The sequence below is a fragment of the Ranitomeya imitator genome, chromosome 8 (assembly GCF_032444005.1).
Source record: "Ranitomeya imitator isolate aRanImi1 chromosome 8, aRanImi1.pri, whole genome shotgun sequence".
Classification (NCBI taxonomy): domain Eukaryota; kingdom Metazoa; phylum Chordata; class Amphibia; order Anura; family Dendrobatidae; genus Ranitomeya; species Ranitomeya imitator.
In genome coordinates this window covers 183,281,107-183,425,285 of record NC_091289.1, presented here as the reverse complement: position 1 = coordinate 183,425,285, position 144,179 = coordinate 183,281,107, and the positions used below count along the sequence as shown (strand labels likewise).

Genomic DNA, 144,179 nt, shown 5'->3' with positions numbered 1-144,179 from the left:
ATAGTAGTTATACTCTTGTACATAGGGGCAGTATTATAGTAGTCATATTCTTGTATATAGGAGCAGTATTATAGTAGTTATATTCTTGTACATAGGGGCAGCATTATAGTTGTTATATTCTTGTACATAGGAGCAGTATTATAGCAGTTATATTCTTGTACATAGGGGCAGCATTATAGTTGTTATATTCTTGTACATAGGAGCAGTATTATAGTTGTTATATTCTTGTACATAGGGGCAGTATTATAGTAGTTATATCCTTGTACATAGGGGCAGTATTATAGTAGTTATATTCTTGTACATAGGGACAGTATTATAGTAGTTATATTCTTGTACATAGGGGCAGTATTATAGTAGTTATATTCTTGTATATAGGAGCAGTATTATAGTAGTTATATTCTTGTACATAGGAGCAGTATTATAGTAGTTATACTCTTGTACATAGGGGCAGTATTATAGTAGTCATATTCTTGTATATAGGAGCAGTATTATAGTAGTTATATTCTTGTACATAGGGGCAGCATTATAGTTGTTATATTCTTGTACATAGGAGCAGTATTATAGTAGTTATATTCTTGTACATAGGGGCAGTATTATAGTAGTTATATTCTTGTACATAGGGGCAGTATTATAGCAGTTATATTCTTGTACATAGAGGCAGTATTAGAGTAGTTATATTCTTGTACATAGGGGCAGTATTAGAGTAGTTATCTCCTTCTATGTAGGGCAGTTATATACTATTATAGTAATTATTTTTATTTTATCTGACTGAGCTATGATGGCAGTGTCCTCTGTCGATATCATGTGATGGCCTATAATAATCCGTACAGCGGACAGAATATATGAGAGGGGTCTGTTTTCATTCATCGTGGTCTCCCCCATCCTCGGCAGCTCATTTTTTGGATATGCCGTAGCTTAGATCTGTGGGGGCTGCTTGCTGTAGACTGACACCCATCACGTTGTGTTATCGGCCGGCGTTTACGCTGCAGAGATTTATAAGCAGTGGGGCCCTGCGCACAGAGGGCCGGGGCCGGGACGCTCCGTGGTCCAGATGGTTGGAATGAGTGTTGTGTTCTGTAAGAAGAAGCAGAAACATGGAATGACTTATTGATCTGTAAGATCAGAGCCGGTGCGGGCAGGGGATGTAATATCGCTGGCTGCCTTCTGGATGCCATTAGGGATCTCAGCGAGACCCTCAGGGAGAGCCCCCTTGGAGGCAGAGCCATCACTATGGATTGCAGTCATGCATTTATGAGGACCACATTGGGTTTACTGCAGTGTTGTTTTGCTTCGTGCCACATGTGGCCTAATATGTAGCAGATTATGTTGCATTCATGTGACGTCACCAGGCGGCCGCCCCCTCCCCGATCCTCGCTGCCACCTACCTGCACCCCTCGCTAGGATTTTTACATCCAAGCTGTTTTTTTATATTCTCATTCCTCAGTGTTTTTTTCATCTTCTTGCTGTCAGTGAATTAAAATATTACAATAAGGGGATGAAAACAAGGTCAGCTGACATTCTGTTACAGTGTATCAGTGCAGGTAACAGCAATCAGCCTGGAAGCCAGGATAGGAGATCATGAACCTGTGAATATCCAGCTTTTCGAAACTGCAGCTCCCATCATCGCCTAAAGCAGTAGGCTGTGTGGCATCTGTCAGGGCATGCTGGGAGTTGTAGTGTCACAATCACTTAAGAGATTAACCACTGATTGCAAACAAGAAATGTTTCCATTCAATGACAGAATCAGAGATGAAATATGTGTTTTTTTCTCATTCAGAATTTCAGCATTGGTGTAACCACCGGGCCAAAACGGAGCTCCAAAAAGTCCGACTATTAGATGGAAAGGAGGTGATTAATGTGGATTTAGTTTTACGCTGTTGACCCTCCAATGGAGATGATCACCATTATTATTGATTGTTCGACTTAACTGCAGGTCCCCCTAGTGGAGGAAATTATTGTTATAAGGTGTATTATTGATCAGGTTACAGCAATGTCCTCCTCTAGTGGAAGAAATTATTCATCATGGTTTAGCTATGGCCCCCTCTAGTGGACATTATTATTATTGATCATGTTTTAGCTATGGCCCCCTCTAGTGGACGTATTTATTATTGATCATGTTTTAGCTATGGCCCCCTCTAGTGGACATTATTATTATTGATCATGTTTTAGCTATGGCCCACTCTAGTGGACGTATTTATTATTGATCATGTTTTAGCTATGGCCCCCTCTAGTGGACATTATTATTATTGATCATGTTTTAGCTATGGCCCACTCTAGTGGACGTATTTATTATTGATCATGTTTTAGCTATGGCCCCCTCTAGTGGACATTATTATTATTGATCATGTTTTAGCTATGGCCCCCTCTAGTGGACGTATTTATTATTGATCATATTTTAGCTATGGCCCCCTCTAGTGGACATTATTATTATTGATCATGTTTTAGCTATGGCCCACTCTAGTGGACGTATTTATTATTGATCATATTTTAGCTATGGCCCCCTCTAGTGGACATTATTATTATTGATCATGTTTTAGCTATGGCCCACTCTAGTGGACGTATTTATTATTGATCATATTTTAGCTATGGCCCCCTCTAGTGGACGTATTTATTATTGATCATATTTTAGTTATGGCCCCCTCTAGTGGACATTATTATTATTGATCATGTTTTAGCTATGGCCCCCTCTAGTGGACATTATTATTATTGATCATGTTTTAGCTATGGCCCCCTCTAGTGGACATTATTATTATTGATCATGTTTTAGCTATGGCCCACTCTAGTGGACGTATTTATTATTGATCATATTTTAGCTATGGCCCCCTCTAGTGGACGGAATCATTATACTGGTATACAGCGATTTGGTGCCAACGATGTCTGAATGGTTTTATATTGTTTATGGCGCTGATTAAGAATATGATTTCGGTTTTGCCAGATTTACTCTAGTTTCTGAGAAATGTATTAGTTAATTAATTGCAGAAGAATTCTGACTTCAAAACATGGCTTTTCTAGCATTGTAAGCCTTCAAACTAAAATACAAAATATTTATATGGGATATTTCATTACCTAAGACACTGATAAAAAGTCAAAAGATCAAAAGCTGGTGCTTTTTGTTTTCACACACATGTTGCAATGAGGGAATGCATTATTTTCATGGATGAATTATCTAAAAAACTAGAACCAATTCAGCAAAAGTATTGGGATTTTTTAATTCGGCATCCTCAAAATACCTTAAATCCATTCAAAAAACCTTGGCACCGTTAAAACATTTTTTTTGTAGACATATGTTATTGATCAGGTTTCAACTATGCCCTCCTCTAGTGGAAGTAATTATCATTGATCAGGTTTTACCTATGACCCCCTCTAGTGGACATATTTATTATTGATCATAATTTAGCTATGGCTCCCTCTAGTGGATATAATTATTATTGATCGTATTTTAGCTATGGTTCCCTCTAGTGGACAAAATTATTATTGATCGTATTTTAGCTATGGCCCCCTCTAGTGGACGCAATTATTATTATTAATCAAGTTTCAACTATGCTCTCCTTTAGCGGACATAATTATTATTTAGCATGTTTTACCTATGGCCTCCTTCAGCAGAGGTAATTGTTTTATTGATCATATTTTAGCTATAGCCCCTTCTAGTGGACATAATTATTATTAATCAGGTTTCAACTATTGCGTCTCCTAGCGGAGATGATTATTATTGATGAGGTTTTTCCTATTGCTCCCTCTACTGGAGGTTATTATTTTTTCATGAGTTCTCACCTATGGCTTGCCCTAGTGGAAATGATTAATATGAATGTGGTCCCTCATTTGGCTCCCCCTAGTGGACGCCGAACATACTAAATTTGATATTTCTTGTTTACATTGTATTATTCATTTAACATTTTACAAAATAAATAAGACAGTATGGATGCATTTTAGGAGCTCCCCCTAGTGGTCACTGTTGGCACCAAACTTCCTGCATTATAATAAATAGGAAGTGTCCAGTATAAGACAATATCAGTCGCATCAATAATGTTACAGCGATCCTTCATGTGGGTTATTGAATATTACTATTCCACACTACTCAGAATGAAGAATGGGTGTGATAGTAGTCATTAGTTTAATTTTAGGGGTCCTCTTGCAGCTACTATTACAGCCCCCTTGGGATGTGGTCAGGTTCATAATGTCTCTATCATTTGATGATTTCAGCACAATGGCCGGAGGGGTGATTTATTTTTGTTTTTTGATGTCCCCCTCCTCCACCTTTTATCACTCAGCTCTCAATAACCAGAGGGAGAACATGAAAAACTTTTTCTTCCAACTTCTAAAAGTTTAAAACTCTTATTTTCCCTAGCTGCACCGTAAAAGGCAGCGTGGGGCCTCGCTGCGCCCAGAAGTAGGGGCTTGTTTTTTGGTTTTAATTAAGTCCATATTTCCTAATGAGGTAATGTTCCCTGGTTTATCTGCATGCGGAGAGGCAGCAGGTGAGGCCGGGGGAGGGGAGGCCGCGGCGCAGCAGAGACTGTGCGCCATTAACCTACTCATTTATCACTTCAGGGTTTTTCATTTTCTTCTTTTTTTTTCCCCAATACTTTGACACATGCAGAACTCTATATGGTGCCATGTGGTTTGCAGTAATATTTCCCCTGATATAAGACAAACTGTTCCAGAGAAAACTCATAAAACCGTTCACAGATCTGCAGGAAACGTTCAATAAAAGGGACTGTAATATTTTCTCATTAAGTAATTTGGGCGAAACGTAGAAAGTTCTTAAACATTTTATTACAATTATTATTGAAGGGTTTTATAAATGGAGCTGGTGGAAACAGAAGCCGACATGTAGCAAAGCGCGGAAATCCTGAAGCTACGTGGGTGACGTCAATGGCGTCTAGAAGGGAGTTGTCCAAGGGTGTAGACCTAGGAGTCCTCAAGATTATAACTGCACATGAGCAACAATGATGGGGCAAAGAGTAACTTGTGACCCAATGCAACATCTGTAGCAGACCCCCATGCCCCTACTAGGTGCTACTTATAATATTGATATGGGACATCAGTCTCTTAAGACTCAAAGGTGATCAGTTCAGAAGAGGAGCATCATGTGATATTTTTCAGTCTGATAATAAATGTTGTGGCTGCCTGCTGCCACCACTAGGGGGAGCTCACTTATATTGATTTATATACTTAGAATAGAACTCAATGGGAGATGTATAAATCTGAATGCAGTGAGCTCCCCCTGGTGGCGGCTGCAGGTTAGTGCATAGAATGTCATAGAATTACATATTATATTTATGCACTGAAGGAATTCTCAGTATCTGTATCCTGCCAATTAGGACTGCACGCTGTCCACTTTCCCAAATGAAAGGCTAAGTTCCTTCGTCCTTGTGTTTGAAATCTGCAAACACTGAAATAGATACAGATTGTCCCAGAGTAGGTCAATGAGACTGGTGAGAATTTTTTTTCTGGCATCTTGCTGTTTCCCAGAAAAATCCTTTAGCGTTACAATCCTCTACACAGACGCTCCGGGAGAATCCAAAAATGCAGAAATGAAGAATAATAGAAAAAGTACAAGAGGAATATTCCAGACAAATAGCGAGAGATCAATCTCAGGTTCTGATCACTTCTACATTGTGGTTTCCATCATCATGATACATCGACCCATCGAATTCTGCGCCGTGTCCGCATCTCTTTCTCTAGTTATTCATTTCATTCCTCATTTTATATTTCGAAGGTGCAGATTTATCAAAACCTTTTTTTTAAAAAAAAAATAAGACTTGCTCTGGACTTGGATTGAAATATGTGATCGGAGGGTTCAACTCCCCCAAAAATCAGCTGAACCCCTCTAATCTGAAACTGATTCCCTGTCTAACAAGCCAAGTACTAGATATGGAGAAAAAAAACATAATGGGATCCGTCAGCAGCAACTGCTTGTTGACCGTCTCCATACAGCAGCAGGGTTTTTATTAACACCTCCGGAATAAAGTGCAAAAAGCCAAAATATTTATAGTTACCAAGATAGTAAAAATGCTACATGTTATCCAATGGCTGCCAAAATCAAGAGGCGCTGCCCTTTAATTGGAAGTCTGACAACTAGTGAGGAGTGAACGTGCTAGGATAAGGTGTTATCTGAGCATGCTCCGGTGCGAACCGAGTGTCTTCGGTGTGCTCGAAAAATATGTCCGAGTCCCTGCACCTGTGTGTTTCATGGCTGTTTGACAGCTGCAACACATGTGGCGATTACCTAACAAACAGACAATCCCTTCATGTGTTGTGGATGTCAATGTCCGAGTCCGCTATGAGACATGCAGCCGCAGGGACGCGGACATATTATTCGAGCACGCCGAAGACACTCGGCTAGCACCGGAGCATGCTCAGATAACACCTTATCCCAGCACGGTCGTTCATCACTACTAACAACCAGTGAGACAGTTTCATACACGGATAACATGGAAGAAGGGAACATGGATGCCGGGGGGACAATCTGCACTGACCCGCACGCCACGGGTTGCCCATGTCTGGTCTGCGGTGCCATCAGGGGGTACGTTGCGGATGGTATCCGAGTTTTCAGAGTGATGATTTCTTGTTTTGTGGCGAGTTCCATCAGATAGCGGTAATTGGAAACAGAACAGAGAACAATGTATCACCCGAGGAGCCGCACACCGTGTGTTACTGGAAAGCAAGCTGCGGCCATAAACATCACCTTTAATGTGGCCCCGGAGGCAGCGCACTAGTGTTACGCCATTCACTGGCTGTCATGGAGCCCAGTCCGGTCACCGGAGACGCCTCGTGGCCGCAGCACCAGGATATAATGTAATATGGCCCTGACGTTGTTATATGGCCAATATATTAATTAATATTAATTAATAATTAATATTAATTAATATTAATAAATAATAATGTGGCGGCCGCACCGAGAACTCACCGTAAATGAAAGCGCCGGCGTCTTCTCTCTGCGCGTCCCGAGATAAAAATCAGACATTGTCTCCTGAACAGTTCTGGAACTTTCTCATGTACTTTAGGCCTCGACTCCCAACTATTTCAAGATCTCTGCTTGCTGTCAGCGAATAGACGCCAGAGTCCAACAAGTGTTTCCTTTTCCACAGCAGACACTTTGTTACATTTGCGCCTGCCCTAAACAATACTCGGTGACCTCCCATCATCAGTCGCCTATGCTCACGGTTTACTACCATGTATCAGTGCTGACAAATGGGTCGCACCCTGTCCATTGGGCTCCCAAGGTTTGTGTAGACTGGATACAATTGTAACAAACCCTCAGCTGCGAGAAGTATGGGGTCTGCAGAGATATTCTGCCTCTGGACGCAAACAAGAATGTTCCTAGTCACTGCCAGCAGAGATCTTGAGAGTTCAGAACTTAGCTTTTATTGGGAAGTTGCAGAACTTTTCCTCCTCTACTGCTGAAGCTTTTAACCCCTTTGTGACCTATTTCTGGAGGTCTTCCAGGCGGCCCCCATTGCCCTTGTTCATACCTGTCCTCATATTAGTATTTGCTCAGAACAGACTGAGGATCCAGGAAGCCTGGCTCAGGATTCTTCTCACTGGCCGTGTAACATTTGGGGTCTATATATGGACAACGAGGGGATTTTCTCAGATTTGCTGCCATATTAAGAAATAATCTTCATTTCCTCTTGGTCTCCGGCTCTTATAATCCAGGATCTGATTATAAACTCTCTGCGATATTCCGATAATTCGCGGAAAGTCTAAAGAGCTTCTGGGGGACATTTTTTATGATGGAAGTGGCCATGGCCTGTGGCAGCTCTTCTGACCCCTCTGGTCTGATTTCGAGGGGCTGTCCTAAAGGCATCTGAGATAGTTCCGGATGAAGGCTTGATTGACTGACAGCTCTTCTTCTCGCCCCCCCTTTCACACTCCGGGGGTAACTGCGCTATTATATAGGAAAACGCACTTTGCTGCACTACAAATTGTGTGCCGGCCCCTACCTGCGGAGGCAGAAAGAACGTGGACTGACTGCAGCCTTCAGGGTGGGAAGATAGGGGTCAAGGTCACGGGAAAGGGTCAAGGTTAGGGGAAGTAGTGACAAGGTCATAGTTCAAGGTCATCGCTGGAGTTCGGCAATAAATGCAGCAGCACAAGGGCAACATGTCTGACATATTAGGGTTTGGGGAAAAAAAAGGAGTCAGAGCAAAGCTCAAAGGGTCCGTAAAGCAATCTATTGCTCTGTGTTGTCAACTATGTAAGCAGGGAGAGGCTGACTGTAGGACCCATCCATACGCGCTATTGCTCTCTGTTATCAGGCATGCCAGGCTAAAGAGAGAGATTGTCATGTTCTACAAAGTGAGGCAAGTCTGTAAAGAAGGTGAAGGGTTAATGGTCCCGCCTCACCTGAACACTGAGCCCATTGTCTTCCCATATAAATGTAACAATGCGTTATTTGCAGGTAAGAACACCCCCCACGCCACCTTACACACGAGATCCCCCTGGTTGCCCCCGGCTCACGTCATGTAGCCCACCATTGCCAAATCTCTGTTTATAAGTTGCAAAATAATTGGCTTTTTTTTCCCCATTTTTGGAGTCCGTAGAAGTAGCGTCGTGTGAAGCTGCGTGCACCGCGCTCTCACTGCCAGACATTCATGTCAAGAAGTTGGCAGAAGCTGCAAGGAGCAGAAATGTTTTATAAGGGAAATTTCCTCCGTGGCAGACGAGGCGGCCAGAGATTTTATTTGCTAATTGCCCATTAATAGAAATGAGAGGCCCCCGAGTTCCAGCTTTGATTTGGACTCTTATTTCCAGGAAGCCGTCTGGAATGGCGCAGTATGGAGCCAGAGGAAGTAATATAGAGGAGGCTTCATTGGAGGTCCGGCCGGGGGAAGGGCGGACGGGTGGGCGCACGGTGTACGGGGAGGGGGTTATCAGCTATTTATATTATAACTAGATGAGATGGAAATAATATCATGTAATGAAACCTCATGTAATAGAATAAAATATGGGATAATATAATATAATACGCCGCTTCCTGGAAATTACTGGTCCCTGATGGGTTTTCCAGATTCATGTACATAAAGCTCAATCACGGAATAATAAAACTTTTTTGTAAAACCTCATCTGAAGATTGTGAAGCTTTTGTTGAGTCGTGCAGTGTTTAGTTATAATCTGGGAAAAAAAAACTAAAAGTGAGAGTTAAATGACCCTACAGGGCCCCCATCAGAGTAAATAAAGTACAACTTCATTCCTGTAGAAATCAGTGTAATGTGTAGCGGTCATATTGCTAATGAGGGGCCATTATACAGTATAGGAGCTAATGTGGGCCATTATACAGTATTGGAGCTAATGTGGGGTCATTAAACAGTATAGGAGCTAATATGGGGCCATTATACAGTATAGGAGCTAATGTGGGGCCATTATACTGTATAGGAGCTAATGTGGGGCCATTATACTGCATAGGAGCTAATGTGGGGCACATTATACAATATAGGAGCTAATGGGGGGTCCATTATACTGTATAGGAGCTCATGTGGGGCCATTATACAGTATAGAAGCTAATATGGGCCATTATACAGTATTGGAGCTAATGGGGGGTCATTAAACAGTATAGGAGCTAATATGGGGTCATTATACTGTATAGAAGCTAATATGAGGCCATTATACTGTATAGAAGCTAATATGGGGACATTATACAGTATAGGAGCTGATGTGGGGCCATTATACAGTATAGGAGCTAATGTGGGGCCATTATACAGTATAGGAGCTCATGTGGGGCCAATATACAGTATAGAAGCTAATATGGAACCATTATACAGTATAGAAGCTAATGTGAGGGCCATTATACAGTATAGGAGCTAATGTGGGGCCATTATATGGTATAGGTTCTAAAGTGGGGCCATTATACTGTATAGGAGCTAATGTGGGGCCATTATACAGTATAGAAGCTAATGTGGAACCCATTATACAGTATAGGAGCTAATGTGGAGCCATTATACAGTATAGTAGCTAATGTGGGGCCCATTATACTGTATAGGAGCTAATTTGGGGCCATTATACAGTATAGGAGCTAATGTGGGGCCACGATACAGTATAGGAGCTAATATGGGGCCATTATACAGTATAGGAGCTAATGTGAGGACATTATACTGTATAGGAGCTAATGTGGGTCCATTATACTGTATAGAAGCTAATATGGTGACATTATACAGTATAGGAGCTGATGTGGGGCCATTATACAGTATAGGAGGTAATGTGTGGCCATTATACAGTATAGGAGCTCATATGGGGCCATTATACAGTATAGGAGCTAATGTGAGGCCATTATACAGTATAGGTTCTAAAGTGGGGCCATTATACTGTATAGGAGCTAATGTGGGGCCATTATACAGTATAGAAGCTAAAGTGGAACCCATTATACAGTATAGGAGCTAACGTGGAGCCATCATACAGTATAGTAGCTAATGTGGGGCCATTATACAGTATAGAAGCTAATGTGGGGCCCATTATACAGTATTGGAGCTAATGTGGGGCCATTATACAGTATAGGAGCTAATGTGGGGCCACAATACAGTATAGGAGCTAATATGGGGCCATTATACTGTATAGGAGCTAATGTGGGGCCACTATACAGTATAGGAGCTAATGTGGGGCCATTATACAGTATAGAAGCTAATGTGAGGGCCATTATACAGTATAGGAGCTAGTGTGGGGCCATTATTCAGTATAGGAGCTAATATGGGGTCATTATGCTGTATAGGAGCTAATGTGGGGACATTATACTGTATAGGAGGTAATGTGAGGACATTGTACTGTATAGGACCTAATGTGGGACCATTATACTGTAGAGGAGCTAATGTGGGTCCATAATACAGTATAGGAGCTAATGTTAGGCCATTATACAGTATAGAAGCTAATGTGCGGACATTATACAGTATAGGAGCTAATGTGGGTCCATTATACAGTATAGGTGCTAATGTGGGGCCATTATACAGTATAGGAACTAATGTGGAGCCATTATACAGTATAGAGGCTGTCACTGGGTCCTTCTCCGGTATCACACAATCAACAGAGCTAGAATATAGTAAATAATTCCAAGACCTTTATTTAGGCAAAAATACGAAAGGTCCATATATAATTCACCGCACAAAGGATAAAATAGTCCAGAAGCCGAATGCAGTTCAGTAACAGGATAAAAGTCCAACAATCCAGCAGACAGAGGATAGCATAGTCCATATACTCTTCTTTCTCTCTGAGATGCTGTGAACACATCATCATTCCACACAGGACTGATCTGTGTATAACCTTCATAATATTTTAAAGGCCCCTTCACATTTAGCGACGCTGCAGCGATACCGACAACGATCCGAATCGCTGCAGCGTCGCTGTTTGGTCGCTGGAGAGCTGTCACACAGACCGCTCTCCAGCGACCAACGATGCCGGTAACCAGGGTAAACATCGGGTAACTAAGCGCAGGGCCGCGCTTAGTAACCCGATGTTTACCCTGGTTACCATCCTAAAAGTAAAAAAAAACAAACACTAGATACTTACCTACAGCCGTCTGTCCTCCAGCGCTGCGCTCTGCTTCTCTGCTCTCCTCCTGTACTGTCTGGGAGCCGGAAAGCAGAGCGGTGACGTCACCGCTCTGCTTTCCGGCTCACAGACAGTACAGGAGGAGAGCAGAGCACAGCGCTGGAGGACGGACGGCTGTAGGTAAGTATCTAGTGTTTGTTTTTTTTTACTTTTAGCATGGTAACCAGGGTAAACATCGGGTTACTAAGCGCGGCCCTGCGCTTAGTTACCCGATGTTTACCCTGGTTACCAGTGAAGACATCGCTGGATCGGTGTCACACACGCCGATCCAGCGATGTCTCCAGGGAGTCCAGCGACGAAATAAAGTTCTGGACTTTCTTCAGCGACCAACGATCTCCCAGCAGGGGCCTGATCGTTAGTCGCTGTCACACATAACGATTTCATTAACGATATCGTTGCTACGTCACAAATAGCAACGATATCGTTAACAATATCGTTATGTGTGAAGGTACCTTAAGTCTCCCTCCTCATTCACAGGTCAGGAGGGGGAAGGTCTCAGGGGCTCATTGTTTCAACAAGCTAGGTCAACATGTCATTAGCATACAATACAGTGCTGTGGGGGGCTAATATCAGATGGCAGCAACAGCCATTCATCAATTAGCAAATAAATCCTTCTACAAGAGAACCCCATGAAAATAAGTAAAATAGAAATATACACAAAAATGATACCCACATAGCATATCACACCAACACAATCTCTCCCCCCTCATAATAAATGAGCACGCCATGAGGTCTACACAGACCTCTGGCCTGCTCACTTTAGTCCACATTACTCAATAGTTTATAGTTCCTTGTACAGTGGCAGGGGTTGCAATAATCATGAGCACCTGTCCATAAATTCTCGGGTCCTAGCTTTATGGTCATACCAGGCTTTTTGACTGGACTGTTCGCTGATGTTCATTAGCCAAGGTAGCTAGCTGGGCGAGACAGTCTCTGAACTCTAGAATGTCAGGAATGATGGGCATTCCGGTATCTGCGATATCTCCCTCCAATTGTTCTTTCAGAAGAGTGAGAGGCCCACAGACCTTCTGCTCCCACAAAATGACTTTGTAACTCCCCAATGTCATTTTTAAGGAGGATATCTTGCAGGAAGTCTTCTAATAACTCCAATCCAACACAGTTTTTCTCCATTTCCATAATCCAAATGTACCAAAGCTTGCTGTATATATTTGCGGACACCCCCCGCCAGGACAATAGGAATTCCCGGGCACTGGTGAATTGCCTCAGGTCGAACCACACGTGGGTCAGCGATAGTCGGGAATGCCCCTGTGTGTCTAAATCCCGACACTTTGTATCCATCAATTAAGACATCCTGCAGGTGGCAATGCCATTGCTCTGTATTTCTAATGGACAAAGGCCGGAGTCCGTACACTCCAGGAGGGGTATCTGTTATGATTAGGTAATTCAGAACCACAATGGACCTTGAAGTTCAGAGCACACAAAGTGACCTGACAATAACCAAAAGACATAGGACGAGCTCTGAGACGTGGGAACTCTGCTGACCGCAATCCCTAATCCTATCCAACCACACTAGAGGCAGCCGTGGATTGCGCCTAACGCTCCATATGCAACTCGGCACAGCCTGAGAAACTAGCTAGGCCTAAGATAGAAAAACAAGCCTACCTTGCCTCAGAGAAATACCCCAAAGGAAAAGGCAGCCCCCCACATATAATGACTGTGAGTAGAGATGAAAATACAAACGCAGAGATGAAATAGATTTAGCAAAGTGAGGCCCAACTTACTGAACAGACCGAAGATAGGAAAGATAACTTTGCAGTCAACACAAAACCCTACAAACAACCACGTAGAGGGGCAAAAAGACCCTCCGCACCGACTAACGGTACGGAGGTGCTCCCTCTGCGTCCCAGAGCTTCCAGCAAGCAAGAAAAACCAATTAAGCAAGCTGGACAGAAAAAATAGCAAAACAAAAATAACACAAGCAAAACTTAGCTTATGCAGAGCAGACGGCCACAGGAACGATCCAGGAGGAAGCAAGACCAATACTAGAACATTGACTGGAGGCCAGGAGCAAAGCACTAGGTGGAGTTAAATAGAGCAGCACCTAACGACTTCACCACCACACCTGAGGAAGGAAACTCAGAAGCTGCAGTACCACTCGTGACCACAGGAGGGAGCTCTGCCACAGAATTCAAAACAGGTATCTATGGTGCTGTGGTCGGTGGTCCACTCTGGTGGGGGTGGTGGTAGCTCTTCCTAAGGCGGGATGGAGTGCACAAGATGTACTGGACGAGGTAGGGCTGCTTGGGGCTCCCTCCAAATCCTTGAGGGACAGCCAGACTGCAAATGTCCAGGTTGCCCACACCCATAACATCTCTCTGTGATACTCCCAGGTCGTGTTCGGAACTGTTGGGGCCCAGGATTGTGAGGTGTGATTGTCATCGGCTTGCGACTAGGTGGAAGGGCAGATATAATCGGAGGGGGGGCGGGGGGCGGGAGAAGGCCGTGGTTCATTGTCCAGGAGCCTCCTCCATTGCGGTCAGATAGTAAGGGCTTCATCGGCCAGGGCTGAAGCTCTATCCACAGTGCACGGCGTGCGCTCCCGGACCCATTCCTGTACCTCTGCGGGGCACTTGGCAAGAAATTGTTCTATAAGGAACGCCTGTATAACATCTTCCACAGTAAAGGCGTTTTCTGCTTCCAGCCATCTCCGACATGCCTGGGACATCTTATGTGCATACATCCTAAATGATCCCCCCGTAGTGCATGGGAGGTCTCGGAACTTGGCCCTATATGAGTCTGGGGTGATAGCATGGTAATTCAGGATAGTCTGCTTTACAATGTTATAATCCTGATTCTGCTGTGCGTCAATGGTTCGGTAAGCCTCCGCCAGGCTACCGTTCAGGAGTCCCACTGACAAACGCATCCAGCCAGAGTGGGGCACCTCCATCACAGCACACTCCTGCTCAAAGTCCTTGAAGAACCCCTCCACATCTCCGGAAGCCTCATCAAATGGCTTAAACTCTGTCCGGTTGATCCGTACAGGCTCCCGGATTGTTGGGTTTACATTCCACATTGCGTTACTCCCTCTTTCAAGCTCCATTGGTTCTTGTCTCTGCTTTACCCGGTGGGCAGCCTCCTCCTTGTACTCCTGAGAGATGCCTGGGCCCAGAACCGCCATCTCTTCTTCATACCACACCACCCACTGGCTTTTTGGGGTGGGGGTCCTCGTCTCCAGTGCTCATCCTTCAGATATATGGGAGTAGGTGGTCTGGCTAGCACCCACCAGTAGGTCAATTAAGGCCTCTTTAGTCAGTCCCTGGTAGTTCAGGCCCAGGTCTCTGTCTCTCTCCTGTGAACTGGATACAGTCCAGTTTCTGTACTCACTCTGTGGGTGGTTCTCCATTAGGTTATGCTCTGTTGATCCCACTGCTTGCCACCAGTTGTCACGGGGTCCTTCTCCGGTATCACACAATCAACAGAGCTACAGTATAGTAAAAAATTCCAAGACCTTTATTTAGGCAAAAATATAAAAGGTCCATATATAATACACCACACAAAGGATAAAATAGTCCAGAAGCCGAATGCAGTTCAGTAACAGGATAAAAGTCCAACAATCCAGCAGACAGAGGATAGCATTGTCCATATACTCTTCTTTCTCTCTCAGATGCTGTGAACACATCATCAATCCACACAGGACTGATCTGTGTATAACCTTCATAATATTTTAAGTCTCCCTCCTCATTCACAGGTCAGGAGGGGGAAGGTCTCAGAGGCTCATTGTTTCAACCAGCTAGGTCAACATGTCATTAGCATACAATACAGTACTGTGGGGGCTGATATCAGATGGCAGAAACAGCCATTCATCAATCATCAAATAAGGCTACGTTCACATTTGCGTTGTGCGCCGCTGCGTCGGCGACGCAACGCACAACGCAAATAAAAATGCACCAAAACGCACGCAAAAATGCTGCGTTTTGCGACGCATGCGTCGTTTTTTGCCGAAATTTGGATGCAAGAAAAATGCAATTTGTTGCGTTTTCTGCGCCTGACACTTGCGGCAAAAAAACGCATGCGTCGCACAATGCAGCACAACGCATGTCCATGCGTCCTCCATGTTAAATATAGGGGCGCATGACGCATGCGTCGCTGCTGCGTCGCCCGACGCAAACACGCAAAACGCTAATGTGAACGTAGCCTAACTCCTTCTACAAGAGAACACCATGAAAATAAGTAAAATAGAAATATACAAAAAAACGATACCCACATAGCATATCACACCAACACAGAGGCTAATGTGGGGAGATTATACTGTATAGGAGCTAATGTGGGGCCATTATGCAGTACAGAGCTAATGTGGGACCATTATACAGTATAGGAGCTAATGTGGGGGCATTATATAGTATAGGAGCTAATGTGGGGCCATTATACAGTATACGAGCTAATGTGGGGTCATTATACAGTATAGGGGCTAATGTGGGGTCATTATACTGTATAGGAGCTAATTTAGAGGCCATTATACAGTATGGGAGCTAATGTGGGGTCATTATACAGTATGTGAGCTAATGTGGGGCCATTGTACAGTATATGAGCTAATGTGGGGCCATTATACAGTATAGGAGCTAATGTGGGGCCATTATACAGTATAGGAGCTAATGTGGGGCCATTATACAGTATAGGCGCTAATGTCGGACCATTATACAGTATAGGCGCTAATGTGGGGCCATTTTACAGTATAGGAGTTAATGTGGGGCCATTACACAGTATAGGAGCTAATGTGGGTCATTATACAGTATAGGAGCTAATATGGAACCATTATACAGTATAGAAGCTAATGTGAGGGCCATTATACAGTATAGGAGCTAATGTGGGGCCATTATATGGTATAGGTTCTAAAGTGGGGCTATTATACTGTATAGGAGCTAATGTGGGGCCCATTATACAGTATAGGAGCTAATGTGGGGCCATTATACAGTATAGGAGCTGATGTGGGGCCATTATACAGTATAGGAGCTAATGTGGGGCCATTATACAGTATAGGCGCTAATGTCGGGCCATTATACAGTATAGGAGTTAATGTGGGGCCATTACACAGTATAGGAGCTAATGTGGGGCCATTACACAGTATAGGAGCTAATGTGGGGCCATTATACAGTATAGGAGCTAATATGGAACCATTATACAGTATAGAAGCTAATGTGGAGGTCATCATACAGTATAAGAGCTAATGTGGGGCCATTATACAGTATAGCAGCTAATGTGAGGCCATTATACAGTGTAGGAGCTAATGTGGGACCATTATAAAGTATAGGAGCTAATGTGGGGCCCATTATACAGTACTAGATTGTGGCCCGATTCTAACGCATCGGGTATTCTAGAATATGCATGTCCCCGTAGTATATGGACAATGATGATTCCAGAATTCACGGCAGACTGTGTCCGTCGCTGATTGATCAAGGCAACCTTTATGACATCACCGTCGCCATGGCAACCATTATGACATCATCGTCGCCGTGCCCGTTGCTGATTGGTCGATTGTGGCCCGATTCTAACGCATCGGGTATTCTAGAATATGCATGTCCCCGTAGTATATGGACAATGATGATTCCAGAATTCGCGGCAGACTGTGCCCGTCGCTGATAGGTCGAGGCAACCTTTATGACATCATCGTCGCCATGGCAACCATTATGACATCTATGTCGATACTGTGCCCGTCGCTGAATCAGAAACGTGAGATGTCTACGTCCTTTATGACATCATCGTCGCTGTGCCCGTTGCTGATTGGTCGAGGCCTGGCGATGCTGTGCCGGTCTCTGATTGGTCGAGGCCTGGCGGCCTCGACCAATCAGAGAGCTGGGATTTCCAGGACAGACAGACAGACAGACAGACAGACAGACGGAAAAACCCTTAGGCAATTATATATATAGATAGGAGCTAATGTGGAGGCCATTATACAGTATAGGAGCTAATGTGGGGTCATTATAAAGTATAGGAGCTAATGTGGGGCCATTATACAGTATAGGAGCTAATGTGGGGTCATTATACAGTATATGAGCTAATGTGGGGCCATTATACAGTATATGAGCTAATGTGGGGCCATTATACAGTATAGGAGCTAATGTGGGGCCATTATACAGTATAGGAGCTAATGTGGGGCCATTGTACAGTATAGGAGCTAATGTGGGGCCATTGTACAGTATATGAGATAATGTGGGGCCATTATACAGTATAGGAGCTAATGTGGGGTCATTATACAGTATATGAGCTAATGTGGGGCCATTGTACAGTATATGAGCTAATGTGGGGCCATTATACAGTATAGGAGCTAATGTGGGGCCATTATACAGTATAGGAGCTAATGTGGGGCCATTATACAGTATAGGCGCTAATGTCGGGCCATTATACAGTATAGGCGCTAATGTGGGGCCATTACACAGTATAGGAGCTAATATGGAACCATTATACAGTATAGAAGCTAATGTGAGGGCCATTATACAGTATAGGAGCTAATGTGGGGCCATTATATGGTATAGGTTCTAAAGTGGGGCTACTATACTGTATAGGAGCTAATGTGGGACCATAATAAAGTATAGGAGCTAATGTGGGGCCCATTATACAGTATAGGAGCTAATGTGGGGCCATTATACAGTATAGGAGCTAATGTGGGGCCATTATACAGTATAGGCGCTAATGTCGGGCCATTATACAGTATAGGTGCTAATGTGGGGCCATTTTACAGTATAGGAGTTAATGTGGGGCCATTACACAGTATAGGAGCTAATGTGGGGCCATTATACAGTATAGGAGCTAATATGGAACCATTATACAGTATAGAAGCTAATGTGGAGGTCATCATACAGTATAGGAGCTAATGTGGGGCCATTATACAGTATAGCAGCTAATGTGAGGCCATTATACAGTGTAGGAGCTAATGTGGGACCATTATAAAGTATAGGAGCTAATGTGGGGCCCATTATACAGTATAGGAGCTAATGTGGAGGCCATTATACAGTATAGGAGCTAATGTGGGGTCATTATAAAGTATAGGAGCTAATGTGGGGCCTTTATACAGTATAGGAGCTAATGTGGGGCCATTATACAGTATAGGGGCTAATGTGGGGCCATTATACTGTATAGGAGCTAATGTGGGGCCATTATACAGTATAGGGGCTAATGTGGGGCCATTATACTGTATAGGAGCTAATTTAGAGGCCATTATACAGTATAGGAGCTAATGTGGGGCCATTATACAGTATATGAGCTAATGTGGGGCCATTGTACAGTATAGGAGCTAATGTGGGGCCATTATACAGTATAGGAGCTAATGTGGGGCCATTATACAGTATAGGCGCTAATGTCGGACCATTATACAGTATAGGCGCTAATGTGGGGCCATTTTACAGTATAGGAGCTAATGTGGGGCCATAATACAGTATAGGAGCTAATGTGGAGGCCATTATACAGTATAGGAGCTAATGTTTGGCCATTATACAGTATAGGAGCTAATGTGGGGCCATTATACAGTATAGGAGCTAATGTGGGGCCATTATACAGTATAGGCGCTAATGTCGGACCATTATACAGTATAGGCGCTAATGTGGGGCCATTTTACAGTATAGGAGTTAATGTGGGGCCATTACACAGTATAGGAGCTAATGTGGGTCATTATACAGTATAGGAGCTAATATGGAACCATTATACAGTATAGAAGCTAATGTGAGGGCCATTATACAGTATAGGAGCTAATGTGGGGCCATTATATGGTATAGGTTCTAAAGTGGGGCTATTATACTGTATAGGAGCTAATGTGGGGCCCATTATACAGTATAGGAGCTAATGTGGGGCCATTATACAGTATAGGAGCTGATGTGGGGCCATTATACAGTATAGGAGCTAATGTGGGGCCATTATACAGTATAGGCGCTAATGTCGGGCCATTATACAGTATAGGAGTTAATGTGGGGCCATTACACAGTATAGGAGCTAATGTGGGGCCATTACACAGTATAGGAGCTAATGTGGGGCCATTATACAGTATAGGAGCTAATATGGAACCATTATACAGTATAGAAGCTAATGTGGAGGTCATCATACAGTATAAGAGCTAATGTGGGGCCATTATACAGTATAGCAGCTAATGTGAGGCCATTATACAGTGTAGGAGCTAATGTGGGACCATTATAAAGTATAGGAGCTAATGTGGGGCCCATTATACAGTACTAGATTGTGGCCCGATTCTAACATAGTAACATAGTAACATAGTTAGTAAGGCCGAAAAAAGACATTTGTCCATCCAGTTCAGCCTATATTCCATCATAATAAATACCCAGATCTACGTCCTTCTGCAGAACCTAATAATTGTATGATACAATATTGTTCTGCTCCAGGAAGACATCCAGGCCTCTCTTGAACCCCTCGACTGAGTTCGCCATCACCACCTCCTCAGGCAAGCAATTCCAGATTCTCACTGCCCTAACAGTAAAGAATCCTCTTCTATGTTGGTGGAAAAACCTTCTCTCCTCCAGACGCAAAGAATGCCCCCTTGTGCCCGTCACCTTCCTTGGTATAAACAGATCCTTAGCGAGATATTTGTATTGTCCCCTTATATACTTATACATGGTTATTAGATCGCCCCTCAGTCGTCTTTTTTCTAGACTAAATAATCCTAATTTCGCTAATCTATCTGGGTATTGTAGTTCTCCCATCCCCTTTATTAATTTTGTTGCCCTCCTTTGTACTCTCTCTAGTTCCATTATATCCTTCCTGAGCACCGGTGCCCAAAACTGGACACAGTACTCCATGTGCGGTCTAACTAGGGATTTGTACAGAGGCAGTATAATGCTCTCATCATGTGTATCCAGACCTCTTTTAATGCACCCCATGATCCTGTTTGCCTTGGCAGCTGCTGCCTGGCACTGGCTGCTCCAGGTAAGTTTATCATTAACTAGGATCCCCAAGTCCTTCTCCCTGTCAGATTTACCCAGTGGTTTCCCGTTCAGTGCGTAATGGTGATATTGATTCCCTCTTCCCATGTGTATAACCTTACATTTATCATTGTTAAACCTCATCTGCCACCTTTCAGCCCAAGTTTCCAACTTATCCAGATCCATCTGTAGCAGAATACTATCTTCTCTTGTATTAACTGCTTTACATAGTTTTGTATCATCTGCAAATATCGATATTTTACTGTGTAAACCTTCTACCAGATCATTAATGAATATGTTGAAGAGAACAGGTCCCAATACTGACCCCTGCGGTACCCCACTGGTCACAGCGACCCAGTTAGAGACACTACCATTTATAACCACCCTCTGCTTTCTATCACTAAGCCAGTTACTAACCCATTTACACACATTTTCCCCCAGACCAAGCATTCTCATTTTGTGTACCAACCTCTTGTGCGGCACGGTATCAAACGCTTTGGAAAAATCGAGATATACCACGTCCAATGACTCACCGTGGTCCAGCCTATAGCTTACCTCTTCATAAAAACTGATTAGATTGGTTTGACAGGAGCGATTTCTCATAAACCCATGCTGATATGGAGTTAAACAGTTATTCTCATTGAGATAATCCAGAATAACATCCCTCAGAAACCCTTCAAATATTTTACCAACAATAGAGGTTAGACTTACTGGCCTATAATTTCCAGGTTCACTTTTAGAGCCCTTTTTGAATATTGGCACCACATTTGCTATGCGCCAATCCTGCGGAACAGACCCTGTCGCTATAGAGTCCCTAAAAATAAGAAATAATGGTTTATCTATTACATTACTTAGTTCTCTTAGTACTCGTGGGTGTATGCCATCCGGACCCGGAGATTTATCTATTTTAATCTTATTTAGCCGGTTTCGCACCTCTTCTTGGGTTAGATCGGTGACCCTTAATATAGGGTTTTCATTGTTTCTTGGGATTTCACCTAGCATTTCATTTTCCACCGTGAATACTGTGGAGAAGAAGGTGTTTAATATGTTAGCTTTTTCCTCGTCATCTACAACCATTCTTTCCTCACTATTTTTTAAGGGCCTACATTTTCAGTTTTTATTCTTTTACTATTGATATAGTTGAAGAACAGTTTGGGATTAGTTTTACTCTCCTTAGCAATGTGCTTCTCTGTTTCCTTTTTGGCAGCTTTAATTAGTTTTTTAGATAAAGTATTTTTCTCCCTATAGTTTTTTAGAGCTTCAATGGTGCCATCCTGCTTTAGTAGTGCAAATGCTTTCTTTTTACTGTTAATTGCCTGTCTTACTTCTTTGTTTAGCCACATTGGGTTTTTCCTATTTCTAGTCCTTTTATTCCCACAAGGTATAAACCGCTTACACTGCCTATTTAGGATGTTCTTAAACATTTCCCATTTATTATCTGTATTCTCATTTCTGAGGATATTGTCCCAGTCTACCAGATTAAGGGCATCTCTAAGCTGGTCAAACTTTGCCTTCCTAAAGTTCAATGTTTTTGTGACTCCCTGACAAGTCCCCCTAGTGAAAGACAGGTGAAACTGCACAATATTGTGGTCGCTATTTCCTAAATGCCCAACCACCTGCAGATTTGTTATTCTGTCAGGTCTATTAGATAGTATTAGGTCTAAAAGTGCTGCTCCTCTGGTTGGATTCTGCACCAATTGTGAAAGATAATTTTTCTTGGTTATTAGCAGAAACCTGTTGCCTTTATGGGTTTCACAGGTTTCTGTTTCCCAGTTAATATCTGGGTAGTTAAAGTCCCCCATAACCAGGACCTCATTATGGGTTGCAGCTTCATCTATCTGCTTTAGAAGTAGACTTTCCATGCTTTCTGTTATATTTGGGGGTTTGTAACAGACCCCAATGAGAATTTTGTTACCATTTTTCCCTCCATGAATTTCAACCCATATGGACTCGACATCCTCATTCCCTTCGCTAATATCCTCCCTTAAAGTGGACTTTAGACAAGACTTTACATAGAGACAAACCCCTCCTCCTCTCCGATTTTTACGATCCTTTCTAAACAGACTGTAACCCTGTAAGTTAACTGCCCAGTCATAGCTTTCCTCTAACCATGTCTCGGTTATTCCCACTATGTCAAAGTTACCTGTAGATATTTCTGCTTCTAGTTCTTCCATCTTGTTTGTCAGGCTTCTGGCGTTTGCGAGCATGCAGTTTAGAGGATTTTGTTTTGTTCCAATCTCCTCACTGTGGATTGTTTTAGAAATGTTCTTACCTCCCTTCTGAGTATGTTTTCCTGGGTCGTCTTTGTTCGAGTCTAATGTTTTTCTTCCCGTCCCCTCTTCTTCTAGTTTAACGCCCTCCTGATGAGTGTAGCGAGTCTTCTGGCGAATGTGTGTTTCCCAGGTTTGTTGAGGTGTAGTCCGTCTCTGGCGAGGAGTCCATCATACCAGTAATTCACACCGTGGTCCAGGAATCCAAATCCTTGTTGTCTGCACCATCGTCTTAGCCAGTTGTTTGCATCAAGGATCCTGTTCCATCTTCTGGTGCCATGCCCGTCTACTGGAAGGATAGAAGAAAAAACTACCTGTGCATCCAGTTCCTTTACTTTCTTCCCCAACTCTTCAAAGTCCTTGCAGATTGTCGGGTATTGTCGGGTATTCTAGAATATGCATGTCCCCGTAGTATATGGACAATGATGATTCCAGAATTCACGGCAGACTGTGTCCGTCGCTGATTGATCAAGGCAACCTTTATGACATCACCGTCGCCATGGCAACCATTATGACATCATCGTCGCCGTGCCCGTTGCTGATTGGTCGATTGTGGCCCGATTCTAACGCATCGGGTATTCTAGAATATGCATGTCCCCGTAGTATATGGACAATGATGATTCCAGAATTCGCGGCAGACTGTGCCCGTCGCTGATAGGTCGAGGCAACCTTTATGACATCATCGTCGCCATGGCAACCATTATGACATCTATGTCGATACTGTGCCCGTCGCTGAATCAGAAACGTGAGATGTCTACGTCCTTTATGACATCATCGTCGCTGTGCCCGTTGCTGATTGGTCGAGGCCTGGCGATGCTGTGCCGGTCTCTGATTGGTCGAGGCCTGGCGGCCTCGACCAATCAGAGAGCTGGGATTTCCAGGACAGACAGACAGACAGACAGACAGACAGACAGACGGAAAAACCCTTAGGCAATTATATATATAGATAGGAGCTAATGTGGAGGCCATTATACAGTATAGGAGCTAATGTGGGGTCATTATAAAGTATAGGAGCTAATGTGGGGCCATTATACAGTATAGGAGCTAATGTGGGGTCATTATACAGTATATGAGCTAATGTGGGGCCATTATACAGTATATGAGCTAATGTGGGGCCATTATACAGTATAGGAGCTAATGTGGGGCCATTATACAGTATAGGAGCTAATGTGGGGCCATTGTACAGTATAGGAGCTAATGTGGGGCCATTGTACAGTATATGAGCTAATGTGGGGCCATTATACAGTATAGGAGCTAATGTGGGGCCATTATACAGTATAGGAGCTAATGTGGGGCCATTATACAGTATAGGCGCTAATGTCGGGCCATTATACAGTATAGGCGCTAATGTGGGGCCATTACACAGTATAGGAGCTAATATGGAACCATTATACAGTATAGAAGCTAATGTGAGGGCCATTATACAGTATAGGAGCTAATGTGGGGCCATTATATGGTATAGGTTCTAAAGTGGGGCTACTATACTGTATAGGAGCTAATGTGGGACCATAATAAAGTATAGGAGCTAATGTGGGGCCCATTATACAGTATAGGAGCTAATGTGGGGCCATTATACAGTATAGGAGCTAATGTGGGGCCATTATACAGTATAGGCGCTAATGTCGGGCCATTATACAGTATAGGTGCTAATGTGGGGCCATTTTACAGTATAGGAGTTAATGTGGGGCCATTATACAGTATAGGAGCTAATGTGGGGCCATTATACAGTATAGGAGCTAATGTGGGGCCATTATACAGTATATGAGCTAATGTGGGGCCATTATACAGTATAGGAGCTAATGTGGGGCCATTATACAGTATAGGAGCTAATGTGGGGCCATTGTACAGTATAGGAGCTAATGTGGGGCCATTGTACAGTATATGAGCTAATGTGGGGCCATTATACAGTATAGGAGCTAATGTGGGGCCATTATACAGTATAGGAGCTAATGTGGGGCCATTATACAGTATAGGCGCTAATGTCGGGCCATTATACAGTATAGGCGCTAATGTGGGGCCATTACACAGTATAGGAGCTAATATGGAACCATTATACAGTATAGAAGCTAATGTGAGGGCCATTATACAGTATAGGAGCTAATGTGGGGCCATTATATGGTATAGGTTCTAAAGTGGGGCTACTATACTGTATAGGAGCTAATGTGGGACCATAATAAAGTATAGGAGCTAATGTGGGGCCCATTATACAGTATAGGAGCTAATGTGGGGCCATTATACAGTATAGGAGCTAATGTGGGGCCATTATACAGTATAGGCGCTAATGTCGGGCCATTATACAGTATAGGTGCTAATGTGGGGCCATTTTACAGTATAGGAGTTAATGTGGGGCCATTACACAGTATAGGAGCTAATGTGGGGCCATTATACAGTATAGGAGCTAATATGGAACCATTATACAGTATAGAAGCTAATGTGGAGGTCATCATACAGTATAGGAGCTAATGTGGGGCCATTATACAGTATAGCAGCTAATGTGAGGCCATTATACAGTGTAGGAGCTAATGTGGGACCATTATAAAGTATAGGAGCTAATGTGGGGCCCATTATACAGTATAGGAGCTAATGTGGAGGCCATTATACAGTATAGGAGCTAATGTGGGGTCATTATAAAGTATAGGAGCTAATGTGGGGCCTTTATACAGTATAGGAGCTAATGTGGGGCCATTATACAGTATAGGGGCTAATGTGGGGCCATTATACTGTATAGGAGCTAATGTGGGGCCATTATACAGTATAGGGGCTAATGTGGGGCCATTATACTGTATAGGAGCTAATTTAGAGGCCATTATACAGTATAGGAGCTAATGTGGGGCCATTATACAGTATATGAGCTAATGTGGGGCCATTGTACAGTATAGGAGCTAATGTGGGGCCATTATACAGTATAGGAGCTAATGTGGGGCCATTATACAGTATAGGCGCTAATGTCGGACCATTATACAGTATAGGCGCTAATGTGGGGCCATTTTACAGTATAGGAGCTAATGTGGGGCCATTATACAGTATAGGAGCTAATGTGGAGGCCATTATACAGTATAGGAGCTAATGTTTGGCCATTATACAGTATAGGAGCTAATGTGTGGCCATTATACTGTATAGGAGCTAATGTGGGGCCATTATACAGTATAGGAGCTAATGTGGAGGCCATTTTACAGTATAGGAGCTTATGTGGCACCATTATACAGTATAGCATTATCATTAGGGCCACAGTATGATTGTAGCTTCTGAGCCTAGAGTTACACCACCTTCTAGTCTTCACTGTAAGAGCTGACATGAGTGTAATGTTAGAGGCCTGAAGATGATAGCATTGTGTCAGCTCGTGTCCTCACACCTCACGTCCTCTCACTTCAGGCGGCCATCATGTCTGATAACAGGACTATGGAGCTTGTGAAGTGCTGCCGATAAGGACACTGCGCTAGGATTTTTTGCAATCCTTTGGTTTCCCGTAACACAGAGCCCTCAGTGGAAGTCACCGGAGCCTCCATCATGACGCTCCTGGAATTCGCTGGAGGTGTTGCTGTCAAGTCTTGGAACGCGGGCGGCTGTGACATGTGACACCTGCAGGCTTCCTGACCTGTCAAGTGTAAAAATGAAATATGGACGACTTCGCCATTGAAGTTTATTTTGAATGTTCATAAATTTAGGTGTCGCCAGTCGCCGACCTGGAACACGGGGCTTATTAAAATGCCTGAGATTCCAGGGTCGATTGGAGAGACGCATTTTGGTTCACTGGTCATTTGCAGCTGCCCTCAGATACACTTTTTGCTGGAGAATACAGTGATACAAAATGTTCTAATTGCAAATAAAAAGTAACAATTCAATTGCACAAAATTGGCCCAGAACCCCTATACAGTCCTGGATATTGCTACTATGTCCATTGCTCCATCACTAATGCAGTCACCTAAATAATCCGCGGCTGTCTGTCACCCAGCGCCGCTCCTGACACCATTACATTTGTTTTCCTGAATAGCAAATTCAGAAATTATTGAACACAATAATTGTAGGAGAAATGTCGAACTTGATGGACCTAGGTTTTTTTTTTTTTGCAACTCTCCATTATACTAGAGCTCATCACATCTCAATTCAATGATTTGGTACCAAAGTAAGATTTGCCTGCCCCCTATTGGCCAAGAGCAGAACTGCAGAGTCCAAACTGCTACTGGATCCAAACTTGCTATAATTCCATTATCCAACTGGCGAATGTTTGCAGCTGGATAATAAGTGGAATTTACGGACAGAGAACAGGGTGTCGGGGTCATTTATCAGTTTACAAGAAGTCTTGGAAAATACAAATGTCATTGTAAAAAAAAAACCTAAAAATTGTCCATAGTGTTGTACTGTGATATGTCCCAGGCGCCTGGCTCTGCCAGTCCTTGTGCCCAGTCCTGTGACAAAACCAGAAATTGACAGAAGAGTCGTCATCGGGATCAGAACCAGCAGTTCACAGCGACAGCTGTGGAAAAAGTTTGGTTTTGCCAGGAAATATTTTTTTTTACGTTTTTATTCCATGGCCTTTTCAGAAAAGTTGTTGTATTTTATGTGAAATGGACCCATCTGTCGAATATAAACCAGCGACTGATCACATAATACATTCAAGAAGGGGCGAGGGGGAAGGGAGGCGTCCTTCAAAGTCAACGTGCTACATTTCATTTTAGGGAAAAGATCTTGCACTCACTTTGTGGCATCTGTTGTTCCTTAATGTCAGTGTTATAAGAGCTGCGGCTGGTCAATGCCCGGGGGCGCTGCTCCAGATGCTGTGGCCCAATGTCGGGCCTCTTATACGAGGGCGTTCCGGTTTTGCCCTTTTAAAGAAACAGTCACAGATCAAAATGTATAAAAATCATAGAATGTCACTTTTCCATTCTTTACATAGTGTCACCGCAGGCTTAATGGTTACAAACCTACATAGGACATAAGAGCTTGGTGGTTGTAGTTCCCTCTAAGTTGCCTGATGCAGGAATTGTTCATTCCACTTGTCATGTTATTCTCTGCCCCATCTTCTGGCGATATGCCCAATCACCTGCCATTCATCATGCACTAGATTTGGCTCTGGCCTCTCCCACCATGTGCATATGATCATAAGAGACATCACATACATGGGCCGAAAGAGGTGCAGGTGTTCACAGCACATATATGGTTCTAACAGTACACAATACAAAAAAACAAAACAAAACATAAAATTAAGAAAAATCAAGACAAATAATGTACAGTATGGACACTATAACCTTGCGATGGCCAAAATTTTTAGCTGATTCATTATTTTCTGACAAGCAACTTAAATTAGTTTAACTAAAACAGTGATGCAAATTCCCTACTTTCCCCAGGAAGTCAGAGTTACATGATGACATTATTTTTGCTGGCTGCCAAAACTAGGTGGAGCTTCTGAGAAATCAAGTTATTCCTCAATCATTAGGAGCTGTATAAATCGTTATACACTGTGCACCTCCTAATGTTGACTGTATAAATCTGTATGTAGTGAGCTCCCCCTAGTGGTGACTGTATAAATCATTATACACTGTGCACCTCCTAGTGGTGGCTGTATAAATCTGTATGTAGTGAACTCTTTTATTATAAAAATACAAAACTTACAATACGTAAATAGCAAAAATCAAAACCCCAGCAAAAGCAACTGTCCGAGTCCAACATTACCCCCCCAGTCCAAAGCAAAGTCCGAGTCCAGCATAACTGCCCCCAGTCAAAGCAACCCCGCAAAAGAAAACAAAAACTGCCTTCTTCTCTCTCTCTCAGAGAAGCTTCCTCCATCTTTCTTTCTTATGTTGTTTTCTGTCCTTTACTTGTCTTTTCACTTTAATTCTCCAGATCTCCTCCTCCCCAGGTTACATCACCCAAGGAGAGAAGAAACATTTTATTAATACACGCACATACACACTTCATAGCAAACCTAACAAAGAAAACTTCTGGCCCATCGCCCAAAAAGAAACACTATAGCCATCTGGCTTAAACACATCTATCTAAAACACACAATTTTTTTTTTTTTTTTAATTTTATAATTTTTTTTTTTTTTTGTATTATTTTTTTCCTTTTTTTTTTTTCCCCCTTTTTTTCCCTTTTTTTTCCTTTTTACACAGCAAATACAACCATAAACAACCCACCACCAAACCCCTCCCTCCCACCACAAAAAACACCCACACAATACAGAAATAACCTCACCGAGGAACTCATAACCTCTTGCTTACAGGACAGGTGCATTAACCCTGAAAGCCACAGGATCATCACCTTACAATATAATATAATGCTACATAACTCTATATTACAACACTTACCCAGAGCCAGGATTGGTGCCTGTAAGCCCTATATCAGTAATTCACTTCTGCAAAACAAAAATCTGATCGTGAAAAGCCCCAGCCCGCCACCGGGAAACCGGAGATGACAGGCTTCTACCCTAGCAATCCTTACTCTACCAGCCGTCCCTACCTGTCTAGACATCTGCCCCTATTTATCTACCTACCTTTCCCTGTCTCTCCCTGCCTGACCCTACTACCCTACCTAACTCACCGCGTGCCTACCTAACTGTCCCTAGGCTGTCCCTGTCCTGTCCCTAACTATCTACCTGTCCCTACTGAGGCTATCTACCTGTCCCTACCATTTACCTGCTTATCTAAGCCCTAGGTACATTAAATGAGGACCCTCTCCAGAGAAGAGAGGCCCTCGCTGCACCTAGCCTGTCATACTCCAGAGAGCGCACCTTCACCAGGCCACCCAGAATGTTCCTAACAACCTCGTCCCGGGGGAGGATTTTCTGCTGAGTTGACACTAAGCACCGTGCGTTCCACGTGTAAAACCTGACAACTAAACTGCCTAGAAATAAAGTGCCCCGATCTCGGCCACCCAGGGATCCGAATGCCCCATACGCCCACTCCGCATAGGAAAGGTGTGCCAGCCGAGGCCAGCCTATGGAAGCACCCACCCTGTTGTAGACCCCTGTATTAAAAGGACACTGAAGGAGGACGTGCTCCATGCTTTCCAGCGTGTCGCAACACCCCTCACGGGGACAACCCCGATCATCGGAGTTCCTACACTTCAGGTTGTCCCTTACGTACAGTTTCCCATGGAAGCAGCGCCAAGCCAAGTCCCAAAACTTCAAGGGGACCCGTGTAGAATTCAATAACCTCAGCCGACCCTCCAGATCCCGACTTGGGCAATCTTTGAGCACCAGAGGCTTCTGGAAATGGGTCAACAGGACCCTCCTGTCAAGGAATTTCCTCGACATGGTCCTGATCTCCCACATTCCCAGACCCCACCGGCGGATCACCTTCAGAACCGGGGTAGCGTAAGCCGGGAGATGCCCGTGCGGTGTGCGCAGGTCCTTCACTTGCCCTCCTGTCTCCCATTCCTGGAAGAAGGGCCGAAGCCATCCCCTGCAGGAGAATACCCACGGAGAAGCCCTCTCTGACCAGAGGTTGGCGATGTTAGTCTTGACAAAAGTGTTTATTAGAAACACCACTGGGTTGACCATACCCAACCCTCCTAGTCTCCTTGTGCGATATGTGACCTCCCGCTTGACTAGGTTCAGCCTATTTCCCCATAACATCTGGAAAAACAGGCTGTAGACCCATGTCCAGAGCGGCTCTGGCAACATGCAGACGCTGCCCAGGTATATTAACAAGGGTAGCAAAAAACCCTTAACCAGGCTAACCCTTTCCCTCAGGGTCAAAGACCAACCCTTCCATTGGTCCACCTTCTGGGCGGCGATCTTAAGTCTGCCTTCCCAATTTTGCTGGGGGTAGTCCCCAGGGCCAAATTCGATGCCTAGGATTTTTGCCGATGCCTGGGGCTCTGGAAGAGTGTCCGGGAGACCAAAACTAGGGTCTCCCCCTCCCAGCCAGAGACTCTCACACTTTTCCTGATTAATTCTGGACCCAGAAGCCTCCGAGTAGCGATCAACCTCAGACATGACCCACTCCGCCTCCTCACCCGAGGACACGAAAAGGGAGACGTCATCGGCATACGCTACCACCCTCAGAGTGGCTTCCGGAGCCACCTGGTCCATCCTGACTCCCGCCAACGGCCCACGCTCAATCCTCCTTAAAAGGGGATCTATCGCGAACACGTATAACAGCGGGCTCAATGGACAGCCCTGGCGGACCCCAGACCCAACCTCAAAAGGGCGGCCAGACCAACCATTCACGAGCGGGAAAGTCTCTGCCCCCGCGTACAAGATCTTTAGCCAATTTACAAACCCCCCAGGCAGACCGTACCTCAGAAGGACGGACCAGAGGTACTCATGGTTAACCCGATCAAAAGCCTTCGCCTGGTCTAAGGACAGCAAGTACCCCTTCCAGCGACCTGCCCTACTCCACTGCCTCTCGGACACCGAGCACAGCACTAAACGTACTGCGGCCTGGAACAGAGCAGTGCTGGGCCCCCGAAAGGAGCCGGGGTGCAAACTTCACCAGCCATTTGAACAGCACCTTTGCCAGAACCTTCCGGTCCGTATTGAGAAGCGCTATGGGACGCCAATTCTCAATACGGGACGGGTCCTTACCCTTTGACAGGATAATCAGGGCAGACTGCCTCATCGACTGGGAAAGAGCGCCCGAGGAGAGACACTCGTTAAACACCTCAGTCAAGAGAGGGACCAAGGAGTCCCTAAAGGTCTTATAAAACTCGGATGTTAAGCCATCCGGACCTGGCGATTTCTTAGGCCGAAGCCCATCAATGGCCAGTCGCACTTCCTCTTCCCTGATTGGTTCTGTCAAAACGTGAAGCGAGGGGTTATCCCCTGGCTCAGGGATGGCCTCGACCAGGAAAGCCGACATCACGTTCCGATCCAGATCCCTCTTCCCCAAGAGGTGTGAGTAGAAAGATCTGATCACCTCCAGGATCCCTGATTTGGATCTTTTCAGGGAACCCGTATTGTCGACCAAACCTGTCACCACCTTACAACTCACTGACATCTTACAGTTTCTGTAGGGGTCAGGCGAGCGGTACCTCCCGAAATCCCTCTCAAAAACCAAAGATGTGTGCCTATCGTACTGACACCTCTTGAGTAAAGACTTCACTCTGGAGATCTCCTCACGGTCACCTCCAGCCGAGACGAGATGTTCGAGTTTCCTCCTCAGTTCCTGATACAGGCGGTACCTGCTCAGGCTCCTGAGGCTCGAGAGCTGGCGGAAGAAACTCGCAACCCGATCCTTGAACATCTCCCACCACTCTGACTTATTGCTACAGAGATCCAAAAGCGGTACCTGGCTCTGAAGAAAGTCCTCAAAGGATTGTCTTATCTCTGCTTCTTCAGCTTCCATAGTCCCCTTCCCATCCAAGGGGTTTCTGAAACATTCAGAGAAAAAGAAATCAGACAGTGATCGGAGAACTCCACCTCAACAACGGACACTGCTGAAGAGATGGCTTCCTCCTTTAAAAAAAACCTGTCTATCCTAGACCTACAATTACCTCTATGAAAGGTGAAACCACAGTGACCTGGGGTGTGCCGGATGTGGACTTCCACCAGGCGAGCGTCACTAGCTATGCTATTAAGAGTATTACTATCATAAGCCAGCCGGTCAATGGAGCCTCCCCTATCACGAAGCCTTGTGACAGTGTTAAAGTCACCTCCAAAGACCACCTGCCGACTGGTAAAAAGATAGGGCTTAATCTTCAGGAAGAGACATTTACGGTCCCACTTTGACTGCGGACCATAGATGTTAATGAGCTGAAGCTCCTGTCCCCTCATGAAGACGTCTAAGACCAGGCACCTCCCCATTTCTACCTCGATAACTCTCCGGCATTCAACCGATGCAGTCTTAAAAAGGACTGCCACCCCGCTACACGGCTCGGCCGCAAGAGACCAGTACGAAGACCCGCACCTCCACTCGCTCTTCGCCTTGCGTATGGCCCCCATATCCGTAAGCCTGGTCTCCTGCAAAAACAAAATTTCAGCCTCAAATCGGGTGAGAAAATCAAAGGCCGCAAATCTAGCCGCATCAGACTTTATACTAGCGACATTAATGGTCGCTAGAGTCAACGGGGTGGGTGCCGCCATCATGAGTGATCGAGTTAGATGGCCTTTTTCTTCACCCCACCCTTTTTCTTAGCCCGCTCGTCTCCGGACGATGAAGCCCCCCCTCTTCTTTTCAGAGAGACAGAGGTATCCATCCCTCCCACCTCTTTCTCATCTCCGGACCCAGGGTCGTCCCCACCTCGCGAGGAAGACACACCCCCCGGAGAAGGGACTCCCCCGCCTCCCAAAGGCCCTCCCGATGTTACCTCCGGAACCTCACCCCGACTCCCGTCTCAGCAGGATCGTCAAGGGCTTTGGAACCGGTTGGAGAGAGGGATCAGAGGGGAGTTGGTGGGACCTTCCTTAGGCACCTTGGTCAGGGAAGAAGATTTTCCATCTTTTTTCTTCTTTTTTTACTTTTGGCACTCTTGGCACTCCTTTTGGTACCCTTGTCACCCATTTCTTTTGGCTGTTCCCCTCCATCCTCATCAAAACTTTCATATTGAGAGGCATCTAAGAGATCAGCCACTTCCTCATTGTCCATCCGTCTGATCTCCTCATTCACCGCTTCCTCCCCCGGGGCCTCAGTGACATGGGCCGTCGCCTCGGAGGAGGGGGCAGCCATTACCCCAGTTTCCCGAGGCTCCTCCTGCCCCCTGCCCTCCTGACGCCTTGCCTGCCTCCGCTGGTAAGAGGGGCCCCTAGCCCTGCCATTCCTCATCGGCCCCTCAGCTCCTCCCCCGCTACCACCTCCAACCTCTGCAGAAGTTGCACCGCCAGGAACTTCCTCACGGCTCCCCTCCGCCCGGCTGGCCATGGCATTAGAGAAGGAACGAGGGCAGCGGCTGAACGGGTGACCTAGATCACCACACAGGTGACATCGAATGACACCACAGGATGCGGCGAGGTGACCTACCTCGCCACACAAGGCACATTTCTGCACCTTGCAGCCCGCGCTGAAGTGGCGAGGATCACCGCACCTGTGGCATACCTTCGGCTGCCCCTGGTAGAAGACCAGAATCCGATCCCTTCCCAGAAAAGCCGAGGAAGGGATGTGGGTGACAGTGCCCCCTGAACGCTTCAACTTTACCATGAAGGTCCAGCCCCCTGACCAGATACCAAAATCGTCCCGGTTCTTCTTCGGGACCTCCACAACCTCGCCGTACCGACTCAACCAGGTCATTATGTCAACGCCAGAAAGAGACTCATTACATGTTAAAACGGTCACTTTCTTTGGCCCACTTTGGCGAGAAATTGCTTCCACAGCGAAACCTCGCCAGCCGGGCTCCTCTTTTACTAGCTCATAATTCGACCAAAAGAGCTCCAAGCCCTCCGGCCGAACAAAGCTGATATCAAAGGTGGAGGTCCCAAAAGGATGTATCAGAGCAAAGATGTCAATAGCCCTGAAGTCCATCTTCATGAGGAGCTTCACCACATTTGTCCTGGATGGACACGCTTCATCGCCCCTCCACCGAAGACGAACCACATTTCTCCTGGAGACCCCCTGCCCGGCTGTCGGGAGGGACCACACGGTCTCCCCCCCCCCTTTTCTCTTGGAAGGCAGCTAGACCAAACTTATCTAGCCAGTAGGACAACGCCACCTCTCTTCCCTCTACATTGATCGTCTGCTCCCCTTTTTTTGAGGGCCTCCAGGAAACGGCGGCGAAAAGCTTCATTCCCTGGGTCCGGAGATGAGGAAGACCCCTGTGGAACCCCAGCGGCAGCAGCCGCATAACTAATGGCGGCTGCAGGTGAGGGGGACGATGGACCAGCCCCTATATTCCCTGAACCCTGAACCTCACAGTCAACCATCTCCACCTCACTTACCTCAGCCTCACCATTTCCACTAGTAGAAATCACCGCACTGGCACCATTCACACCAACCATACCTCCAGCAGAAACTGCCCCTGACCCTTCACCATTATCACCATCACACACACTATTCACACCACTTGCACCACTTCCATTATTATTTACATTTTTTTTCCTGCTCTCTGCTGGGGTTGTTGCTGTTTGCAGTGCAGCTGCCCCTTTAAGATCGATACTGCAGGGTTTAATTACCACACCCTGCTTTTCAGCAGAGCATGTGCTGGCAGCTGCAGACTGTTGCTCCAGCCTCTCCTGCAGACCATCTCCACGCTCCTGTGTGCACTTCACCGCCGGGTCCCCCACAGATACAGGTGACACACATGCAGAGGACCCCGGCGGTGCAACTTTCTTTGGCGAGGATGCCGTCCGGACCTGCATTACTGCAGCCATTACAGCTGCACCCGAGATGATAACCGGTGCCTGGGTCCCAGATTTTGACCCAGCATCGGATCTGCATGTGGGGGACCCCGACACCACAGCACACGCCGCCGATGATGCGGCCCCGGCTGACAGCGCACCGCCAACACTGCGGGGAGCGGTGACCACCGGCAAGGTACCCACAGCCCCTACCCCCCGAGCGTCAGCGGGTGCAGCAGGCGCCAGGCCGTCCCCCGTTTCCACAGAGGATCGGGCCTGGACACCTCCACAGGTTTTATTACTGCCCGCCACAGGGCCACACTCCAGACCATGCACACTGTCCGGCTCTGCAGCCGCATGCCCACTCTCGCCCCCTCTGCTACCGCCAGCAGAGACGGCGACCTGCGCCATACGACTTGTACTCTCCCCGCTCCCTCGCACCGGACCCACTGCAGGTCCCGGGCCGGGGTGGGTAGCGGGCTCCACACAGCGGGATCGGGGGGTCCCAGGAAGGGGGACAAACACCAACCTCTCCTCCGATGTTTTCTTCCTTTTTTTGCTTTTCTTTTTCCCCCTCCCGGTTGCCTCATCCCCGCAGACCTCATCCCCAAACTTCAGGTGGGCATAATTTACTGGGGACTCTAGCTGACGGATCTGCTGCAAGACGAGGCAACCCCCACTGCTGCTGTTATCGCTGCTGCTATCATCCGCATCACCCCCATCATCCTCTGAAATACTATGGTCTGATGGGAGTGGGACCTGCACTGGATCTATCCCGCTGTGTGTGGCCTGGAGATCACTTACCAAGCCCCCAGGTGGGTACGGTGCCTCCTCCATCTCCTCATGGTCCACCTCCTCCACCTGGGTCAGACGCCGAGACCCCTCTGGCTCCTTTGCAGCAGCCATGTTGTGGAATCGGTCGTCATTCTCCAGCTTTTCCCGGAAGGGCCCGCTGTTGTTTAATATAGCCGCTCTCCGGGCTTCCATGCCCTCAATGCAGATCCCCAAGCTGGATATCCTGGCTGTTAGGGCAGACTTCTCTGTGCGGGAGGCTCTGCTTGCAGCTTGCCTCACCTCCTTCATCTCCTCCCGGAGTCTCCTGAGGGTCTTCCCAGTCTCCTCACGCTTGCTGAGGTACGCATGGACGTGGGAGCCATAGCTGTCAACCGGCTCCCGTGCGGCCCTAGTGCCCCAATCCTTCGGCACCGGCGCCGCTGCACCTCTGCGAGTACTCCGCTCACCTCCGGGAGGAGACACCGCAGTGGCCCTCGCCTCAGCCTTAGGGGCTTTGCAGCCCTCCTGGGTCTTCCTGAGCTCCACCATGTTCTGGGCCTTGCCGGATCTGGTGACCCTCTTTGCCGGTAGCGATGAGCTCCCACCCCTCGCCGGCTTAGACCGAGGGGTGGGAGACGGGGACTCAGCCCCACAGTCCATCCAATACACTCCTCTCTTTCCTGGGTCAGAGAGGGGGGGGGATTCCTGGGTGAAAAACTGGTGACTCTCCTGGAGCAAACAGAACAGCACCTTCCTCCACAGACTACAAGCTCCTAGTGGTGGCTGTGTAAATCTGTATGTAGTGAGCTCCTCCTAGTGGTGACTGTATAACTCTGTATGTAGTGAGCTCCCTCTTGTGGTGGTTGTATAAATCTGGATGCAGTGAACTTGCCTTAGAGGTAGCTGTATGAATCTGTATGTACTGAGCTCTCTCTAATGGTGACTGTATAAATCTGTATCTGTATGCTTCTCTGAAACCTTGTTTGCCGTGTGATTTCAAGTAAAGAAACTGGCAATCAAGTAAGTGGAGTAAGCACTGGGCAGGGAGTAGAGCCGGAGTGACAGACGCAAGAGAAGAGCTTCCATGTGCTGAAAGCACTTCAGCCTCATTTGTATTATATCATTCAAACACTGATTTTTCAGCAATAGAGGAACAGATTGTCTAGAATCTAGACTCGAGATAAAGTGAGAAAGATAAATCTGTATGTAGTGTGCGCCCTCTAGTGGTGTCTGTATAAATCTGTATGTAGTGAGCTCCCCCTAGTGGTGGCTGTATAAATCTGTATGTAGTGAACTCTTTTATTATAAAAATACAAAACTTACAATAAACAGCAAAAATCAAAACCCCAGCAAAAGCAACTGTCCGAGTCCAACATTATCCCCCCAGTCCAAAGCAAAGTCCGAGTCCAGCATAACAGCCCCCAGTCAAAGCAACCCCGCAAAAGAAAACAAACTGCCTTCTTCTTTCTCAGAGAAGCTTCCTCCATCTTCCTTTCTTGTTGTTTTCTGTCCTTTACTTGTCTTTTCACTTTATGATTCTCCAGATCTCCTCCTCCCCAGGTTACATCACCCAAGGAGAGAAGAAACATTTTATTAATACCCATACACACTTCATAGCAAACCTAACAAAGAAAACTCTGGTCCATCGCCCAAAAAGAAACACTATAGCCACCTGGCTTAAACACATCTATCTAAAACACACAATTTTTTTTTTTTTTTTAAATTTTATAATTTTTTTTTTTTCCCCTTTTTTTCCTTTTTACACAGCAAATACAACCATAAACAACCTACCACCAAACCCCTCCCTCCCACCACAAAAAAACACCCACACAATACAAAAATAACCTCACCAAGGAACTCATAACCTCTTGCTTACAAGACAGGTGCTTTAACCCTGAAAGCCACAGGATCATCACCTTACATTACAATACTACATAACTCTCTATATACAGCACTTACCCAGAGCCAGGATTGGTGCCTGTAAGCCCTATATCAGTAATTCACTTCTGCAAAACAAAAATCTGATCGTGAAAAGCCCCAGCCCGCCACCGGGAAACCGGAGATGACAGGCTTCTACCCTAGCAATCCTTACTCTACCAGCCGACCCTACCTGTCTAGACATCTGCCCCTATTTATCTACCTACCTTTCCCTGCCTCTCCCTGCCTGACCCTACTACCCTACCTAACTCACCGCGTGCCTACCTAACTGTCCCTGGGCTGTCCCTGTCCTGTCCCTAACTATCTACCTGTCCCTACTGAGGCTATCTACCTGTCCCTATCATTTACCTGCTTATCTAAGCCCTAGGTACATTAAATGAGAACCCTCTCCAGAGAAGAGAGGCCCTCGCTGCACCTAGCCTGTCATACTCCAGAGAGCGAACCTTCACCAGGCCACCCAGAATGTTCCTAACAACCTCGTCCCGGGGGAGGATTTTCTGCTGAATTGACACTAAGCACCGTGCGTTCCACGTGTAAAACCTGACGACTAAACTGACTAGAAATAAAGTGCCCCGATCTCGGCCACCCAGGGATCCGAATGCCCCATACGCCCACTCCGCATAGGAAAGGTGTGCCAGCCGAGGCCAGCCTATGGAAGCACCTACCCTGTTGTAGACCCCTGTATTAAAAGGACACTGAAGGAGGAAGTGCTCCATGCTTTCCAGCGTGTCGCAACACCCCTCACGGGGACAACCCCGATCATCGGAGTTCCTACACTTCAGGTTGTCCCTTAAGTACAGTTTCCCATGGAAGCAGCGCCAAGCCAAGTCCCAAAACTTCAAGGGGACCCGTGTAGAATTCAATAACCTCAGCCCACCCTCCAGATCCCGACTTGGGCAATCTTTGAGCACCAGAGGCTTCTGGAAATGGGTCAACAGAACCCTCCTGTCAAGGAATTTCCTCGACATGGTCCTGATCTCCCACATTCCCAGACCCCACCGGCGGATCACCTTCAGAACCGGGGTAGCGTAAGCCGGGAGATGCCCGTGCGGTGTGCGCAGGTCCTTCACCTGCCCTCCTGTCTCCCATTCCTGGAAGAAGGGCCGAAGCCATCCCCTGCAGGAGAATACCCACGGAGGAGCCCTCTCTGACCAGAGGTTGGCGATGTTAGTCTTGACAAAAGTGTTTATTAGAAACACCACTGGGTTGACCATACCCAACCCTCCTAGTCTCCTTGTGCGATATGTGACCTCCCGCTTGACTAGGTTCAGCCTATTTCCCCATAACATCTGGAAAAACAGGCTGTAGACCCGTGTCCAGAGCGGCTCTGGCAACATGCAGACGCTGCCCAGGTATATTAACAAGGGTAGCAAAAAACCCTTGACCAGGCTAACCCTTTCCCTCAGGGTCAAAGACCAACCCTTCCATTGGTCCACCTTCTGGGCGGCGATCTTAAGTCTGCCCTCCCAATTTTGCTGGGGGTAGTCCCCAGGGCCAAATTCGATGCCTAGGATTTTTGCCGACGCCTGGGGCTCTGGAAGAGTGTCCGGGAGACCAAAACTAGGGTCTCCCCCTCCCAGCCAGAGACTCTCACACTTTTCCTGATTAATTCTGGACCCAGAAGCCTCCGAGTAGCGATCAACCTCAGACATGACCCACTCCGCCTCCTCACCCGAGGACACGAAAAGGGAGACGTCATCGGCATACGCTACCACCCTCAGAGTGGCTTCCGGGGCCACCTGGTCCATCCTGACTCCCGCCAACGGCCCACGCTCAATCCTCCTTAAAAGGGGATCTATCGCGAACACGTATAACAGCAGGCTCAATGGACAGCCCTGGCGGACCCCAGACCCAACCTCAAAAGGGCGGCCATACCAACCATTCACGAGCGGGAAAGTCTCTGCCCCCGCGTACAAGATCTTTAGCCAATTTACAAACCCCCCAGGCAGACCGTACCTCAGAAGGACGGACCAGAGGTACTCGTGGTTAACCCGATCAAAAGCCTTCGCCTGGTCTAAGGACAGCAAGTACCCCTTCCAGTGACCTGCCCTGCCCTGCTCCACTGCCTCTCGGACACCGAGCACAGCACTAAACGTACTGCGGCCTGGAACAGAGCAGTGCTGGGCCCCCGAAAGGAGCCGGGGTGCAAACTTCACCAGCCGTTTGAACAGCACCTTTGCCAGAACCTTCCGGTCCGTATTGAGAAGCGCTATGGGACGCCAATTCTCAATACGGGACGGGTCCTTACCCTTTGACAGGATAATCAGGGCAGACTGCCTCATCGACTGGGAAAGAGCGCCCGAGGAGAGACACTCGTTAAACACCTCAGTCAAGAGAGGGACCAAGGAGTCCCTAAAGGTCTTATAAAACTCGGATGTTAAGCCATCCGGACCTGGCGATTTCTTAGGCCGAAGCCCATCAATGGCCAGTCGCACTTCCTCTTCCCTGATTGGTTCTGTCAAAACGTGAAGCGAGGGGTCATCCCCTGGCTCAGGGACGGCCTCGGCCAGGAAAGCCGACATCACGTTCCGATCCAGATCCCTCTTCCCCAAGAGGTGTGAGTAGAAAGATCTGATCACCTCCAGGATCCCTGATTTGGATCTTTTCAGGGAACCCGTATCGTCGACCAAACCTGTCACCACCTTACAACTCACTGACATCTTACAGTTTCTGTAGGGGTCAGGCGAGCGGTACCTCCCGAAATCCCTCTCAAAAACCAAAGATGTGTGCCTATCGTACTGACACCTCTTGAGTAAAGACTTCACTCTGGAGATCTCCTCACGGTCACCTCCAGCCGAGACGAGATGTTCGAGTTTCCTCCTCAGTTCCTGACACAGGCGGTACCTGCACAGGCTCCTGAGGCTCGAGAGCTGGCGGAAGAAACTCGCAACCCGATCTTTGAACATCTCCCACCACTCTGACTTATCGCTACAGAGATCCAAAAGCGGTACCTGGCTCTGAAGAAAGTCCTCAAAGGATTGTCTTATCTCTGCTTCTTCCAAGAGGGACGAATTCAGCTTCCATAGTCCCCTTCCCATCCGAGGGGTTTCTGAAACATTCAGAGAAAAAGAAATCAGACAGTGATCGGAGAACTCCACCTCAACAACGGACACTGCTGAAGAGATGGCTTCCTCCTTTAAAAAAAACCTGTCTATCCTAGACCTACAATTACCTCTATGAAAGGTGAAACCACAGTGACCTGGGGTGTGCCGGATGTGGACATCCACCAGGCGAGCGTCACTAGCTATGCTATTAAGAGTATTACTATCATAAGCCAGCCGGTCAATGGAGCCTCCCCTATCACGAAGCCTTGTGACAGTGTTAAAGTCACCTCCAAAGACCACCTGCCGACTGGTAAAAAGATAGGGCTTAATCTTCAGGAAGAGACATTTACGGTCCCACTTTGACTGCGGACCATAGATGTTAATGAGCCGAAGCTCCTGTCCCCTCATGAAGACGTCTAAGACCAGGCACCTCCCCATTTCTACCTCGATAACTCTCCGGCATTCAACCGATGCAGTCTTAAAAAGGACTGCCACCCCGCTACACGGCTCGGCCGCAAGAGACCAGTACGAAGACCCGCACCTCCACTCGCTCTTCGCCTTGCGTATGGCCCCCATATCCGTAAGCCTGGTCTCCTGCAAAAACAAAATTTCAGCCTCAAATCGGGTGAGAAAATCAAAGGCCGCAAATCTAGCCGCATCAGACTTTATACTAGCGACATTAATGGTCGCTAGAGTCAACGGGGTGGGTGCCGCCATCATGAGTGATCGAGTTAGATGGCCTTTTTCTTCACCCCACCCTTTTTCTTAGCCCGCTCGTCTCCGGACGATGAAGCCCCCCCTCTTCTTTTCAGAGAGACAGAGGTATCCATCCCTCCCACCTCTTTCTCATCTCCGGACCCAGGGTCGTCCCCACCTCGCGAGGAAGACACACCCCCGGAGAAGGGACTCCCCCGCCTCCCAAAGGCCCTCCCGATGTTACCTCCGGAACCTCACCCCCGACTCCCGTCTCAGCAGGATCGTCAAGGGCTTGGAACCGGTTGGAGAGAGGGATCAGAGGGGAGTTGGTGGGACCTTCCTTAGGCACCTTGGTCAGGGAAGAAGATTTTCCACCTTTTTTCTTCTTTTTTTTACTTTTGGCACTCTTGGCACTCCTTTTGGTACCCTTGTCACCCATTTCTTTTGGCTGTTCCCCTCCATCCTCATCAAAACTTTCATATTGAGAGGCATCTGAGAGATCAGCCGATTCCTCATTCTCTACCCGTCTGATCTCCTCATTCACCGCTTCCTCCCCCGGGGCCTCAGTGACATGGGCTGTCGCCTCGGAGGAGGGGGCAGCCATTACCCCAGTTTCCTGAGGCTCCTCCTGCCCCCTGCCCTCCTGACGCCTTGCCTGCCTCCCCTGGTAAGAGGGGCCCCTAGCCCTGCCATTCCTCATCGGCCCCTCAGCTCCTCCCCCGCTACCACCTCCAACCTCTGCAGAAGTTGCACCGCCAGGAACTTCCTCACGGCTCCCCTCCGCCCGGCTGGCCATGGCATTAGAGAAGGAACGAGGGCAGCGGCTGAACGGGTGACCTAGATCACCACACAGGTGACATCGAATGACACCACAGGATGCGGCGAGGTGACCTACCTCGCCACACAAGGCACATTTCTGCACCTTGCAGCCCGCGCTGAAGTGGCGAGGATCACCGCACCTGTGGCATACCTTCGGCTGCCCCTGGTAGAAGACCAGAATCCGATCCCTTCCCAGAAAAGCCGAGGAAGGGATGTGGGTGACAGTGCCCCCTGAACGCTTCAACTTTACCATGAAGGTCCAGCCCCCGACCAGATACCAAAATCATCCCGGTTCTTCTTCGGGACCTCCACAACCTCGCCGTACCGACTCAACCAGGTCATTATGTCAACGCCAGAAAGAGACTCATTACATGTTAAAACGGTCACTTTCTTCGGCCCACTTTGGCGAGAAATTGCTTCCACGGCGAAACCTCGCCAGCCGGGCTCCTCTTTTACCAGCTCATAATTCGACCAAAAGAGCTCCAAGCCCTCCGGCCGAACAAAGCTGATATCAAAGGTGGAGGTCCCAAAAGGATGTATCAGAGCAAAGATGTCAATAGCCCTGAAGTCCATCTTCATGAGGAGCTTCACCACATTTGTCCTGGATGGACACGTTTCATCGCCCCTCCAGCGAAGACGAACCACATTTCTCCTGGAGACCCCCTGCCCGGCTGTCGGGAGGGACCACACGGTCTCCCCCCCCCTTTTCTCTTGGAAGGCAGCTAGACCAAACTTATCTAGCCAGTAGGACAACGCCACCTCTCTTCCCTCTACATTGATCGTCTGCTCCCCTTTTTTGAGGGCCTCCAGGAAACGGCGGCGAAAAGCTTCATTCCCTGGGTCCGGAGATGAGGAAGACCCCTGTGGAACCCCAGCGGCAGCAGCCGCATAACTAATGGCGGCTGCAGGTAAGGGGGACGATGGACCAGCCCCTATATTCCCTGAACCCTCAACCTCACAGTCAACCATCTCCACCTCACTTACCTCAGCCTCACCATTTTCACTAGAAGTCCCCACGCTGGCACCATTCACTCCAACCATACCTCCAGCAGAAACTGCCCTTCCAACACCTGACCCTTCACCATTATCACACACACTAGTCACACCACTTGCACCACTTCCATTCTTATTTACATTTTTTTTTGCATTTTTTTTTCTGCTTTCTGCTGGGGTTGTTGCTGTTTGCAGTGCAGCTGCCCCTTTAAGATCGATACTGCAGGGTTTGATTACCACACCCTGCTTTTCAGCAGCGCATGTGCTGGCAGCTGCAGACTGTTGCTCCAGCCTCTCCTGCAGACCATCTCCACGCTCCTGTGTGCACTTCACCGCCGGGTCCCCCACAGATACAGGTGACACACATGCAGAGGACCCCGGCGGTGCGACTTTCTTCGGCGAGGATGCCGTCCGGACCTGCATTACCGCAGCCATTACAGCTGCACCCGAGATGATAACCGGTGCCGGGGTCCCGGATTTTGACCCAGCATCGGATCTGCATGTGGGGGACCCCGACACCACAGCACACGCCGCCGATGATGCGGCCCCGGCTGACAGTGCACCGCCAACACTGCGGGGAGCGGTGACCACCGGCGAGGTACCCACAGCCCCTACCCCCCGAGCGTCAGCGGGTGCAGCAGGCGCCAGGCCGTCCCCCGTTTCCACAGAGGATCGGGCCTGGACACCTCCACAGGTTTTATTACTGCCCGCCACAGGGCCACACTCCAGACCATGCACACTGTCCGGCTTTGCAGCTGCATGCCCACTCTCGCCCCCTCTGCTACCGCCAGCAGAGACGGCGACCTGCGCCATATGACTTGTACTCTCCCCGCTCCCTCGCACCGGACCCACTGCAGGTCCCGGGCCGGGGTGGGTAGCGGGCTCCACACAGCGGGATCGGGGGGTCCCAGGAAGGGGGACAAACACCAACCTCTCCTCCGATGTTTTCTTCCTTTTTTTTCTTTTCTTTTTCCCCCTCCCGGTTGCCTCATCCCCGCAGACCTCATCCCCAAACTTCAGGTGGGCATAATTTACTGGGGACTCTAGCTGACGGATCTGCTGCAAGACGAGGCAACCCCCACTGCTGCTGTTATCGCTGCTGCTATCATCCGCATCACCCCCATCATCCTCTGAAATACTATGGTCTGATGGGAGTGGGACCTGCACTGGATCTATCCCGCTGTGTGTGGCCTGGAGATCACTTACCAAGCCCCCAGGTGGGTACGGTGCCTCCTCCATCTCCTTATGGTCCACCTCCTCCACCTGGGTCGGACGCCGAGACCCCTCTGGCTCCTTTGCAGCAGCCATGTTGTGGAATCGGTCGTCATTCTCCAGCTTTTCCCGGAAGGGCCCGCTGTTGTTTAATATCGCCGCTCTCCGGGCTTCCATGCCCTCAATGCATATCCCCAGGCTGGATATCCTGGCTGTTAGGGCAGACTTCTCTGTGCGGGAGGCTCTGCTTGCAGCTTGCCTCACCTCCTTCATCTCCTCCCGGAGTCTCCTGAGGGTCTTCCCAGCCTCCTCATGCTCGCTGAGGTACGCATGGACGCGGGAGGCATAGCTGTCAACCGGCTCCCGTGCGGCCCTAGCGCCCCAATCCTTCGGCACCGGCGCCGCTGCACCTCTGCGAGTACTCCACTCACCTCCGGGAGGAGACACCGCAGTGGCCCTCGCCTCAGCCTTAGGGGCTTTGCAGCCCTCCTGGGTCTTCCTGGGCTCCACCATGTACTGGGCCTTGCCGGATCTGGTGACCCTCTTTGCCGGTAGCGATGAGCTCCCACCCCTCGCCGGCTTAGACCGAGGGGTGGGAGACGGGGACTCAGCCCCACAGTCCATCCAATACACTCCTCTCTTTCCTGGGTCAGAGAGGGGGGGGATTCCTGAGTGAAAAACTGGTTACTCTCCTGGAGCAAACAGAACAGCACCTTCCTCCACAGACTACAAGCTCCTAGTGGTGGCTGTGTAAATCTGTATGTAGTGAGCTCCTCCTAGTGGTGACTGTATAACTCTGTATGTAGTGAGCTCCCCCTAGTGGTGGTTGTATAAATCTGGATGCAGTGAACTTGCCTTAGAGGTAGCTGTATGAATCTGTATGTACTGAGCTCTCTCTAATGGTGACTGTATAAATCTGTATCTGTATGCTTCTCTGAAACCTTGTTTGCCGTGTGATTTCAAGTAAAGAAACTGGCAATCAAGTAAGTGGAGTAAGCACTGGGCAGGGAGTAGAGCCGGAGTGACAGACGCAAGAGAAGAGCTTCCATGTGCTGAAAGCACTTCAGCCTCATTTGTATTATATCATTCAAACACTGATTTTTCAGCAATAGAGGAACAGATTGTCTAGAATCTAGACTCGAGATAAAGTGAGAAAGATAAATCTGTATGTAGTGTGCGCCCTCTAGTGGTGTCTGTATAAATCTGTATGTAGTGAGCTCCCCCTAGTGGTGGCTGTATAAATCTGTATGTAGTGAGCTCCCTCTAGTGGTGCCTGTATAACTCTGTATGTAGTGAGCTCCCCTAGTGGTGACTGTATAAATCTGTATGTAGTGAGCTCCCTCTAGTGGTGTCTGTATAACTCTGTATGTAGTGAGCTCCCTCTAGTGGTGGCTGTATTAATCTGTATGTAGTGAGCTCCCTCTAGTGGTGGCTGTATAACTCTGTACTTAGTGAGGTCCCCTTCGTGGTAACTGTATAAATCTGTACTTAGTGAGGTCCCCTTCGTGGTGGCTGTATAAAGCTATATGTAGTGATCTCCCCCTAGTGGTGGCTGCACTAATCTTGAATTAGTTGAGCTCTCTTTAGTGGTGGCTGTATAAATGTATAGACTATGAGCTCCCCCTGGTGGTAGCTGAAGGTAAGAGGAAACCTAAGGCTATATTCACACTTTGCGGATTTTGCTGCGGATCCGCAGCGGATTTGACCGCTGCGGATCTGCAGCAGTTTCCCATGAGTTTACAGAACAATGTAAACCTATGAGAAACAAAAAACGCAGTGCACATGCTGCGGAAAAAAACGCGCGGAAACGCTGCGGATTACATTCCGCAGCATGTCACTTCTTTTCTGCGGATTTTCACCTGCTCCAATAGGAAACTGCAGATGAAAATCCGCAGAAGAAATCGCAGTAAAAACCGCGATAAATCCGCAGTAAAAACCACGACGGGTTTTCACTGCAGATTTTGGAATTCTGCTGCGGAAAAATCCGCAGTGGAATCTGCAAAGTGTGAACATAGCCTAAGTTCACATTTGCGTTGTGCGCCGCAGCGTCGTCGCCGCAACGCACAACGCAAACAAAAACGCAGCAAAACGCATGCACATGCGGCCCATGCGGCGCCAATGTTAAAAGATAGGGCCGCACGACGCATGCGTTTTTGAAAAGGTCGGCGCCGCCCGAAAAATGCAACATGTTGCGTTTGACGCGCCCAGGCAGGTGCGCCCTAACGCCGCATGCGGCGTAAAACGCAACAAAACGCAACACAACGCATGCACATGCGGCCCCAATGTTAAAGATAGGGCCGCACGACGCATGCGTTTTGTTGCGGCGGCGACGCTGCGGCGCAAACCGCAAATGTGAACGTACCCTTAGCCTAACATTTTATGCAATGGAAGGAACTGTATACTATAGAATGTCAGGGAGGTTTGGAAACGGGAGATTCTTTCACCATGAACTGCCTGGTAGGGAAGCTAAGCCTCTGTATCATTTCTTTATTCCTTCACTCTCCCTAAAAGTGACAAGGTTTTGGTCACATATGATCTGAAGTGTTTGCCAAGGCCAAATGGACATCAAAACCAATAACCGCCATTGGCGTGGGTCTTTTATCTCTGCTCCAGGCCTGCAAAATATCTCTAGGAAGGAGCAAATAAATAAAGCCCTTAATCATCAGAGCTTTTACAACGCTATATTTGATTTGTATAATTGGTAAATGTCATCCCTTTAATGTGCGGGCCAGAATTGTGTGCACACGGACATCCTGCACGACATGAGCGCAGCAACGATATCCTGCCCGGCTCCTGATAACAGCAGCTGAGGACCAGGACCGACCACGCGATTATAGCAGGGACTGAATGACACTTTATTTTTTTAGGGAATTAAGATAAAGTTTATCGGAAAGGAGCATTCCTAACAGCTGAGCAGAACCGGCCGGACACAACAGTGCGAAGGACCCGACGCTGCCCAGGGAGCATGGCGTAATAATGTCAGAGAAAGCGAAGGAGGATGAAAGGCGATAAAACAACACAAGTGATGGTGTAGGCGGAGGAAAAGGAAAACATCATCGTAAACCACATGTACACTAAATTGTAATAATAATATATGTTGGTATAACCTGGGCATCTCCTGTATATAATTATATATGTACAGCCGGTATAACCTGGGCATCTCCTGTATATAATTATATATGTACAGCCGGTATAACCTGGGCATCTCCTGTATATAATTATATATGTACAGCCGGTATAACCTGGGCATCTCCTGTATATAAGTATATATGTACAGCTGGTATAACCTGGGCATCTCCTGTATATAATTATATATGTACAGCTGGTATAACCTGGGCATCTTCTGTATATAATTATATATGTACAGCCGGTATAACCTGGGCATCTCCTGTATATAAGTATATATGTACAGCTGGTATAACCTGGGCATCTTCTGCATATAATTATATATGTACAGCTGGTATAGGTTACACATCTTATATTAAAAAAAGTATGGCCTGTGCTGGTACAATCTGGGCATCTGCTGGTATAATCTAGGTTATCTCTACACACTCTGTAGCGAGTCTCCAGGATATTATTTGGGGTTGACTCTGTTCACACTCAGTCATTTCAAAAACCTGACCTGCACATCCAAACATAGACTGAGTGTGAACAGGTGCTGAACCCAGAGTCGCCAACTTGTATATAGTTAAATAAATAGGGCAGCACACTGCAGCGCCAAAACATGCAAACTTGAAAAAACTATATACGAGTTGGCGACTCTGGGTTCAGCACCTGTTCACACTCAGTCTATGTTTGGATGTGCAGGTCAGGTTTTTGAAATGTATTCTCTAGCCTTCTGATCGTGCACTCCCCGCCTCCTAGCTTCAGGTGTTTTAATTATAGTAGGTCCAATACCCCTCCACATAGAGAGAGAATTTGAGTCCAAGAAGAGGTTTTTACATGTACCCATTCAGATGGAGACGTTTATTCTCAGTGAGGTAGGTCAAACGTAGGACCTGGTATAAGAGAGATGCCTTAACGTGGCTACGAGGTACACATAAAATTGGCCATTTTTGTGCGCTAAAAGCTCTCATTTTTCATATTTCTAGTGCAGTAATGCAGTTCAAATTTCGTTTTTTCAAGTTTGCATGTTTTGGCGCTGCAGTGTGCTGCCCTATTTATTTAACCACACTCAGTCATTGTCCTTACATGGAGCGGCGGCTCCGGGAATGTGCGGGAATCACTCGCTGGCACGTTGGGAGCCTCATTCTCTGCTGTACTTGTTTGATAATCTGCGGTAATAAGCCGGAGACATAAGAACATTGTTCTGCGCCAGTCCTGGATGCCAGAGACCCAAACCAGGAGACCTGCTGTGTCAGGTCCAGAGCTGCCGGGAAGAGAACACGACTGGCTCTTTGCCAGGACGTCTTGTCCTCATTAATTAAACTGAAGTTGCCTGACAATATCTCCTGTCCAGGCAGAAGACTGAGACACCATTTATTTAACTCTTACCAGTATCATTAAAGTCATGCTGCGCTCCAGCATATGCACCATATTTATAACAGCAACATCCCAGTGCCCCTTTTAGGCCAGCGTCACACTAGCGTGTTTTACGGACGTAAGAGGGGTGCTGAAAATACGGATTGCATACGGTACAATGCTTCTCTATGCCCCAGCTCCTATCAGCCGTATTTTACTGATCCGTATTATACAGTGTTCTACGGCCGTAGAAAAACGCAGCATGCTGCGTTTGTCACCGTATTGCGCAAAAAATACGCCAATGAAAGTCTATGGGGGCCAGAAAAATACTGATTACACACGGACCAGCAGTGTGACTTGCGAGAAATACGCAGCGGTGTTAGAGAGAAAAGCCGGTAATTCAGTGCGGTGTACAGTAAAATCACACTGACAGCTTACAATAGCTAAAATAAATGTCTACACATAGTATAGGTATATATATATATATGTCAGTGAGACACATATATGTATATATATTAATATTTCATACAGCGCTAGATAGGAGAAAAGCCGGTAATTCAATTACCGGCTTTTGCTTTCTCCTTCACAAACCCGACATGATATGAGACATGGTTACATACAGTAAACCATCTCATATCCCTTTTTTTTTGCATATTCCACACTACTAATGTTAGTAGTGTGTATGTGCAAAATTTAGGTGCTCTATTAAATTAAAGGGTTAAATCACGGAAAAAATTGGCGTGGGCTCCTGCGCAATTTTCTCCGCCAGAATGGTAAAGCCAGTGACTGAGGGCAGATATTAATAGCCTAGAGAGGGTCCATGGTTATTGCCCCCCCCCCCCCGGCTAAAAACATCTGCCCCCAGCCACCCCAGAAAAGGCACATCTGGAAGATGCGCCTATTCTGGCACTCGGCCACTCTCTTCCCATTCCCGTGTAGCGGTGGGATATGGGGTAATGAAGGGTTAATGTCACCTTGCCATTGTAAGGTGACATTAAGCCAGATTAATAATGCTGGAGTCGGCGGTGGCACGGACTGCGACTCCCCAGTGCGATCCTGCTGAGGGCTGACCTCCAGGTCTTCGCCGTTGCTACCCGTTGCCCAGGAACTGGCAGTTCGACTCTTCCACTGACGGAAGGAGTCCACATCCTCCAGTGATGGTAGGTCTGGGCACCCTTCTGGTGACTGGGGATTGCGCTGGGTCGGGTCGTCCTCTCTCAGGTACTCGTTGGTCGTCATCTCTGCTCCTTCCTCCTCCTTTTCCCGCGCTCTCCTCTGGGGGCGGTTTCTTTTTCTTTGTCTCCGCCCGCCATTGAGGATCAGGAGGCGGATCTCGGCTGCTGACGGACACATCCTCAAGGTACAGAGATGTTCAGACTGGGCACTGGGCAGCCATTATTTTTCGCGCTTCTCAGTTCGGTCATGCCCACGACGGCACGCCCTTCTTCTCCAGCGCTCCTCGTGGCGCGGTAATGGCGGTGGTTTTGGCGGGAATTTTTGGTGGTCTTTTGCAATACACAGTCCTTTAGTAAATCACAGTTCAAGCACAATTCTGGCACAGTCTCTAGGCACACATGACCCGATTTTCAGGCTTAAGTAGATCCTGTTCGTGACGCCAAAGTTGGAGCGCCCCCAAGGGCTATGGGGTACTCGGTACCGGGTCCTTCGGTTCTCGAGGGGATGTCACGGTGGCTGACCCGGTCCGTGGCCCTCGGGACGTCCATTTAAAAGGGAAAGGTCTTTAAAGAGATATGTTCATGACGCCACCTGTGGTATTCGGTCAGGGTGACTGACGCTGCTTTAAGGGGTCCGCTGGGGTGATGTTATGGCAGCTAGATGGTATACCTTCCCACAGGTGAAGTGTGTCCCCAGGGCTTCCCAGAGTGTAGATGGTGGATGGTGTGAGGTGCAGTGAAGAACGAGGACACAAGGTTGCAGTCTCTTTACCTTTTACTGAAGGCTTCAGCATCCACAGTCCAGAACACCAGACCACAGGGCAGGCAGAGTCCGGCCGGTTTGTAGGCAAATCCAGAGTCCCCTTATCCAGGTTGAAATCAGTAGCCTTCCTCTAGCGCCGAGTGTTGTAGTAACTTACTGCTAAACCTCTCATAAGGTCCTCACAGATGTCGTAGATGTTTTTGTTGTTATCTCTCTCTCTCTGTCCCCCAGATGGATAGGACAAATCCGTATGACCGGTGGCTTGAGGCTTTTTACAGGGACTCTATCATGCCCCGGCCTCTCGTGGGTGCTACCTTGCCTCCTGGGTATAGGGCGGATCAGTAACTTGCAATTAGCTGTCCTGCCGGTCTCAGGAGCGAGGCAGAAAGGACTGTTGCTCCCTCGGTGTTCCGGCTACCGGGATCCTGCGCCTCAGAAGAAGGCAACCTGTGCAGGGCAGAACTCCTTCTGGTGTCCACTCCTTTGCTATGACTTCTTCACCCTCTCTACAATACAGTTCTCTTTTTGTGTCCTTTCTTAGGAACTGCCGCACTCAGGGCAGGCGCAGCTCCGTGACCTTCTGTCTGGATCTCTTACAGGCTCCCACCCCTGTCAGGGACCAGCTACCTGAGCAACGCTCAGCCAGCAACTGCCTAACTTCCTCTCCAGGCCACCAGTTTTACCTAAGTGTGAAGAGTGCCCTAATAGGAGCATAGCATAGGTGGACTGGAGTATGAAATGTGTTGTATGTTTGTGTGCCCTTGGGCGCTGCACCATCTCTCTCACTGTGAAGAGCCCTGTATTTTTACGATACAGGAAAGAAGAAATGCAGGCTGTGCAAAAGGTTTGTATGATTGTATCCTGTGTGTGACATATGCCTCTGTATCATCTGCTTCACCTTTGTTACAATGTAACTTCACATTATTTTGTATAAACTTTTGCACTCATTTGGGACATTGGATGACCCCAAGGCTTTTACAGCAGATGGAGGCCATTACTAATAATCAGTATCATTAATATCAGCTGTAATTACCTGCGATGATGAGCTACTGATAGTGATCTAGTCTGATTTTTGTGTTTTCCAGAAATCACAGGGATATTGTTCTCCCAGACTTTGTATTTCTAAAGTGAAGATTTCTGTAGAAACACACTGCCCCCTGGTGTGCAGTCTAAGAGGTGCTCTTAGTACTGTTCTATAGGGCCTGGGCTTGTGGTGGCTAAAAAAATCTATGTAACATATGATTGTACACTGCTCAAAAAAATAAAGGGAACACTTAAACATCACAATGTAACTCCAAGTCAATCACACTTCTGTGAAATCAACCCGTCGAGTTATGAAGCAACACTGATTGTGAATCAATTTCCCCTGCTGTTGTACAAGTGGAACAGACAACAGGTAGAAATGATAGGCAATTAAGCAAGACAACTCCTATAAAGGAGTGGTTCTGCAGGGGTGACACAGATCATATCGCTGCTCTCATCCTTTTTTGCTGTTTTGGTCACTTTTGCATTTTGTCATTGCTCTCACCCCTAGAGGTACTGCACAGTAACATGAAGCGTTGTCTACAGTGCAACCCACAGAAGTTGCTCAGGTAGTGTAGCTCATCCAGGATGGCACATCAATGCGAGCTGTGGCAAGAAGGGTATCTGTGTATGTCAGCAGAGTCCAGAGTATGGAGCAGGTACCAGGAGACAGGCCAGTATACCAGGAGACGTGGAGGGGGCCATAGGAGGGCAACAACCCAGCAGCAGGATCACTACCTCCTCCTTTGTGCAAGGAGGAACAGGAGGAGCACTGCCAGAGCCCTGCAAAATTACCTCCAGCAGGCCACACATGTGCATGTATCTGCTCAAACTGTCAGAAACGGACTCCATGAGGATGGTCTGAGTGCCCGACGTCCACAGATGGGGGTTGTGCTCACAGCCCAATACCATGCAGGATGCTTGGCATTTGCCACAGAACACCAGGATTGGTACATTCGCCACTGGCGCCCTGTGCTCTTCACAGATGAAAGCAGGTTCACACTGAGCACATGTGACTGATGTGACAGAGTCTCGAGACGCCGTGGAGAGCGATCTGCTGCCTGCAACATCCTTCAGCATGACCGGTTTGGTAGGGGGTCAGTAATGGTGTGGGGTGGCATTTCTATGGAGGGCCGCACAGCCCTCCATGTGCTCACCAGAGGTAGCCTGACTGCCATTAGGTACCGAGATGAGATCCTCAGACCCCGTGTGAAACCATATGCTGGTGCAGTTGGCCCTGGGTTCCTCCTAATGCAGGACAATGCCAGACCTCATGTGGCTGGAGTGTGTCAGCAGTTCCTGCAAGATGAAGGCATTGAAGCTATGGACTGGCCCGCCCGTTCCCCAGACCTGAATCTGATTGAACACATCTGGGACATCGTGTGTCGCTTCATCCACCAACGTCACGTTGCACCACAGACTGTCCAGGGGTTGGCGGATGCTTTAGTCCAGGTCTGGGAGGAGATCCCTCAGGAGACCATCCGCCACCTCATCAGGACCATGGCCAGGTGCTGTACAGCAGGGAGGTCATACAGGCACGTGGACGCCACACACAATACTGAGCATCATTTCCTTGCCTTGAGGCATTTCCACTGAAGTTGGATCAGCCTGTAACTTCATTTTCCACTTTGATTTTGAGAATCATTCCAACTCCAGACCTCCGTGCGATATTAGTTGTGATTTATGTTGATCATTTTTAGGTTTTATTGTTCTCAACACATTCCACTATGCAATGAATAAAGATTTACAACTGGAATATTTCATTCAGAGATATCTAGGATGTGGGATTTTAGTGTTTCCTTTAATTTTTTGAACAGTGTATAAACACCATAAGACACAACCCAGGCTTCTTAAAGTATGGCCTGGGTTGTGTTTTAGAAAGATTCTGCCATTTTGAGCCAAAATGTTGCATGGGCTGAATAAAACCTGTTCTGTCATCATCTAACTTTGAAGAGCTTCCCCCATTTTTTTTTTAGCTTTTATTTATCTATCTATTATCTATCTAGTATCTATCTATTATCTGTTATCTATCATCTATGTATCTATTTATTATCTATAGATCTATTATCTATCTATCTATTATCTATCATCTATGTATCTATCCATCCTTCATCTATCTAATATCTATCTATCTATCTATCCATCATCTATCTATTATCTATCTATAAATCATCTATTATCTATCCATTATCTACTATCCATCATCTATTATCTGTCTATCATCTGTGTACAGTATCTATCCATTATCTATCTATCCATTATCTATTATTTAATATCTATCTATTATGTGAGGCTGTGGCCTCTGATACAGCTAGGCGGTGCTGTTTGTTCTCCCCAGAATGTGCATGCAGACGGATGAAGTCCATAGGTGTGCATGAAAGTCACGGATCTCCGGTCCGGGTTTTCCATGTGGCTGAAGGCCACAGGTTTGTGTGTTTAAAAGCCCTGCAGTAAGGGGTATTGGTGAGTCAGGTGTCTGGCCAGGAGAGGCCAGGTGTGCGTCAGTGTCAGTCTGGTGTGTGCTGGTCTGCCGAGTGCATGGAGGCCAGCAGAGCCAGCACCCAGGGCAGCTGAATAGCCTGGCACCTGCAGCGTACACAGAGATGCAAGTCGTCCATGGTACTGGTCTCGGATGTGGACAGTCCTGTGCCCGGAGGTGGATGTCCTGTACCCGAAGGAGTCGGATGTGGACAGTCCTGTGCCCGGAGGTGGATGTCCTGTACCCGAAAGAGGACTAGCATGTGTAACGATAGCAAACAGGTGGATATGGTGTCCGGCTGCTATCCGGAGGATGTCCTGAACTGTGTACGACTGTGTGAGTAAAGAGTCTGTAAAGAGACTGTGATACAGCGATGCAGGACACCCACGAGAACTAGTCAGAGGAGGGCTGGCGTGTGTAGTGTCTGCAACATATGAGGCTGTGTGTATGGAGACGTATAGAGACTGTGAGATGGCGTGCGGTCGCCCAAGGAAACTGGACAAGGGAAGTCTGCCTGTTTAGGGACCGCAAATCTAAAGCCATGTGATATGTATTGCTTTGAACTGGTGTAAACTGATCACTGATAATATTCACTGAAGTTATATGCATTTATGTGAAGTGGACTTTAATGCTGTGAAGAAACACATTAAAAGAGACTTTTGTGTTTGAATTTGTGGGTCACTGCCTCTTCACTGCGTACGATGCTACTGCAGATTTACATTATCATCTATCTATTATCATAGATCTATCATCTATCTATCTATTATGTATTTATTTATCTACAGTGGGGCAAAAAAGTATTTAGTCAGTCAGCAATAGTGCAAGTTCCACCACTTAAAAAGATGAGAGGCGTCTGTAATTTACATCATAGGTAGACCTCAACTATGGGAGACAAACTGAGAAAAAAAAATCCAGAAAATCACATTGTCTGTTTTTTTAACATTTTATTTGCATATTATGGTGGAAAATAAGTATTTGGTCAGAAACAAAATTTCATCTCAATACTTTGTAATATATCCTTTGTTGGCAATGACAGAGGTCAAACGTTTTCTGTAAGTCTTCACAAGGTTGCCACACACTGTTGTTGGTATGTTGGCCCATTCCTCCATGCAGATCTCCTCTAGAGTAGTGATGTTTTTGGCTTTTCGCTTGGCAACACGGACTTTCAACTCCCTCCAAAGGTTTTCTATAGGGTTGAGATCTGGACACTGGCTAGGCCACTCCAGGACCTTGAAATGCTTCTTACGAAGCCACTCCTTCGTTGCCCTGGCGGTGTGCTTTGGATCATTGTCATGTTGAAAGACCCAGCCACGTTTCATCTTCAATGCCCTTGCTGATGGAAGGAGGTTTGCACTCAAAATCTCACGACACATGGCCCCATTCATTCTTTCATGTACCTGGATCAGTCGTCCTGGCCCCTTTGCAGAGAAACAGCCCCAAAGCATGATGTTTCCACCACCATGCTTTACAGTAGGTATGGTGTTTGATAAATGCAACTCAGTATTCTTTTTCCTCCAAACACGACAAGTTGTGTTTCTACCAAACAGTTCCAGTTTGGTTTCATCAGTCCATAGGACATTCTCCCAAAACTCCTCTGGATCATCCAAATGCTCTCTAGCAAACTTCAGACGGGCCCGGACATGTACTGGCTTAAGCAGTGGGACACGTCTGGCACTGCAGGATCTGAGTCCATGGTGGCGTAGTGTGTTACTTATGGTAGGCCTTGTTACATTGGTCCCAGCTCTCTGCAGTTCATTCACTAGGTCCCCCCGCGTGGTTCTGGGATTTTTGCTCACCGTTCTTGTGATCATTCTGACCCCACGGGGTGGGATTTTGCGTGGAGCCCCAGATCGAGGGAGATTATCAGTGGTCTTGTATGTCTTCCATTTTCTAATTATTGCTCCCACTGTTGATTTCTTCACTCCAAGCTGGTTGGCTATTGCAGATTCAGTCTTCCCAGCCTGGTGCAGGGCTACAATTTTGTTTCTGGTGTCCTTTGACAGTTCTTTGGTCTTCACCATAGTGGAGTTTGGAGTCAGCCTGTTTGAGGGTGTGCACAGGTGTCTTTTTATACTGATAACAAGTCTAAACAGGAGCCATTACTACAGGTAATGAGTGGAGGAAAGAGGAGACTCTTAAAGAAGAAGTTACAGGTCTGTGAGAGCCAGAAATCTTGATTGTTTGTTTCTGACCAAATACTTATTTTCCACCATAATATGCAAATAAAATGTTAAAAAAAACAGACCATGTGATTTTCTGGATTTTTATTTCTCAGTTTGTCTCCCATAGTTGAGGTCTACCTATGATGTAAATTACAGACGCCTCTCATCTTTTTAAGTGGTGGAACTTGCGCTATTGCTGACTGACTAAATACTTTTTTGCCCCACTGTATCTATCTATTATGAAAAGCAAAAAAAAATGAAAACCCTAATGAATTTTTGACAACAATAAAATGTAACAATTATTGAGAAAATCTTTCTAAAAAAAAGACAGACAACAATCACCGTGCAGACAAAGTGCTCCCTATGTCCATTCTATGCTACAACCCCTAGGCTGAATGTCTGTCTAACAGCGGAGGTTGGCACCCTAAACAAAAAACGATAGATGGCGCCCCCGCTCCTCGGCGGCTCTCCCTAAAAAGCTCCTAGATGCCCCTATGTTGGTGCTTCATCCAATGAGCATCATATTATCCAGCCTCCTGAAGATCCAGAATGGAGAAACGCGTAGAGGTTCTTTATGACATCTGAAACATAAGTATTCCTTTTCTATACTGTTATCATGCTGGGATCTCTGTGCTTGCTTATATCTTTATCTTTTTGACATGTGATGATCATGGATATACAGTAATTGTCTTTAACAAGAGGTCATTTGGTTGAGCAGTAGCAGATGTATGAATAGTAGGCTCACAAATAATGGATACATGCAGTTGTCAATAATATTCTTACCGATATACTGGACATTCCATAATTTGAGATCTTGTTGTGTATATATATATTTTGCCTTTTTTATGCCTTGATGGTAATCAGGATAAATCTGTATTTTTGGTCAATATCTGACGCGGCTCTAGAATTATTCCTGATAAGGGATCTATAGGGTCAGCCGCCTTGGAGTGGGGGCACCATTTCCACCGACAAGTAGGGTGCCAACCCCCGCTGGTAGGCAGGTGATTCAAAGATCAGGGAACAGTATAGTTAGGTATTTTATGCACATGTCACTTTAATAGTGCTAGTCTGTTCTCTCTTTTGTTACACACAGAATAATTTCTTATCCCTCGGCTGCCATCCGAATTATACTCCTGTTCCCTTCGTTGGTATAAAAGGCTGATTGGATGAAGCACCAACATAGGGGCATCTAGGAGCTTTTTAGGGAGAGCCGCCGAGGAGCGGGGGCGCCATCTATCGTTGCGGATTAGGCTTAGGAATTTCTGGTGCGGATTCTGCCTCTCCTGGCAGAAAACGCACCTGCGGATTTGTCGCGTTTTTTGTGCGTTTTTGCTGCAGTTTTTTTGCGGATTTGCTGCGTTTTTTTACCCCTGCGGTTTTCTATAAGGAATGGGTGCAAAAACGCTGCAGATTCACAAAAAAGAAGTGACATGCTACTTCTTTTAAACTGCAGCGTTTCCACAGCAGATTTTCCGCAAAGTGTGCACAGCATTTTTTTTTCTCATTGATTCACATTGTACTGTAAATCAATTGTGGATCTGCAGCGTTTCTGCAGAGAATCCGCAACGTGTGCACATAGCCTTAGACATTCAGCCTAGGCATAGAGTGGACATAGGGAGCACTTTGTCTGCACAGTGATTGTTGTCTGTCTTTTTTTTTAGAAAGATTTTCTCAATAAAAGTTACATTTTATTGTTATCAACAATACATTAGGGTTTTCATTTTTTTTGCTTTTCTTGATTTATTAAAACCCCATATATCTGCTTCTGTAAAACTCTATTATCTACCTTGTAACCATCTCACCCCTATCTTTCCCATATCTATCCGCTGCACATTTCCATCACTGTTTTGTGCTCACTATTCACTAATTCTCCTGGATTTCCATTTTTCCTTCTGGGGTTTTTGGCTTTTCATATGTTTTAGAATTTGCACAGAGAAAGAATGTAAATCAGGTCGGGGAATATGTCAGCGGTGAACACTTGCTTCACTGTGATTCATTTGGCGCACAACTGCAGAGACGCTCCAGTGTATTACTCATCTGTGGGACGGATCCATCAGAAATCATTCTGCAGAATTGCATGTTATATTAACCCTGTATGTGCCGCACCCTCACTGTGCAGACACTCCACGTTGCGCAGCTTTTCACTTCTCCTTCATTTCCTCTGCTGCAACCTAATAAATGTACGAATCAGTAGGGGCTGACAAGCAGAACAGGAGAACGCCACCCCACCCTGAGGTGCAACTAAATAAATCTATTTTATAAAATATCTTTCCCAAGTAACTCAAAGGGGATATCCACTCCTGAAAACAATTCTCTTCATTTATTTTAGATTACTAAATTATAATCTCATAATAATAAGATATATTTAAAGATTTATATAATTCCCTCCACATAGAAATAGAGATAAATTATAAAATGTTTACCTGCAGCTACCACTAGGGGGAGCTCACTGCATACTGTATGTACATTGCACTCAAAAATACCACAGTATGCAGTGAGCTCCCCCTAGTGGCGAATGCAGGAAGACAGCATGTTATGTTTTAGTTTTTTTTGTCTATACAGAGGATGTGGTGCTCTGAATCAGAAAATATGGGGCTCAGCTGTGGTAATGGTATAGAATGTTGGACCTAAGAATAACTACAGTTATATGAACAAGTTTGGGCACCCCTATTAATCTTAAGCTTAATGTTTTATAAAAATAGGTTTTTTTGCAACAGCTATTTCAGTTTCATATATCTAATAACTGTTGGACACAGTAATATTTCTGCCTTGAAATGAGGTTTATTGTACTAACAGAAAATGTGCAATCTGCATTCAAACAAAATGTGACTGGTGCCTAAGTATGGGCACCCGACCAGAAAAGTGACATTAATATTTAGTAGATCCTCCTTTTGCAAAAATAACAGCCTCTAGTCGCTTCCTGTAGCTTTTAATGAGTTCCTGGATCCAAGATGAAGGTATTTTTGTTCCTCTGCGTGAATGCCTGAGTAGATTTGGAGCGGTGTTTTGGATCATTGTCTTGCTGAAAGATCCATCCCCTGCGTAACTTCAACTTTGTCACTGATTCATGAACATTATTGTCAAGAATCTGCTGATCCTGAGAGGAATCCATGCGTCCCTCAACTTTAACAAGATTCCCGGTGCCGGCATTGGCCACACAGCCCCAAAGCATGATGGAACCTCCACCAAATTTTACTGTGGGTAGCAAGTGTTTTTCTTGGAATGCTGTGTTTTTTGGCCGCCATGCATAATGCCTTTTTGTATGACCAAACAACTCAATCTTGGTTTCATCAGCCCACAGGACCGTCTTCCAAAAAGAAATTGGCTTCTCCAAATGTGCTTTTGCATACCTCAGCCGACTGTTTGTGGCGTGCTTTCAGAAACGGCTTCTTTCGCATCACTCTCCCATACAGCTTCTCCTTTTGCAAAGTGCATTGTATAGTTGACCGATGCACAGTGACACCATCTGCAGCAAGTTGATGCTGCAGCTCTCTGGAGGTGGTCTGAGGATTGTCCTTGACTGGTCTCACCATTCTTCTTCTCTGCCTTTCTGATGTTTTTCTTGGCCTGCCACTTCTGGCCTTAGCAAGAACTGTACCTGTGTTCTTCCATTTCCTTACTATGTTCCTCACAGTGGAAATTGACAGGTTAAATCTCTGAGACAGCTTTTTGTATCCTTCCCCTGAACAACTATGTTGAATAATCTTTGTTTTCAGATCATTAGACAGTTGTTTTGAGGAGCCCATGATGCCGCTCTTCAGAGGAGATTCAAGCAGGAGAACAACTTGCAAGTGGCCACTTTAAGTAGCTTTTCTCATGATTGCATACCCCTGGCTATGAAGTTCAAAGCTCAATGAGGTTAGAAACTAAAGCAATTTTTTGGTTAAGTGAGTAAAAAGTAGGTAGGAGTATTTAAAACAAGAAAATGATAAGGGTGCCCATACTTATGCACCTGTCAAATTTTGTTTGAATGCAGATTGCACATTTTCTGTTAGTACAATAAACCTCATTTCAAGGCAGAAACATTACTGTGTCCAACAGTTATTAGATATGACACTGAAATAGCTGTTGCAAAAAAACTATTTTTATAAAACATTAAGCTTAAGATTAATAGGGGTGCCCAAACTTTTTCACATAACTGTAAGTGATAAAATTAGATATTTGCTGTAATAACCTTCTGTGTATAATTAATGCGACTAACATGGCCCTTTAATTGATAGAATACCTATGGACGCCTGGTGTGTACAAAAAACTTGCACAAATTAAACATAACTGATACAATGTATCACTCCAGGTAAAATGTAACAAACTATGAGTTGATGTGTTCACAGAGGAAATAGACTGGATGCAATTGTAACAAACCTTCAGGCGTGAGAAGAACTATTCGGTCAGGACACATTTATTCTGAGTTCACATTATGGGGTCCGTCAGGTTTACCTTCAGTGACAGGAAGCGGAGATCTTCTCATGGCAATAAAGGGGCAGATTCCTCATCTGCACATTCTTCTTTGTGGTCTTTGGATTCACCATATTGATCGTTCATTTCTGGAGAGTTTTTGCTTCTGCATCGTTAATATGTGCATGGTGGACAAATCAATATCATGGATAAAGTTAGAAAAAGTTGCAACATATTTGCGCAGTGAAACTACCTTTCACCAATATTTCATATTTGTATTATTTTTAAGATGCCCCAAATTTTACAAAACAGTAAGACATTCTGACGCAGAAGGCAAAACCATAAAACTAGGCAGTAATAAAAAAAAAAATAACCCGCACCGAATGATCAATCGGCCCCAAAGTATAATCCAAAGCGCCAGAACTTATTATTATACTACAATTAAGGCTTCATTGCCAAGACCTGAGCGTCCCTTTAAGGCGTCTGCTCCCTTTAAGAGCCTGCAAATGAGCTTTACATAATGTTTGCACATATTTAGCCTTTTTTTCCATAAAGTTCTGGCCAGAATTATGACAAGAGCCAGGAAATCACCCTCCATCAATCATTGCTCTGGAAAAGTAAATGCTCCCTGGCGGAGGAAAAATAATCACTTGCGAGAAGGCGTCTTCTCCGATCGATAAGTCAGGACACCCTGGGCACAGCGGCCGGGGGGGTGTTACCGTGGGCGGCAGCTGGTCAGGAAACCTTCCATGGATACAGGAGTAGAAGGCATCACCGGGACATGGAGGACCGTTATAGGCAACCGTGAGCACCATATACCGCGTGCAGAATCATGAGGCAATTTGTATTTTTAATCATTTTATCAATGAACATCTCCAGAGCTGTCATCAATCCAAAAGGTTAATAAACCTGAATATTTAAGAAACTAAAAATGAGGTTTCGTCTTTCTTAGAATCTCTCTATGTGCAGAATTATTATACAACTAAATAAAAAATGGAGTTATTTACTTTAATCTTAACAACCAAACAACTCCATGTACAAAATACATTTCTGACATGTCCAAATACGGCATTTTATAAGTTCTTGTTCTGATTCCATCCAGATTATTGAGATGAGACATTGATGTATAACAAGGGATTGATGGAGCAGGATGCTAAAAAGTCATCTTCCAGTATAGCCATGTATAGGTTGGCATACTGGGGTCATCGTGACGCCCATAGCAGTTCCCTTGTACGTTTTAGCTATCGCTCTTCATTGACAGAGAGGAAGTTATGTGAGAGGATAAATCTGGAAAGTCTCAGAGGGAGTTGAAGAAACAATTGGCCGTCGGCTCGTCCATCTTCATCTGTGATATTAGAGTATGGGGATTCCACATCCATGGTGGCTACGATGGGACCTCCAGGAGGGACCTAGTATGGATGGCTTGTTCTGGTCCGTGGTGTCCTGTAAATAGGCGACTGTTCTTCTTACCGGCAGATTAAGGACATTCTCTGCCCACCCTGAGATTTCGTCAGTGAGTGTCCATGTGTGGAGAATGTCCCCTCTGGTGTGAGCAGGCTCCATTCACCCTGATGCTCAGGATCTGCGGGGCCTGCGGTCAGACACCTGGCAAACAGGACGTCATCCATATGGAACTCAGGGTTAAATTCTACATTTAACGCTTTAAAGGTTTTTTTTTTTGTCTTTTTTTTTTAAAAGCTCTTGGATAACAGTACAGACATTTTTCAGAATACATTAAGACTGATTGAGTCTCCTCTCCCCTCCACTGCCCGCTACAACAGCAACATTCTGACGCTGGCCGGGCAACTGACCGCTGCAGCTAATAATCAGCTGCAGCGGTCACGTGTCCTGAGCTCTCCCATGATCAGCTTCACACCAGGAGAAACAGCCACTAGAAACTCCAGTGGAAAAAAAAAGTAAAGAAAACACAAAACAAAAAATCCCGAATTCATGATTTTTTTTTTGTTTTATCAAACTCTACAGATACTAAACCCCAAAACGTCCTGATATTGTAAGCCTCAAAAAGTGATCCCGCCATCCACAATATGGTTGCCGAGCTTCTTCCACTCACAAGATGGCTTCCGCCACCATCCGGATTAGGGTCACATGATTACATCACGTGCTAGCCCCGCCTGTCAGAGCATTCTTCCAACCACAATATGGTTGGCCATCACGTGAGAAGTCAGTTGACACGGCTCGCTCCGCCCTCATTTCCAGCCGAGTGTGGGCGTGTCCCGGGGCGGACAGTGAGAGCTGCCAGTCAACATGGCGGCGCACAGAAGCTCTCCCGTGAGGCGCAGAGCGTGATTCCCGGTGTGTGCAGCGGGCTGTCCCCGGAGGCTGCAGCATGGAGACGGAGGAGGAGCAGCACATGACTACGCTGCTGTGCATGGGATTCTCGGACCCTGGCGCCATCCGCAAGGCCCTGCGCCTGGCAAAGAACGACATTAACGAGGCGGTGGCTCTGCTGACAAACGAGCGGCCCGGCCTGGACTACGGCTACGAGCCCATGGACAGCGGCTCCCGGAGCGACAGCAGCAGGAGCACAGGCTTCGACCCGCCCCCCGCCTACCATGAGGTGGTGGAGCCAGAGGTGAGAGGAGCTGTCAGACCTCCGCCATGTGTGACAGGAGCAGGGAGGGGCCGTGTGTGACAGGAGGCGGGAACGAGGGGCCCTGTGAGACAGGAGGAGGGAGGGGATGTGTGTGACAGGAGGAGGGAGCGAGGGGTCGTGTGTGACAGGAGGAGGGAGGGGATGTGTGTGACAGGAGGAGGGAGCGAGGGGCCCTGTGAGACAGGAGGAGGGAGGGGATGTGTGTGACAGGAGGAGGGAGCGAGGGGCCCTGTGTGACAGGAGCAGGGAGGGGACGTGTGTGACAGGAGCAGGGAGGGGACGTGTGTGACAGGAGGAGGGAGGGGCCGTGTGTGACAGGAGGAGGGAGCGAGGGGCCCTGTGTGACAGGAGGAGGGAGGGGACGTGTGTGACAGGAGGAGGGAGGGGCCGTGTGTGACAGGAGGAGGGAGGGGCCGTGTGTGACAGGAGGAGGGAGCGAGGGGCCCTGTGTGACAGGAGGAGGGAGGGGATGTGTGTGACAGGAGCAGGGAGGGGATGTGTGTGACAGGAGGAGGGAGCGAGGGGCCCTGTGTGACAGGAGGAGGGAGGGGATGTGTGTGACAGGAGCAGGGAGGGGACGTGTGTGACAGGAGGAGGGAGGGGCCGTGTGTGACAGGAGGAGGGAGCGAGGGGCCCTGTGTGACAGGAGGAGGGAGGGGATGTGTGTGACAGGAGCAGGGAGGGGACGTGTGTGACAGGAGGAGGGAGCGAGGGGCCCTGTGAGACAGGAGGAGGGAGCGAGGGGCCCTGTGAGACAGGAGCAGGGAGGGGCCGTGTGTGACAGGAGGAGGGAGGGGCCGTGTGTGACAGGAGGAGGGAGCGAGGGGCCCTGTGTGACAGGAGGAGGGAGGGGATGTGTGTGACAGGAGCAGGGAGGGGCCGTGTGTGACAGAAGGAGGGAGCGAGGGGCCCTGTGTGACAGGAGGAGGGAGGGGATGTGTGTGACAGGAGCAGGGAGGGGACGTGTGTGACAGGAGGAGGGAGGGGCCGTGTGTGACAGGAGGAGGGAGCGAGGGGCCCTGTGTGACAGGAGGAGGGAGGGGATGTGTGTGACAGGAGCAGGGAGGGGACGTGTGTGACAGGAGGAGGGAGCGAGGGGCCCTGTGAGACAGGAGGAGGGAGCGAGGGGCCCTGTGAGACAGGAGCAGGGAGGGGCCGTGTGTGACAGGAGGAGGGAGGGGCCGTGTGTGACAGGAGGAGGGAGCGAGGGGCCCTGTGTGACAGGAGGAGGGAGGGGATGTGTGTGACAGGAGCAGGGAGGGGCCGTGTGTGACAGGAGGAGGGAGCGAGGGGCCCTGTGTGACAGGAGGAGGGAGGGGATGTGTGTGACAGGAGGAGGGAACGAGGGGCCCTGTGAGACAGGAGGAGGGAGGGGATGTGTGTGACAGGAGGAGGGAGCGAGGGGCCCTGTGTGACAGGAGGAGGGAGGGGCCGTGTGTGACAGGAGGAGGGAGGGGATGTGTGTGACAGGAGGCGGGAACGAGGGGCCTTGGGTGACAGGAGGAGGGAGCGAGGGGTCGTGTGTGACAGGAGGAGGGAGCAAGGGGCCCTATTGTACAGGAGGAGGGAGCGAGGGGTCGTGTGTGACAGGAGGAGGGAGCGAGGGGCCCTGTGAGACAGGAGGAGGGAGGGGATGTGTGTGACAGGAGGAGGGAGCGAGGGGCCCTGTGTGACAGGAGGAGGGAGGGGATGTGTGTGACAGGAGGAGGGAGCGAGGGGCCCTGTGAGACAGGAGGAGGGAGGGGATGTGTGTGACAGGAGGAGGGAGCGAGGGGCCCTGTGAGACAGGAGGAGGGAGGGGATGTGTGTGACAGGAGGAGGGAGCGAGGGGCCCTGTGTGACAGGAGGAGGGAGGGGCCGTGTGTGACAGGAGGAGGGAGGGGATGTGTGTGACAGGAGGCGGGAACGAGGGGCCTTGGGTGACAGGAGGAGGGAGCGAGGGGTCGTGTGTGACAGGAGGAGGGAGCGAGGGGAAGGTGTGTGACAGGAGGAGGGGAGGTGTGTGACAGGAGGAGGGAGCGAGGGGAAGGTGTGTGACAGGAGGAGGGAGCGAGGGGAGGTGTGTGACAGGAGGAGGGAGCGAGGGGAGGTGTGTGACAGGAGGAGGGAGCGAGGGGAGGTGTGTGACAGGAGGAGGGAGCGAGGGGAGGTGTGTGTCGTTTCTGGGGGGCTTCTCAGTGTCTGGACTCCTGGGGTCTTGTGTTATTGCTGCTATTCATCTCGCGTTCTTCCCATTTTGAGGAGTGATGAGATCCCAGAGCCGTCAGCTTTCAGGTCTTTCTGGATTTATGGATATTTTGGGAGTCTCGGTTATGGGGCAGCCTCCTCATCGGATGCACTGCCCTTTGTTGTGATGCCTGTATGTATAGAGGTACTCCTCCTGTCAGTGGCACATACACACGATTGTCCAGGCTGCAGAAACATGTCCTCTGGTGAAATTATATATGACTGTCACTTCATGTAACAGCTGTGGAGCTGACGTATAGTGCGAGTAGTCCGCACATGGGTGACGCTTAGTATAAGCCGATGTTCACATTCATGATCACTTCTGGGGCTTCCGCCCAAATCCATGGAAAAAAATGCAATTCAGACAGCGATTAAAACGAGTGTCTGGTTCCGTCCTGAGAGCCGCAGCTACTGTGTGTGTCCTATTTGATGGCGCAGGATGCGAGCAGAAGACCTGCAGATCGTGTGCGGGGTCATAATTTCATCTGAAGCATTCACCTTTGATGCAGAAGTGAGCAGCTCTGGATTTTACAAAATAACTTCATTTGAGCAAATGCAGTCCAAAATATGAAATCTTGGTCTTGCTCTACCCTGTTTTGTTTTTGTTTTTTTAATGATGTTTTTCTTTCTATACTTTTTTGTAGTCTTTACCTGATGTGAACAAAACCTTAAAGTGGTTGTCCACCACTAGTACAACCCCTTCTTAAACTAAATGTTCAGCCCCAATAAAATAATAAAGTCTATACTCGTCTCCTGTGCCCACGCTGTTCCCGCGGTGTTGGTGCTCGCGGTTCCATAGCTGTGATGCAGTATAATGACACGAGATGCCGAGCACCCAATCAGCGCTGGTGTCACTGTCTCCGCCTTCGGACAAATTGAACATGAAGAAGTCACGAATGAGCTGCATCCCTGGCTTCCTCTTCATGTTCAGTTCTTACGAAGGCAGAAACAGTGACACCAGCGCTGATTGGGTGCCAACGTTACGTGTCAACACCGCATCACAGCCCCGGGGAGAGCAAATGGCGATACCGCGGGAACGGTGCCGGCACGGGATGCGAGTGTAGGCTTTATTATTTTATTGGGGCTGAACATTTAGTATAAAGGGAACCTGTCACCCCCAAAATCGAAGGTGAGCTAAGCCCACCGGCATCAGGGGCTTATCTACAGCATTCTGTAATGCTGTAGATAAGCCCCCGATGTATCCTGAAAGATGGGAAAAAGAGGTTAGATTATACTCACGCGGGCGGTCCGATCCGATGGGCGTCGCGGTCCGGGGCCTCCCATCTTCTTAAGATGACGTCCTCTTCTTGTCTTCATGCTGCGGCTCCGGCGCAGGTGTACTTTGTCTGCCCTGTTGAGGGCAGAGCAAAGTACTGCAGTGTGCAGACGCCGGGCCTCTCTGACCTTACGGGGTGCCTGCGCACTGCAGTGCTTTGCTCTGCCCTCAACAGGGCAGACAAAGTACGCTTGCGCCTGAGCCGCAGCGTGAAGACAAGAAGAGGATGTCATGTTAAGAAGATGGGAGGCCCCGGACCGCGACGCCCATCGGACCGGAGTGCAGCGGGACCGCCCCTGGGTGAGTATAATATAACCTGTTTTTCTCATCTTTCAGGTTACATCGGGGGCTTATCTACAGCATTACAGAATGCTGTAGATAAGCCCCTGATGCCGGTGGGCTTAGCTCGCCTTCAATTTTGGGGGTGACAGGTTCCCTTTAAGAAGGGGTTGTCCTAGTAGTGGACAACCCCTTTAAGGAAAAACAAACTTGTAACACTATCCTCTTTATATTGTACTCAGAGCTGCACTCACTATTCTGCTGGTGTAGTCACTCTGTACATACATTACTGATCCTGAGTTACATCCTGTATTATACTCCAGAGCTGCACTCACTATTCTGCTGGTGCAGTCACTGTGTACATACATTACATTACTGATCCTGAGTTACCCCCTGTATTATACTCCAGAGCTGCACTCACTATTCTGCTGGTGCAGTCACTGTGTACATACATTACATTACTGATGCTGAGTTACATCCTGTATTATACTCCAGAGCTGCGCTCACTATTCTGCTGGTGCAGTCGCTGTGTGCATACATTATTATTGATCCTGATTTACCTCCTGTATTATACTCCAGAGCTGCACTCGTTATCGTCTTCAGTGCTAGCCACTATTACCACTCTGATTAGTGGCTCCAGTTCACCTGCACGGTCTGTTGGTGTCTATAGTAGTCTGACTTTCACCTCCTATCTAATTGGGAGCTCAGGCTGCTGTTCTGTTCTTCTCCATGCTTTACACCAGGGGTGTCAAACTGCATTCCTCGAGGGCTGCAAACAGGTCATGTTTTCAGGATTTCCTTGTACTGCACAGGTGATAATTTAATCACCAACTCATTATTTGTGTAGGTGATTAAATTATCACCTGTGCAGTACAAGGAAATCCTGAAAACATGACCTGTTTGCAGCCCTCGAGGAATGCAGTTTGACACCCCTGCTTTACACTGCAGCGCTACCACAGTTTGGTCACTGGGTTATAAGCAAAAGCTCAGCAGGCAGTCAGTACATGGAGAGAGGATTTCCATCGCTTAATTGTTAGAGGAGGATTGTGAAGAAAGGGCCTCAGTAAGGGAGGGAGTCTATGGGTATGTGCACACGATGCAGATTTAGTGCAGAACTGCAGCAGATTTTTCTGCAGCAGAAACGCTGCAGAACTGCACTGTCATTTACAGTACAATGTAAATCAATGTGAAAAAAAAAAAGCTGTGCAGAAAAATCCGCGCAGAAACGCTGCAGATTTCAAAGAAGTGCATGTCACTTCTTTTGTGCAGTTCTGCAGCGTTTCTGCACCCCTCCATAATAGAAATCCATTGGTAAAATCTGCACAAAAAAACGCACCTGCGGATTCTGCCAGGAGATGCAGATTTTATGCAGAAAATTCTGCACCAAATCTGCATCGTGTGCACACAGCCTAAGAAGCAGTTTTATGCTTTTTCTTTTGAAAGAGACATAAAATTTAAAATGTCTCCAATTCTGCAGAAGTGAATGTCACTTGTATCATCTGGAGGTTCAGGTCCCACCTCTGGCCTCTCCTGCACTTGCCAGATACTTCCTTCAATACGAGAGTCCGCTGCCATATTTCCCCTCAATCAGGACACCACATTACTCATAAACCACAAAGCCCCCTTATGTGATCCCGGCTATGCAGGGGAAGGAAATGGCCGAGTAGGTGGGCGTATGGTTTCGTTGAGCGAAAAAAATTATTCCCAGGCTGACAGAAGTCTTGTCTAGCGTGCCTAGTCTACAACATGCTGGGAGTTGTAGTATTACTAAATCTGCAGTTATCTTTTTCCATGCCATAGAGCTGCATGGTTAGTTAAATCATCCCAGTGAAAATAGCAGCGGAGATGATCCCATTTCTAATATCCGCGCAGCGTGAAGACAGGAGAATATCACATCGAGATCATTGACATAAATCCCTTTAAACTAAGAGCAGATCAGAGCCGCCTGTAAGCTGATTGGACTGTGCGGATACTTGGCGCCGTTAGTAAGAGTTATCAGCAGCTAGAATCACTGCTACTGGGCAATATAGACCACCACAGACACCTAAACCATCGACTTATAACAGTGCTGGGGCTTTATAAGAGGAGAGAGACCGATATCGGACACCTAAGGCTACAAAAGTCTCGAGGTTATAAGATGCTGATATCCGTTACATAAGGATACAAATGTCTCAGGTTATAATGGTGCAGGAACGTTATAAGAACAGAGACCGATACTGCTATATGTTAATGTAAATGTCTCTGGCATAAAGTAGTGGTCATGCGGCAGAGAGATTTCCAGACTTCTCATCAGGTGACCTACCAAAGAACACTAGAGTCATCCTGGTATTGGCTGACAACAGGGAACAATAGATTGCCTTCATCTGCATAGCAATTGTAAAAGAGCTGCATTTCAGTGTCCCTTTAAATCTGTATTTTGTTTCTAGCCTGGTGAGTGGTCACATTACTTCTCTCTGTGGAAGGTGCTGACTTTGCGGGGCTGACGTGATGGGCACTATAAATAGAAGAATGTCCGCTGGTTACATGTATATGCGAGGTACATCACACGGGCATCATCACAAGTGTTATCCTAAAGCTGCATTATTGTGTAGTTTGCCTATTCTATCATTGTCCTGTGTGTCAGTCTTTACTGTAGGCTTGGCATTGTAGTCATGATGAACAGATATGTAGGTTGCTTTCAGAATGCACAAGATTGTACACAGAAGTGAATATAAATTATAAGCTGGATACATTGTATCTTGTAAAGGTTTGATAATTGTCTACAGCACATGTACAGGCCTGTTTGAAATTCGCCAATGACCATCTGGGTTTTCCAGAGGAGGTGGGAGAAGGTCATGTGGTCAGATTAGACCAGAATAGAACTTTTTGGCCTCCGCTCCACTCACTGTGTTTGGAGGAAGAAGAAGATGAGTACAACCCCAAGAACACCATCCCAACCGTGAAGCATGGTGGGGGAAACTGAATACTTTGAGGATGCTTTTCTGTAAAGGGGACAGGACAACGGCACTGTATTGAAGGGAGGGTGGATGGGGTTATGTATCACGAGATTTTGGCTAACGACCTCCTTTCCTCAGTAAGAGCATTGATGATGGGATGTAGCTGGGTCTTCCAGCATGACAATGACTCGAAGCACACAGCCAGGGCATCTAAGGAGCGGCTCCCTAAGAAACTTTTCAAGGTCTTGCAGTTGCCTACCCAGTCTCCAGATCTAAACCCAATAGAAAATTTTTGGAGGGAGCTGAAATTCAATGTTGCCCAGTGACAGCCCCAAAACCTGAAAGATCTGAAGATCTGTATGGAGGAGGGGGCCAAAATCCCTGCTGCAGTGTGTGCAAACCTGGTCAAGAACTACAGGAAACGACTGACCTCTGTAATTGCAAACAAAGGTTTCTGTACCAAATATTAAGTTCTGTTTTTCTATTGTAAAGGTACCGTCACACTAGACGATATCGCTAGCGATCCGTGACGTTGCAGCGTCCTCGCTAGCGATATCGTCCAGTGTGACAGGCAGCAGCGATCAGGCCCCTGCTGTGCTGTCGCTGGTCGGGGAAGAAAGTCCAGAACTTTATTTGGTCGCTGGACTCCCCGCAGACATCGCTGAATCGGCGTGTGTGACACCGATTCAGCGATGTCTTCACTGGTAACCAGGGTAAACATCGGGTAACTAAGCGCAGGGCCGCGCTTAGTAACCCGATGTTTACCCTGGTTACCATCCTAAAAGTAAAAAAAAACAAACACTACATACTTACCTACCGCTGTCTGTCCTCCAGCGCTGTGCTCTGCACTCCTCCTGTACTGGCTGTGAGCGTCGGTCAGCCGGAAAGCAGAGCGGTGACGTCACCGCTCTGCTTTCCGGCCGCTGTGCTCACAGCCAGTACAGGAGGAGTGCAGAGGACAGACGGCTGTAGGTAAGTATGTAGTGTTTGTTTTTTTTTTACTTTTAGGATGGTAACCAGGGTAAACATCGGGTTACTAAGCGCGGCCCTGCGCTTAGTTACCCGATGTTTACCCTGGTTACCAGCATCGTTGGTCGCTGGAGAGCGGTCTGTGTGACAGCTCTCCAGCGACCAAACAGCGACGCTGCAGCGATCCGGATCGTTGTCGGTATCGCTGCAGCGTCGCTTAGTGTGACGGTACCTTGAGGGTATGTGCACACGTCCGGATTTTTAGCGGTTCTTGTGCGGAATTTCGCTATAAAAACGCTATAATTCCGCATCAAAAACACTAAAAATATGCATCCTATCATTTAGAATGCATTCCGGATTTTTTGTTCAGATGGATGCGTTTTTTTCCGCAAAAAAACGCATTCCGCAAAAAAAATGGACATGCTCATTCTTTTTGTGGATTTTTTGCGGATTTCTAAGCCAAAATGACTTTCAGGAAAAAAAATAAAAAATCCGCAGAAAATCCGCGCAAAAAAACGCGAAAAATCCGCGCGGAAAAAAACGCGATTTTCTGCCAGAATTCTCCGGATTTTGTCAGGAAAAAAACCTGACGTGTGCACATAGCCTGACACTTAGATATTTAATACAATAAAATGCAAATTAATTATTTACAAATTATACAATGTGATTTTCTGGATTTTTTTTTAAGATTCTGTATCTCACAGTTGAAGTGTACCTACGATAAAAATTACAGACATCTTCATTCTTTGTAGGTGGGAAGTCTTGCACAATCGGTAATTTATAGAATACTTATTTTCTCCACTGTATATAGCGATGATCAGTGCTTAGAGGCAGAATATGTGAGGCCACAGAGGCTGTACTCCCCATAGACCGGAATGGAGAGCTGTTCCCTTAGTCATAGGATGCCATATTGGATCTCTTTGAGAAGCGATACCTGGCAGCTCTCCCGTCCCTTCTCATACATAGCATCAGAAAATTATGGGGGAAATCCCGCTTTATGTGATGGCACATCACTGTTCCTATGAGAGGTAGGGGTCTTTCCTGTGGGAATGGTGTTCGGATACTGAATTGGTACGAGACCGTTCATCTTCCTACCCTCCCAAATGCTGCCGGCCTGATTTTTGTCGGCTCTTCTGACTGTTATGTTTCACCCTATCCGTACTTGTATTCCCCATACAATAACAATTCCAGGGCTGCTTTCCTCAGAACCGTGTATTGTGTCGTTCCTCTGTTATTTCCTCCTAGAAACTTCAGAATAAATTGACAACTGGGTGTCAAAAGTGGCGTGACTGAAATTGTCAGCACTGATTGGACAGTACCCGGCTGTGTCTGGACACACCATCAACTGGTAGCGCCAACCCAGTTGTCAAATTTTTAACTACATTTCTAGTGTGAATAATAGAGGAACGGCACAACACATAAGAGAGAAGATGCTGCCAACAAATATATCATGGGTGATGCAGTTATTTACTGAAACATATGACAGGAGCCAACACATCCACACTTTCACTGATCGATTTGTTGTTCCTTGTCTGATTAATCACTGTTTTAAGTCATATGCAAATGAGCTTTAAATGCTCCAAGCACCGCCTTAGCCCCTCCTTCCTCTGCTTGACTGACAGCTCACAGTCCATTATATTCTGTGGAGGAGTAGAGGGAGACACAGAAAGCTACTTTCACAGGTTTTTTTTTTTTTTTTAACGGTTTTTAAGAATTTGTCAACTATTCTTGGAGAGTTTGTTTATTGAATCCTTTTTATTCATTATTGCCTCGTTTGGAGCATTTTCCATTAGGTGATGCTTCAAAGAAGTAACATGCCTTTTTTTTCCCTTCCGCCAGGGTACTTTTTTCAAACTTGGAAGCAGAGACAAAACACTCAAAAAGCCAAACACTCAAAAAGCCTGAAAATATTTACCAGCAAAGTGTTTTCACAATAGAAATGAATAGGAAGAGTCTGACAAGTGTTAAAAACACGTTTTCAGGCATCTTTTAGAGCTGACCTGCTCCAAAAAACTCCTTGTGCACGAACCCACACAAGGGTTCACCTCACTCCAGAGCTGGATTCACATCTACATTGAGTAGTACTGCTGTATAATAGCCACGTCTTAACAGCAGCAAATCATGCAGCCGCAGAGACTCGAACATATTATCCGATCTGATAATATCCGATCACGTTTGCTCATCTCTAATGCTCATCTATGTGTACTAATAGCAGAAATCCCTCCTGTCTCCAGGAACATCATAGCAGCTGTTCTCTACCAAATAGCTCAGAAAGAAATTAAAATTACAGATGGCGCCTGCAGAGGGGAAACTTGGTGATAAATGCAGGATGCAAGTGATAATGGCCAGATTTAGTGTTCCTCGTCTTGTGAGGTGTTATTTAATGTACAGTTACACTTATTCGGCCCCTTCATTCTCAGATTCAGTGGGAGATGTCCGCTGTGAGATTAAGCTTCTGTCCCCCTGTAATAGGGCTGTGATGTTTGTGCTCGTGGCTCTTATCTCTCTGGCACATTCAGAATTTTTCTCAGCGATCGGTTTCACATTTGTGACTTCAGGGACATTCTCTGCACATCTGCTGCTTGTACTGGAAAAATCACCTCCCATAGGAGCCTAGTCGTCTCCTCTGGTGGGGCTGCACGCTCCATAAATACAACATAACAAAGCCAAATCCCTGCATGATCTACAGGTTTGCTGCTTACTTAGACTTCATAGTTCAGATCCTCTTTATTTCTCCTCCTGTCAAATAGACATTTTGTTTACAAACCTACAAACATAAGGCCTCTCACAGCTTTGCTACATTTGTATCTAGTTTGCACAGTTGTGCTACAATTGTATCTAATTTATACAATCTTTTAGAATACACGCACTGACACATTGTAGCACACTGTATGTGCACACCATGCAGATTTAGTGCAGAACTGCAGCAGATTTTTCTGCAGCAGAAACGCTGCAGATCTGCACTGTGATTTACAGTACAATTTAATTCAATGTGAAAAAAAGCTGTGCACATGGTGCAGAAACGCTGCAGATTTCAAAGAAGTGCATGTCACTTCTTTTGTGCAGTTCTGCATCGTTTCTGCACACCTCCATTATAGAAATCCACAGTGGTAAAATCTGCACAAAAACTGCACAAAAAACGCATAAAAAATGCATCTGCGGATTCTGCCAGGAGATGCAGATTTAGTGCAGAAAATTCTGCACCACATTTCCTACGTGTGCACATAGCTTTAGGGTATGTGCACACAAGATTTGCCTGCAGAATTTTCTGCATGGAATCTGCATCTCTTGGCAGAATCTGCAGGTCAAAATCTGCACTTTTTTTGCGGATTTACTGTGGATTCTTTGCGGATTGTCATCCGTTTTTACACCTGCGGATTTCGAGAATGTAATGGGTGAAAGAACGCTGCAGATCCGCAAAAAAGAATTGACTTGGTCCTTAAAATAATCCGGAGCGGATTCCGAGCAGATTTTTCCGCAGCATTTGAACAGCATTTTTTTTCCCCCATTGATTTACATTGTACTGTAAATTACTTGCGGATCTGCAGCTATTCTGCGCGGAAAATCCGCTGCGGATCCGCAGCAAATCCGCAACGTGTGCACATACCCTAAGAGAGATTTGCGTTGCTGCTGTGTTTAGCTCGCAGAGGATTGTTTAGATGGGGCTGCATTTGTAACAAACCCACAGCTGTGGATAGACTGGGTCAGCAGTGATGTGAATTTGCGGTCAGCCTATTATTGCACCATGTGCAGAGCCATCAGACAGATTATCTTCCGTGGATTTTGTATTTTTGGCACTATCGTGTAGCACAAGTAAAATTCTCTAATGAAACTTGTCTGTGGATGACTTTTTTTTTTCCCTGTGTGACATTCTCTGATGCAAGGACTTGTCAATATCTAATTCTCTTGCTGTGCAGCCATCTCACCTCCAGTCTCACTGCATATTGTATGCCAGTCAATTGTATGCCAGCCAGGGATTGTATGCCCCGTCAATGCCAGTGCATGAGCATGAAGGCTGTGGATGAACATATAAGTCGACTCCCGATTCATCATTTTTTTTTTTTTTTGCATCTTTTTTTTTCTTCAGTAAAAATGTATTTTTTATTAATTACTTAATTACTCCTCATTGATTATTTAATCTGCACCTTTTTAATTTTACTTTTCTTGCTTTCATTATTTTTTGTTTCCTTATGTTAGTGTGGATGTGGTTTACTTTGTACGGATGTTTTAGACTACCGTAATTCATCAATTGCAATTTTTTTTTTCTTTTTTCCCCAAAATATTGCAAAATGTTTGCACAATTGTACACTAGTCACTGGCCGGAACAGAGAATCTGTCTAATCTTATTTTTGCACAGCTGAAGATCAATCAACCTTTTTCTAAAAAAAAAAAAAAAAAAAAAAAAAAAATGCAAGAAAAGGTAAAAGTTTGATCAAACCTCATCATCCCACGCTCGCCTTTTTGGGGCAAAAATTGTCAAGAATTACTACAAAATAAAAACATAAAGTCCATTAAAAGCGTAAATGATGAATCAGGGCTTTCTCCTTTCCCACATTTTAGTCTCCCGGATAAGTTGTGCATTAGGCTCTTGCAGGTTACTTGCATGAAGTGAAGACTGTCTTATATATGTAGACTGCAGACAAGTGCAGGAATCTCTCCAGGTCTCTATGGACGGCCGATAATGGCCATTAGCTTCTGCTGGTCCTGTACTGTAACCGCTGGACATGCTGCTTAATAATTAACCTGGCATTTGACGAATCAAGTAATGAGATACAACAGAGCTGCTGTTTAACTCATTACTTGCCAAATTAGCAATTTTTCATTTTTTTTTTTTTTAAATGACAGATTTTTAATGATTTGGGGTCCTAAAGAATCAGAAACATAATTTGCCAAATTTTTACAAGTACGGATTTTTCAGAAAATGGCGTCCCAATATTCAATTAAAAATTACAATGACATGATTTCCTGTTTTGGAAACATTCATTTTACAAACACAACACAAAAAATTGGACCTAATTATAAAAATTATAAAATCTTAATTGCTAGAAGCAATAAATTAGGCGTCCCAAAAAAAAGGACATTGGTATGTAAAGGGTTAAACCTCCAGAACTTGCTGCTGCTGGCCTTACCTACATTGATTATAATGTAGGTTGTTTTAGGAACAAAACAAGGGAAACGTGTTTTTAGGGTATTAATAAAATAATTATCTCCTTCCTTTTGTAAATTCTGATTTATTTAGGGAAGCTCCATGTAGGACTTTCCTTTGGGCAATGGATGAAAGAGTGGCCTCTGATTGCGTCTTTCTCTCTGAAGGTGCCAGCACTTTGGAACCTGATGATGGAACTTTGTAATAACTTCCCCTCCCTGAGATGGCGCTGTACGGGAATTTAACATCTGCTGTCCAATTTCCCTGCAAGATTGTTTTTACATGTGTGGTGCTCTGTCTGCTCATGTTTTCTGTATTTCACAAAAACACAGCAATTAGTATAACATACGGTATCTCAAATTTTGGCTCATCGGACCATAGTACAGATTTCCACTGATCTAATGTCCAGTCCTTGTGTTGCTTGACCTAAACATGTTTCTTCTTTTTTGCAGTTTTTAGTAGTGGCTTCTTTGCATCCATTTGACCATAAAACCTTCCTTCCCACTGTCTTTTTGGGAGTGCTGTTGCTGGCATGTCTGCACCTTGATGCCCGAGCAACATTTATGATGGCTGTTATCTGAGATGCTGTCGATTTTGCATTTTCTGAGGCTGGTAATTGATGAACTTATCCTCTGCAGCATAAGTCATTCTTGGTCTTCCTTTCCTTGGTCCTCAAGAGAACTAGTTTCATCTTAGCGATCGGGGGTTTTCATGACTGCACATGATGAGGATATCTTCAAGTTTCTAGCAACTTACCGTGTTGAGTGACCTTCATGTCTAATCAAGTACTGATGGACTGAAGTTTCACTTTGTTGAGTGGTTCTTGCCATATTGTGGCGTAGAACAGATGTTGGATAGAGCTCAGCACTGTATGAAGCTGTGCACTAACACTGCCTCTGCAAAACACACAGGATGGTCGCCACCACTACAGGTGATTCCACAAGTGAGCTCTTGGTGAGGCATATATTGGAAGCCGTTGCAGGTGACGAGCTGATGAAGCTGCCAAGGGGGTGTAAAGCAGAGTAAAAGGAGGGTACTCTGAGGAATCTAAGGTGTAAAACGTATTTTGGTTTGTTTCACACATGTCTCTTTACTCCTTTTTTCCATACGTCTTGTTTTGTTGTTTTGCCTTCAGTCTGAATCTACAATGTGCACATTCCAATGAGAACAAAGAAAATCAGTGCATGAACAGGAATGTTGAAATGTTTTGTTTTACTGTAAAACAATAGTATTCTGTTTTCTGGGTAATAAGATTCTATAGAAAGTATGTAAATCTGGCTAAATATTCTTCCACAAATCCCCCACTAATTGCCGTGCGGAGCGGCGAGTTCTGCACTTTGTATTAGTCCGGTGCACTTGTGTGGACACATTCAGGGTCTCCAGCTTTCTGCATAAACCAGTAAATGCCAGTAAACATAGAGTGCATTACAGTCACAGCTTCTATGAGCTGCAAGGTCACATCCTGCAGATCATTGCACGAGGCTCGTCTCACAAATGCGGATGGAAAGTCACGTTAGCCTGCGATTACTTCTGTGTGGGAGACGTCGCTAGGAGCTTACATTGCAGATTCTGATGCTTTTGACAGGAAAAATATCACCGCACGCATGCTACTTTTTTCCTCTCTGTCAAATGAAAGGACACGTTGACTGAACCCGCTGGATCCAGTATAAATCCTTGGGCTTGGTCAGGCACTGCTGGTGTTCCCCATCACATACATGATAACAAAGCCTGCAGCTGCTACTGGGCTTTTCCTGTATACATACAGAATTATCTACTTGTGCATTACTTTCTTTGTACAAACCAATATTAGAGCTGTATTCATAGTTCTGCAGACTTCTGAGTTTGTCTCCTAGCAGTCCCTACATGTTCATTTTCAGTAGTAGGGAATGGAAGGCCAAATGCAGCTGCAGGGCTTTAAACTTATAATTTGTGAGATGACTGTACCATGCGTGGTGAAAACATAAGAAAGAGAACATGCAGGTAATAATAGGAGATTGTACCTATTACATCTGATTTGTAAATTCAGCTCTGCAGTATAATAAAGGCTGTACTTTTGAATTCATACAATAAAGTAATGTATATACACACTGACTCCATTAGCAGAATAGTGAGTGCAGCTCTGGAGTATAATACAAGCTGTAACTCAGGATCAGTAATGTAATGTATGTACACAGTGACTGCACCAGCAGAATAGTGAGTGCAGCTCTGGAGTATAATACAAGCTGTAACTCAGGATCAGTAATGTAATGTATGTACACAGTGACTGCACCAGCAGAATAGTGAGTGCAGCTCTGGAGTATAATACAGGATGTAACTCAGGATCAGTAATGTAATGTATGTACACAGTGACTGCACCAGCAGAATAGTGAGTGCAGCTCTGGAGTATAATACAGGATGTAACTCAGGATCAGTAATGTATGTACACAGTGACTGCACCAGCAGAATAGTGCGTGCAGCTCTGGAGTATAATACAGGATATAACTCAGGATCAGTAATGTAATGTATGGACACAGTGACTGCACCAGCAGAATAGTGAGTGCAGCTCTGGGGTATAATACAGGATGTAACTCAGGATCAGTAATGTAATGTTTGTACACAGTGACTGCACCAGCAGAATACTGAGTGCAGCTCTGGAAATGTGAAGTGGATGGTGTTACTTTTGCCACCACTACATCCCCGAATTGGTCGTCTCTCCTGAGATCTGATTCATCTTCATGCCCAGCCGTCTGCACCATGACATAATAATCTACGCTAGAGCAGCGTTGTGTTGCCATCGTACATAGCTGTGCTCTGTGTAATGAAATAATTCCCTAATCTCCACTTCTCAGACTTTGTTAATTAACAGAAGCAACATCATCTCTGAAGCAGAAGCTAATTACGCCTTTGTTAGCACCCCACGTTTTGTCGAAGCGTTGGGGGTGAAACATGAGCCCCCTCTTCTCTCCCTTTGTGCAGAAGTCTGTCACAAGCCCACGGCTTCCACAGTTTTATTTTTTGCTATGTGATCTGAAGAGCGAGGATCCGTTAAAGGGACCAGACTGCCTTAGACAAGTTCTCTGTTGGCATGCAGAGAATATCTCAGTACAGAGCCAGTGTATCGCTCCATACACAGAATACACATCAAAGTATATAGGGTCCACAGGTGAGTGTAAATGGGGTCTAAGAGAAGACGATCAGATTCACATAGTGAAATGGAAGTTTCATCTTGCACTGTAAGTGCCATCAGAAAATGATTGATTATTGATTAAATCAGCTTCTAGGTAAAAATTTGTTTTTAAGTTGTCAATCTTGTTCAGATTGTCATATCCCAATTTATATTACAGATAATATCAGAAATCTTGCACTTTGTACACAAACCCAAATACTAGACTTAAACTCCATATTCTATACATTACTTTTTTGGAGTTTCATTATCATCACAGACAGGATTCTAATGGTTGATAACACCTCTATATACAGTAGATAACACAGGATCCACCATTCACAATAGGTGATGTCACAGCTCACCTCCTCCTCCTGTACAATGACTGATAATACCTCTTTATACAGTAGATAACAGGATCCAACATTTACAATAGGTGATATCACAGCTCACCTCCTCCTGTATAATGACTGATAACACCTCTATATACAGTAAATAACACAGGATCCACCATTCACAATAGGTGATGTCACAGCTCACCTCCTCCTCCTGTATGACTGATAATACCTCTATATACAGTAAATAACACAGGATCCACCATTCACAATAGGTGATGTCACAGCTCACCTCCTCCTCCTGTACAATGACTGATAACACCTCTATATTCAGTAGATAACACAGGATCCACCATTCACAATAGGTGATATCACAGCTCACCACCTCCTCCTGTATGACTGATAATACCTCTATATACAGTAAATAACACAGGATCCACCATTCACAATAGGTGATATCACAGCTCACCTCCTCCTATATAATGACTGATAATACCTCTATATACATTAAATAACACAGGATCCACCATTCACAATAGGTGATATCACAGCTCACCTCCTCCTGTATAATGACTGATAATACCTCTATATACAGTAAATGACACAGGATCCACCATTCACAATAGGTGATATCACAGCTCACCTCCTCCTCCTGTATGACTGATACCTCTTTATACAGTAAATAACACAGGATCCACCATTCACAATAGGCGATATCACAGCTCACCTCCTCCTCACTGGAGATGCCTGTATTTCCATTCTCACATGAGTGATGCATCCTCCTGCCCTTTTGCTTATTGATGGGTCAGCTCCATATTACTGAAAGGTGTTAGGTTTGGAGTCTGTGAGCGATGTCTTGAAGGTGATTTTCCCACAGACTAGGTGCAAGGTGAAACAGTCTTGAAAGCAGCAGATTGCAGGAGTCAAACCTGAAATCCCAGGAGCCAGGAAGCCAATACTGGTATTGTCTCAGCTAGAACTGGTCAGTCTGCACGCTCGTCAGATATGTAAGACCTAATGCCACTATGATTAGCAAAATATTCCAAAAGTCTGGCACTCTGATAATCCAGGATGTTTGATGAGCTGGCCTTATAGTTTTTTTTTTAATTCTTCTATTATTGGCTTTGTGTAAATGAAAAGTGCCAGTAGCTGAGTGTCCCGATGTTCATGTTTCCGTAGCTGGAGTTGTGGATAAAGCATCTTTACCGCAGACTTCCTGTTCTGTATAATAGAAAGTTGTTAGTTTAGAAACACATAGGAGGAAACCATATACTACATAAAGCAGTGGAAAAGTATACTAGTACTGATAATAATTATAATGTACACAGTGACCGCACCAGCAGAATAGTGAGTGCAGCTCTGGATTATAATACAGGATGTAACTCAGGATCAGTAATGTAATGTATGTACACAGTGACTGCACCAGCAGAATAGTGAGTGCAGCTCTGGGGTATAATACAGGATGTAACTCAGGATCAGTAATGTAATGTATGTACACAGTGACTGCACCAGCAGAATAGTGAGTGCAGCTCTGGGGTATAATACAGGATGTAACTCAGGATCAGTAATATAATGTATGTACACAGTGACTGCACCAGCAGAATAGTGAGTGCAGCTCTGGAGTATAATACAGGATGTAACTCAGGATCAGTAATGTAATGTATGTACACAGTGACTGCACCAGCAGAATAGTGAGTGCAGCTCTGGGGTATAATACAGGATGTAACTCAGGATCAGTAATGTATGTACACAGTGACTGCACCAGCAGAATAGTGAGTGCAGCTCTGGAGTATAATACAGGATGTAACTCAGGATCAGTAATGTATGTACACAGTGACTGTACCAGCAGAATAGTGAGTGCAGCTCTGGATTATTATACAGGATGTAACTCAGGATCAGTACAGGATCAATAATGTAATGTATGTACATAGTGACTGCACCAGCAGAATAGTGAGTGCAGCTCTGGAGTATAATACAGGATGTAACTCCGGATCAGTACAGGATCAATAATGTAATGTATGTACATAGTGACTGCACCAGCAGAATAGTGAGTGCGGCTCTGGGGTATAATACAGGTTGTAACTCGGGATCAAAAATGTAATGTATGTACACAGTGACTGCACCAGCAGAATAGTGAGTGCAGCTCTGGAGTATAATACAGGATGTAACTCAGGATCAGTAATGTATGTACACAGTGACTGCACCAGCAGAATAGTGAGTGCTGCTCTGGAGTATAATACAGGATGTAACTCAGGATCAGTAATGTAATGTATGTACACAGTGACTGCACCAGTAGAATAGTGAGTGCCGCTCTGGAGTATAATGCAGGATGTAATGCAGGATCAGTAATGTAATGTATGTACACACTGACTGCACCAGCAGAATCGTGAGTGCAGCTCTGGGGTATAATGCAGGATGTAACGCAGGATCAGTAATGTAATGTATGTACACAGTGACTGCACCAGCAGAATAGTGAGTGCAGCTCTGGAGTATAATGCAGGATGTAACTCAGGATCAGTAATGTATGTACACAGTGACTGCACCAGTAGAATAGTGAGTGCAGCTCTGGAAAACAGGTGGCTTTCTCCTCTTAAATGAGTGAAGTCTGGCCCAGACCCATCTGTGACTGCTCTGTAATGACTGGCTCGGGCTCAGCCTTTCCCTTTGGGTTGTGCTTTTCCTCCCTCTCTGTCTACGTCCGCAGTAATGCCCCCTCCTGGTAATGTCATCTCCCACTAATAGGAAATCTTTATCACAAAGATGAAATGAAACTTCTTGGGAACATTGTGTAATCGTCACCACTTAATAACGGCCACAGCGCGAAGTGCTACCAAACAATCCAAAGCAAACAGGGGATGGGTCACAGCCACACAGCCCAGCAATTACATTGTGTTAAAGGGATTGTCCAGTTTGCACAATACTTATAATGAAGTTTGGGATTAGCCAGTTGATTTCAGCAGACGCTTGTAGCTTATTCTCGGGTTGCTGAATGTGGGTCCTGTTAATGACGCCTCCCATGTTTCCTATGGTGTCCTTCTGGTACATGGTTGCTGGTGGTTTATTAGAGAAGGAAATCAGCCTCTGCCCCCTTTTCTCGCCATTGTGCTACATTCTCGCTAGAAGTAAAAAAAAAAAAAAAACGGACACTCGAACCAAAAATATGACCATCTTAAATTTTCCCCTTCTCTGTATTTAGTAAAAGGGTCGTGTCCTGATTTCAGTCCATATTACAGCAGCAGGACCGAGACCCCTGGTGGTCCAGCAGAAGTGAACTTTTGGCACATTTCTGGCATCTGCACCCACCCTGTGGTGTCCATGTGCTCGGAGATAGAAATTATGGTGCCCTTATACACGGCTGGTATAATTGCGCTGATAATCTTTGTGATTTTGTCACATACAGTTTTGTTTTTCTTTTACCTTGAAGAAATCTTACTTTGTTTTCTACTTTGTCGCCTGTGAGTTCCATCGGGGAGAGTCACCGGACTTCCTGGATGATCACACAGACTATGGGCTTTGTGACAGGCGCCCCGTCTGCGCTGCACGCCTGCGGTTTGCCGAGTTCTCACGCTGCCACTCTGTTCCTCCAGCTGTGGGGATGGCGGGGGTCCGCGCCGCTGAATTCATCAATGGACCCTGTGTAAATAAGACATCGGCTAATCCGCGCGGCAAGTGACCAGAAGAACAGTGCAGAATAGCAGATGTCAGCTCCGCTAATAATAATGGGCGCACTTATATCTGATGCACTCAAGCTTCCGCTCCCCCCCTCTCCCCGTGCAGATAAGAGACCCCTAGAAATAGATATATAACAGACTGAGTCCTCTTCTGCCGTTATGAAGGGGGCTACGTTCTCTTATCTCTCCACTGCAGGTTTGGGGTCTGCAGTCGCTGAGAAGGAGCTTTGTTTAGCACCCAACTTTTTTCTTGTCAAGTTGGTAACATTTCTGCTCAGACACTTCTTAGTTTTACCTGTTGGGACCACCAGCAGTATGATTCGGAGTTGTACCCAGCTTTCCCAGTTCCCTGAATGCCATATCTGCCTACGTTGGAACCCTCTGCTCGGGCGAGCAGTTCCGTGTCCTCTATGAGATGGCGACTGTCAGACTCCTCCGGCGACTAATTATCTCCTAAAGGAAATATCGTGCTGGATTTGTCTTTTCCACGACATCACCTGTTGGGGGAGAGTCAGGAGGCCCCCATACATAATAGACTGCTCCATTCCTGGTTCCGGCGAGTGTCCATTGGCTATTTTAGGTAGTAAGGGGGGCTCTAAAACAGTATATTGGTAGGTTGGGAAAAAGAAAGACCCCAATCTTTATTGCTCCTTATACCCTATCAGATGTTAAATTTGGTCCTCTGCCCGGAGGGTCGCTACAAGCATTGTGCCTCCTATAAGCTGTGACCATCTCTGAATCTCCTTTCCCATCGCTATGCCCATGACAAAACTCCTCTGTGCCGCTGGCCTAGAATAAACCTTGCGCCAACTCTGCGCCCTGCCAAAATCCTGAAAGCCCTCCGCTCATGTGACACTGGACACTGGCTGCACCCTCCGTCTCGTGACATGGACGTTTCTGAGCTTCCTTGTAGACTTTATATTTGACAATCTGTGCTGTGTCTGATTGCTGTCAGTGAATAGAAACGTTCTTGGCAAGGCTGCGTTCACACATCCACCTGTCATTTTCAGACTGCAATGAGCCAAACGTCAGGAGACCTGCGGCTGGTCTGTGGTGTGTGAATGTAGCCTTATAGAGAGGTGATTATCCTACGGGTTCGGGGCTTGTTACAAAGTGTCAGAGCCTTAGAAATACAGTGCCATGAGAAATTGACTCCTGCTCCGTAAATTAGAAGCTAAAGTTGTTGCATATATCAGCATGTGCGGTTTTAGCATTTTTAGTTTTTCCTAATTTTTAATTTAATCTTCATTTTAGAAAAACGACGAGAATGGAAACTGTTCCGGAGACGGCATCGAATTCCCAACCACAAACCTGTATGAACTTGAGAGCCGGGTGCTGACGGACCACTGGTCCATCCCCTACAAGAGAGAAGAGTCCCTGGGAAAGTGCTTGATAGCCTCCACGTACCTGGCAAAACTTGGTACGTTAACCCCTTTTTGATCAGGACCTTAGTAAATATATGAAGTCCTGGTGGAAAATCTGCAGCTTGTTTCAGTTTCTGCATCATAGATGAGATTTTACTAAATTATATCCTCACACAGTGTAAAATAAACACCTGCAAAGTGATTTTTTTTTTTTTTTTATTCGCCATTTTGTCAATTACTGCTTTGCATTTGCACGGCAGCATTAATTGACATTTCTGAAACGAATTCCATAGCAAAATTTTGCATAATGTTGTGCTGTTTTTACACCGCTAAATGTTTAATGCATCAGTCCTGTGTAGCTGTACTCTCTTAAGAGAATGTGCACACGGGGGTCTGCTCCAAGAAGAATCATAAAGATTGCCCAAAATGACACTTGAAAGACTCTTTCAATGCATTGCTATTTAAAAAACACCTTGTGGTTCATATGTTCAGTTTTTTGGGCCTTTTTACCCCCTACTTCAGGATTTGAAAAATGCCTGGTGGGGGGAAAAAAGTCACTTCTTTGAAGCGGCTTTTGATGGAAAATGCTCCAAGGCTGCAAAAATCCCTTAAAGTGGTTATTCAAGACTATTTAATTTTTTTTTCCTTACTATAGGCTTAAGAACTAACAGGTAGTTTGTAGTCGCTAACTACCTGCCTGTTGTGCCGTTCTCTGCCAGCACAGTGCAGTCACAGACTGCTCCACCGGCGATTCAGCGGCTGCCGCTGGCATCACGTCGGCAGAGCACCAGCATTGTTGATGAGGTGTGACTGCCGACGTCATCCTGTTTGACACCTGGCTCCCCACTGCCTAACTGCGGGGAGCCAGCTGTCAATCACCATGATGCCAGTAGTGACGCCCTGTCGATAGCGCAGCCTTGAAGAACAGCGGCTCTGTAAATGCGGAGCAGCTGCATCGTCGGTAGAATCGGTCGGTGACCGCTCTGAGCTGGCGCTGGATAGAACAGGTAGGTATTTGCCTCTAACAGCTACCTGCCTGTCAGTTTTTAGGATTATAGTAAAAAAATAAAAAAAAACAGTCCTGGACAACACCTTTCAATCTAGATTACTAGTTTTTCCTACGCCTCATTTGGGGGACACAGGACCATGGGTGTTAAGCTGCTGCCACTAGGACACTAAGTAATACAGAAAGAATAGCTCCTGCCCTGCAGTATACACCATCCTGCTGGCTCCAAGTGAACCAGTTCTTGCTTAGTGTCTGTAGGAGACACTTGGGTCTGCTTTCAGACCCCACTGTTTTTATTTTTATTCTATTTTTCCCTTAACGGAGTGAATGGGGGCGACTGATCCTTTCTAGGTTCCGATCTCCCCCGAACCATCAACAGGCAAGAACGCGGAGCGTCCCTCCCCGTACCCTTTCCTGCACCGTTGGATGCCAGCCCTGAGCTCACTTTACGGGCGACGGTTCCTTCGCACTCCGATCTCCCCCCTCCATAGCAGGCGACCACATGGAGTAGCCCTCCATTTACCTCTCCTGGAGCCAGGTGCATAGCCGGACATGATGTTTATGGCGTCCATGCAGCCCCCCACTGCATCACCACTGTTATAGCGGATGATGGAAGCCGGCAGAAGCTCTCCACCCCGTCCCTGACTATGGCGACGGTGGATTGAGCACCGGTGAGTACACTACCGTGAGTACACCTGCGGGGCCGAGGCGCTGTGGGGGGTCCTGGTCCTTGGGATAAGGAAGGTCGGCAGATATCTTAAAGCCCGGGTCCGTGGGTCACGTTGGTCCGCACAAATAGCGGTCGCGGCGCTGCAGGCTGCAACCGCAAGCTTAAAATTTAGCCCCCGGTTTTTCTCTCGTGCAGGCCGGAGAGTTGGCTCCGCCCACCGGCAGTTACCGCCGCCCACTCTCTCTGGCGCTTCTTGTTCTGCGAGAAGCGCCTTCTCTTCCTGGTCTCGGCGGCCATCTTTGGACACCCACAGGGCTGATACTGTAGCGCTGCTCCAGCGTTTTGAATCACAGCTTTAGGGATTAGTGATTTCTGTGTAACACATTGCGGACCTCCCTCGGGGACTCAAGACACAGGACCTGGGTAAGCTGCAGAAACATAGCTTAAAGGGAACCTGTCACCTGAATTTGTCGGGACCAGTTTTGGGTCATATAGGCGGAGTTTTCAGGTGTTTGAATCACCCTTTCCTTACCCGCTGGCTGCATGCTGGCCACAATATTGGATTGAAGTTCATTCTCTGTCCTCCGTAGTACACGCCTGCGCAAGGTAATCTTGCCTTGCGCAGGCGTGTGCTACGGAGGACAGAGAATGAACTTCAATCCAATATTTCGGCCAGCATGCAGCCAGCGGGTAAGGAAAGGGTGAATCAAACACCTGAAAACTCCGCCCATATGACCCAAAACTGGTCCCGCCAAATTCAGGTGACGGGTTCCCTTTAACCCTTCCCCTGCTAGTAAGCGCTCTCCTCAAGGCTACACTATGTCTCAATCAAAACCTAACAAAAAGTCTGGGAAAACCCACACTGTATTTTTTGTTGCTTGTACCTCTTGTAAGGGATCTCTTCCCCAGAGTCACAATACTGCGTTATTCTCAGCTTGTGAACCGGTGACTCCTCAGGAACCACCTGTTACTAATACCGAACCCAGTGAGCCTAGTCCCCCTGAGTGGGCTACCTCCCTTACCCGGTCTATGGCATCCCTGGCCAAAGCGTTAGACTCGTTCCGAGACCCTTCCTCTAACGAGGGCACTCTCACGGACAACGCTTCCGATGATCAGAACCCCTCGTACACTAGGGGTCATACCTTACCAAGGAGCTCTCGCTCTTCCAGGAAAAGGAATCGTGCCTTGTCCCCAGACCATCACCGGGAATCGGGTTCTGAGAGTTCCATTTCTCCCTCCCCCTCCCTTGGGGCTAGTAGAGAACCTGTCTCAGACAACGATTCTGACACGTTTCTAGATCAGGAATTTCATCATGATCAGGAGACTCTCGACTCTCTCATTGAGTCAGTAAACAAGGCCCTGAAGCTAGATGAGGAACCTTTATCTAAAACGGATCATGCGGTGTCCTTTAAGAGGACCAATTGGGCTCACAGAGTGTTCGCCAATCATCCCGAATTTAAGAAAATCATTGAATCTCATAGGATCTGTCCAGATAAACGCTTCACAGGGCAAAAGCCCATGGAGTCAAAGTTTCCCTTTGCTCCTAATCTAAGAAAGGATTGGTCACAGTCACCTCCAGTATCGCGCCTAGCTACTAAATCTATTTTATCCTCTTCAGAGGGCGCCTCGATTAAAACCCCACCGATTGTCAGATCGACAATATGGCTCATTCAGCTTTTGAAGCTTCAGCAGCCGCACTCTTTCCATTTTTTGCCGCTACGTGGGTGGCTAAAGCTATGAGCCATTGGGCTGAGGTCTTGTTTTCAGTTGTTCTGGATACCAATCTTCCCCCCGAGGTAGCAGACCTTGCTACTCAGATAGCCAGAGCTGGGGATTTTCTAGTGACCGCGTCTCTGGATGCCGCTGACTGCGCTTCTCAAGCAGCAGCAAACGCCATCACCATTCGGAGGACCTTATGGCTCAGGGACTGGCATACGGATTTTGCTTCCAAGAAGTCATTGATTTCTTTACCATATCAGAGCAGTCGCCTTTTTGCCAAAAATCTCGATCAATTAATTTCCGACGCCACTGGAGGGAAGAGTAAATTTCTCCCACAACAGAGACCCTTTCGGCCCTTTTGGAACCAGCAACAGCAGGCTTGGTCCCGATTTTTTTTTTTTTTTTTTTTTTTTTTTTTTTTTAATTTTCCGTTCCAACTCAAGTTGGTCCTCTACTTCCTCATCTTCCGGACCTGGCCGGGCACAACATAGGGATAGAGGTCCCCAGACCTCTTACAAACCTTCCCCTTCATGGAGAGGCAGGCCTAGGCAGTCAGGATCCAGGAGGTCTAGACCGGGCAGATCTCCCACACAATGACTCCCTGTGGTATCCGGAGGACACCCTCAAAGTAGGCGGCCGCCTGCTTTCCTTCAGAGACGCGTGGCTCTTGGTCGTTCACGACGAATGGGTCCGCGACCTAGTGTCCTCCGGATACAAGATAGAATTCTTCTCTCTTCCACCAAATCGTTTTTTCCTGTCTTCTCCTCCCAGGGAAAAGGCATCAGAGTTCTTCCAAGCCATAAGCTCTCTAAAAGAAGATGGGGTTATTATCCCGGTCCCTCAAAGTGAAAGGTTTCAAGGTTTTTATTCAAACCTGTTCATTGTTCCAAAGAAGGCCCATACTGGACCTAAAACTGCTGAACAAGTTCGTCAGGGTACGACCGTTCCGAATGGAATCGCTTCGTTCTGTCATCGCCTCCATGGAAAAAGGCAAGTTTCTGACATCTTTAGACATCCAGGACACGTACTGCCACATTCCAATTTTCCCTTCTCACCAGAGGTTCCTTCGCTTTGCAGTTCAGGAACAACACTTCCAATTTGTTGCTTTGCCCTTCGGCCTCGCCATTGCTCCCAGGGTATTCACCAAGGTCATGGTTGCCGCAGTGGCCATCCTTCGCACCCGAGGTGTGGTGGTGCTACCGTATCTAGACAATATCCTCTTCAAAGGCCCCTCTTTCTGCGCCTGCAAGGAGGCTGTGAACATCACAATAGATTCTCTTTCTTGCCTGGGTTGGAAGATAAACTTCAAAAAATCTTCCCCAGTACCGGCTCAGCGAATTTCCTTTCTGGGAATGATACTGGACTCGTCCCAGGGGTTGGTGCTTCTTCCCCCGGAAAAGATCTCGGCCTTACAGCGGGAAACTCTCTCAACCTCGCACTCACTCTCTGCGCTTCAGTATGAGAGTCCTCGGCAGGATGGTAGCAACCATGGAGGCGGTTCCATTTGCCCAATTACACCTCCGTCCCTTACAGCATGCCCTCCTGGCTGTTTGGGACAGGAACCCGTTCTCCCTCGACCGTCGGTTCTTCCTTCCCCAGCGAGTCAGACAGTCTCTCAGGTAGTGGACATTGAAGTCCTCCCTGAATCAAGGGAAGTCTTTTCTTCCAGTACATTTGATAGTTGTGACAACAGATGCCAGTCTTCTAGGCTGGGGAGCGGTGTTCCTACATCACGCTGCTCAGGGCCGCTGGTCACTTCAGGAATCACGCCTTCCGATCAACATCTTAGAAATTCGGGCAATCAGGTTAGCTCTTCTCCAATTCCATCCCTTCCTGGCGGGTCGTCCCATCAGGATTCAGTCCGACAATGCCACTGCAGTGGCATACATCAACCGATAGGGGGGAACCCGCAGCATGGCAGCCATGAGCGAGGTAGGTTACATTCTTCGTTGGGCCGAGAAAAAACGCTCATTGATCTCTGCGGTTCACATCCCGGGAATGGACAATTGGGAGGCAGATTTCCTCAGCTGTCAAGGTCTCGAGTCCGGGGAGTGGTCTTTCCATCTGGAGATCTTCCACCAGATCTGCTGCCGTTGGGGAACTCCGGACGTGGACCTCATGGCCTCACGGCTAAATTCCAAAGTTCCCGACTTCATAGCTCGGTCCCATGAACCAGCAGCCATCGGGGCAGATGCAATCATACTCCCGTGGCATCATTTTTGGCTTCCGTACATATTTTCCCCGCTCCCCTTACTGCCAAGAGTCATCAAGAAGATCAGAGCGGAGGGAGTACCAGAAATCCTGATTGCGCCAGATTGGCCGCGCCGGGCGTGGTACGCGGAACTAGTTCAACTAGTCGCCGATGTTCCCTGGTGATTACCGAATCGCACAGACCTGCTATCACAGGGCCCCATTTACCACCAGAACTCTGAGGCCTGTGTTTGACGGCATGGCCGTTGAGTCTTGGGTTCTAACCCAGGCAGGTTTCTCTCCGGAAGTCATCTCTACCATGATCAGCGCTAGAAAGCCTACGTCTATGCGCATTTATCATCGCACTTGGAAAACCTTCTTTTCCTGGTGCAACGACCGGGGACGTTCTCCTCTTGAATTTTCCATTCCTTCCATCCTCGAATTTTTACAAACGGGTTTGGTTCCAACGCAGGATGCCAACAGATTACAAGTGAAGATGTTCATTCAGGGAGTCTCCCATAGGGTGCCGCCTTATAAGATGCCGTTGGAACCATGGGACCTTAATCTGGTCCTCAGAGTCTCACAAGAAGCTCCTTTCGAGCCTCTACAGGAGGTTTCCCTGTCCTTTCTTTCATGGAAGCTTGCCTTCCTGGTTGCGGTCATGTCCATTAGACGAGTCTCAGAGCTGGTGGCTTTGTCTTGTCAAATTCCGTTCCTGAATTTTCATCAGGATAAGGTGGTTTTGAGAACATCCCCATCCTTTTTGCCAAAAGTTGTCTCATCCATCTCAATCAGGAGATTGTCTTACCGTCACTCTGTCCGGCACCAGTACATCGCATCGAGAAGGCCCCTCCACACAATGGATTTAGTGAGAGCTCTCAAGAGATGCGTCTCGCGGACGGCGTCTTTCCGCAGGTCAGATGCCCTGTTTGTGCTCCTGGAAGGACCAAGGAAGGGGTTTCCCGCTTCCAAGGTGACAATAGCCAAATGGATTCATTCAGATATTCAGGAGTCCTACCGAGTCAGAGGTCATCCTGCCCCAGCAGGGATTAAGGCTCATTCTACTCGGTCAGTGGGTGCGTCTTGGGCCATCCGGCACCAAGCTTCGGCAGCACAAGTTTACAGAGCTGCGACCTGGTCCAGTCTGCATACGTTTACAAAACATTACCATATTCATTCTCAGGCCTCGGCAGATGCGACCGTCGGCAGACAGAATTTTGCTGGCGGCTGTGCCGCATCTGTAACCTGTGGGTAGAAGGAGCAATTACAGTTGATTGTTCCCCACCCAGGGACTACTTTAGGACGTCCCATGGTCCTGTGTCCCCCAATGAGGCATAAGAGAAATAGGGATTTTTGTGTACTCACCGTAAAATCCTTTTCTTCGAGCCAATCATTGGGGGACACAGCACCCACCCTGTTAGCCTAACGGCTTTGGTTTTCTGTGTTGGTTTGGTTTTGACATAGTTCTTCCTGGTTAAATGTTAAGCTCCTACTGCTTTGTTACCGAACTGGTTCACTTAGAGCCAGCAGGAGGGTGTATACTGCAGGGGAGGAGCTATTCTTTCTGTATTACTTAGTGTCCTCCTAGTGGCAGCAGCATAACACCCATGGTCCTGTGTCCCCCCAATGATTGGCTCAGAGAAAAGGATTTTACGGTGAGTACACAAAAATCCCTGTTTTCAGCCACTTGCTCCTTTCACAGTGAAATGTTTTCCCCACTTGATTACAAGTCTTAGTGACTGACACTCTTTATCTCCTTTTGACAGGTCTGTCCGATTCTGATGAAAACTGCAAAAGGTTTATGGAGAGATGCATGCCGGAAGCTTTCAAGAAGGTAAAATGGAGAACATCTATTCCTTGAATTCCTTAGAAAGCGTTACATTCTTGCAGCCAAAAGCTCTCGGGATTTGACAGTCAGCAGTTTTTGGTTTGTTTTGTTTTTCTTTTTCTGCCGTCTGCATTGGATTAATATCATGTAAAATTCCTTTAAAGGGATTAATCGGCTGTTATGGGGTCTCACCGTAGTTCAATAGGAGCTTAGCTGCAGCGCCTTGGCGCACTACCCTTTAACTTGGCATGTGATCATCCAGAAAGTCATTACTGTATATTGCTATAGATGGTGGCACTTCATCAGACCCCGGGCATCGATGGCTCGTGCGGCATTGCGCAGTATCTTTTGAATCCCCCAGAAATGAAGCCCATCGTAGCCGTGGTTATACAGTCAGGGGACCCCTGTCTATGGCGTCCATATGCCCCTGTAGTGCACATAGTCTGTGCCTCTCCCCTTGAAAGAATAAAAATTAGCTAAACCGTGGTTCTGGCTGCTTCAGGTGTCACAATGACGCGTTTCTGGTATTGATTCCTGCAGCTGCTGACATCCAGCGCCGTCCACAAATGGGGCACGGAGATCCACGAGGGAATCTACAACATGCTGATGCTGCTCGTGGATCTAGTGGCGGAACGAATCAAGCAGGATCCCATCCCCACCGGTCTCCTTGGCGTCCTCACTATGGTAGCTAGAGTTCCTCTCCTTCCACAAGATTTCACCGCTTGTGGTGCGACTAGAAGTCACCGTCCTGCATTGGTGGTTCTGGATATTTTGTTCTTTTTGTGTTTTCAGGCCTTTAACCCCGACAATGAATATCATTTCAAGAATCGGATGAAAATGTGTCAGAAGAATTGGGCCGATGTCTTTGGGGAAGGAAACACGTACGCCGTTTCACCTCCCAGCGCTCTGCAAAAGGTGAAGATACTTTACATAAAAACTGAGAATACATATTTTTTTTTTATTTATATTTTAGGAGAATAAAAAATCTTGTATATTTGAACAATTTTCTGCAACCTTTTTTCCTTTTCTTTACACTTTTTATTGCTCCTTTTTTGCAGCATATTATGCCTCCAAAGGGTCTTTTCAGTGTATACTGAAGGAAAGCTGAGGGCTCTGCCATTTGTATCCATTGGCACCCCTTTATCACCTTGCAGGGGGGTGACTTAAGGCCCCTTCACATTTAGCGACGCTGCAGCGATACCGACAACGATCCGGATCGCTGCAGCGTCGCTGTTTGGTCGCTGGAGAGCTGTCACACAGACCGCTCTCCAGCGACCAACGATGCCGGTAACCAGGGTAAACATCGGGTAACTAAGCGCAGGGCCGCGCTTAGTAACCCGATGTTTACCCTGGTTACCATGCTAAAAGTAAAAAAAAACAAACACTAGATACTTACCTACAGCCGTCTGTCCTCCAGCGCTGCGCTCTGCTTCTCTGCTCTCCTCCTGTACTGTCTGGGAGCCGGAAAGCAGAGCGGTGACGTCACCGCTCTGCTTTCCGGCTCACAGACAGTACAGGAGGAGAGCAGAGCGCAGCGCTGGAGGACAGACAGCGGTAGGTAAGTATCTAGTGTTTGTTTTTTTTTACTTTTAGCATGGTAACCAGGGTAAACATCGGGTTACTAAGCGCGGCCCTGCGCTTAGTTACCCGATGTTTACCCTGGTTACCAGTGAAGACATCGCTGGATCGGTGTCACACACGCCGATCCAGCGATGTCTCCAGGGAGTCCAGCGACGAAATAAAGTTCTGGACTTTCTTCAGCGACCAACGATCTCCCAGCAGGGGCCTGATCGTTGGTCGCTGTCACACAGAACGATTTCATTAACGATATCGTTGCTACGTCACAAATAGCAACGATATCGTTAACAATATCGTTATGTGTGAAGGTACCTTTAGGCCTCATTAGTCTATCCATTTAGATGTCACTAGTGAACCCATCTGAAGGGTTAAACGGCTTGAACGGAAGTTAGCTCTAATATTGGCCATAGCGGCAGAGACTCGGGTGTATATACAATCATGGCTGAAAGTGTTGGCTCCCTTTAAATTGTTCCAGAATATAGAAGTATTTTTCCCAGAAAATTATTGCAATTACACGTGTTTTGCTACACGTTTATTTCTTTTGTGTGTATTGGAACAACACAAAAAACAGAGAGAAAAAGTAAATTTGGACAAAATTTCACACACAACTCCAAAAATTGTCCATACAAAATTATTGGCACCTTCAGCGTAACATTTGGTTGCACACCCTTTGCAATAATTAACTGCAATCAATAATTTCCTATAACCATAAACAAGCTTCTTACACCTTTCAACTGGAATTTTGAACCACTCTTCTTTTTGGTGTTCCTTGAAGTATGTTTGTGGTCATTGTCCTGCTGGAAGGCCCAGGACCTAGGACACAAACCCAGCTTTCTGACAATGGGCACTACAGTGCGACCCAAAATCCTTTGGTAATCTTCAGATTTCATGAAGTTTTGCACACAAACAAGACGCCCAGTGCCAGAGGCAGCAAAACGACCCCAAAACATCTTTGAACCTCCACCATATTTGACTGTAGGTACTCTGTTCTTTTCTTTGTAGACCTCATTCCATTTTCGGTAACAATAGAATCATGTGCTTTACCAAAAAGCTCTATCTTGGACTCATCTGTCCACAAGATGCTTTCCCAGAGGGGTTTTGGCTAGCTTTTTTGTGTCTGTGTCAGCAGTGTGGTCTTCTTGGGTCTCCTGCTGTAGTGTCAGTGTGGATAGATTGTTAGTGCTGACACCGATTCGCCCTGAGCAAGCAGGACAGCGTGAATTTCTTTGGAACTTGATTGGGGCTGCTTATCTACTATCCTGCGTTGTAACATTTCATAAATTTCTCTCTGCCATCCATGTCCAGGGAGATTAGCTACAGTGCCATGGTTTGCCAGCTTCTTGATTATGTTCTGCACCATGGACAAAGGAACTTCTAGATCTCTGGAGATGAACTTATCTTGAGATTGTTGATATTTTTCAATAATTTTGGTTCTCAAGTCCTCGGACAGTTCTCTTTTCCTCTTTCTGTTCTCCATGTTTAGTGTGGCACACACAATGCAAAAATTGAGTCGACTTCTCCTCTTTTTGTCTGGTTTCTGGTGTGCTTTTCATATTGCCCACACCTGTTACTTGCCACAGGTCAGATTAAACGAGCATCACATGCTTGAAACAAAGTTGTTTTGGAAAGGTGCCAACAATTTTGCCCAGTTTGCCTTTTTTCTGTTCTATTTTGTGTTCCAATGCACACCAAGGAAATAACCTGTGTATAACAACACGAGTAATTGCAATAATTTTCTGGGTAAAATGCTTCATCTTCTGGAACAATTGAAACACATTTGGCCATGACTGTATGGCATCCGCTGCTGATGGTGTTGAACAGCCCCTGTGCCTGCTCCATCCTTGTGCCATGCATTTACAGCACCTGGCACTATCTACATCACGTGCATTGAGCTGATATCGTTTCTTGTAATTTCTAGAGCTTTTCCATTATTTCTACTCCCTTGTTCCTTTCACAGGAACCGCACGGTTGGCTGGTGGACCTCGTGAACAGGGTAAGTAGTGGAGAATTTGGGTTCTGATACTGAAACATCAGTTATTTAATGGAGAATCTCATCTTTAGTTCTATCAGTGCTTTTCCCATCTGTAGATCTGTCAGCATCCGTAATAATAATGGCTGCTTATGGAAACATTGGTCATTTGTTTTTGAGGACGCCATCTGGGAATGGGGGTGAGGGTTATCTCCTGATTTGGGGTGCATGCTTGGAGTAATAATTGCTATAGACCGGTTTTGATAATTGTCTCCTGCCTGTCCTGTTTCTGCAGTTTGGAGAACTTGGTGGTTTAACAGCGATTCAGACGAAACTGAACTCGGAACAAATAGAACTTGCGGTAAATCCTTTTTTTTTTTTTTCATGGAAGTAAGGGGAATCTCTGCTTGCTGACAGTGAACTCTTGCTCTGACCTGACCCAGGGTGTGTTACAATGCAACAATCCCTGGATCCTGAAAGCTCCACCGGCCATCGTGTATTACAGGTCTCTTCATATTGTTGCTCTGACCGGCTGCTCATTGTCGGACTCTAGACAAGTGTTTTAATGGCAATGACCCCTTTAAATTTAGCAGATTAAGGCCCCTTTCACACATCAGTTTTTTGCCGTCAGTCGCAATCCGTCGATTTGTGAAAAAAACGGATCCGTTTTTTTTCTCATAGACTTGTATTGGCGACGGATGGCCTCACGTTTCATCCGTCGTTTGCCGGATCCGTCGAAAATAGTTTGTCCGGCGGCCGGAGGCAATGGACAAAGTAACGTTTTTTGTGTACGTCAAAAAACGGACAGAGACGGATCCGTCGCCGTCCGTCTTTTGCTAGAATGGAAGCCTATGGCTCCGGATCCGTCAAATGACAGAATTCAACGACGGATTCCGTTTTTTTTAACTGAGCATGTTCCGATCCAATTAGCCAGATCCACTAGTCAGATCCGTCCAAAAAACGGATCCGTTGCATCAGTTTTTCACAATCTGCGACCCATCCATCGAGCCAACGGATTGTGACTGACGGCAAAAACCTGATGTGTGAAAGGGGCCTAACTCTAATGTATTGGAGTCCAGCACCTGCCAGGTCTCTGTTGGATAGTGGTTTCATGATGCAATTTGCCCCCTTGAGTGTAGCCATATTCCCCCGGCTGCAGTGTACGTTGATTAAACCTGAATTTACTGCTTTAAGTTGCAGAAACATTTTGCACCAGCATTTTTTTTTCCCTTCTGTGATTTTTTTTTTTCCTGTTTTTTTTTTTTTCTCCAAAAGGAAGTGTCGGCATTGGTTCAACCTCTTGGCGTGTGTGCAGAATACCTCAATTCCTCTACTGTACAGGTACGGGACCTTTTTCTGTGAGTTTTGATTAGGATATAGAGAATATAACTGTAATATCAGTGCAACTTTATTATGATGATGATGACTGCTTGAGCTTAGCTGGAGGAACTTGCTACTTTTAGGGTCCATGGGGGGATATCTATGGTGGCCATATGTCCTCAAGGCAAGGTTCACCTTCTTGCCCGTGGCTCTGTGGCTTAGACGGGAACATGGAACAGTGAGAACTAGTTGCTGAGAACCAGACTCCAAAATGACTTGTTAGAATGGAGCAGCTCCATTCATGGTCTACAGGCCGACAAACAGCCGAACGTCAGAGCTCCCGTTCACTTTAATAAGAGTTATGGCAAATCAGCAGTCTTTATGGCTAAAATTGAAATGCCCCTTTAACTCCTTCCACAACATAGGTCGGGGGTCTGGGTCCTGAAACCCCCAAGCAGCATCACTCAGATGAGTGCAGAGACAGATCGGTGTACAGTCTCAGTAGAAAGTCTCGGGGTCCATGCACCACTCATGCTGCTTGCAGAAATGAGCGCTTGTGACTAGTCTTTGGGGCGATCAGGACCCCCATTTTGTTTAAGGGGGAGTAACGTATAGAAAACAAGAACTTAATGATAGATTCCCTTTACATGCTCTCCGCTTCCTTCCCTGTCAGACAATGCTGGACCGAGTGATACACAATATGATAAAGTACGTGCAGAACGTGGAAGAGAAGGATCTCAAGGACAAGGTAAATCTATGCTGTCAGGGCATGCTGAGACTTGTAGTTTTACAATAATTGGAGTTCAACTGGAGAGGAGTGCAAGTTGCTGTCCTCATTTCGGCGCTAAATGGGTTTTATGTAAATAAAGATTAATCTTTACATGACGTTTTACAACTTTGTGTTTTTCCTCAGCATTGTCAGGATCTGTGCTTGCTGACATTGGATGGGGAAACTTTCTTGGGCCAGTTTCACACGTCCTGATATTTCCGGTAACGGAAAAAATGGTACCGGAGATATCTGTGTCCGTTTGTCACATCCGTATGTACCATCCGTGTGCGGTCTGTGTATTGAAACAATTTATTGCAACTTTAACCCTATGACTTTAAAAACGCACACAGAGGGCACACGGATGCCATCCGTGTGCAGTACATGTTTACATGCACCCATTGACTTGTATGGGTCCGTGTGATCCATGCTGTCGCTTAAAAACGGGCATGTCAGTGTGTTTTGCACACTGACACAGGGTCCGTGAAAATACGCTGACATGTGCATAGACCCATTCATTTGAATGAGTGCATGTGTGTCAGTGTCTCCGGTACGTGTGGTGACCTTTTTCTCACCGGAGACACTGACGTGTGAAACCGGCCTTAGACTGAATAACCCCCTCTCCCACCCAGACCTTTCCTAGCTCACACAGCTGGTGAGTTGTTACTGTGTAGTATTATTGGAGGTAGCAGACATCAGCCTGGAGATCAAGACTGGACATATGATCCACACTGATCTATCCGGCCTATGAATATTAACTGACTGCAAGCAGAGATCTTGAATATTAAGGAATTACAATACATGGCATTTTAGGTTGGAGATGTTTTTATTATTCAATGTTTATGCTTTATTTTTATGGACTCAGAAATCCCCTATAGTTTCTCTTAGGGGAACCACATAAGAAAATTCCCCGTCAGTGTAGTTCACCTTAATGCAGGTAGTTAATCACGTGGAAATATTCGGCTTTACTTTTAATAGCAGTGTGGCGCTCGTTCACACAGCACGCATGATGGGGTTTTATGCTCATTTTGCAAATGATTAAAAGGGGTTTTCCAAAACTCCCAAGAGCAGATTGTTTTTGTGAGGTCTGATTGGCAGCGACGCAGCCTCTCCCCTGTGCTTGCATAACTGCAAAGATTTACAATTTAGGTGACCACTTTTTAGGGAACTATAATAATTAATAACATTGCAAAAAAACAAGCCTATAGAGGGCAATTAAAGGTTTTATATTTACAGTTTTTTTTTTGTTGTAGTAGTTATAATTAATAATAATAATAATAATAATAAGATTTTAAAGGTTTGTTGTCTAACATAACCATTGTCTGTTCCCTATGTCCCCGCAGAGGCTGGTCAGTATCCCCGAGCTCCTTTCTGCCATCAAATTACTCTGCATGCGTTTTCAGCCTGATCTGGTGAACGTCGTGGACGACCTCAGGCTGGATATCTTACTCCGAATGCTCAAGTCTCCTCACTTCAGCGCAAAAATGAATTCTCTAAAAGAGGTAATGACTCTAGCTAATAAAGGTGGTGTTCACCTCTTGAGACTATTTTTTTTTTCTTACATTACATTTCTTGCATTCACTTCTAAAATGACTTTTAATAAAAAATGCATATAATCAAGAAAAAAAGTACCGTATATACTCGAGTATAAGCCGAGATTTTCAGCCCATTTTTTTGGGCTGAAAGTCCCCCTCTCGGCTTATACTCGAGTCATATACCCGGGTGTCAGCAGGGGAGGGGGAGCGGGGGCTGTGTAATCATACTTACCTGCTCCCAGCGCGGTCCCTGCAGTCCCTGGCTTCTCCGGCGCTGCAGATTCTTCCTGCACTGAGCGGTCACATAGCACCGCTCATTACAGAAATGAATAGGCAGCTCCACCCCCATAGGGGAGGAGCCGCATATTCATTGCTGTAAATGATCGGTGCCATGTGACCGCTCAATTACAGGAAGAAGCTGCAGCGCCGGAGAAGCCAGGGACTGCAGGGACCGCGCCGCAGCAGGTAAGGGGAGCGCAGCGCTATAATTACCTGCTCCTCGCTCCGGCTCCGTCTGCAGCGTCCTCTAGCAATGACGCTCAGGTTAGAGGGCGCTGTGACGTAGTCAGTGCGCGCCCTCTGCTGAGCGTCAGTGCTGGAGACGGAGCCGCAGAGGAGCAGGTAATTATTGAAAGCGCCGGCGTCCTGAGAAGAGAGGTGAGTATGTGATTTTTTTTTTTTTTTTTATGGCAGCACCAGCAGCATTCTAAGGAGCACCTATGGGGCCATAAAGGTGCAGAGCATATAAGGGGCACAGCATTATAAGGAGCACCTATGGGGCCATAAAGGTGCAGAGCATATATGGGGCACAGCATTATAAGGAGCACCTATGGGGCCATAAAGGTGCAGAGCATATAAGGGGCACAGCATTATAAGGAGCATCTATGGGGCCATAAAGGTGCAGAGCATATAAGGGGCACAGCATTATAAGGAGCATCTATGGGGCCATAAAGGTGCAGAGCATATAAGGGGCACAGCATTATAAGGAGCATCTATGGGGCCATAAAGGTGCAGAGCATATATGGGGCACAGCATTATAAGGAGCATCTATGGGGCCATAAAGGTGCAGAGCATATATGGGGCACAGCATTATAAGGAGCACCTATGGGGCCATAAAGGTGCAGAGCATATATGGGGCACAGCATTATAAGGAGCATCTATGGGGCCATAAAGGTGCAGAGCATATATGGCACAGCATTATAAGGAGCACCTATGGGGCCATAAAGGTGCAGAGCATATATGGGGCACAGCATTATAAGGAGCACCTATGGGGCCATAATCAAAGGTGCAGAGCATATATGGGGCACAGCATTATAAGGAGCACCTATGGGGCCATAATCAAAGGTGCAGAGCATATATGGCACAGCATTATAAGGAGCATCTATGGGGCCATAATCAACGGTGCAGAGCATTCTATATAGCACAGTTGTATATGGAGCACCTATGGGGCCATAATGAACGGTATGGAGCATCTATTTTTATTTTTGAAATTCACCGGTAAATGCTGCATTTTCTACCCTAGGCTTATACTCGAGTCAATAAGTTTTCCCAGTTTTTTGTGGCAAAATTAGGGGGGTCGGCTTATACTCGGGTCGGCTTATACTCGAGTATATACGGTACTCAAAGGTGGATTAACATGTTTCACTGCTGTGATATTGATGACCTATCCACAGAACAAGTCATCATTATCAGTTCAGCGGGGGTCTAACACTCCCACCATTATTGTTTTCAGAGCGGCGCTCTTCTTCTTCTGAGGATAGCGCTTTGGGACAGTGTTTTAATTGATTGGTGGGGGTCTCAGGACCCGGACCCTCACCAATCTGCAGAACATTTAGGGACCTACACTATATAAAGAAATGTTGTTAGGCTGAAGCATCTATGCAGAAAAGCGAAAGCGCGCTCTTCAGCTATTTTATGGGTCCCCATGAGTTTAACAATCACCACGAAAGTCAATTAGAGGATTTTCTTTTTTTTTTTTCTTCACCATTTTAGGCCTCATTCTAATTATACATTTGTACATTTGTTTTTTGAGGTAACCAAATTGATTGAAGACAGCACTTTATCAAAATCTGTGAAAAATGCCATAGACACAGACCGGCTTCTAGACTGGCTGGTAGAGAATTCTGTCCTGTCAATAGCGCTGGAAGGTCTGTATTTCTAGGTTTGAAGGGTGATAATGGGAAACGACTACTCATTGCCACGCTGCTAAATCCTCGTCTGTTGCTCTCCTCAGGTAATATCGACCAGGCACAATACTGTGACCGGATAAAGGGAATCATTGAACTGCTTGGCAGTAAATTGTCTTTGGATGAGCTTTCCAAAATCTGGAAGATTCAGGTATTGTTTGCATTTTCTTAATTGTAACACATTTTGCAGCCTTGTTGTGTCTTGCGAGTATTAAAGGGTTATCGCATCGTATCATAATACAACCGATAAAATAAAATGCCGGCTGCCTTCAGCCACAGCTGGGGGGAAGCCTGCAACATTCAACTTATTCATAAATCTGTACTAATCTGCATCCAGCTTCAATGCGAGAGGGCAGGGATCTAACGTATGAGTAATGTTCGGCCCTTTTTTTTTTTTTTTTTTTTTTTTTTATAACCATTTCTTGCTGGTTTAATTTTGTAATGGGGTCGACATACTACTAACTATATATGCTGCAGTTGAGCAAAAAAATTTGCAGAACCCTGGCTCACCGGCCACGTTAATACGCTATACCCTGCAAGCTTCCTCCTACCCTCCAACATCCCCGGCGCTTCTGTGTTTAGTAGGCCCAGCGCACCACTCTCGTGATGTTACACCGGCCCTACTAATCGGTGGGAGATATGTCGGCAGGGAGGTAGTGGTTTGAAGGGTGGTCTGGCTGCTTTGAAGTACCTACATGGTTGCTAGACCAGGATCCTGTAAATCTTTTTGCTCATCTCTTATGTATGCCATAAATGGCTGACAATTTCGGATCTTATTTCTAGGACCTACACCTATGCAGAAAGATCACTGAGCACATTTGCAAACTGAGCAAATGAGCTCGGTGAGCTGCAGAGCTCATTTAGAAATGAATGGAAAGAGCCTCTAAATTGCCACAGTCCAATCATCTAACATCTGTCGATCGTTAACTAGCATATTATATATAAACTATGCACTGTGTATATACACTGATCTGTTTGTGCTAATCAGAGCTTTTGTCGCTCTTCCCTTTATGACCAGTCAGGGCAATCATCCACTGTGATAGAAAATATCCACACCATCATTGCCGCTGCAGCCGTAAAGTTCAGCTCCGAGCAGCTCAACCATCTTTTTGTGCTTATTCAGAAGGTAATGTCTCCCGATGCGGCTCTGGCCTGGTTGGTTCTGGGGCCAGTGTTACTCCTCAGTTGTGGGTACTAGTATGTACTAAATACAGGAGGCCTGATGTACTACTTTTATGGTGTAAGTTTTGGAACCATAGGTAACCCCTTAGCGACCTCCGCCGTACTATTACTGCGGAAGTCGGTACCCCCGCTTTGATGTGGACTGCGGCAGTGAGCCCGCATCAAAGCCGGGACATGTCAGCTTTTTTGAGTAGCTGACATGTGCCCGCAATAGCGGCGGGTGGAATCGCGATTCACCCTCCGCTATTAACTAGTTAAATGCTGCTGTCAAACACGGACAGCAGCATGTAACCGGCGCTTCTGGCCATTGGGCCGGAAATGAGCTCATCGCCGACCCCCCGTCACTTGATCGGGGGTCAGCGATGCGTCAGCATTGCAACCAAAGGTCTCCTTAAGACCTCTATGGTTGCTGATGCCGGCTTGCTGTGAGCGCCAACCTGTGGTCGACGCTCATAGCAAGACTGTAATTCAGCTACATAGGAGCGATCTATGCATCGCTGCTGTGTAGCAGAGCCGATCAGGCTATGCCAGCTTCTAGCCTCCCATGGAGGCTATTGAAGCATGGCAAAAGTAAAAAAATAAATAAATAAAAAAAGTTTAAAAAAATATGGAAAAAAAAATTATAAAAGTTTAAATCACCCCCCCTTTCGCCCTATTCAAAATAAAACCATAAAAAAAAAATCAAACCTACACATATTTGGTATCGCCGCGTTCAGAATCGCCTGATCTATCAATAAAAAAAAAAAAAGCATTAACCTGATCGCTAAACAGCGTAGCGAGAAAAAAATTTGAAACGCCAGAATTACGTTTTTTTGATCGCCGCGACATTGAATTAAAATGCAATAGCGGGCAATCAAAAGAACGTATCTGCACCAAATTGGTATCATTAAAAACGTCAGCTCGGCACGCAAAAAATAAGCCCTCACCTGACCCCAGATCACAAAAAATGGAGACGCCAGGGGTATTGGAAAATTGCGCAGTTTGTATCAACTCTGCAACTCCCGGTGGCCATCTTGGTCCACCCGGTCGGCTCACACAGGGGCAACGGTTTTTGCATTAAAGGGGCACATCAACTCTACATCAGTACCCGGGTAAGGAAGTACCTGACCTAAAGCCACACGACCAGTATTCCCTGGTCTTAAAGGCGCATGACCAGTATTCCCCGGTCTTGAAGGCGCATGACCAGTATTCCCTGGTCTTAAAGGCGTATGACCAGAATTCCCTGGTCTTAAAGGGACACTGTCACCTGAATTTGGAGGGAACAATCTTCAGCCATGGAGGCGGGGTTTTTGATTCACCCTTTCCTTACCCGCTGGCTGCATGCTGGCTGCAATATTGGATTGAAGTTCATTCTCTGTCCTCCGTAGTACACGTCTGCACAAGGTGCAATCTTGCCTTGCCCAGAGGCTCCCTTTTTAGCGTCCGAGCACCCCTCTTTGCATCACAACTATTTAGCGGATGATGCAAGAAGGCGGACAATCCCTCTCCACTTCCCTGTTTGAGGATGGTGGATCGAGGGTTCCTAATTTTCTACTCTGCACCGTCAACAGAGAGCGGCGATGGCAAGAGACTATGACCTGCTGGATACAGTCCCGCATTCTGCCACTTGGCAGACTAACCAGGTAGAATCTCTTGTCGTATACCTACCAGTATCCTGCCCGATGTATCATCAATTAAAAATACCACGGACTGTCGGATAGCAAATCTGGTTCGTTCCGTCTTGCAGCTTTGGGTTCAGCGCTCTACCCTTCCTTAGCCGCCACATGGGTTGCTTGAGCAATGATCTCCTGGTCGGAGACTTTAACTACTTCGATTCACACACGTAACCTTTCCCTGAAGACAGTACAGCTGTCCAATCAAATCTTCTGAGCGGGAGACTAACAAGGGATCGTATTATTTCTACAGACCCAACCAGCAGTGGAAAGGTTGTCCCAGGCCATTACTTCAACAGAAAAAGGTGGCGTTTCTGGCATCCATCGACATTCGGGATTCTTGCCCTCACATTCCTATATTTCCCCTCTACAAAAATCCCTTCACCTTTCCATTTGCGAACAGCATTTTCAAGTCACGACCTTGCCCTTCGGCCTGGCTACCGCACCCAGACTGTTCGCAAGGGTCATGGTGGTTGTCAGGTTCCTCTGGCATCCTAGTAGCGTGGTTGTCCTGCCCTATTTGGTCGACTTTCTAGCCGCTCTTCCAGGACTACGCTGAGGCTAGCAGCTAAACTTAGACAAGTTTTCCTCATTTCCAGTCCATCGGATCCTTTTTGAGGATGATCCTGCACACTTCCAGAAGGATGGTAATTCTCGAGTCAAGGTTGTGGCCCTTCAACAGGGAGCTCGCGCACTTGATCACTCATCCCCTCAGTTCATTTGATTTGCTAGGAGGGTTCTGAGGAAAAATGGTGACGACAATGGAAGCCGTCTCCTTCGCTCCGCTTGTTTTCAGCAAGTCAATCAGGCTTTCAAAGGGTAGTCTGTAAGTTCCTTCCTCATCCAGGGCCTTCTCCTGGTCCAATGGTTATTAGTGATCACCAATGCCAGTCTTCTCCCGATCATTGCTCTCGGGATCCGAACGGTACGGCTAATCCTACAGCAGGTCCACTGCCTTCAGGCGGGTCACCCCATCTGACTTAAGTTGGACAATTTCACGGCTGTGCCATACGTCAATCATCTACCAGGTACCCACAGTCAAGTGCCATGGCCGAGGTACCTCACATTCTCTGATGGGCCGAGATCTATCATTCGGTGATCTCGGCAGTACATATCCCTGGAGTAGAACACTGGGCGGCAGACATATTCAGCCGTCAGGGTTTCTCCTCAAGTGAGTGGGAACTTCACCCGGAAATCTTCCATCAGATCTGCCTTCACTGGAGCACTCCAGATGTAGGTCGGATGGCGTCCAAACTGCACGCCAATGTACTAGAGTTCATGGTTCGGCCTCGAGATCCAAGAGCCATCGCAGTGCATGCTCTGTTCTTCCATGGTACCAATTTCCATAACCCCTCTTCCACTACTTCGGAGATCTTTTTGGAAGCAGGAAGGACCCCAGTGATCCTGGGAGAACCGCACTGACCATGTCAGGATTTCTCGTTTGCGGCACTAGTATTTTTCCGTCTACCGTATATACTTGAGTATAAGCCGACCCGAGTATAAGCCGACCCCCCTAATTTTGCCACAAAAAACTGGGAAAACTTATTGACTCGAGTATAAGCCTAAGGGAGGAAATTCAGCAGCTACCGGTGAATTTCATAAATAAAAATAGATGCTCCAATACAGTTCATTTTATTGCCCCATAAGATGCTCCATATAAACTTGTGCCACATATAATGCTCCATACCGTTCATTATGGCCCCATAGATGCTCCATATAAAGCTGTGCCCCATATATATTGCTCTGCACCGTTCGTTATGGCCCCATAGATGCTCCATATAAAGCTGTGCCATATATAGTGCTGCTGCAATAAAAAAAAGAAATATCACTCACCTCTCTTCGCTCAGGACGCCGGCGCTTTCCATGTTTACCTGCTCCCCGTGCGGCTCCGTCTCCAGCACTGACACTCAGCAGAGGGTGCACACTGACTACGTCACTGGGCCCTCTAACCTGAGCGTCACTGCCAGAGGACGCTGGAGACGGAGCGGCACTGGAACGAGGAGCAGGTAAATATCGCGCAGCGCTGCGCTCCCCTTCCCCGTATACTTACCTGCTCCCGGCGCGGTCCCTGCAGTCCCTGCTTCTTCCACCGCTGCATCTTCTTCCTGTACTGAGCAGTCACAGTTACCGATCATTACAGTAATGAATATGCGGCTCCACCTCTATGGGAGGTGGAGCCGCATATTCATTACTGTATTGAGCGGTACCATGTGACCGCTCAGTACAGGAAGAATATGCAGCGCTGGAAGAAGCAGGGACCGCGCCGGGAGCAGGTAAGTATAATTAGACAGCCCCCGCTCCCCCTCCCCTGCCAACTCCCCCTCCCCTGCCAACCCCCGGGTGTGACTTGAGTATATTCCGAGAGGGGGACTTTCAGCCCAAAAAAATGGGCTGAAAATCTCAGCTTATACTCGAGTATATACGGTAATTGCTACAAAACTGCAAATATGGACTTCCTCGCAGGGAGTCTTCACCTGTGGTTCTTCCCTATCGCATACCGTTAGATCTTTGGGACCTTAATGGTCCTGGGGGTCTTACAGTAGACTCCTTTTTTGATCCGGACAGACTTGACTATCAGGGAAGGTTGCTCTCTTTCTTCTCTGCGATCTTGTCATCCTGATGAGTCTTCAGAGCTTGCCGCTCTGTTCTTTCAGACTTTTTTCCTTATTACCATTAAGGCAAGGTTGTCCTCAGGCCATCCCCTTCCCTTGTTACCAAGGTGGTATTGTATTCCCACTGTTACATGGGCTTCGTCCTTCCCTCATCTCTTTCGGCTCCAGTCCACAAAACGGAATGGGTTCTCCATAATCTGGACAAAGTGAGTGCTCCGAGTAGGTACGCATCGAGGACCGCGTCCTTCCAAAGGTTGGTCACTTTATTTGGGCTTCCTGACGGTAAGAAGAAGGCTTCCTGACGGTCACAGGAAGGGTTTAGCCGTTCCATCGGCCAGGTTAGCCTGGTGGATTCGTTACACCATCCAGGAGTCCTTCCGTGCTAGATGTCAGCCTATCTTCCTGTCTGAGGGCTCTAGGCACCAGACGTCGGCAAGCACGGCTGCAAGCTTGCGGATTCGTCCATTCCGCATGCATTCTTGAAGCACTAGAATTCCCACACTTCCACAGATGTGAGTGTGGGCACTTGTAAGTAGCGGTTACACAGGGCCTGATCTGATGTTGTCCCCACTCAGTGACTGCTTTGGGACGTCCCACGGTCTGTGTCCCCCAATGAGGCGAAGGAGAAATGGGGATTTTTGTGTACTCACCGTAAAATCCTTTTCTCCGAGCCAATCATTGGGGGACACAGCTCCCACCCTATTATTAGCTTGTGCTTGTTTTATAATCTGACATGCTATACTCTCATATATAATGTGACATGTTGTATGCTCATATATTGTTATTGATCTCCTACTGCTTTTGCACCGAACTGGTTAGCTGAGAGCCAGCAGGAAGGTGTATACTGCAGAGGAGGACCTAACTTTCTTTGTATCACTAAGGCTACTTTAACACTTCCGTCTTCCAAGTCTGCACAGGATCCGTCAAAATGTTGAAATGACGGATCCTGTGCAGATTGTGGAAAACGTGTGCACTGACCCGTCAAGGCTATGTGCACCTGTTGTGTATGTGTTTTCGCAGCCTTTTTCCGCTGCAAGAACGCATACACAACACAAACCAGGTTAAAAAAAAATAAAAAATCGCAGTATTCTCACCTACCGGCGTTCCCGCGCAGCAATGCTCCCGGCAGCTATCGTTCCTAGTACTACATTGTGACATTTTGCGAGAAGTCGCAGTCTCGCGAGACCGCGACTTCTCAAGAGATTTCGCAATGTATTACTATGAACGCTAGCTGCTGGGAGCATCGCTGCGCGGGACTCCAGTAGGGGAGGTTTATTATTATTTTTCACATTCTATCTTACTATTGATGCTGCATGGGCAGCATCAATAGTAAAAAGAGAGTGAGAGAGAATTTCCCTGACGGGAAATTCTTCCACGCATGCTCTCCTTGCAAAGGCGGGGCCCGTCGCTGGATTCCTTCTTGTCAAAGGCAGCGACGCATCCTGCGCCGATAGGCTACTATTGTAGCCAGTGACGGGCAGCGCAGGATGCGTCGCTAACCGATTTTCCGACGTGCAGAAAAAAACGTTCCTCTGAACGTTTTTTCTGCCCGACGGACCTTTTTTTTATGCAGGATCCAGTGAAAGACTGATGAAACGGATGGCCATCCGTCACAATCCGTCGCTAATACAAGTCAATGGGAAAATGCAAGATCCTGCAAATTTTTTTGCCGGATCTTGCATTCTCAAAAATCAACGGATTGTGACGGGAGCTGAAAGACGGAAGTGTGAAAGAGGCCTTAGTGTCAGCCTCCTAGTGGCAGCAGCATACACCCACGGTCTGTGTCCCCCAATGATTGGCTCGGAGAAAAGGATTTTACGGTGAGTATACAAAAATCCATATTTTTTTGCAATTTCACCGCACTTGGAATGTTTTTTTCTTGTTTTCTAGTACACGACATGTTAAAACCAATGATGTTGTTCAAAAGTGCAATTTGTCCCGCAAAAAACAAGCCCTCACATGGCCTTATTGATGGAAAAATAAAAAAGTTATGTCTCTGGGAAGGAGGGGAGCGAAAAACGAGAACACAAAAACTGAAAGGGCAAGGTCTTGAATGGGTTAAAGAGGTTGTCGTGCCTTGCAGTACAAGTCTGCAGTCACTCTGTGTGACTGCAGACTTGTGAATCCTCATATCGCATACAGTGCGCGCTGTGATGTTTCTCCGGTGCCAGCGCCGGGAGCAGGCAGTCACGCATTCTTCCAGCCACATTCCAACTAGACGTGTCCGGCATTGCTCAATTCACTTGCATTAAGTGAGGCAGCACACATCCAGTTGGCACATGACGGCTTGTATGCAAATCGCATAGTTGTGGTCACGCTCCTGACACCGGAGAATCCTGACAGTGTGTACTGCAGATATTCATGTATTATGTAGTAAGTTTTTTCTTGGTAGATATGGCACCAGCTATTTACACTACCTTTGTACCATGTTTTCCTTTCATCTTGATAACCATCGACCTTTCCTCTTCACAGAGTTGGGAGATCGAGTCTGATAGAGTTCGGCAGAAATTATTAAGCCTCATAGGCCGTATCGGAAGAGAAGCTCGCAACGAGACCACGACCGGAAAGGTGACAGTCCAGAGCTATTAAAAAGCCTCATGATTGTGGCCGTGGCACAGCTCACCTCTGTCTTCTTACAGGTCTTAGAAGTCTTATGGGAGCTCGCCCATCTGCCCACTCTGCCATGTAACTTAATCCAGCAAGCCTTAGAGGAGCACCTGACAATCCTTAGTGACGCCTATGCAGTCAAAGAGACCGTTAAGAGGAGTTATATCATAAAGTGCATAGAGGACATTAAGAAGGTGAGATAACTTCTTCCCAAAAGCTTCAAGTCCACCTGCTGAAAGGTGCGTGGTCACGTGATATCGCCAGGGAAGAGTTTTAACATGTACTTGCGTAGTATGGCGCCACCTAATGTGTATTGCCATATGAACGTCCACCTATTGGGCTGAGCGCTGCTGGTCACTCCTCCCCAGTCGCTCTACCCACTGCTGAGTATCTGCATAGAGAAGCTCTAATCATGGTAGACCATAGACATATCCTTCTGCCCTTCTTATTTCACTAGGAGAACAGTATGTGGCAGTACAACTAAAAAATAAGAAGGGAATACATTCTCAGCTGCCAGAGGGGGAAGGAGACTGATTGGGAGCACAGATTAGGGAAAATGTGAAAGCAAAGTATTTATTAAATTTTTTTATTAGTACTTCTTTATATTTTATGTGAACTTTTAATATAAAAATGACCCCTTTTTATAGAGTATATGGAAAAAGACTGACCATTTGCATCAACCACAAGCTAGCCATACACACAGGAAATTACCTGACCTTTTATCTTTCCATACTCTACTATGAAAATGCATGTGCAACGCTGCTGAGCATCCATATTTACTGCAAGCGAAGTATTTCAGTAGATCCATGCAAATTCATAGAGATCAGACCGTTTACATAATAAAGGAAGTGGATGAAATGATGATTATGTAGATTAATATTATAAATACTGCTTTCTTATTTCTGATTCAGTCATCCCAGCACAACAACCCTCAGGTGGTGTGGGTGGTGCCCGCCTTACGTCAGCTCCATGAGATCACTCGCTCATTCAACAAGCAAACCTATCAAAAGCAAGACAAGGTAAGGGCCATCAGACCTAGTGCGTATGATACACGTCTTTTACTTTATGTAAAATGGAAATCTTTGGTTACTTCCTAATTGTGGTGCTTAGATCTGATTTCATGTGGCGTGAGAGGTGCATTTATTTATTTTTTATTTTTGTTGTGTTTTGCTGTTTCCAGAGCATCATTCAGGACCTGAAGAAGAACTTTGAAATCGTTAAGTTGGTGACAGCAAGTTTAGTGGCGTGCCATCGATTGGCGGTATCCACCGTTGGTCCGGGTGGGCTTGCTGGATCCTCTTTGGTTGACGGCAGATACACTTACCGGGAGGTATCTGACATTGAACATTGAACGTCTTGCCGCAGGGAAAAAGCAATATTTAGTAACACGTCCATTGGGAGAATCCTAACATCCCCAATAGATGCATCATTGAGTTTAGAAGTTTTGGGTGATGTCCGCTTTAGAAACCCCAGATTACACAACAGCTGCAGGCAAATTGTAGCCTCATTCAGACAATGCAGATCTTGTGCTTTTCTGGGTTCTCTAAAATCCAAGCATTTTACAAAAAAATGTAAAAAAAAACAAATTGTATTTTTTTTTTTTTTTAGTTCCCATGTCCTAATTAATGTACTTTCAGTTTTAGAGATATTCAATTATGGGTCATTGTAAATTGTAGTCGTTAGCTGCATGAATGACAGATGTAATGCACCATCAGAAAAAAAATTAATGCCCTCTCTGTTACCTACTGTTACCTTGCAGTATTTGGAGGCTCATTTGAAATTCCTGGCGTTTTTCCTTCAAGAAGCCACGCTGTATCTTGGCTGGAGTCGCGCCAAAGAGATCTGGGAATGTCTGGTGACCGGACATGACGTGTGTGAGCTGGACCGGGAAGTAAGTAATAGTTAGACGATGACTGCATCTCATAGTCCTGTTGATAATCACATGCCTGTTATTCCATATCCTGAATGGCACTGATTATCAGGCTGTTACTGAGACATAGAGGTTAATTCCAAACTACGTGCTTGTGACCAAGTCTGGCAAGGCAGTACATATGATGACTGCAGATTTTGTTGCAAACTTTTCACTGTCAATCATCTGAATTTGGTTGATTCAGGTGAATGGGGCAGTTCTACAACCATAGACTACATGTGATCCTGCCCTCAGGCTCCACGACAGTGTGTCTTGTGACTACTTTTGGGGACTGCATTTTTATCTGCAGTAAAAATGGCCAAACCACAGACACCGGTTTCGATGCAAGAAGCAGTCATGTGCGACCTGACACCAATATTGCTATTGCATGGAGTTTCATAGTTGCAATAAAATCTCATTGATAAATCATTGATTTGATTAATGCGATATCATAGTGCAATACTGCTACCTTTGCCGTATGTGGCTTTAGTGCTCATTTGGATGTATTTCATGTTTGTCATTCGGATGTTTTTCACGTTTGTTTTCTATCCGTGTTTTTCACTGGTAAATCTCATACCTATTGTAGTCTATGGAGCTGTTCACATGTCTGTTTATTTTCGGGTCAAACTCTCCAGTGCAAGTCTATGGATTCGTGAAATAAATCTGAGCGCATTTGGATGCCATCCATGTCCTGTCCATGTTTAACAGACTGTTAAATCGGAGAAGGTGGAGAAATGTTTATCATTATTTATTTTTATTTTACATCCAAGAAAATCTGATGAAATTCAGACTGATTTTTTGCGTAGAAAAATCACTGATTGAGCAGTTACTGTTTTCTATATTAGATGCCGATTATATTGCATAGTTTATTTTATTATTTTTTTCCCCAGATGTGTTTTGAGTGGTTTACTAAAGGACAGCACGACCTCGAGAGCGACGTCCAGCAGCAACTTTTTAAGGAGAAAATACTAAAGTTAGAGTCTTACGAAATTACAATGAATGGTATGAGAAATCAAGGGGTGGCTGTGGGTCTCTGATACTTGTCTGGGGTATAAAACTCTTTTGTTTTTGTATTATTCTCGTGAACTTTATTTTATCCAGCATGCAATGTCCAGAAAGGTTCATAATCTGCATTTTCACAATTTTTTTTTTACTTTTATGCCTCATTCACACATCATGATTTTTGCATCAGTGTTTGTATGCCGAAGCCAGGAGTGGACCTTGGAGAAAATCTATAATTGAATGATTGACACCTGTTTTGCAGACAATCCTAGTTTTGACATCGAAATACTGATGCAAAAATACTGACTTGTGAATGAGGTCAAACAGAGTGAATGAAAACTGCTGCTCCCGAGAAGGAAAAAATAAATATTTTCTCATTGTAATAGTGCTTTCTTTTTTTAACTGTCTAGTAACTTTTGCATTGTTTTGAAGGACCTGCAGTAATCTAGCGTATTTGATATGTAGATCCTGGTAATCCTGGATTACGTTATAATGTTGCCTTTAATGCCTGTATATGACTTGCAGGTTTCAACCTCTTCAAGACGTTCTTTGAGAATGTTAATCTTTGTGATCATCGATTGAAGCGTCAGGGAACACAACTGGTGAGCACTCCTGAGATCTGGAATGTTTTGCCCCCCATCTACAATCTGAAGTTTTGCTTCATTTGTGATATAAAAATCTCTCTCCTTGATTTCTGCATGAATATCCAAGGAGACGGGGGGAAAAAAGAGCTTGTACCAGGCGCTTATGGCACTTCTTACCTTCAGGAAACTAATGGATCTGATGTAATCAAATGCATCCTTCGTGATCATTGCTGTTTTTTAGGATGGGGGATAAGTTACTGATTGCTGGGGTCACACCACTATCCTGGTAATGGGGCTAAGACAGACACATAGACATCATAGAGGGAGATTCCTCACCATTAGCCAGAGCATTCCAGTGAGTTCAGTTATTGCTGCCTCTTCTCGTTTCTTGTACAGGGGCAAGAATCTGTCAAGACACACACACAAGTTATCTTGTTTTATTATATCTTTCGTCTCCATCTTTCAATTTTTTTTTTTTGCAGCATGTTGAGAAACTGGAATTGATCGGCATGGATTTCATCTGGAAAGTGGCAGTGGAATCTCCTGATGAAGAAATCGCCAATGAAGCTATACAGCTGATCATCAACTACAGCTACATCAGTCTCAACCCCCGGCTCAAAAAAGTGAGCGAGTGCATGTCTTGCGAGCAAACAAAAATTTCCTCTATATCCGTGAGATCCTGATATACGTGTCCCATTTATTTTACAGGATTCTGTCTCTTTGCACAAGAAATTCATAGCTGATTGCTATACGCGGCTAGAGGTGAGAATCGAGCTTGCATTGATTTGCTTGTTTTTGAAGGAAGTGTCTTTACCCTTATTCATGTTAATTGGATTAATCACAGCAGCAGAGTATTTTAGGAAGTGGAGGTAAAAGCTGCTTTGATAGATATGTGTATGACTGGGAGTGTCAGGGTGTGAGGAGGAGAGTGGAAGTTACATAGTGAAATGAGCACTGTCTTGAGCAGCACAGAGTATTTCAGCAGATGAATGGGCTGATCTTTTGGATCTGCAATACTATAGGAGGGGAATGATGCTGCAGTAAGGCAAAAGTCACCGCATTAGGTTATTTTTGCTTTGTGCTGTAGGCGGAAACTGTTTTTCTTTCTGTTTTTAGGCTGCAAGTTCTGCACTCGGAGGCCCCACTCTCACCCATGCAGTCACCAGAGCTACAAAAATGCTGACTGCCACCGCTATGCCATCAGTGGCCACCTCTGTACAGTCCCCATACAGGTGAGGGTCCGCAGAGCCAAGAGGGTACGTAGTTGGCAGTAGAAACCCCTCTTTTTGCCTAAACTAGGCTGGGTGTTTTTCACATTTATTTTTAGGTTGAACGTCCCTTTGCAATGCACTTACTGCAGATTGTCTTTGGTTTTTACATTATTGCAGTCGGCTTTCTTTTTATTTTTTCTTTGGCAGGTCAACCAAATTGGTCATAATCGAGAGGCTTCTTTTGCTGGCAGAGCGCTATGTGATCACTATTGAGGTAAATATGCCATTGGCACTTCTGTGTACACAGACTTCAGCCATACAGTAACCCTGGTGAGCTAGAGATGTTCGGTAATATAGGAACATAGAAGTTGGTAGTTTATAGTAGCCACATTGCACACTCGGTTACACATTGTTCCCGCTGCATTTTTTTGAAATTATTGGATTGTGCGTGATCTCCGCAGCATCGCTGCTTTGCTTTGGTGTTGATTTTATATTTTTTTTCCCACTGCAGGATCTGTACTCCGTTCCCAGAACAATTCTACCTCATGGTGCCTCTTTTCATGGACATCTCTTGACGCTGAACCTTACTTATGAGTCTACCAAAGATACATTCACCATAGAGGTCTGTGCGCACTCACATATTTAGTTCTCTCTGTTACGGGAGTCAATCCTCTGACGTATCTGATTAGAAGGGGTTGCAATTGCTCAGAATCTGGTTATTTACATGGGAAATTAAAAAAGATAAAATATTCCATAAATGTCTGATAGAAGTAAGTGCACTCAGTTGTGTTTGGAAATCCCAAAGCTGTGAGTAGAGTGGGTCGGCGCCCCCCTCTCCTGTTACTGCATGCCGGGCACCAACAGGGATTCTAGGGACTCGTACAGGTGTGATCTGTCTCTATCAGACGTTTATGGGTATCTTGAGTATATGTCATCAACATATGTTGGGAGACATACCAGACCTGGCCAGTCTCAAAAGGCCAACGTTCACAGTCTGCGTGGCCATGGATCTCCTGATCTTATCTTGATAGCCTCATTTATGACTACAAGGATATTAAGTTTGGGTCAGGAGACCTGTGCCCGATCCAGACATTGTGGTCCGTAGCTTGACCGTGCATGTCCAATGTGTGCAATAAGTTACTGTTGTTGGCAAATTCCTGTCCTGTGCAGAACTTGTTTGGGAGAAATATACGGACCAACCCCATGCAGGGAGCAGTTATTTACCATGCAAATATACCATGGCCAGGTTATTATATTGGGAAAAACTAATGACAAAAATATCTGAAATATCACATTATGGTATATACCAGCAAAGTTTACTACTGGGAATATGTATTTGTGTGATGTTTACAGACAGATAAGACTTGTCATTTATGTACCAGGCCCACAGCAATGAGACAATCGGCAGCATCCGCTGGAAGATAGCCCGGCACCTGAACTGTCCTGTAGAAAACATGCAAATATTCGCTAACGAGAGCTTGGTAAGTAGCGTCCGTGAGCTCTGAATTGTCCCTTTGCTCTTCTAGGAAAGCTGTAACAATACCTGTTTGAGAGCGATTTCTTCATTATCAGATACTACATGATAAAAATCATCTTGGGGTCTGCAGCCCTCACTCTTGCGTCTTCAGTAACCTGGCGCCTGCTCTGTTGTAGCTGACGGTGAATAAAGACCAGAAGTTGCTCCATCAGTTGGGATTTTCAGATGACCAGTCGCTCACAGTGAAGACCACCGGCAGTGGTACCCCGTCTGGGAGCTCCACAGAAACCTCCTCTGCTTCCAGCAGCAGCGCCGGCTTCAGCTCATCGTACGTGATGGAACAGGTATGTAGGGTAAAGTCAACAACACAAGTCCAAGGCCTTTAGGAAGGACAACGCATGCTTCTTACCCCTTACTGCCTCCTCTATAGGTGAACTTGTTTTTAGAGGACCTAGTTTGAATATCTTTGTGACTTATCTTGTTTCCGTTCCTCCTTTCCAGGAAAAGTCTCTCCCAGGCGTGGTGATGGCATTAGTCTGCAATGTGTTTGACATGCTCTATCAACTAGCCAACCTGGAAGAGCCCAGGTAATTGTGCGTTATACCTCTGCCTTCCATACTATTATGTATCAGGTTAGTACTTTATACCTGGTGCACTGACGAATGTCCATCTCTGCAGGATCACCCTAAGAGTCCGGAAACTTCTCCTGCTGATTCCTACAGACCCAGCAGTGCAGGAAGCACTGGATCAGCTCGACTCTCTGGGCAGGAAGGTAAATTAAGTTTTCACTCACTTAAATTATTACACCCCACAATCTGCATTTTTTTTTTCTTTTAATAAATGTTTATTTTTCACTCAGAAGACATTTCTGTCAGAGTCACAGCCTTCAAAATCCCCATCTCTGTCCTCCAAACATCATCAACAACCCAGCGCCAGCTCCATCCTGGAAAGTCTGTTCAGATCGTCTGCCCCTGGCATGTCCACCTTCCGTGTTCTGTACAATCTGGAGGTAACCACAAAATGTTACCTCTGAATATTTATACATACATATGATCTACCGTACATAAAAGCCACTGTGTGCATACATTCCTTGCATGCCGTATAAAACCCCCAAAGCTGCACTCATTATTCTGCTGGTGCAGTCACTGTGTACATACATTGCATTACTGATCCTGTACTGATCCTGAGTTACATCCTGTATTATACCCCAGAGCTGCATTCACTATTCTGCTGGTGCAGTCACTGTGTACATACATTACATTACTGATCCTGAGTTACCTCCTGTATTATACTCCAGAGCTGCACTCACTATTCTGCTGGTGCAGTCACTGTACATACATTACATTACTGATCCTGAGTTACATCCTGTATTATACTCCAGAGCTGCACTCACTATTCTGCTGGGGCAGTCACTGTGTACATACATTATATTACTTATCCTGTACTGATCCTGAGTTACATCCTGTATTATACCCCAGAGCTGCATTCACTATTCTGCTGGTGCAGTCACTGTGTACATACATTACATTACTGATCCTGAGTTACCTCCTGTATTATACTCCAGAGCTGCACTCACTATTCTGCTGGTGCAGTCACTGTACATACATTACATTACTGATCCTGAGTTACATCCTGTATTATACTCCAGAGCTGCCCTCACTATTCTGCTGGTGCAGTCACTGTGTACATACATTACATTACTGATCCTGAGTTACATCCTGTATTATACTCCAGAGCTGCACTCACTATTCTGCTGGTGCAGTCACTGTGTACATACATTACATTACTGATCCTGAGTTACATCCTGTATTATACCCCAGAGCTGCACTCACTATTCTGCTGGTGCAGTCACTGTGTACATACATTACATTACTGATTCTGAGTTACATCCTGTATTATACTCCAGAGCTGCACTCACTATTCTGCTGGTGCAGTCACTGTGTACATACATTACATTACTGATCCTGAGTTACATCCTGTATTATACCCCAGAGCTGCACTCACTATTCTGCTGGTGCAGTCACTGTGTACATACATTACTGATTCTGAGTTACCCCAGAGCTGCGCTCACTATTGTGCCAGAAGAGTCACTGGGGAATCAGGCCTTGGAAAAAAAAGTGACCCCACAGGAATCTGTTCATATAATAGTTTGTGGTCCGGCGGCAGCGCCCGAGTGAGGAATGTATTTCGGTGATGTCATCGTCTTTTCTCTCTCCAGGCTGACTTTCCTCTGTGAAGTATACACTGATTTTGGTACACACTTTTTAGGTTTGACATGACGAAGGGCCCCGCACAAGCTTCACTATTCAGCAATTCTAGTTGATGATGGACCATTCCTGGTTGAGTGTAGATAAGGCCACGTTCACATTTGCGTTGTGCGGTGCTGCGTCGGCGATGCAACGCACAACGCATGCAAAACGCAGCTTTTTGTGACGCATGCGTTCATTTTTGCATGATTTTTGGCGCTGAAAAAACTGCATCATGCAGCGTTTTCTGTTGCGCCAAAATGACGCATGCGTCACGAAACGCAAGACATCGCATGTCCATACGCCCCCCATGTTAAATATAGGGGCGCATGACGCATGCGTCGCGGCGGCTGCGCCCGACGCAGCCCCGCACAACTCTAATGTGATAATTCAGCACAATTGCAGGTTGCTGCTCTTAGGTTTTCTTTGCTCATCACTCGGCCGGTGACGACTTCTGTTTCTCATTCAGGTTCTCAGCTCCAAGTTGATGCCGACGGCCGATGATGAGATGGCGAGAAACTGCGCCAAGTCCTTCTGTGAAAACTTTCTTAAAGCTGGAGGATTAAGGTCGGCTACTGTCCTGCTCACGGCAACTTTCTGATCTATAAATTCTCTGCTTGCTGTCTGCAAGTGAAAACTTAAGTTTCTACAACTGACTTCTAAAACTTGTGTGCTGTGCAATTTTTACAGATGAAACCGGTGTTTTATGTTTCACTCATAAATACCACAGAGCAAACTTTATGTAATACATGCATATATAATACTTGTCACACATGTAAAGGTTTGCTGCAATTTAGGTCTAATACAAACAAAATAATAGGACACACACACACACGTACACGCGTAAACAATAAATGAGATTTTACAAACCATAATCCACATGATGCATTTGTAATCTCGAGGCAAAATTGCCTGGAGCTGCAGAGGAAGAGGACTAGAACTCTAGTGCCACCTATTTTTAACTTCCCAGAGAAGCATTGCAAGGCTCAAAAGTCTCCTCACCTTGGCAGGCTTGACGTGCCACTCTCCACAAGGAGAATGTTACCCCTTGGCATCATATAGTCACTTTTGTCACTGATTCTCTCACTCTGTCGCCTTTTGCTTCCCTGCAGTTTGGTTGTGAACGTCATGCAGAGAGACTCCATCCCTTCCGAGGTGGACTACGAGACGAGACAAGGCGTCTACTCCATCTGTCTGCAGCTCGCCAGGTTTGCACATTACCAGGAATCTGTGACCTATGAGGCCGATTCTTCCCGTGTTGTGAATGAGTTGCCTCTCTCTCAGGTTTTTGCTGGTGGGGCAGACCATGCCAGCCGCATTGGATGAAGACCTGGCAAAAGATGGAGTAGAGGGGCTGTCATCAAGACCTTTCCGGAATGCAGGGCGACAGTCTAGTAGACAGATGTCCATTTGTGGGACTCCAGAAAAGTCCTCGTATCGGCAGCTGTCCGTCTCCGACCGCTCGTCTATCAGGGTGGAGGAGATAATTCCTGCCGCTCGAGTTGCTATTCAGGTGATGTCCGATTTCAGGATGTGTCCTCTAGGTCGGGGTTGTGTCATTCCTTACTTAGCAAATGTGTGTTCCCCCCTTTTATATATTTGCAGACCATGGAGGTAAATGATTTCACACTCACAGTCGCTTGCTTCATGCGTCTGTCCTGGGCTGCAGCTGCCGGAAGATTAGACCTTGTCGGCAGCAACCAACCTATCAAAGAAAGTAACAACACTCTGTTTCCTGCCGGGCTGCGGAGCCGACTAAGCAGCTCAGGTGAGAGGCAGTCATTATACAATCTACAGACCGCTCAGCCGCAAAATACCTTCTCTTCTGGTAATTCTGAGCTAGAGCCTGTATTATACTCCAGAGCTGCACTCACTATTCTGCTGGTGCAGTCACTGTACATACATTACATTACTGATCCTGTGCTGATCCTGAGTTACATCCGGCATTATACTACAGAGCTGCACTCACTATTCTGCTGGTGCAGTCACTGTACATACATTACATTACTGATCCTGAGTTACATCCTGTATTATACTCCAGAGCTGCACTCACTATTCTGCTGGGGCAGTCACTGTGTACATACATTACATTACTGATCCTGAGTTACATCCTGTATTATACTCCAGAGCTGCACTCACTATTCTGCTGGGGCAGTCACTGTGTACATACATTACATTACTGATCCTGAGTTACATCCTGTATTATACCCCAGAGCTGCACTCACTATCCTGCTGGTGCAGTCACTGTGTGCACACATTACATTACTGATCCTGTACTGATCCTGAGTTACATCCGGCATTATACTACAGAGCTGCACTCACTATTCTGGTGCAGTCACTGTGTACATACTGTACATTACATTACTGATCCTGTACTGATCCTGAGTTACATCCTGTATTATACTCCAGAGCTGCACTCACTATTCTGCTGGTGCAGTCACTGTGTACATACATTACATTACTGATCCTGAGTTACATCCTGTATTATACTCCAGAGCTGCACTCACTATTCTGCTGGTGCAGTCACTGTGTACATACATTACATTACTGATCCTGAGTTACATCCTGTATTATACTCCAGAGCTGCACTCACTATTCTGCTGGTGTAAATAGCCCGATGCAAATACAACCCTTCCCAAATGTTGTAAGATTTCTGCTCTGAAGGCGACTTTGAATTTATAATGCAGTCTATTTACAAACAATCTCATTAATTGAGGACATAATTGTATATTTTATGTAACAAGTTTGCAAACTGGAGGAAAAAAAAACTAAGTCTTGTCGGCACCTCCGCGTTCAGCACTTCTTTCTCGTCGTTGCAGGAAGTAACTGCAGCTCTGGCAGCGAGGGAGAAGCCACTTCACTACACGCCTGGATCTGCGTCCGGCAGCAGTCTGTGTCCACCAAAGATGCCATTATTGCTGGAGAGGCCTTATCTCTGCTGGTCACGTGTCTTCAGCTCCGCAGCCAGCAGCTGGGTATGTATGAGCAGCCATTACCGTCCTCCTTAAAACCCCTAATATTAAATGTCTTCAAAATTTAACTTTATTATCTTAGGCTTTTAATTTTAATCTCAGGTTAATATTGTCACTTAATATAGGTGTTAAATATGGGTGCGCTTTTTATGCATATTCTGTTGTCATTGCCACCTTGCAGCCACTAGGGGGAGCTCACTGAATAACATTCCCACTGTATAAAGCTCCCAATGCAACTGTCTAAACCAGTACTTCTTGCTCCCCCTAGTGGTGGTTGCTGGTACAAGAAATGTAGCAGGAAGTCAGGGAAGCAGCACTTTATTACTCTCCCTCCTGTAGTATATGCATAGAAAATGAAAGCTCACGTACAGTGCACTTCAGACACAATTTGTTCATGCTTTCTTTTTATTGTTGCAGTCATATCTTTATTTTATTACTTATTTAATCGCTTTTCATTTGTTGCAGGATCCTTTTACAATTTGCCTTCAGTTACTGACTTCACTATCGATATTCTCCTGGGGTCTCCCAGTGCAGAGGTAAGTTGCACCCAGGATTTTTCCCTGATGTCTGCCATCTCCTACATCACGTCTGATGTATGTACCCAGTGACAAATGCACGATTTGTGCATCCCCACAGATCAGACGTGTTGCGTGTGACCAGCTGTACACCCTGAGTCAGACCGACACCTCCACGTACCCTGAGGTCCAGAAACCCAACCTCTTCCTTCTCAACGTCATCTTATCTGCACAACTGCCTCTCTGGTCGCCGACCAGCATCATGAGAGGAATCAATCAGAGGTAGGTCCTGTGCGTGGCCTTGTAGTACTTCTCTATATAAAGGTATAATGTTCAGCGAGGGTTCATCGATGGAAGTGAATGAAAACCTCATCATTGTTTCTTCTTTTTAGGTTATTGGCCCAGTGCACAGAGTATTTTGATTTACGATGTCAGCTCCTCGATGACCTCACGAGTAGGTGTCGTTGCAATCGTTTGATAACTATATACATTAATATACTATATCTAGAAAGGAGTAAACATCAGCCATATCTATAGGCGCTATTCCCATGGGAGGGTCGTTTAACGACTAAAGTTACGTTCAGCAATGCTGAGCCCAATTTAAAGACCATGTATGAAGTTAGATACCGGACCACCTCTGCAACATTCCACCTGCAGATCAGATACAATTTTCAGCACAACTCATGCCCTTTAACATGGTTATTGTATGGCTTCTATCTCTGACGAGGCGATCCTGATCACTTTGTTCATTCCTCTCAGCCTCGGAGATGGAGCAGTTAAGCATCAGCCCAGCGACCATGTTGGAGGACGAGATAATGTGGCTGGATAACTTCGAGCCAAACCGAACAGCGGAGTGTGAAACCAGCGAGGCGGACAACGTGTGGCTGGCTGGTCATCTCAGGCTCATTAAGACACTCCTGTCACTGTGTGGCGGTGAAAAAGAAATGCTCGGTCAGTGTATAAATGAAGCTACAGTCTCCCCACACACAGCAGTGCCGCCCCTTGCTGAATCAAGGCTTTGCGTTTGGTATACAGGTCCTTCCCTTATTAAACAGCTGCTGGACGATTTCCTCTTCCGTGCCTCAAGAATAATTCTAAACAGCAACTCACCCGCTGGTAGTGGAGCATTAAGCCAGCAAGACTTCCACCCCAAGTAAGATATTCTCCAGATTTATGAGAAGTTAACATTTAGCTTCACCTTTTATTACTTTTTGCAGGACTGAAGGTCAAGTATAAAACTGCTGCAATACTGCCCTAATGTGCAAGAATAAAACTGTTATACTGCTCCCTAATGTAGAAGAATATAACTACTATAATACTGCCCCTATGTAAAAGAATATAACTACTATAATACTGTCCTTATGTACAAGAATATAACTACTATAATGCTGCTCCCTATATACAAGAATAGAACTACTAAAATACTGCCCCTATATACAAGAATATAACTACAATAATACTGCCCTTACATGCAAGAATATAACTACTATAATACTGCCCCTATATACAAGAATATAACTACTATAATACTGCTCCTATATACAAGAATATACTATAATACTGCCTCTATGTACAAGAATATAACTACTATAATACTGCCCCTATGTACAAGAATATAACTACTATAATACTGCCCCTATGTACAAGAATATAACTACTATAATACTGCCCCTATGTACAAGAATATAGCTACTATAATAGTGCTCCTATGTACAGGAATATAACTACTATAATACTGCTCCTATGTACAAGAATATAACTACTATAATACTGCCCCTATGTACAAGAATATAACTACTATAATACTGCCCCTATATACAAGAATATAACTACTATAATACTGCCTCTATGTACAAGAATATAACTACTATAATACTGCCCCTATGTACAAGAATATAACTACTATAATACTGCCCCTATGTACAAGAATATAACTACTATAATAGTGCTCCTATGTACAGGAATATAACTACTATAATACTGCTCCTATGTACAAGAATATAACTACTATAATACTGCCCCTATGTACAAGAATATAACTACTATAATACTGCCCCTATGTACAAGAATATAGCTACTATAATAGTGCTCCTATGTACAGGAATATAACTACTATAATACTGCTCCTATGTACAAGAATATAACTACTATAATACTGCCCCTATGTACAAGAATATAACTACTATAATACTGCCCCTATATACAAGAATATAACTACTATAATACTGCTCCTATGTACAAGAATACAACTACTATAATACTTCCCCTATAAGAATACTCTGATGCTGTCTTTTATGGATAAGATTATATATATTCTATATTCTCAGACGTTTGTGTTTATCGGGGATCGTTGCAGGTGCAGCTCGGTGAACAGTCGTCTGGCAGCGTACGAGGTGCTGGTGATGCTGGCAGAGAGTTCTCTTGCTAATCTACAACTCATCACCACAGAGCTGCTGTCCATGCACCATCAGCCGGATCCCGCACTCACCAAGGAGTTTGACGTGAGTGTAGTTACAGCAGATCTGCCGGCACACACAGATTTGGGATCTTTGATGCTCATCTTTTCTATTCGGTATCTTTGTCCTTCTTACCTGATATTCCTTCTTTTTAACTTTCCAGTTTCTGCCCCCAGTCGACAGCAGGTCGAACTCTGGATTTGTCGGTCTTAAGAATGGAGGCGCCACGTGCTACATGAACGCCGTCTTTCAGCAGCTGTATATGCAGCCAGGTCTTCCTGAGGTCCGGTAATCGCTTATAATCTGTTTTGTGTTATCTTCTGTTTAGTCTTCTCCAGGAGTGCCCCCTAGTAGTGGCTGCAGGCTGACACTATTGTGCTGTTTTTTTTTCTATGGCAGGAAATCTTAGTAGTTGGCTGCAGTATTATCAGCTGCGGCATACCATTCTTATAATCTTCTGCTCTTCGATTACTTCATTCTAACATGAAGTCCCCTCCTTTTCCATCAGGCCTTGCTCTCGATGGAGGATGAAACAGATAATACGGACGACAGTGTCTTCTACCAAGTGCAATCCTTGTTTGGCCATTTGATGGAGAGCAAATTGCAGTACTACGTCCCGGAGAACTTTTGGAAGGTGATTTCCACATATAGTCTGTGAAATGGAAAGAAAACTAGTTATCAATTATCCGCTGGATAGATAACTTATTGATCATATGAGGGGGTACAACTGGGGGGAACGACGCACTTCTTGCCATTCCATTCATTCTCTATGGCAGTGTTCCCCAACTCCAGTCCTCAAGGCCCACCAACATATCATGTTTTCAGGATTTCCTTTGTATTGCACAGGTGATGCAATTATCACCTGGGCAAGACTAAGGAAATCCTGAAAACATGACCTGTTGGTGGGCCTGGAGGGCTGGAGTTGGGGACCCCTGCTCTATGGGGCCTCTAGAAAAAGCCAAGCACAGCAGTCTGCAGCCCCATTGAAAATGCAGCGCTTAAGCGTGGGCTCTGCTGCACTTTTGAGGTTAAAAAGTCCCCGTTTTTCCAATCAGTGCAGTGATCGGACCACCACCAATCTAATTTGACACTTATCATGTGGATAGTTGATCACTTGTTTACACTGAGAACACCTAAAAATCAGACTGAGAGCAGCAAAAGTCGCTGCTTTTTATTCTAAATGTAAATTAAGTAACACAAAATAATTACAAGTCAAAGGTGGTAATTTTTGCAAAAAAAGTTCCACTCACTTCTGCATCGGGAGACAGTGAGCTCAAATGGCTGAGACTGGGTTATTGTGGGCACAGAAGATAAATGTGCGTTACAGAAAAGCTGGAGCATAGCCAGATGCATTTCTATAGCTTCTATTAATGTTCTCATAGCTGACGCGTTTCATTGCACATTTGAGACGCAGCATTCTTGAACTTTAGATTTTCAAGATGTGGAACAAAGAGTTGTACGTCCGGGAGCAGCAGGACGCCTACGAATTCTTCACCAGTCTCATAGATCAAATGGATGAATATCTAAAGGTACTCCTGCTTAAAAATAAAACAAGCAAGTTTGCAATTATCTTTTTATTAAAGTTTTCCCCCAGTTCTCCCACCAGTTCGGTTTTATTTTATTATTACTGACTTGTTTCCATATAGCAGCATTGAAAGCGAATAATGTTCAGCCCAGACGGGCAACAATGTCGGAGGTCTACTGAAGAAGACGAGTCAAATCCTATGATTGACTTCATATCCAGATAAGATTATATTCAGTTCAGCTTTCTGCTTTTTTTCTTCCACTTTCAGAAAATGGGACGTGAACAATTGTTTAAGAACACTTTCCAAGGAATCTACTCCGACCAAAAGATCTGCAAGGATTGTCCGCACAGGTGAGGCTGAGAATAGACGCTGCGGTTTACAAATCCATCTACCTGTATTGTTTGAAATCGCTGAACAATTCTGCCTCATTCCCATTGTGCATTGATCTGTGTTCTCACCTAGATACGTGTGTTTTGCAGATATGAGCGAGAGGAAGCATTTATGGCTCTGAATTTAGGGGTAACCTCCTGCCAAAGCCTTGAAATTTCCCTAGATCAGTTTGTGAGAGGAGAGGTGCTCGAGGGGAGCAATGCATATTACTGTGAGAAGTGCAAAGACAAGGTGAGTGCTCAGATAAATAAATAATACCTTGATATGAAATTAATCTGTACTATTATTATTATTTATTTATATAGCACCATTATTTCCATGGTGCTGTACATGAGAAGTGGGTTACATACAGAGTTATAGATATCGTTTACAGTAAACAAATTTACAATGACAGACTGGTACAGAGGGGAGAGGACCCTGTCCTTGCGGACTTACATTCTATGGGATAATGGGGAAGGGACAGAAGGTTGGGGATGCGGCAGTTCTGATGGTGGTGAGGCGGCAGCTCGGGTGCCGGTGAGGCGGCAGCTCGGGTGGTTTGTGAGGCGGCAGCTCGGGTGGTTTGTGAGGCGGCAGCTCGGGTGCCAGTGAGGCGGCAGCTCGGGTGCCGGTGAGGCGGCAGCTCGGGTGCCGGTGAGGCGGCAGCTCGGGTGCCGGTGAGGCGGCAGCTCGGGTGCCGGTGAGGCGGCAGCTCGGGTGCCGGTGAGGCGGCAGCTCGGGTGCCGGTGAGGCGGCAGCTTGGGTGCCGGTGAGGCGGCAGCTCGGGTGGTTTGTGAGGCGGCAGCTCGGGTGCCGGTGAGGCGGCAGCTCGGGTGCCGGTGAGGCGGTAGCTTGGGTGCCGGTGAGGCGGCAGCTTGGGTGCCTGTGAGGCGGCAGCTCGGGTGGTTTGTGAGGCGGCAGCTCGGGTGGTTTGTGAGGCGGCAGCTCGGGTGCCGGTGAGGCGGCAGCTCGGGTGCCTGTGAGGCGGCAGCTCGGGTGGTTTGTGAGGCGGCAGCTCGGGTGGTTTGTGAGGCGGCAGCTCGGGTGCCGGTGAGGCGGCAGCTCGGGTGGTGGTGAGGCGGCAGCTCGGGTGGTGGTGAGGCGGCAGCTCGGGTGGTTTGTGAGGCGGCAGCTCGGGTGGTTTGTGAGGCGGCAGCTCGGGTGGGTGGTGAGGCGGCAGCTCGGGTGGTTTGTGAGGCGGCAGCTCGGGTGGGTGGTGAGGCGGCAGCTTGGGTGGTTGGTGAGGCAGCAGAATGGTTATTGCAGGCTGTAGGTTTTCCTGAAGAGATGGGTTTTCAGGTTCCGTCTGAAGGATCCAAGGGTGGTGGATAATCGGACGTGTTGAGGCATGGAATTCCAGAGGATGGGGGATGTTTGGGAGAAATCTTGGAGACAGTTGTGTGAGGAATGAATAAAGGTACCGTCACACTAGACGATATCGCTAGCGATCCGTGACTTTGCAGCGTCCTGGCTAGCGATATCGTCCAGTGTGACACGCAGCAGCGATCAGGCCCCTGCTGTGCTGTTGCTGGTCGGGGAAGAAAGGCCAGAACTTTATTTCGTCGCTGGATCTCCCGCTGACATCGCTGAATCGGTGTGTGTGACACAGATTCAGCGATGTCTTCGCTGGTAACCAGGGTAAACATCGGGTAACTAAGCGCAGGGCCGCGCTTAGTAACCCGATGTTTACCCTGGTTACCATCGTTAAAGTAAAAAAACAACCACTACATACTTACCTACCGCTGTCTGTCCTCGGCGCTGTGCTTCTCTGCTCTGGCTGTGAGCGCCGGGCAGCCGGAAAGCAGAGCGGTGACGTCACCGCTCTGCTTTCCGGCCGCTGTGCTCACAGCCAGAGCAGAGAAGCAGAACGCCGAGGACAGACAGCGGTAGGTAGGTATGTAGTGGTTGTTTTTTTACTTTAACGATGGTAACCAGGGTAAACATCGGGTTACTAAGCGCGGCCCTGCGCTTAGTAACCCGATGTTTACCCTGGTTACCGGCATCGTTGGTCGCTGGAGAGCTGTCTGTGTGACAGCTTTCCAGCGACCAAACAGCGACGCTGCAGCGATCCGGATCGTTGTCGGTATCGCTGCAGCGTCGCTTAGTGTGACGGTACCTTAAGTGTGGAGAGTAGGAGGTCTTGGGAAGATTGAAGATTACGTGAGGAAAGATAGTGGGAGCTTAGTTCAGAGATATAGGGAGGGGACAGGTTGTGGATGGCTTTGTAGATCAGTGTTAGTAGTTGGAACTGGATTCGTTGGGGAATTGGGAGCCACTGGAGGGATTTGCAGAGGGGAGAAGCAGGAGTGTAGCGAGGAGAGAGGTGGATTAGCCGGGCAGCAGAATTGAGGACAGACTGGAGCGGTGCAATAGAGTTAGCGGGGAGGCCACAGAGGAGGGTGTTACAGTAATCGAGGCGGGAGATCCTGAATTATACTCCAGAGCTGCATTCACTATTCTGCTCTTTGAGGCATTGTGTACAAATACTTAATGATATCAAGGTATAATTCAAAGTGAAAAATTTGTCCAACTTTAACCATTTTGCGGTCTTAAATTTTTTCTTTCTTTCAGAGGACGACGGTGAAGAGAACATGCATCAAATCGTTGCCCAGTGTCCTCGTTATTCATTTGATGAGATTTGGATTTGACTGGGAGAGTGGACGCTCCATTAAATATGATGAGCAGATCAAGGTTCGACACAGAACAGGCGACACAAATGCACTGGATGTAGTTGCAGCATTCAGGCGCTGACATTACTTCTCTTCCTTTTGCTTTGTTTTTTTTAGTTCCCTTGGATTCTGAATATGGAGCCTTACACTGTGTCCGGGATGGCCCGTCAGGACTCCTCCTCAGAGGTGGGAGACAACGGGAGGCATCCAGACCCCAGCGGAGGCTCTCCACGAAAGAAAGTGGCCCCCACGGAAAATTACGAGTTGGTTGGTGTTATTGTGCACAGCGGTCAGGCTCATGCTGGTCACTATTACTCCTTTATTAAAGATCGCAGGTAAATCCATACAGGGCTCACGAAACTCCCTGGAAATAACTGCGGCATCAGCATCTCATCGCTTTTTCGGTCTTCCCGCAGGAGCTGTGGAAAAAGCAAGTGGTTCAAGTTCAATGACACAGTGGTGGAGGAGTTCGATCTCAACGATGAGACCATAGAGTACGAATGCTTCGGTGGAGAATACAGACCCAAAGTTTATGATCAGTGTAAGTTGCTGGTCCCCTAATGTGCACTAGGTGACGGTATACCGGGCATACGGTTTACTTGCTTTTTTTTATTCTGTACAGCCAACCCTTACCCAGATGTGCGCCGGCGCTACTGGAACGCCTACATGCTTTTCTACCAACGCGTTTCAGACCAGAACTCTCCAGTTTTACCAAAGAAGAGCCGAGTCAGCGTTGTGCGCCAAGAGGCCGAGGATCTCACTCTGTGAGTTGTTACCCTCTGCAGATAGATATTATCAAGGCGTGATTTCTGCTGTAAACGGTACAGAGCTCACGACTCTTGTAATGCAGATTTTGGTGCTTTTGTTTGAGCCAAAGCCAGACGTAGATCCAGCATCAAAAAGTAGTATACGTCATTCCTCATTATGTCCAATCCTGGCTTTGGATTATCAGAAACTGCATGTGTGATTCCACCTGAAGGAAAGGTTCACATGACCTTATTGTAACAGCATTCATGTGTCTCTGAACTAACAGCATCAGCGGATTACGTGATACAGTTAATTTAGGTTTCGAGACCCACAGTTGACCGGAAAAATATAGGCTAGTAAATACAGCTATGATATGATCACATGAACCCACCCAAAAGGCTTTTCAGAGTGTTTATTTATGGATAAAATTGGTTTAATATGTGGCTGATGTCCATCTTTCCAGGTCTGCACCATCATCTCCTGACGTTTCACCCCAGTCCTCTCCTCGGCCGCACCGGACCAATGACCGCCTCTCTATATTAACCAAGCTGGTCAGAAAGGGGGAGAAGAAAGGTCTATTTGTTGAGAAGATGCCACTCCGGATATACCAGGTAAGGTGCAGCTTTCTAGCCAGATATGTTGCTTTTTCTAGATGCAGGAAGTAATGCGAGCAGAGATGTAAAGTGATTAGACAACTGTCGGTTCTCTCAGAAAGAGTCTTTGGAGGGGGTAATATTTGGGGTCTTTGACACTTGCAGAATATTTCCATTAGCTTGGGGGGCATTTGTAGCTCCCTGTGGTTCATGTGATCTTTACCTGTATGTACCCTGGTTATCTATAGTTACTGCATTACATTTCCAGATGGTGAGAGATGAAAATCTAAAGTTTATGAAGAATCGGGATGTTTACAACAGCGACTATTTCAGTTTTGTGCTCTCTCTGGCATCTGTGAATGCAGTAAGTACTACATGATTTGTTATCACCAGGACCTGTAATTGCAGAGTTTCACCAGTTCCTCTGTCCCTCCAGACAAAGCTCAAGCATCCAAACTACCCCTCAATGGCCAAGGTCGGAGCACAGCTCGCCATCCATTTCCTCTTTCACACCTACTTGCGGACAAAGCGGAAACTCCGGTAAGGAATGACACCCACCTGTAGTCAATAGGGTCACTAGTTAAAAAAAAAAAGAAAGAAAAGAAAACAACGTTTCCATTCACTGACAGCCTGCATTTTTAGCAATAAGAAAACCATTCATTTCCGTTTCTCGTCATATCGGTCTGAATGGTATTCACACGTCCGTTGTTTGTATCCTGCCTCATCCCGTGTGTTCTGGTTGCAGGGTCGACACAGAGGAATGGATTGCGACCATCGAGGCCTTGGTTTCGAAGAGCTGTGAAGCCTGTCAGTGGCTTGTGGAATATTTTGTTGGATCAGAAGGCAGAGAACTCGTCAAGTAAGTTTAAATTGATTTGTTGCCATCATGATAGAGCTTTGTTCTTTCAATTACAGATCTCCAAATCCCTTGCAGAGGCTAAGAAATAAAAGTTGGCTTTCCTGAGCCTCCACTAGGGGGCACTTGCTGTAGTCCACTGTATATACTGTATATGGTGAGCTCCCCCTAATGGAGTCTTCATGTTCAGGGCTGGTATAGATGGACGTAATCGTTTCTGTACCTCTGATAGCTGCATTATTTTCCATAACAGGGTTTTTCTCCTGGAGTGCTGTGTCAGAGAGGTCAGATGCGCCGTGGCCACTATTCTAGAAAAGACACTAGACGGCGCTTTACTTCACAGAGACAAGGTAATGGGAGTTGTAATATGTGCTACGGGGAGACATTAAACATCGTCCTCACGTCTGTATGTGCTGCTGCAGGTTAATGGAGTCCACCTACTGATCGAGATGCTCCTCGGTCTGCTGGACAAGGACGTACCGGAGAACTGCAAGAACTGCGCTCAGTACTTCATCCTCTTCAACAACTTTGTGCAAAAGGTAATTTGTAAAAGTAATTGCACCACCAGGTCCGTAATGAGGCATGCTGACACTTACAAGAAGTAAATCACTACTTCACAGTACAGCCAAATGGCAGAACAGTAAGTAAATCAAGCCCTGACCCATATTTTATGGCTTATTTTAAGAGAAATACGGTCAAATAATATCTTTATCGTTTGTGTGGATTGTTTCACTCTGGAGGTTTGTCTCAGAGCCGATATTTCCAGGAGCGTTATCTACAACTTTGTCATGTTAAACTTGGGGGGTCTGATTGGAATTAAAATACCGGTCCCGGGATTTCCTTCCTCTTGTAAATCTGTGCATGTTATAACAGTGTATAATTCTTCATTCTCTCACATTCAGCAAGGAGTGCGAGCTGTGGAGCTTTTACTAAAATACTCTGCGCTGCGACATTTCATCAACTTCCTGCTCGGCCCCAATAGGAAGAACAACCAGGTATCCAGACGTTGTGTTTCTACATAACGTACATTTACAAATTACCCTGTGTGTGTACAGCGTCATATAACTGCTCATTGTTCTGTCACTGTGCTCTGATACAAAACTTTCATTTCATGTATTGCCAGAATCGCCGCTGGAGCCCGGCACAGGCTCGCGAGTTCAGCTTCTTGCACAATACAATCGCACTTTTGGTTCTACATTCTGACATTTCTCCACATCAGACCGTAGGTAAGAACTTTTTTTTATTGTAATCTACATGAACAAATAAGTCACAATTCACACCTTATACTGATCCTCAGTTACATCCTGTAATATCCTCCAGAGCTGCACTCGCTATTCTGCTGGTGCAGTCACTGTGTACATACATTACATTACTGATCCAGGCTTACATCCTGTATTATACTCCAGAGCTGCACTCACTATTCTGCTGGAGCAGTCACTGTGTACATACATTACATTACTGATCCTGTACTGATCTTGAGTTACATCCTGTATTATACTCCAGAGCCGCACTCACTATTCTGCTGGTGCAGTCACTATGTACATACATTACTGATCCTGAGTTATGTCCTGTATTATACCCCAGAGCTGCACTCACTATTCTGCTGGTGCAGTCACTGTGTACATACATTACATTACTCATCCTGAGTTACATCCTGTATTATACCCCAGAGCTGCACTCACTATTCTGCTGGTGCAGTCAGTGTACATACATTACATTACTGATCCTGAGTTACATCCTGTATTATACTCCAGAGCTGCACTCACTATTCTGCTGGTACAGTCACTGTGTACATACATTACATTACAGATATTGAGTTACATCCTGTATTATACTCCAGAGCTGCACTCCCTATTCTACTGGTGCAGTCACTGTGTACATACATTACATTACTCATCCTGAGTTACATCCTGTATTATACCCCAGAGCTGACTAATCAGTGAGCACTGGGAGATTGCAGCTCTGGAGCACTGGGAGATTGCAGCTCTGGAGCACTGGGAGATTGCAGCTCTGGAGCACTGGGATATTGCAGCTCTGGAGCACTGGGAGATTGCAGCTCTGGAGCACTGGGAGATTGCAGCTCTGGAGCACTGGGAGATTGCAGCTCTGGAGCACTGGGAGATTGCAGCTCTGGAGCACTGGGAGATTGCAGCTCTGGAGCACTGGGAGATTGCAGCTCTGGAGCACTTGGGATATTGCAGCTCTGGTCTTGGACTGTCGTCCAGGCTTTGACTTTTGTGAGATCTTGTGGCTGCACAAAGTATGTATAAGTAATGAATGTGATCTTGTGCGTCAGCTCCGGGAGTGTCCAGGCCGCAGCTTTCGGGGGGCAGGCTTGGTGCTCTGCTACCGCTGCATTCAGAGGTGGAAATGTTGATGTTCATGCATGATGGGAAGCCGTACTTGCTGGAGGTATGCCGCTGCCGGGACGATTGTTTGGGGGGGGGGTTTCTGTGATTTTGGATTCTCTCCTCAATGGCTGCCTGCACTTCCAGGTGATGTTTGCACTGCGGGAGCTGCCCGGGTCCCTGTCTGTCCTCATGGAGATGCTGGTTTATTGCTGCTTCTGTAACGAGAGATTCTCTCTGACTGCTCTCAACTTCATTAAGGTTAGTGATGCTGCCACAGTCTCAGTGGACCAGAACACAGAAGAATGGGGACCGGCTATAGGAGGTCTCAAGTATGGGAATATCCAGTCGGGATATGTTCTCCTGCAGACGCCAGTCTTCCATTACCTCCATTCATGGTGTCTGCCATTTCTTTATGAAACCTGCAGCATAGGAAGATGCGTCATGCATCGCTGTCAGCACTAATACAGAAGACACTTTTTTTTTTCCTTGGCACGTACATACCTTCTTAATATGTTTTATTACGTTTTTATTGCAGAATCAGCTGGAATCTGCTCCCCCTCATGAGCTGAAGAATATGTTCACTCTCCTCCATGATATCCTGGTAAGTAAAACGAGCTCTTGGAGGAGGAATTTGCAGTTTTTCTGTGCTTTTTCTCATGTCTCATGTAAATTTCCTTATCTCCTTAAGGTGATTGAAGATCCCATCCAGCTGCAGAGGCTGAAGTTTGCATTTGAGTCTGACGGATTGCTGGGTGAGTCCAGGTGGTCCGCATCTTACCACATCTCCTTTGCATCCCCCTCTTCTCCGCACTAGGTTTCTGTGTGTATGAGCATTAAGCATCCAAATAAATCTGGTGCTGTTTTAATTGCATCCCAGGATATAAGGATTTTCAGACCACGAAGCATTGAGAATCCTTCCACTCTTGACATGGGGTTCATTTACTTATCTTTTCATTTCTTTTGTTTCCTTAGCATTAATGCATCATAGCAATCACATAGACAGCAGCCGCTGCTACCAGTGTGTCAAGTTCCTCGTTACCCTGGCCCAGAAGTAAGTCTGAAATGTCTGTGGATTGTAAATCACGAAGAGTAGTCCATGGCCTCTGAGCGGGAGTCCTGCGAACCATCTCCTACCTACGGTAATCCCTGGCTCCTCTCCTGATTAATCGGCCCGGCGTAACGTCATCGCTGCAGTGTGGCTGATACGTGATGTCGTGCAGGGACTACTAATCGGATAGGGATGCCAGCGGATAGCAGGAGGATCGTAGGGATCTATGAACTAAGGCAAATCGATTCCCTAATTGTAAGCTCTTTGGATCAGCACCTGATTGTGTGTTTCTGATCCAGACATAAACTTTTATAATATGAGAGATTAGTGTCATTTAAAATTGAATAAAGGTTGCTGTGTTTGGCAACAGGTGTGCTGCCGCTAAGGAATATTTTAAGGACAACTCTCAGCACTGGAGCTGGGCCGTGCAGTGGTTACAGAAGAAGGTGAGTCCCGATCTTCAGCCATCCTGTGCCGTAGCTCTCACTGTAAATGCATCATATAGTTGTAATCTGGATCATTTATCTGTACTATCAGGAAGGCACAGAGATTTTTGCTGCTTTTGTTTATTTTTATATGGTCAGAAATTATGGTCAACAAAACTATCATCTGTGTGAGCAGTACAAAGTCAGGGCATTTTTTATCTGCCACTGGATATAAGAAAAAAAAAAAAATACTGCTCCTCACTGACAGCAAGCAGAGATCTTAAGAGTGCTGATATTATGAAGACCGATATTTTTCCCTACAGTCTTTATGAAAAGTCTGTTCGAAGTAAGGTACATTAGAAGACGGAGCTAAAAGTCATAAAATTCCACAAAAATGTAACATTTCAAATAGTTCTACACCATAGAATTCTGCCAAAAACTGATGAAACGGTCCCCGAGTCTCCTAGAAAGTTGCTGAACTTTTTACTATACAATAAAAACTTTTTGTAACTTTAGTCTTTACCCTGCGGTGATTTTCTCTCGTGACAGATGTCTGAGCACTGCTGGGCGCCACAGAGCAACGTGTCCAACGAGACGTCAACCGCCAAAACCTTCCAGCGGACGATCTCTGCACAGGTAGGGGACCGAGAGGTGGGCAGATTGGGGCACACGGTCTGTGTATATATGTGTGTGTGTAATATATGTACGATATCGCCACTGACTGCGGTCTCTCTGCAGGACACTTTAGCCTACGCCACCGCCCTGCTGAACGAAAAGGACCAGTCTGGAAGCAGCAATGGTTCGGAGAGCAGTCCAGCCAATGAGAATGGAGAGCGGAGCATGCAGCAGGTGCGGCATCCATATCACGCTCTGTGATGGGGCGGATACATGGATGATAGGAGGAGTAGTCACTGCCATTGTGCCCTACGTGATCGCCAGCAGGAAGATGCACCTTTTGGTATAGCCGCAGTCGTACTGATGTGAATTGCATAATGAATACCTTAAAAACGTAACAAAAAAATAAATTGGTGGAATTACAAATTATTTTTTCACCTCATTTGGAATCTGGAATTAAAAAAAAAAAAAAAGTAGAATAATTGGTTGCGGTGGAAAGGAGTTTAGGGGGTCAGTGGTGTACTTGCATTGAATAGGATGGTGGCACAGCTATTAATTCTTGGTTTTGTGACCTTGTTACATCCATGATCCAAGTGAACAAATACCCCCATTTGTGCCTTCCTACAGGGGCATTTTTCAGAGCCTGATGCTTTTTTTTAATTTATTTATTTTTTTTATGTATTTAGGGCCCCGACTCTCCGATGATCCTTGGAGACACAAAAAGTGACCTTGAGGACGTCGATCCTTGAATCCAGGTACAAAGAGACGAGGAGGCGCTCGCCACGCTGTGAAGACAATAACGCACTTTGAAGACCACACTAGTCTCATCCCAACTTTTCCTCCGGAGGCTGCGGCTTCGTCTATCCTACAGGTCACCAAGAGACCGGACAGCAACGATCACCGCCAAGGTCATTTGTGGAACTTGTCACATCAAGGAGAACTTTGATCGTATTGCTGTAAAAACAACGGATACAAAGTATTTTTCTCAGAATTTTATTGAAAAAAAAAAAAAAACATGAAAAATCGGCAAGTGACTGAATTTTTTTTTTTTTTTTTTTAAAGTTCGTGAGCATTAAAGGAGTGAATGTACAATTGTTGCTTTTTCTGCAATGCTGCGGAGATTTTTTTTTTCTTTTCAGTTTTATACAAAGTGTAACAAAATGAAAAAAAAAAAAAAAACCTGGAGCTGCGACCGGCAACTTTTTAATCTTTCAATAATAGGAATATTAAAATGATGTACAAATACGTGGAAGAGACTTGTAAACATTTAGTTTGGATCCGATCTTTTAAAGAAAAGTAAAAGAAAAAAACAACGCTTTGTATTAAATGTCTCCCATAATTTATAGAGTGCCATAGGAATCAATGCACAGCCAATCGTCTCGTGTTACAGACTTACCGGGGTCATTTAAAGTATATCTGTCATTTGCCATAAATCTGTATATTTTTTACCCAGTGTAAATGCCGCTGTTCTCCTGAATCCGGCAATGTTTTTATTTCATTCCTGCTCCTAGCCGTTCCTGAGATATGGCCTCCTCTTATCTGTATATAAATCTAGTCTTGTTGTCAAGTGGGTGTGGTCTCTAGCTTTTTTCTGTGGGTGTCTTCTGACAGACTACGTCCACTTGGCTTAAAAGACTACATGTATATAACATACAGAAGGGGCTATATCTCAAGAAAAGAGAGGCATAGAAAGAAAATAAAAACATCGCCGGATTCAGGAGAACGGCGGCATTTACTCCAGTTAAAAAAAAAAATCCACATTTATGGCAAATGACCGATTCTCTTTAGAGAGGAACTGACGCCTCATTCACTGTGGCCCTAGCCGATCAGAGCTTATGGGAGGAGGTGTGGGACAAAAATTAGTTAAAAGGGCAATTCCAGAGAAGTACCATCTTTATATGTTGGAGATGACTCTCATCTGGATAGTCCAAGAGTTGGTATCACCTCGAAGGGACCGTCTCTAGAGACCTCAACCCAAACTGGTGGTTTCTTGCATTTAGACAAGTCAGTTACTAGAACTCTAGATGTAATATTTGGATAATTTCCCTTTAAGAGATGGATTGGGACTTGCTGGCTACAATGGCACATTTACCGGGACTGTAGCCGGCTGATTTTTACAGCCCGAGCCCAATATTTATTACTCCACGAGGCGCAGGGTCGATTGTGTCTCATCCCCATCATCTGTGCTTGCTGCAGAAGTCCACCCATTGGGTCTAGGGAGAGGAACACTTTCTCCTACGCCTCATTGGGGGACACAGGACCATGGGTGTTATGCTGCTGCCACTAGGAAGACACTAAGTAAACAAAAAGATTAACTCCTCCTCTGCAGTATACACCCCATCACTGGCTACAAACACCCATGGTCCTGTGTCCCCCAATGAGTGGCTCGGAGAAAAAGATTTTACGGTGAGTACACAAAAATCTCCTTTTTGTGAGTTTGGATAGTATGTTTTCTGTAATAAACATGATTTCTGTAATTTTTACATCCATTGTACAGATCCCCCAAAATGTTGTATTTTTTTTTTTTTTTACTCCCATTTAGGTCAAGATATCACATTACGGTGAGTTGTGCTTTGTATCATATCGCCGACCTGTGTGTCGCCACGTGGGCCTCATTGTGCACAGCCGTTCGGAAACTTTCCGCGTTTTGTCGGCACATTGGGCCTGTTTTTAAGAACAGATTTTTTTTTTGTCCTGAAAATGAGGAATGCACAAAAAGTTTAGACATTTCAGAAATTTGCAATCAAAATGTATAAAAGTCAGGTCTTCTCTTTGACCGACAGAGGAGATTTGCATTTTACAGTCTGTGCTTTGCGCACTCCACTCCTCCTCTAGGACGCGGGACCCGGACATGCGCTGGATTAGCTTCATCAATTCCAATTTTTAAAGAGCAAATAATTGCCATTTGAGCAACTGTAAAAAGTTGTGCTGCCCCTTTAAGTTGTTGCATTTTACGCTGTTATAGATCATCATGCAATCCTCTGAGATCTATAGTTCTGCTTTCATCAATTTCCTCCTCAAATCGCCCTTTTCCCCCCACTATGCAATTTGGGAGGTTAGTGCTGTTTTAGGTGACCTGCACAGGACTCAGATGTCTGTAACACAAGACGATTTCGCTATTTCTGCCTTTTTCATTATAACTGGAATTTGTCTGATCCCCGACAATATCATTGTGCAAAGGGAACTCTGGGGTTTAGGAGCGTCTGATGTGAACTGGGGTCAGGCTGAAGCGTTTCTCTGTTTTGTGCCAATTGATTTTTATTCATGGTATTGTACATTTTATTTTTTTGATTTGTTGCACTGATCTGTTTTAATTTTTAGGTCTTTTTTTTTCCCCCCCAATAAATGCACCGTATTCTACAACGCCTCCTTCCTCGCTCGCCCAGCGTGGTTTATAGTCCTGTCCCTGATCTCTTATCTACCATTGTCTTTAAAGGGAATAATGTATCATCAGGGTGTTTGTTTTTTTTAGTATATATTTTATAGCAAGCAAAAATGTCGGCAAAGTCCTAATGTTATGGGTGCAATAAGTCCGCTCACAACCAGCCGAGAAAGCGAAATATAATGGAAGCTGTAATCCAGTAAAATAAGTGGAAAATGTTGATTTTACACCCACAGATAACATTTCACTCCTCATTTGAAGCCTTTTGCAATGGTGTGTGTGTATCAATCTATCTATGTATGTATGTATATATATATATATATATATATATATATATATATATATATATATATATATATATATATATATATATATATATTTTACATATAATTTACAGACCAAAAGTTTGGACACACCTTCTCATTTAAAGATTTTTCTGTATTTTCATGACTAGGAAAATTGTACATTCACACTGAAGGCATCAAAACTATGGATTAACACATGTGGAATTATATACTTAACAAATAAGTGTGAAACTACTGAAATTATGTCTTATATTCTAGGTTCTTCCAAGTAGCCACCTTTTGCTTTGATGACTGCTTTGCACACTCTTGGCATTCTCTTGATGAGCTTCAAGAGGTAGTCACCAGGAATGGTTTTCACTTCACAGGTGTGCCCTGTCAGGTTTAATAAGTGGGATTTCTTGCCTTATAAATGGGGTTGGGACCATCAGTTGTGTTGAGCAGAAGTCTGGTGGATACACAGCTGATAGTCCTACTGAATAGACTGATAGAATTTGTATTAGGGTGTTCGCCGTAGAGGGGCGCGATTCCCCGTGTCCACCTCGTGGACGGCTAACTCAGTCCTCCCGGGTCGGTTGGAGAACACGACCCGGAAGGGTTCCAGTGTGGTTTGCAACTGCAACCGTTGGGGTGCAGTTAACGAGGTGCTTACCTCCACGTCCTCGATGGACCCATTGGCCTTGGCTTGGGCCAGCATGTCCAGGAGGGTGTCTTCCTCCCCGTCTTCGGCAAGCTGCAGACCGGTAGGACGAAAGGTTCACGTTCGTGATGAGTTTTCATCATGGAAACAGGAACACATGGGCTACTTGCACAGTGAACAAGTCTGTATGATCATGTTCACACACCACCAAGAAACCTGAAGACACAAAAGAGAATAGTGAAACCAAAAACACTCAGTTTGAAAAAATGTGCTAGTAAAAGATGTAAAAAACAGGGTATTTGGTTGATACGTTTTTTGCAAAAAATGTATACTAAGCTGCTCTACCAATCTTCACGGTATACCCTTATCAGAGCAGTCCTAACTAATGTATGCAATCCCTATCTGATGTATTTAAAAACCTGATCATCTGTATATAACCTGTGTGAGCAGGGTTCAGAGAGGAAAAATCCATGTGTGCATACAGGGTATGTGTGCATACATCATGTTGACGTGAAAGGCCTTTCGCCTACCCCGAGCGTGGTCAAGCGTGACCACGTAAATGACCGGGTTGAGCTGTTGGTGGAAGACGTACGGGCCCTCCCAGGCTGCCTGAAGCTTATCCGTTGGTACGGGGACCAACACCCACACCTTTTGACCCACATGGTAGGTCCGCTCCCGGGCGTTCTGGTCGTACCAGTGCTTCTGGTCAGCCTGAGCCTGTGTCATGTTGTCATGCACCAACTGCGTCAAGGTCTGCATCTTGTCACAGAAGCGCATGACATACTCCACTATGGACACTTAAGAAGGGTTCGGCCCCTCTTCCCAGGATTCTCTTACCAACCCAAGGGGTCCCCGGACTCGCCCGCCGTACAGGAGCTCGAAGGGGGAGAACCCCGTCGAGGCCTGCGGAACCTCTCGGTAAGCGAACAGCAGGTGTGGGAGGTACCGCTCCCAGTCGCGCCCTTGCGTCTCAACCAGCATGCGTAGCATCTGTTTGAGGGTACCATTGAAGCGTTCACACAGGCCATTGGTCTGTGGGTGATACGCACTCGATACCAGGTGCTTCACCTGCATTCTCTTTCAGAGAGCCTCCATTAGGAGAGACATAAATTGGGTCCCTTGATCAGTAAGCATTTCCCTGGGAAATCCTGCACGTGAAAAGATAGCCAACAGAGCATCCGCCACCTTATCTGCCCTAGTTGACGGCAGAGCTACTGCCTCTGGGTACCGGGTAGCATAGTCTACTACAGTAAGGATGTATTGCTTTCCAGAGCTGCTGGGGACGGCCAGCGGGCCCACAATGTCCACCGCGATCCTCTGGAAAGGCTCCTCTATCACTGGCAACGGGATCAGGGGAGCCTTAATAGCAGGCCCCGCCTTCCCCACTCTTTGACAGGTGACACAGGAGCGGGAGTAGTTTGACACATCTGTCCCCATCTTAGGCCAATAGAAGTGTTGAGACAGCCGGGACTTAGTTTTGCTGATCCCCCAAGTGTCCAGCTAGCGGGATCTCATGGGCAATCTGCAACAACTCACCCCGGAATTGCTGCGGGATGACCAGCTGTCTTTCCCTCAACCACTCCTTTTGTCATTCTCCGGGTACTGTCTCCCCGTACAACCTTCCTCGTTCCCAGAACACTCTCCTTATCAGTCATGGAGGTGGGCGTCTCGGCGAGTTGCCTCAAACTCTCTAGGCTCGCATCTGTGTGCAGAGCGGCCTGTAACTCCTGGCTAGGGGAAGCCAGAAGCGACGTCAGGGTCCCTTCCCCACGGGAACCCTCTTGGACCTGCTCTGAGTCCACCTCTGGTTCAGTCACAGTGATGACTGAGGAGGGTCCGGAAGGCTGACAGTTATCTGCGTTCCGGGCACTCTGACTGTGGGTGACAGCAGCTACGTAGGCTTTCTCCCCGGGGGTTTCTACAGACCCATCAGCCGGCGCTGCTATGGGCTCTACCTCCCCATCCACCCCCAACACTCCAGGGGCAGTGCTACTTATGGGCCAGTTACCTTCCTCGGTGGCACTGGTCACTTTCATGGCATCACCTTCCTCACGGTTCCCATGCATCTCCCCATTTCCTGTAGCACCGACACTTGCCCCTGATAGGGGTTCCTCAGCCGTCTCCGCAGAGCGACGTGGCTGGGCACACCTGTACCTATGGACACATTAACCTTCACAGAAAAATCATTTTCTCCTTCGCCTCATTGGGGGACACAGGACCATGGGTTATGCTGCTGTCACTAGGAGGCTGACACTAAGCTGAGACAAAAAAAGGTTAGCTCCTCCCCTGCAGTATACACCCTCGTACTGGCTTCCAGACACCCAGTTCAAGCTTAGTGTCCGTAGGAGGCACACTGATTTTTAGTCTCACGGATTTTTTCCTTTTAATCTATTCCGGAGGAAGGGGGCGACGGATTCTTTCAAGGTCCGATCTCCCCCGAACCAACAACAGGCGAGCACGGGAGTTTCACCTCACTGTATCCTCTCCTGCGACGTGGGAGCCACTGCCTGAGCTGACCTTTTTTTGGGCGACGTTTTTTTTCCTAAAAGGGCGCCGATCTCCCCACGTTGTACAGAGGAGCACTGGTGTTTTACCTCCAGTATCCTCCTCTGCAGCCAGGCTTTTTTATTGCCGGACATCTGCCCTGTCCACCAGGTTTTACCCTCGGCTGTACAGAGGCTCTATTTCCGTGGCGTCCGTGCAGACCACACTGCATCACCAATGCTCTGCGTGACTCAGGTGGTGGACGGTTCCTCTCCACCCCCCTGTCTGGGGCTGGTGGATAGAGGCTTCCCAACCCCTGCACCGTCCCTGCCATCCTAAGGCTCCTCTCACCTCCTCAGGTTAAGTGTCTCGTGGGGGATGGGGGGGGTCGCCGGCGGTCCGGAGGGCTCCTCCTAAGTATGGCACATCGGTGGGCTGAAGCGCAGTATCGGTGGGCTGAAGCGTCGGCACTTTGCGGCCGGGCCGAGGCCGCAAATTTAGCCCCCGGCTTCGGCCTAGCCGCTGGTCGCTGCAGATAGGCTCCGCCCACCCCTGCGCGTCATCGGCGGCGCCGCCCCCCGGTCCTGGCACTTCTCGCGGCCGCCGAGATCTCTCTCCTGATCTCGGCGGCCATCTTGGTCCCTCACTGCACGCCGCAGCTCCAGCTCTGCCGCATCTCTGCGTGTCACAGCGCCCACGTGCAGCCAGTTTCCCCATCTCAGGCATCACAGTTCGTCTTCCCAGGACAGCGGGACACAGGACCGGGGTAAGGAGACATCGTCAGCCTCTCCTCTGCAGCGTCGCCCTCTGCTTCCCAGGCACGGTCATAAGATTATAGATCCTGTGTTTTTTTTGCATTAGAATCATGTCGCAGTCAAGGTCTAAAAAATCCTCTAAGGTGCATACGACCGTTTTTTTTGCGTGTACCACCTGCCAGGCCCCACTTCCTAGGCCTCAAAGTTCTCCCCTCTGCTCTGCCTGCGATGCTCCATGTGCCCAGGAGCCCTCCACCGCCACCGACCCTGGCGTACCTAGTCCCCCCCCCCCCCCCCCCCCCCCCCCGTGGGTCGCTTCACTCGCAGTCCGTGGATTTTTTAGCCAACGCCATCAAATCCATTCAAAATCCTCCCGGGGAACGGGGTAATCCGTTACAGGCGTTAAGAAATCCCTCCATAGCAGGGGAATCGTCGGTCAGCAGGGGCCGCTCTCTCCATAAAGAGGCTCGGTCATCCCGAAAACGGATCCGCACTACCTCTCCTGAGCGCTCACCTCGCCACTCAGACTCTGGCAGCTCCACCTCTCGCTCACCCTCTTTGGGGGCTCACAGCGTTCACGACTCTGAACATGAGTCCGAGGTATCATTGGACCCGGAGGCTCCAGAGTTCAGAGCTACGGTTGACTCCCTCATTGTAGCAGTCAATCACGCACTTAAGGTGGATGATGACGCTAATTCCGCTCCGGAACACGCGGTCTTTTACCAGATCCAAACGTTCCCACAAATCTTTTGCCTCTCATCCAGCCTTTCTGGATATAGTCAGGCGTCACAGGGAGCGTCCAGATAAGCGTTTCACGGGTAAGAAGGACCTGGTATCGAAGTATCCCTTCTCAGCGGATCTCGTGAAAGACTGGACGGATCCCCTTTAGTAGATCCGCCGGTCTCGCGCCTGGCTTCTAAAACGCTTCTTTCAGTTCCGGAGGGCGCTTCAATTAAGTCCCACTGAACGCCAGCTAGACTCTCTAGCTCGTTCAGTGTATGAAGCCTCTGGCTCTTCCCTGTCCCCCTCCTTCGCCGCGGCTTGGGTGACCAAGGCAATGGTTTCCTGGGCGGATGCTCTGGCGAAATCCATTAATGAACAGGACCTCCCGTCTGAGATGGCAGACCTAGCCAAGCAGTTAGCCATGGCTAGCGATTACGTGATGTTCGCATCCCTCGACGCGGCGAATTGCGCAGCATCGGCGGCTTCCAACGCCATCGCTATCAGAAGGGCTCTTTGGCTCAGAGAGTGGCACGCAGATTCCTCCTCTAAAAAATCACTGATCTCCCTCCCTTTTCAAAGCGGGCGTCTTTTCGGTGAAAAGCTTGACCAGCTTATTTCCGACGCCACAGGGGGAAAGAGCAAGTTCCTTCCCCAACAGAGGCCTAAGGCGGCTTTCCAGCGCCAGCCTTGCTTTCGCTTTCGGCCTTTTCGT

General features: G+C 46.3%; 1 protein-coding gene and 1 long non-coding RNA gene across 3 annotated transcripts; one reads left to right on the top strand and one right to left on the bottom strand.

Annotated features, from left to right (window-relative positions):
- Positions 1 to 28,881: 28,881 nt before the first annotated feature.
- On the bottom strand, positions 28,882 to 32,151 carry LOC138648392 (uncharacterized). The gene is made up of 2 exons (XR_011315098.1): positions 31,921 to 32,151; positions 28,882 to 29,042 (listed from the first exon to the last, which is right to left on the bottom strand). It is a non-coding gene; the product is annotated as an uncharacterized lncRNA (long non-coding RNA).
- A 30,896-nt stretch (positions 32,152 to 63,047) lies between these two features.
- USP24 (ubiquitin specific peptidase 24) lies at positions 63,048 to 138,554 on the top strand. 2 transcript variants are annotated; one of them, XM_069738090.1, is made up of 67 exons: positions 63,048 to 63,425; positions 84,681 to 84,846; positions 92,142 to 92,209; positions 92,744 to 92,887; positions 92,996 to 93,118; positions 95,739 to 95,774; positions 96,046 to 96,111; positions 97,026 to 97,091; positions 97,744 to 97,818; positions 99,180 to 99,338; positions 101,404 to 101,518; positions 101,605 to 101,708; positions 102,576 to 102,683; positions 109,476 to 109,571; positions 109,643 to 109,804; positions 110,522 to 110,629; positions 110,791 to 110,940; positions 111,370 to 111,501; positions 112,410 to 112,521; positions 113,047 to 113,123; positions 113,588 to 113,728; positions 113,814 to 113,867; positions 114,222 to 114,337; positions 114,524 to 114,590; positions 114,828 to 114,938; positions 115,699 to 115,797; positions 115,970 to 116,137; positions 116,295 to 116,380; positions 116,472 to 116,565; positions 116,653 to 116,802; positions 118,509 to 118,606; positions 119,152 to 119,247; positions 119,324 to 119,552; positions 119,645 to 119,807; positions 120,859 to 121,014; positions 121,477 to 121,547; positions 121,648 to 121,808; positions 121,919 to 121,980; positions 122,286 to 122,477; positions 122,562 to 122,679; positions 123,883 to 124,027; positions 124,146 to 124,265; positions 124,491 to 124,616; positions 125,413 to 125,511; positions 125,776 to 125,858; positions 125,988 to 126,129; positions 128,449 to 128,568; positions 128,664 to 128,881; positions 128,963 to 129,087; positions 129,169 to 129,310; positions 129,757 to 129,904; positions 130,155 to 130,250; positions 130,323 to 130,426; positions 130,632 to 130,745; positions 130,996 to 131,092; positions 131,165 to 131,281; positions 131,645 to 131,737; positions 131,866 to 131,968; positions 133,039 to 133,154; positions 133,238 to 133,351; positions 133,629 to 133,694; positions 133,782 to 133,845; positions 134,066 to 134,144; positions 134,512 to 134,587; positions 135,116 to 135,202; positions 135,305 to 135,415; positions 135,868 to 138,554. In XM_069738090.1, exons 1-67 carry the CDS (start codon positions 63,180 to 63,182, stop codon positions 135,928 to 135,930), a joined length of 7,713 nt encoding a protein of 2,570 aa, XP_069594191.1. In that variant the 5' UTR covers positions 63,048 to 63,179; the 3' UTR covers positions 135,931 to 138,554. The 2 variants fall into 2 exon arrangements, with proteins under 2 accessions (XP_069594191.1, XP_069594192.1); XM_069738091.1 differs by having other exon boundaries at positions 63,073 to 63,425; positions 116,656 to 116,802; positions 135,868 to 136,335.
- Positions 138,555 to 144,179: the final 5,625 nt, after the last annotated feature.

Bases quoted from the DNA above. Each gene is read 5' to 3' on its own strand.
- USP24 (XM_069738090.1), top strand. From the start codon at position 63,180: ATGGAGACGGAGGAGGAGCAGCACATGACTACGCTGCTGTGCATGGGA. The intron at 129,311-129,756 runs GTGAGTTGTTAC...CCATCTTTCCAG, and splicing joins GAGGCCGAGGATCTCACTCT to GTCTGCACCATCATCTCCTG. The intron at 130,746-130,995 runs GTAAGTTTAAAT...TTTCCATAACAG, and splicing joins GAAGGCAGAGAACTCGTCAA to GGTTTTTCTCCTGGAGTGCT.